A 105,193-nucleotide genomic window follows, 5' to 3' on the forward strand; every position below is an offset into this window, starting at 1 on the left:
TTTATGAGGAATGTAGAGGGAAATGAAATAATCTGCCACACTGGAGTTTACTGCGGTGGAAATGAAGTCATTGAATATACAGGTAATAAATAGATTTTAAATACAAACACAATATCAGTTTTTTGGGGACATTTATTCTAATTATTTATTAATTATTAGTTGCTTATAGGCATCAAATGCACACAAATATCTACATAAAGTCCTTTCATTTTTTTGTTTTATTCTGTGCTTTTCAGCCCCTTCTACCCCATCAGCAAGGCGAAACTCAACTTCAGTTGCGTTCAGTAACTCAGATTCAGTCAATGGAAGAGTTAACAAATTAAGTGTGAAAACTTTCATCTCATGCAAGAAGTTGTGGGTTTACCGTTTGAAGGCTGGTGTACCTAAAAACCTCCTTGACAAAATTATGAAGGCGATGGATTATAATTAACAATACAGTCTACTTAAAAATAACTGTATTCATTTTGCAATGAGACTGCTGGAGGTAAACACCTTTATTGTAAACTTAATGAGATTAACATTTATAAGGTAATGTTTGTGAAACGTTTTTTTTTCTTTTTTTCTTATGCAGATCTCAAACGGGCCTGAAGCAACAGGGTAAACTACAATAACACTTAATTTAACAACACTAAATGTAAAATAACCACAGTCTTCTTTTTTCAAAACCAAATGATGCAAAGATTATTATTGCTGGACTTTGATGATTACCATTATGATGACAAATTTCAACTAACTCTGCACATTTTTAGGATCTATTCTGCAGGCCCCCAGCGACATTGGAGTTACAATAAAGTAAAATACCATGGGCAAGAGTGCATGCACACTCCTTTATTGTTCAACAGTCAAAAGGAAACACAAACGTTCATTGAGATATTGAAACTTCATTATCTTCAGCCACCTGATGTCCTTACACTATGTCTACAGCACAGCAGATATGAGCGCAACAACTCAATAAAAGTCAGCACAACCTGTTAAAATCAATGACTCTTGTTTCTAATATGGACAGTTTATACAAATCCACAATATCACACACTAATATCTGATCTTAAGCATTGATTGATTAAACGTATCACTTTTAAATACAAATGTAACTGTAATATGTCTCAAGACGTGGAAGGAAGGAGGCGGGAACCGGCAAACATTTAAACAAACATTTATTAAAGTAATAGTAGCCGGCGGCCCCTCACGGACGACCGCCGGCAAACAAAACATAATATAAATACAAACATGTTCGGGCCCGGTCCTCTCTCCTCGTACCTTCTGTCAGCTCCTTCTTTTATGCTTCCGATCTCCACCGTCAGAAATGCGGAGCCGGTGTGCGCACAGCTGATAGCCATTATCACTCACGCCACCGGCCCCGCCCCTTTGTCTGACGGCTCTCGCCACGCCTTCCTCGCTACAGTAACTTTCAAATGCAACAATAAATTTTACCTTTGGGTCAAATGTCTGGTGGAGGTTCTGTCTGAGTACAACGGTGTGAAGCAGTTTTTTGCCCATGTGAGCTCATCCAGAATATCTTAACCTGCAGTATCAGAAGAAGTGACAACTGTCTCAACTGTCCGTCTTTCAGAGAGACAGCCAGGGCACTGTTATAGGCAGATGATGAATTGGCTTTGGTTTATGCAAGTCTGTGGGTTTAATATCTCACTGCAAGAGACTTCTTGACAAAAAGGGGGTCACAGGGGTCTGTCTGGGTGTGGAGGGGATTAAAACACATTCAAGGCCACAGAAGCATTAAAACACTTTAACTGAATTGATTTGTGTACCCAAATGATCAACCATTGAGATTAGTTAAAAATTAACTAGTAAAACCCTTACTTTCACAGTCTCTGACAAGATATAGAGAAAGGAATGAAGGAAGAAATAAAGAAACAAACGAACAAACAAACTAAAGTTCTGATTTTATATTTTATGGTGATGTGATGTCAGCTGAAGGAATGTGCATTAGTGAGTTCCTCAGCTCAGCTCAGCACACTTGTAGGATTGTGATAACTGTGCGATTGATGGCTGTTTGAAGAGCGAGAAGCCCTTCATTATCAGCTTGATCTTCTTATGACTCAAATCTTTAAACATTTAACCAGTAACAGAATTTAAAGAGACAGAAAAATACCTGCAGGTGCTCAATCCCATAAACTCTCGGCGCTCGTGTTTTAATAGACACAGACATACATCCACTGAGAACCAGACCTGGCGGACATCCATCACTTTAGTAAGTCCATCTGCGGAGAAACAACATATCAACATCTGAATTCTTACAAACAGGGTTTAAAACATCCGATTTTATACTGAGGAATGTTTGAGACATTGTTGAGATCGCTTCTGAAACTCAATTTGAGACACATATGAGATTACTGGAGTCTCTTTTCAACAAAACTCTAATTGTGAATATCTTTCTCAGATGTCAAAAGTTCTTAAGGCCTGAAATAAAAAGAGTATTGTTCTTCTGTTGCATTCCTCTATTGCAAATTAAACCTTTTATTTTTAAAACCCCAGCGTCCTTGTTTTATCACAAATGCACTTCAGCTTATCATGTCTTTTCTTGCCTCACCTCCTCCCTCATAATTGTGTGACCCTGTTCTCCACCCCTCAGATTCACTCAGGCTTTCCCGAGTGTTGCGTGCGATGGACGGGGATAAAGGCAGGTGGGTCTTTCATCAACCCTCACGAGTGAAGGGGCGGTCAGACCGCTGAGAGAGAAATAGTTTTTTAAAATGACAATCTCTTTATTTATTTCTCCAGCAACAACTCACTGCTGTTTTTGAGAAAAGGCGAAGTAAAGCCCCTCCCATTTAAAGACTATAAGGATAAATCAGTAAAACAGTAAATAAATAAACAGTAAATGTATATTTAGAAAGTTTTCAGAAAGTTGCGTCCTGCACTTGCATGATAACAGCGCTGTTTTCAAAAACATTCACTTTGAGAGCCATTTTCTGTGTGGATGTAATAGAGATAAAGGCTCTCCGTGTGTGTTTGTAGAGATGTGACCTCACAGGTTTTTACGAGAGCCGAGAGTAAACACAGGATAATCCGGCAACATAAACCTTCAACAGTGACAGACCACCATGAAAACAAAAACCTGCAGAGATTTGTTGGATCTGTGTCTATCACACTTTTAAATCACTGCCTGGGGGAAAAGACAGACTCCTCTTAACAACTCCTATCTCTACATCTTGTCATCCCCATTTTTGATTCATATAACACTCACACTTAATCTCTGCAAAGAGATATAAAGGAAACAAAGAGATAATTCAATCACAGGACAAGCAGGAGACAAAAAGAAGATCTCTCAGGCCATATAATACCCGTCTGTGTTGTTGGACTTCGGTGAGCTTTAAAGAACCGAACCAAAACTTTTGACAGGACAAATCTTATTTTCCTATGGATAAAATATGGGCAGAAATTAGTCCACGCTTGTAATCACGCCTGAAAGAAGGTTAACAGTCTTTGCATGCCAACCGCTCTCGCCTTCGGCTTTAAATCCAGAGCATGTAAAACCCATCAGCAGTTTCTTTACTTTCCCACAAATAAAATCTCAAAGATTCCACTCGCATCCGTTTCCAGACTGTGCTCAGCATAAACGCTTTTCCTCTCCCGGATTCCGACTTTAAACTTTATTTGAAAGAGGACGAACAGAAAAGAAAGAATGGAACGGATAAAAGAAGCTTTAATCACAGAAACAACTGCCGTAGGAAAATCAGACGCAGATGGAGAGAGGGCAAGACAAACTGGCTCAGATGAGAGCTTCACTAAAAAGATGAAGATGTACTTCACATATTGATTTAATGCAATTGAAATTCTGCTCAGAGGTTTCCCTTTTAAAGCTTATCAGATCAGGAGTTCTGAAGACTTTCAGAATGCAAAGGTTATTGTTATTTTTATCCAGAAATACAGCAGCCCATTCAACTTTGTGTTTAACTTAAAGGTCCGTTTTGACCGTTGCAATATGGCGGCGCTGTTGACGCGTCACTGCAACGGGCCTGTCTGTCTATACATTTAAAGACCACACACCCACGTAACAACGGTTTCATAAGCAAACTTAAAGCACCAAATTCCAAGTAACAGGCAGATTTTCTGTCCAAAATGAACTTGAAACCTTTGCGCGCGCCCGCTCGAATCGCTACACAGCTTCGAAGTTTAAAACTAAAACACACCTCGTTCTTGTATAGGTTCCGCGATGCTTCTGCAAATGTTACGTTGTCCATTGTTTCCCCAAAGTATTTCCAGAGATTTGTCATCTGTGGATTCGATATTCACTGTTTATAACATGCACAATCATGTTCAAGCCTCGTCCATGTTTGACGTTAGAAGCAGGCCCATGAACTTGAGGTGTAGGCGGGGCTAAGAAGAAATGTAAATAGACCGATAAAATACAGTTTTTTGTAGTGGTTGTCAAAAACAGTTCATAATGAAAAGTAGGGCTATCACGATAAATTATAAATATTATAAAACACGACGGTAATTATCACGTGATTTTTGCACAGCTTTTAAGTGAAGTACGGGAAAATGCTGCTGCATCCGAAAGCCAGAGGGCGCTCTCGTGCGGAAACTCCAAATACGCACTGCAGAAGAAGACCATAACACGTCATAGAATCAAGGAAAAAATGCATATGGACATCTTTTTATTAAAAAGTGGGCGCAATGTAAACCAAATTTTTCACATTTTATTAATGACTTCAAATTGTATGTAGATCTCTTGGAAAAAACTAAACACAAAAAAGCACTGAAAACATGTTATGCTCTGAAAACATTTAAATTTATGTTAAAAACAAAAATCTATCTGATAGCGATTGTTAATATGATTGGAATATGTAATATCTCCTGTTCTAATGGCATTGATTTAATAAAGCATAAAAAAGTAAAGTATATTTATAATGATCATGTTTAACGAGTGTTACTTTTTCAAATGCACATTAAAAGCGACTCAAACTCGCACTGCTTTTAGATCGAGCATCATTTTCTACTGATCCCGTTGCCGTGCTTCACGGACAAGCTACGCATTCCCAATAATATCGACACATTGCGTCTCCCAGCCACTACGATTACAATATGATTTAGTGGTATCGCGATTAATTATCCTTCAGCCCTAATGTAAGATGCAACCAAAGGCAGCTTTTTAAGAGATGCTGTTATAAAGGATAAATAAATGGAAGTCACATGACCACTCCTAATGATTCCCAATTGATTAATCAATCAATTCTTAAAAGAATCGTAATTTTGGTTCTTCTGAGTCATTCAATTGAATCATTTAGTTGAACTGAGTTTAAAACAGTGTTTTACAACGTCTGCTGGGGTGAACTAAAATGAATCAGACTGGCCAACAACATCAAGCATTATTTTATTTAATAAGACAACTCTCCTGTCAACCACATGACTTTCTTGTCTTTTACAGACACATTGACCTCCAAATAAAATGCAGCTGCAACCCCAGGCCTTCGCTTTAAAACCGTTGCCATTTTTCCTTTAAAAACATGGCAGATGTTCCGAGAACCCGCTCCAAAATCCTTCCTTTACTCGACCACTCAGACATGTGAAGGTCTTTATGCATAACTGGGTGTTTCCTGTAGATTTGAGCAGGATATCAAAAGATGTGCCGAAGCCGGCCTGTTGGAGTAAAGCCAGCGACCATCCAAGGCTATAAGAAGATCGTAGGGAAGATCTGCAGAAGCTTCAGACGGCAGTTCTTAACAGCAAGGTGCTAAAAAATCCCTCAGGTGACAGTTGGAGAGGAAAGAGCTTTTGTGTTGATGGACAGGAGTTTATCCGGGGATAAAGAGCGGAGATGTGTTCTTTTCCCTGGGAGCGTTTCGGTTACGTGGTGTTTCCTATTGAGCATAAACTGCTGTGGTTAAAACGCAGTAGGGCTCAGAACACCGAATAAACAGAGAGACTGAGTCAGAGCTTGTCTGGAGTGTGTATGAGTGTGTGTGTCAGTACTTACTTCAAAAGTATAGCAGTGCCATTTCATACTATTGTATTTTGGAGTGTTAACTTTAGTGAATTGATAAACTAGTAAATAATACACTACAGTAGGGTTCAAAACACTGTAGCATCTCAACACTTTATCTCGGTTTAAGACTATTTTAATGTGGGTTCACCAATGGTATTCTTCAAAGTAGCCTGCCAATAAAAACATCATGATATATTATCATATAGTAACATGGTATATATTTTATATCAAAGTACCGTGGTATTTTCCTTTTGATTTTATCACTGACCATGGTACGTTTTTGCACGGTTTCTTTCCCCTTTCATCAAGTTCTCCTCCTTTCTATTTTTAGCCGTAGTCCTGCTATTCTGGAATTCATCTCTGACTGGCTGCTGCCGAGCGGAATCCTTTCAGGAATGTCTGGAACTTTCTCAAACCACTACAGAGAGAGGAAGAAAGCGAGATGCCTCGGGTGAGGAGGGAGAGAGAGGAAAGCAGATGCGTCTCTTCTGTCGTGGACTGCACCGAGTTCACATTCGTGTGACTTGATATTCGCTGATGTGTGAGTGCAGGGTGTTTGCGAATGCATATTACTTGAATTGATTGGGGAGAGTTAAATGAATCTCTTTGGACGTTTGTGGTCTATACAGCAAAAATAATCAAACGTAATCTCCCTCTCAGTTCCTGGATCAGTATTACAGCTTCAAAGAATGGGTTCTTGAGGGGAAGTCGAATGATCCGGCTCACTTTACCGTTCATAATGGCACCGATCCGACCTGTGCATACTGATGTTTGAAAATCTGATAACATTTCCCTTTACAGGCATTTGAAATGAACTTTGAAATATAGATTTAGCATGCTTTTTCTTTCTAATATTGCACAACTCTTTTATTAAGGTTATGGAATTTTCATCTTATAAAACAGTAGAATTTTACAGTAAGTCTTTTAATGTGTAGCTAGATTAACATGTTTGTGTGATGTCTGTGATAAAAGAAATATACTTGTTAGTACAAAAGTGTCTTCTTGACTCAAGAAATCTAGGACTGTGAACGCAACTGTATTTGGGTCTCTCTTTTTCTCTGGCACGCGGCAGAAAAGCCCCTCCGCGCCGCCTCCGCTAGAAATCTGGATCAAATTAATGCTGGCAAAGACAGTGATCTCTTTTGTACATTTCTCTCTTAACATCCTCTTATTTCTTGCTTGTTCATGCAGACTTTCTTTTACTCTGTTTTGCTGTAAAAATCTCTGGCCTGTAAGGAACGGTTTACTAAATGAGAATTCCGTCATTATTTACTCATTCCAAATGTGTGGCTTTCTTTTTTTGCTAAGTGAAAATAATATACGTTTAAAAGAAAGCTCACTGTGCCATTTTCCATTCAACAGAAGTATTCAGGGGCTGCCAAGCTACAAGAAGGACAAATGGCACTATTATTCTTAAATGATTCGAAATACTTAAAATATTCTGAAGCCATGAAGACAGAACAGTCAGAAATATTCAGGAATAAAGTTTGAATGTGTAAATGTTCGATAAATGTTTATGAATTTATTCACCAAAAGGTTTATGCTTCATTAGAGATGCAACGGCCATCGGTCAATAAAAGCAATTTTTCACACTATCTGCTATCAGAAAATAGTTAAAAAAACAGCCAATGATCAATAGAATGATAGTCATTGTTTGAATTAATAACATTCTGAAAGTATTAAAAATATTCATTTAATCCTCAGAATCGGTATCAGCAGATTTATCTATGATTAATCGGCTATCGGTGGAGAAATTTAGTAGGCTATCGTTGCATCTCTAAACTTAATATATATCTTACTGCAAAATTACATTTTTCTGCTACTTTTATTTGTACTACTTAAACTGTTAAATTTGCTATCCTATTAATGTGTCAGATAGGCCTAAACCTCACATTCAATTAGATGAGCATTTAATATATGTGTGTTTGGACAAAGGAAAATGTAATTGTTAATTGTTTTATGCAGAATAAATTGCAACAATCAAATAAAGTTGACACGGATATAAAGTCCTTTGAAATGATCAGTTTATTGAATCAGTTTTACACAGATTTGGTTTTTATGGTACAAAAGACTGTTGGTTAGCGAGAAATCTCCAACAAACAACAAAGCAGTTTGTCGACAGAACGCACAACCAAAGCTTTACGACACAACCATGTGATCTTTCTGCTCCTCCAGTTGTCTTCAGTGTTTGTTTGTGTATAGAACGAAATGGCTTCACCACCAATAAATACAGTATAAAAATGCAATTATAAATTCATTATCAAAAAAATAAACAAAAATCATAAAATATAAGCAAAGGCACTGAACGAAAAAGACCTTTGGCAGTCCAGGATTTTTCAAGGGATCCCCCATCAATAGTAATCGAACGTAATAAAAATAATACATAAATAACATAATACTAACATTTCAGTACTGTCAATTATAATATCCAGTCAAGTTTGTTTTCTCTACAATGAATTTTTTGACTAACTAATATGCACCAGGTACTTCCAGTTTGGCTGAGAGCATGTTTGCGTTCGCAATGGCATTAAGCCTCCGTCACAATGGCACAATGGTTAAAATGGCACATCTGGGTGGCTGCTCGACTTTGTCGACAATTAAGGTTGATCTTGAATATTGTGACACCAAATATTGGGTCAGATCTATGAGATGTAAATTTGTGACGCACTTGCATCGAATGACCCTAACGAAATTGTGCGGTAGTTTGAATGAACGTCTGTATAAATTAAATGCATTAGCATTAGCACCGCATGCACGGCTAGTGCTTAAAACCTGTCGATACCGGGAGAAAGCGTTGATTAATACACACAACGTTCCTCAAATGTAAATCAATAATAGTAATATTTTGGAGAATCAAAAACAAAGGCGCAATAACATAAAAATACTAACATAGTATAATTTGATCACTGTTAATCCAGTTGACAATACAATGCAATACAGATATGCAATATGATACCATACACTTTAGGTGTGTCTATAATATCTACCCAGGACCTCCATCGAACAAAATGTCTCCTACAACATTGTTTTGAGACTTCTTGAAGGTGACAAATTCACCTTTCCCCGATAGAACACAAACATCTTAGAGACGTCTATTTGATGTCTGTCTTTAAATCTGCAAGATGTATTTCTTTATTGTTTGCTCATCAGCAATGCGTCTCTGAGATGTCATATAAACATCTAGAAGATGTCTGTAAGATGATTTAGAATGTACGCAAAACTGCCTTTTCGAAGACGTTCATCAGATATTTTACACAGCAGATGTTTTCCAGATCTCTAGAAGACATCATACAGACGTACCTGTGCTATCTGGGTTTATTAATGCCGACGGTTGTTTTTTTTATGAAGATTAGCTAACTTTGCCCTCTTGCATCTCATTGGTCAATCTGGGGGCTCCATGTCTTTACCAATAACACTTTTCTTTGGTATAATAAACTTCCCTTATCCTTTCATCTACATTCTTCATCTCTCTGTATCTACACTTACCCTCATCTTTCTTCACATGCGGCGATAAAGCCGCACTCATTTTTTCCAGTGAATATTTCTGCATATCCCACCTACTGGAAAAGTGCCCCACTTTCATAAATACTTCTACGAATCTACCCCCGTAAACATCTCTCTGTACGACTCTCTCTACGACTAGCTCCCCTACACACTTACCTTCTAAAAACAATGCAATTCTTAAACTTCATTCGCCAAGAAACTAAAGACTTAAGATTATGAAACATTAAAGCTTTTCCCCATATTAAACCAACACACGCAGGGACACTGGGTCGTGGTGTTAAGATCTAGTCCAAACATGCCCCTGAAACCTTTGGAATTTGCTGGCTCATCACTGCTTTGAAACTAATCTGTCTGTTTGTGGTTTTCAGCCCTTACGGAGAGCGTATCGGGCATCAAAGTCCAACACAAAACCAATAATCTGTTATTTTAGAGCTGAGCAATGAAATCCACAGGGATCAACAGATAAACAACAAGAAAGAACATGTTTCTACAGGCCGAAACTTAAGGAAATAACCAAACATGCTGGTCTCTGCTTACTGTAGAACATTCCTGGAAATTGAGAGCGTGTCTGAGATTTCTACCTTGCGTTTAACGTTGTTAAGGTGAAAATGTCCAGAAACCTTCAACAGTCACCTAACCCAATCAAGAAACCACAAGAGAACCGCTCCAGAGAAACACATGGTGCTTGCACGCACGTTCCTGTCAGGACTCCATCACAACCGACCAATCAAAACCTCCCGGACTTGATCTGAGATGTCGGAGCCTTGAAGTACCAAACACTGGACATCCTGTGCTAATGATGTAGAGCGTTCTGGAATCGGCTCGCGGATCAAGGACCAACTGTGTTATTCTTAAATAACGCTATGCAAACACTATCCAAGCGGTGGGAAAGATTTGAAGAAACAAGTATAACATACCTTAAGCTCAAGACATTCTTGTAGGGTAGACTTTGTGCTCTGAGGTCCTGGGCATTTTCTAACCATTTAATACAAACTCAACAAACCAAAAAATAAAATAAAATCAATGCTGTTCACCTGAAAACAGCCTCCTCTGGCATCTCTCGTCTTCACCTCAAGGAAATGACATACATAATTTAATATGAATAACAAACAAAAAAGGCACTTTTATAATTCCATATGCTCCACTGATTTCAGGTATAAGATCAATACAAGTTTGATCATTATGTAGTTTAAGATATATTAACAATAACCAACAAAGAAAGAACTATTATATGTGTCAGTTCCACTTAAGGAAATGAGAGATTTAACTATGTTATGCTTCCAGTACTGCCAGACCACACCAGTTTTGTATCACTAAATCTACTAAAAAATATTAATAAATAATAAACAACAGTTCTTTTGGAGCAAGACCCTGGTTTCTTGTATCGAAAGTAAAGACAACACGAAATGTGCTCTGCGAGTTTTAAGGTGCTTTATAAACTCAGGTTGGCTTATTTTTGTCATCAAGAGCATTCCATGATGTCCTTTGTAATGCTAACTCACCTTTCACTTAATATGTAAACATTTAATTTCATCTCTTGCCAGTAGGGGAGATATTGTCCCAAAGTACCGACTGAAACTTGCTTCAAACACTGTTTATGGGATTGGGTAGGGTTAGTGGTTAGGGACTAAGAGTTTGAGTTAGGGTAATGGTTGTGTATGACTTCCAACATATTCCCATCAAAAAATGACTCACATTCACAGAATCCCAGTACTAAACTGGTCGTCACAAACATACCAAACACCTTCCAACTTTCTTTCTATACACCTCTCAATTGATCCCCTATGACAGGTTGTTGCTGATGTCCAGGGCAAGTTGGTACACCTGAGTCATATCATCCAGATCTCCTAACAGAGAGAAGCTGCTGTTATCCCCAGGGGACCTCTGTGCTCCCCTCCCAAATTTTCCACTATGTAGGGGTGGAGCCGCCTTGAGGCCTGTGAAGTTAGCTAGCTGTAGGAGGTTTTCTGCAGACACACAGCTTCTGATTTTGGGCCGGGCGGTGGGCGGTGGCCAGTCTGTGGCACTGAAGGAGCTGCTTGTGATGGTGTCGCTATCCTGCCTTACGATGCTTGACGGGCGACTCTGACTGCGGGATAACCCTGAATCGCCGGGTGCCGGCTCTCCAAGGACGCTCAAGGAAGGAGCTCCGCTGTACGTGGAATACTTCCCATTGCGCTTCAAGATGCCCTTTCTACCGACGGCTCGCTTTGGTGGCGAGCTGGATGCAAGCGGTGTGATGTTGCCACCTAGCAGGTCAGAGGACTCGCTGCGCTCCGGGGAAGAATAGTACCCTGATTCCCGTTGCTGGTTGTTCTTTAAGATCCCTTTCTTTGGAAGGATGGAGATCATCTTACTAGGGGAGTGGCCTGTTAGTGCTGACTCCTCCTCAGCGTCATCAGGCTCAGAATCCTTCTCTGGGGTTCCTGCACCTGACCCCAACTCTCTGTCTTCAAGACTTGGTGAGTCTTGCTCTTCGGATAGTCTCGTCTTCAAGATGCTCTTCGGTCTCTTCAGGTCTACGCTGTCCTCACCATTACACTGGGAAACTCCAACATCGTTTTCTTTCTTGGACTTTTTGGGGCGTTGATGGACCAGCAGGAACGGCTCGGATCGGACAGCTTTGGTGGGACGGGGCTCGGTCCGGTTCTGCCAGTCGATGAGACGGGCCAACATGGGCGAGCCAGCATCCCTTTGAGACTCACAGTCACACACGCTGGTCTTCCATCCCCAGTTTACCCACCAGTGATTGGCGATGTCTTCGACCGTTGCCCGCCGTTCAGGGTTGACCATCAGCATCCAGCGGATGAGACCACGTGCATCTAACAAACGGACATTTTAATATGTTATTATGATCCTACAACCCAATCTATCATTGTACCATTTTAAAGCGTAGAGAAATACCTATGTCTGTAAGAGTTTCTGCATTTTTTAAAGTTCAATACCTGATGACTGTGTCGGTTCTCGATACTCCCCATTGCTGATTTGCCGAATTAGATTTTTGTGGTCACCTCCATCAAACGGCATACTGCCATAGACCAGCGTATACAGCAACACACCCAGAGCCCAGCTGTCTACCTGCAGACAACAGATCATCAATATTAGCTCACTCAACATTGAGTAAAATTCATGAACCATTGAAGATACTTTCAGATAACCATATGACGGAAGTCAGGGGGGAGAAAAATGGCATTAAAGATAGTCCACCCAAAAAATTTACATTTGTTCTTTGAGACATTTTATTGCACTACATATTGCCCCAGGCAGTCGGTTATGTAAGTCCTGCGTGGGGTCGGATTAAAGTGCAAAGTATGCGGCCCAGAAAAAAATCATGATGGCACCACCTGCCTGGATGGTTTACCAGATTCCTAAACAGGAAATCACTCCGAGACCAAAGTAATTGTTTAGCTCGTAGCAAGCAATGATGGCGACTCTAGTGCTTTTATTCACTTGAGGCTTTGGCTTTTAACCAAAAAGGGTTCGGACATTTTGATTACAGCCTTTGCGTTGTACTGTTTTTGTATCCCGAGGAAAAAAAAGAGCAAATTATAGCACACCGAAGTCAACTGAAGTGCACAGAACTACTTGTATTTGAAAATTCCTAGGGCTGTATACATAAAAAGATACTTTAGGTAAACCCATTTTGGTTATGTTTATGCACCAGTTTAGTTTTTTATATCTTAATCTCTCATTTTAATTCTGACCCAGGATCAGTGGAATCGCAGACACGCAGAGTAAAAAATCTGCAGCTGGTTTCCATGTTTAGAGGATAAGCACAAGGCGTACGCAGGCCTGTTCCTACGAGTCTATGGAAGTATAATCCCATCAAAGAGCAGAATAAAGCTTGGCTAACCACAAGGACAGTCCATGAGATATCGCAGACGCTCGCAGACCATTTCACACGCTACAAAATGAAATTACGGGGTGTTTCATTTACAACGATGCAAACCTCATATGCCATGCCGGTCTACTGTAAACCATCCCCGCATGTTTTTACGATCCTGAAAAGATTTGTCATTATTCCTCAGGGAAAACAGGGGTTTTACTGATGGGAGCGAGTCTCACCTCTGGACCACAATAAGGTCTCCCGTTGACAATCTCTGGAGACGCGTACAGCGGGCTACCACAGAATGTCTGCAGAAGTTTGTCTTTATGGTACATGTTGGACAGGCCAAAATCAGCAATCTGAAACAAACGTGAGAACGTTCTGTTTAAGAGAATCTTTGTTTTATTACATTTTATATCAATTTAACATCAACAGTATTTCAGAGACACATCCTATCTTAAATACTACATCATACAGATTAAATAAAGATTAAGTCACTTTGTTTGTGATTCTTTTGGCTTTAAAGTAACCTTGAAATTGCTCACCTTTATGTTACAGTTCTCATCCAGTAGCACGTTCTCCAGTTTTAGGTCCCGGTGAACGACACCATTCTGTAAGGAGAACATATCAGGATACATTTATTACCAATCTTCATAAATGGCCTTGCTGAATACTTTTATTGATTATGATGGGAATTATGTTGTTTTTTTATGGAAACTGTAATGGTGTCTACTTAATTGAATTATGTATGACTACTGTATGAATTATTTTAGTAGGATTTTATCTGGCAGACGGGACCCAACAGAACACCATTATAATCCTATAGGAATAATACTTAAACAAAATTCAATTTTGCAACGGTTTTAATAGAAAAAGCAACTGGTTCATAATGGTCTTTTAATGCAAACCATTAGACTTTCTTTTCAGCAGAGGTTGTCATTATGTCACAGACAAAAAAACGTGACTGAACAAGCAGCGACATCTGCTGCACAAACAACTCCGTGACTGTCAAACCGAAACAAGATTGTGCAATTACACCGCATGTTTCCTCTTAAGCAATGTTCAGCGAGAGTGTTGCAGCTCGGAAACTCATCCACGGGGGTTTGAATACGAGAAAGTTCATTACAGATGTCTGAATGCACATGTGTTCGACATGCACGGCTTTGAACAGATGAGACGCTTTATGGTGTCGTCTGGTCGACCCCACCCGAAGTCCTCCCAGCACTGCGGTTGCCCAAGGCAAGCGTGACTCACTGAACTCCTTTCTGGTGTCTGGAAGCTCCCTTTCTCTTAGATAAAGCGTCACGTCATATTCATCTGTAAACCAGCCCACCCAGTGCAGCTCCACTGGGGTCTCGACTGGCTCGAAGCGGTGCATTGTGGGGGCTGGGTCCTTTGTAAGATGCGTTACAAGATTTCAGCTCTGTTCCAAAACCTTTTAATGCAGGCTATTGTCTCATCATACACGCGATCATTACAGCGAAGATTTGAGTTTAAAACTAAAACAATGTGAATGAGTCATTTGAAAACGCTCATACATGTATTATACAGAATAACTTTGGTATGCATGACATCAATGCACACTGACGTAATGTGTGCAAATCAAAGAAAGAGAGAATGAGCCGGCAATAATCGAACACACGAAGAAGAAACTCCGTCATTGGGTGGTTGATTACTCTATCGACAGCTTTGCTAAATGCTTAGATCTACGACTCCCATGATGCACAGCCGTTTCACATCATTCGGTCATTCCCGGATTCCTCCCAAACAGACAACAGCCAAGATTCTATCCCCGATTCTAACCGCCCGGACTGATTTCAATGAATAACTGCACGTGCAGCTCTCCAGGCTTTAAGAAAAGTATTGGAAAGGAGAGAAATAAGTGAGGGTGGTACCTTGTGGCAGTAGTGCACAGCAGACACGATCTGTCTGAAGAAGTGTCTGGTTTCTCTCTCCGTCAGACGGCGACGCTCGCTGATATAGTCGTAGAGTTCGCCTTTGCTGGCGTATTCCATGACGATCACGATCTTGTCTTTATTTTCAAACACTGGGAAATAAAACAACACGGCACTTGGGGTGTTTACTTATGAGCGTTTATTTGTAATCTCATTTGTTTATAAACAACCTAGACAGGCCAAAATGTAAGCTGTTGGATTCTTTAGGGAAAACATTGGAATAAACTGAATCCAGGAAAATATATTTTCTTTGCACACGGGTTTGGTGTGTTTAACCTGGAAAAACGCAAAGGATTATTTTTTAATTGAAAGGCACATGCCGCAACCAAAGTGTGTTTTCGGAGGCGTCCGGTCAAAAACAAACATGCGCTCTGGCGCCCTGTGTCTTCAGAACGCAACCCTCCATGACAAATTACTAACAAAACTACTCGATGTTCAAAAGACGGCCTTTGTTTTGTAGCTGCCCGTCCGGCAAGTTCAACAGGTCACGGAAAAATCCGCTAACCACCAGAAGAGGCTGAGAAATCCAAAGCAACAAACACAGCAAAATTACAGTCCGACCCAGCAGAAAGTGGCTGTTTTTGCAAAACCCCAAAAATTCTAGCACGGATCACCCCACCCTTGCTTGGCACTGCCGGCGGCCTCACTCGCACGTCCAGCGAGAGAGAAACAGTTCTCTTCTTTTTACAGAATCTCTCGGCTTTCAGCACAGCGGGGAGCGCAAGGCCTTCTGGGACTGGGCAAATAATGTTTGGGAGGGACGTAGATGGTGAATCACTGTCTTATCACTGTGTCACTGAATATTAGAGAGGGGTAACAAATACAACAGAGCTAAGAGACAATGCAGCGCAGACCTTTGACACGAACTGCCAACACTTTGAATTATTTACAGTTTGAATAATTCTCATAAATGCAAACATTTTATACGATCTCCCAAATGAAAGAAAAGCGAAACTTGAATATCAAAACTAACTGCGCTTCCCACATTTTCCCGTTTGCTTCTATTTTTGTTATTAAGGATTTCATGAGAAACACCTGAGACATGACACAGGAACATACAAACAATTCACATTTATTTCCGCATCCGTCCACGACTACCCCAGACTATAAAGACTAAAAAAAGAACGTCTGAAAGCAAAGTTGGTATCTCCACAGGGTCGCGTTAAATAACCGTTCTCCCGTCTCCGAGACGGGCCAACCACAACACAGGCGGAGTCGAAGCTTTGAACAAAGACGAATACAGCAACCCCTCAAAAATAAACTGCTCTATAAGCCCAGACGGATCGAAAAACCACAAAGTCAGCGGACGGCCTGCTGAGAGACTGAAGTACAGAAGAAACCAGACAGCCGCTGAGTGCCTTTAGAAATCATCAACGCCCAAGAGATCCAAAGAGATGAAACATGTGTGGGTCAGGAACGGGGAAATAACTTATTTTTGTTCAGTCACTGATTATCATTAATAGTTCACTGGTTATTCGAACATGTTGTCTAATAATTCGTCAGAATGGACAGATTGACAGTGAGACAGACAGATACCTTCATATATAGAGATGATGTGTGGGTGGCGAAGCGATGACATGATTTCAATCTCTCGCCGAATGTGAACCATGTCCTGTTCATCCTTTATCTTCTCCTTCCTGATAGACTTGATGGCAACCTGAGCGATCAAAAGAGAGAGATTTTAAGTCCTTTTATTAACAAAATTAAACTGGATGCATCTTTTAAAGGACAATTAGCGTTATCTATTATACTTTTACTATTCATATTGTTTCTGACACATTTTACTGACATAGGGAGTAAAGTGAGGAAACAATAATGTGATGAGGGGAAACGGGGTCAGGAAATGACACAAGTTAGACTAGAGCTGCCCGCAAAAGCAACACGGCTTAATGTGTCACAGCACGTTCGCTAACCATTTGGCTACAGCTTTTATCAAAAACAATTCTTGAAAAATACTCAGAAAAACACCTGAGCAGCCAACGGACGTTTTTTTTGTGCGTCTGAGAATGAGCCTCAGCTGACCCATCCAGACAGAGAGGTGTCTCTCTCTCTCTCTCTCTCTCTCTCACACACACACATGCATACACACACATACACACACATACACACACATCTGAGCTGAGCATATTTTCGGTCTGCTGGTGTGTAATTTAGCTGAGAGTTTTTTTTGGAAAATGATGGTTCAGTGTTTAGAAGCGTAATGAAAGCTCTCGTGTGTTTCTTTGGCCTTGAGGGATCGAGCGGTTTCTCCCTGTGATGAAAACATCACGTAACACTAAATGTAGAGTCCGCAATACGTGAAAAATACAGATTCACACGTGTGTAGGTACACTCACATGCATAATTACTATCTTTGCTTTTTAAAGGGATAGTTCACCCAAAGATAAAAATGTTGTCATCGTTTATTCATCCCTGCGTCGTTCAAAACCTGTATTTGACTCTTCTGTGGACAACAAAAGAAGATATTTTGAGGAATATCTCTGTGGTTTCGTGTTCGTGCAATGAAAGTCAATGAGGTCAAATTATATTATATCCAATTATAATATTAAAATATCTTCTTTTGTGTTCTGCAGAAGGTAGGGTTTGGATTGACATGAGAATGAGTAAATAATCTTTTACAAATATTCGGATTTGCAATTTTTGCTATTATTCCAAAACCCAAATGAATCGTACAATTCTAGAAGGTTGACTTTTAAAACCGAGGTGTCCGCCACAGAAGTTGCCCTTCTGGCTGATGTCATTGAAAGGAAAGCGGAAACGACTCATTTCCTGTCTATTTTTGTCGTTCGTCCTATCTCACCCTCCCAGGCGTGTCCTACACCTTTAAAGAGGAGGAACAATGAACATGTTTACGATAAACCTTAATGACAAACCCCAAATTGAAAACACTGTCATGAGTAACTCACTCTCTAGTGGTTCCAAATTTTACAAATTTCTTTGTTTGGTTGAACACAGAGAAAGATATTTGGAAGAATGTTTATAACCAAACAGTTCTTGGACCCCATTGATTACCATAGTAGGAAAATTGACAATGTTCCCAAGAATTGTTTGCCGTCCTTAATTCTTCCAAATATCATCTTTTTTGTTCAACAGAATAAAAAGTATTTTTTCTTGCATTGGGAGTCAATGGGATCCAATAACTGATTGGTAATAAGCATTCTTCTGAATATATTTCACTGTATTCATCAGAACAAAGAAATGTATAGAGATTTAGAACAACTCGAAGGTGAGTACATGCTGACAGAATTTTCATTTTTGGGTAAACTAAATCTTAAAAAAAGATATCCTTTGGTCAAATCTTGTTTTGTGATGTCACACACACATGTGCCCATTCAAACATCTCTATCCTCGTCTGCCTGTAGGGTACGTGGTTGCAGACCATTGCTTACATTTTCTCGGAGAAACCAAAACCACATGTTTCCGAGGAGCTGAAGGTAAATCACTGAGCACGTCCATAAATGGAAAGAGCAAGCGGAACGCTTCAAAACCGATTATGTGGAATAAAAAGGGAAATGAATCCAGAAACCGTGGCCAGTTCTCCAAAAGCCGTATAGCAACCCCGCTAACATTCGACTCTTTATTGGAGTGTTTTCCATGATCTCATGTAGTTATGTACAGCTGAAGGTTTTCACCTCCTGCCAGGTCTGCTGGAGATGGCAGGAATGCTAATGTTGCCGTTTGTTACGCAGCGGGAGCGAGAGTTTAAAATAATCTTCTGGAAAAACAAGCCAGCAGAGAGTTTTATTTGTTTATTTGCGTGCGAGCCAAATGAATGAAATACAGTACAAATAGATCCGCAGTTAATGAACTGAGTTTGCCAAGGCGTGCATCACTGTTACTATTGCCAACATGTCAATGTATTAAACTTCAAGGCATGGGTGAGCCAAAAATAAAAAAATCGGTCATCTATTCACCTTCAGATCATTGAAAACTTTCATTTGTGGAACACAAAATAATATATTTTGAGCAGGGTTGCGCCGGTGTTTCGGCCACCGATATTAATCGGCCCACATTGCATTCATTTAACACCATCGGCGTATCGGCAATAGCATGACAAGGCCAATACAGAAGACGGTTTATTAATGAACTGCATTGAGTTGCATGCCTGAATAATGCAACGGTTTTTTTTGAGCAAAAATTAAATAGCAACAGCACATACTGTACTTTATTTAAGCTTATTAAAGAAATGTCCAATGTTAAGTCAAATTTTTGTTAATATTGTTAATAAAATAAATTTTGGATCGCAAAAATCACCTTTGAAGATGTTGTCTTGGAGTATTTTATCTTAATTTTGGCCTCTCTTAAAATGGTTAATGGATCCAATTCATGTTCAGTAAAATTGATTTAATGCCGAAAAAAAATAGTTAGTATTGTAAAGTACTATGCAATGCAAAGAACCAATATCGGTATCGGACGATGGTTAAAATAGGTATAAAAAATATGTCTCAGTGGGTTTTGCGTCAAAAATGGAAGCCAATGGTGTACTGTTACCAAAATCCACTTACAAACACTTTCTTTTGTGTTCTGCAGAAAAAGGAAACTCATACAATTTTGAAATGACATCAGGGTGAATAAATGATGAAAGAAACCCCAAGAATTTCTTGGCAAACGAACAGCAACATATTAAAAACTAATCTGAGCAGCCTGACAACTCTCAAAGATTGTGTCTGGAAGACGTAAGAAAAACGTTGCAGTGAAGTTGTGAATAATCTGATGTGCTCTAAAGTCCATGATAAAGTTCTGACTTGAATGTAGCTGACCCAGGATCAGACAGCTGCTTTGGCCTCCATGCAGTGTATTAATGTTCCATGGCCTTTTCATTTCCGTTTCAAAACCTCGCTATCTCCTTTCACATTGTCACACTGACCTATTCACACACAAACACACAGACACCCACATGGGCATGTGACCAGTTCATCACACAGCATGGAAAGAATGTTCACCGTTCTGTTCTGAAATCTAATCCTGTTTGTACACTTACACACATAGTATGCAAAACAAACACACGGTGAAGATTTTTATGTGCTGAACTGACCTCATACATGCGAGAGCTCACATACACACGCTATCTGTATGTCTGCTCGGGTCATTAGCCAACCAGAGGCTGTTAAAGCCATAAGGAGATGCGCGTTTCGTAATTTCTTCGGTTATCTGCAGGGAGCCAGCCGGTCGCTGAAGGTCAAAGGTCAAGGAAATGCTGTACCAGACAGCGGAGTATCAGCAGTCTTGAACGTTGGGTTTGTCTGTATGTGATAGCGCTGAAGAGCAAACCTTTATTACAGATCAACAGAGTTGATTCGGAAGGATTGGATGAGGAATATTTGAGTTCAGATTTGAGCTATTCTACGTCTGAGACAGAGATATTAATTATATTTTTACTGAAACTCTTAAAGGGATAGTTCACCCAAAAATGTTTAGTCTCCATGTCTGTTATCAGCTGTTTCCATAGCTTTTATCTATAGCCTGCAACCCAACGCTGTTTTTCCAACTGACTCCTGCTGAGCAAACTGCTCTTTGCTAGTAAATATCACTAACCCGAGTGGCTTCATGTTTACGAGGCCACAAACATGCATGACAAATTGTGTTTTACACACGTTTGGCTTTGCAGTAAACGATAAAACATGTATGCGTGTTTGGTTTATTTTTAGACCGGTGTTCGCACTAGAACAGGCTGCCAAAAATCTAATGGCACAGTGCCCACCGAAACACACAGGCCTGTGTCAGTATAAGTGTTGTGAAATGAATTATAAATCATTAAACTAACAGAAGACACTATATCTGTACACAACCCATAAAAGCCAGCAAGACCTGTTGCCATGACGACAGATGGCATTTAGCACCAAAGGTCATGGGTATAGTGTAGGACAGTTGTTTTTAACCGGTGGGTAGATAACGGGTCTGTTCTGATAGGGACTCAGAAACGTTGACCTTCAAGTAATTTCAAATCTCTATGACTTTCCTTCGTCTACAGAACAAAAAGATATTTTGAAGAATGTGGGTAAAAAAAACCTGACCTTCATTGACTTCCACTGTATGAACAAAAAACCACCGAGACATTTCTCAAAATCTCTTCTTTTGTGTTCTACAGAACAAACAGCTTTGGAATTATGAATAATGGTGAAAATAATGATGAAATAATATTTGTTTTTAGGCGATCTGTGCCTTTAATAGAAGCAAGTCTATTTAGCCAGCCTGAGTGAAAACAAAAAATGATTGAGGCTGCACAAAATTTGTGCCAACCACAGTGTTTTGTGCAACGCATTACTGGTTGCTGAGATCACGAAACCACTCAAATTCAATTTTGCATGCTTAACAATTCTGGTACTGTGTTTGGTGACCCATCGACGTCATGGTCCTGAAGCACTGGAACATGCTCGTGTATTACACAAACACACCCCTCTATGAATCAGAACTAGAACGGATGGAAATGTGCTTCCTGCAGCTGTTCTGGCTTCTCCACATTTAGAGGACGATGTTAAAGAACAACCAAAGCCACGCGCCAAACAGATCCGCTCTGTTAATGAACACATGAACGCTCAAGCCCTGCCTGACCCAGATGCCCGATACAAAACTCAAGTCTAGCGGTGCTTTAGGTATCTAGGTCAGGGTTCATTAGTAACCCGGGGTCACATCTCACCCTCTTTAAAACACTGCACGATTATTTATGGAGGCCGGTCAGCAGCGACCTTTGAACCCAGCTGCAACAAAAATGGTACATTGGCGAAGGCGAGATGCGTTTTATTGGGGGCCATTAGAGCCACTTCAGACCCGTCAAACTCAAGATTTAAAACATCTGCTCTCAGCAGCCGAGCGCGTGCTGAGCTTGCGTAGGGTGGGATTCCCACGAGGGGGCCGAAAGGAGCCAAACACAACAACTGATTATTATGGACTGCTCACAACGTTAGCGATAAACTACAACCGCTCTAGACTATTGCTGCATTTTTGGTTTGTTCTTATCATAGCAATATAACAATAAATTACAATGTATTTGTTTATTGGTATTACAATGTTTTTTAGACCTGATACTGTGACAATGACCCTCTACCAAATATTGCAGTTCCATAGTACTGCCACAAAACAAGAGGGAAAGTCCCGCAGGAGTAATTTGAGGCTAATTGTCCTTCTCAAGGGCACAACCTTCAAGGTTCCACATTTCAAGCCACACCACACACACGCATTCAAACACATGCACTCCTACAAACCCCACAATTTTCAAACAAGAGCACTGTGGATTCTTGGAATACCTCTCTTCCAGAATGGCGCTCGATGGCCTTCTTGACTTTCCCGTACGTTCCTCTCCCCAGGGTCTCCAGCAGCTCGTATCGATGCTTGAGGTTGTGTTTGTGGTGATGTTTCTTTACACCGGAGCTGCTGCGTTGGACCCCTCCGGAGCACCCAGGTGACTCCACCGAGGGGCCCGACGGGTCACCTGCACCCGGCCGCTGTGTCTCCATCACCCGAAGGCTGACGTCCAACACCTCACTGTACGCTTTAATATACCTCGACTAAATGCTATTGTAATATTGATAATATAACACTAATAGACCCAATTAGCATATGAATAAATAAATAAATAAATTACAAGGAAATGTCTAATTAACGTATAAACTCATTTATAATTGTCGATAATGACTCATGTTTTAATGAGGTGTCTATTCTACCTATAGCCGGCTATGGTAGGCTATCTAAAAAAATAGTCTAGTCTAGTCTAGTCTAGTTATGAACCATAAAACAAGAAACTGGATATAAACGGACTACAAATGCTCTACATGTCGTATTATTAAAAGAACACTACAGAACACATCCCAATGAAATCGGAATGAGGCGGAACACAAGACTTTGTGGCAAATGTAAAAATCCTACAATGTATCATTCACAATTAGAACGATCTACCGCGTTCTATTCTATTATGACGCTATTCTATTCTATGACGTGTGCTATTCCATTATGACGTTTTCACGTTGCCGTTGCGCGTTCGATCATGTCTTCACCGTTATTCCTTTGTTTCGATCTACCGCAGAAAACCGTTCCGTGTCTCGACCGAGAAAGCAGCGACCGCGCCGGCGTTCTGGATATAAATCACCCTCATTCTGTCCGCGGATCTGCCGTGCTCTCAGACAGCTCGGTTCCAGTGCCGGTCATCCGTGACTTCAGGCTCGGCGCGCGGGGATCGGACTGAAGGATCTGTGGTGCCGTGTCTGCTGTGGCCATGGTTCGGTGCGTTCGCCGCGGTTCTCCTCCTCGTGCCCTGATCTCTGATTCTCTCTCTGCCCCTCCGTCCGAAACGCAGAGAATAAAGACAGAGTCGAAAAGGGGCGGAGTCACCCCCTCTCTCTCTCTCTCTCTCTCTCTCTCTCTCAGGTGTCTGGTGTTCTGTATTGACACACACTGCAGCCATTCTGCTTGACAAAATGAATAGAATACGATCGAATATTAACATCAGCATTACTTGCATACTTTATTGTATACATTTTTGCATTACTTACATCTTTGGGAGAGATCAGGTTCAAACAATGTAACTTGAAGCCAAACATATGCATTATAAAGTTGTTGTACGATCTCTAAAAATTGTGCTTCAATTTGTATAGAAACATTGTGACAAGTGAACTAGGTTGATTAGAAGATCAAAAGTTCAAAGGTTAAAAAGCAAAACAAAGGTTCGTTCTCTTTCATAACTAGGTGCAGGACGTCACTCCCTTTATGACCAAAATGTTGTCACGTGACCCTCATAAATAAACCAGGACTTTTCTTGAACTAAAATAAGGAAATTTCTATCTTGACTTGAAAGTCGTTGACCTTTCCTTCTGATCCTGCTGTAAAGTTCACATCACCTATACAGTCAGACTAGGCTTGCCTGAAACCTCACCCTACCTGTTCACCTCAGCCAGTCGGCTTTGCCTTCTTTTGTTTGCTTCTGTTTGGATCTTGCTCAGTGTAATTTAGCCACTGATTGGTGGAGGGGAAGTTTAAGTCAAACACACTCCAGATTGAGTTGTTTGTCTTTGTTTGATCTGAGAGCTTCAGGAATCTGGTCCGCCCTGTGTTGTGGTGAGCAAGTCGGACAGCGGACTTCAGTCTTTGTAACTGTGAGCATGTGTGCCGCTTGGAGATTTGCATCTCGGCTGAAACTTGGCCTCAGATGCACCCAGGAATCTGGTTTCTGCCCCCTCGTGGTGGAAATGCATGTGTGGGTCAAAGTTATTGAGGTCAGCACTGCCAGAGCATCATGAATAGATCAAATAAAATCAACATTTGTTTTGGATTACGAAAGATGTATCATAAACGTCACTTATTTGTTGCACACAGGATGAAGAACATCTTCTCAAAGTATAAAGGTTCTTGTTAAGTGGCAAAAGATACCCACACTGTGTGATGGAGAGAGTTACTAAAAGTATTATGTAACAAGTTTTTTGGGGGCTGCTGAATATCGTTATAGTATTTTGTGATCCTAAGAAATGTGATGGTTTCATTTTTGGACTTGGACATCAAACAAAGATTTGTTTACAGTAAAGATGTTTCATTCAGGTATTTGAAGTCCCTCGGGCATCTGGCAGAAGGTTCACCGCAGCATTTCCCTCCACACGGCGAAATAATACACAGCAGGATCGATGGAGGAAAGACAGGATGATAGAGAGAGTGAGAGAGAGAGGTAACCACAGACAAGATGATGGAATATTATGTAAGAAGCTCTCATCATAGGTACCATCCCCTAAGCGAGAACTTGTTTATGTGTACGACGCAAGTGACATGACAACTACACCTTTCACTTCACATGATGACAGGAGACATCCATCTGCCTCAGAGACAGAAAACAAGATTAGCTGCCAAAACATATATATAGATCTGTTGAAGATAGATAGATAGATAGATAGATAGATAGATAGATAGATAGATAGATAGATAGATAGATAGATAGATAGATAGATAGATAGATAGATAGATAGATAGATAGATAGATAGATAGATAGATAGATAGATAGATAGATAGATAGATAGATAGATAGATAGATAGATAGATAGATAGATAGATAGATAGATAGATAAACCGATGCTGGTCAGTATTTCATTCTTCTTCTTCTTTTTTAGTATTATAATGCAGAACTTACATATTTACATACATACCGAATACAATCAGGGAAAAACATATTCATAACTTTACAAATTGTAATTAATTACATTATTAACAAAAAATCATATATCATTCGAAGTTCACGTACATACAATATAAAAAAGATTAAACAAATCAAAAAGAAAAATGATGACGATAATGATAAATAATAATAATAAAAAATGATAGTCTGATCTGTAAATAAATCATCGTAATTGGTCAAAAAGGTTACACATTTTTTATTATTTACAAGTCTCAGAGATGAAAGAATTGAGTTATCAGTATTTCATTCTGATCAAATCTAGTGGCTATTGTTTACTGCCATCTAGTGTTGTATTTCGGTATTGCTCTTTTGATTTTTATTGGTTTGCTGCTAGCCAATCAGATGGTAAGATCACTCATAATTGGGATCGTTGAGACTGATTAATGAGTTTGAACCTGTGATCTGCAGAGAGAATACATGGCTTCAGTTCGGGACAGAGTTGCAGCATTTAATGCAGGGGGAGCGCTATACAGTCCCATGAACCGACCCCTTGGTAAAGTCTAACATTTTAATTACAATCAAATAATACATCTGATGTACACGCTGTACTAACCTGTGTTTCTGCAGATCACAAATTGATCAACAAGCCCCCAGCAATAAGCAATGATGATATCCACAACAAAGACATCTGCAGCCACATCATCACCGTTCTACAGGCCCAAGTGAAGATCAAAAAACGCAGAAAACATCTGAAATATCATGATAACTGCTTCCTGGGCTCAGATGCCGTCGACGTCATCCAGGCTTTTCTTATCCAGAATAAAGTTCTTGGGGATGCTGAGGTCTGCAGAGCCAAGGTGGCTCGTTTTTGCCAGGTACTGCTGGATTATAAAGTGTTTGAGGCAGTAGGAACCAAATCTCTGGGGAAGGCCGGTAAACCAGGAGGCTTCCAAGACAGCAGCACCAGTCTATACAGGTTTCTCAACACGGAACGTCCTTCAGTGGAAGGGTTTGAATCTGTTCTTTTGTCTCCCAGTGTGGAGAACTCATTGAACGTCACTCCGTGCAGGTGGTTTAGATCTTGTATTTGATTATTGTGAATGAGATCTATCAGGCAATGCTGAATGTTTTAATCCTGTATTTGAATTATAACGTTTGTCTGGGGTTTTTTAAGGCAGGACGTCCTATTATTCTCTCATAGCACACCTGTTAAACCGGGTCATGCGCTGGATCTACTCATGGAGAAGCTGGACTTGACTGGACTTGTTAGTTCTCCTCCCATTGAAAGTCTACCACCATCTGGTAATACCTTTTGTTCACACGTAAAGTCACACGTACAAGTATGTGTTAATATTATTGTGGAAAAAAAATCTTTAAACAGTGGTATGCTGAAATGTATGTATGCCAGTCCATTCTGCCCCAATGAAGCAGTTTCTTTTGTAAATAATGCCCAGGCTATTAAAAAAGTATGTTATAAAAGTATTGCAAGATCAGTATTATAAGAGGGTTTTTTAACAAACTATCCCTTACGAAAATGAACCATGCTTTTTTTGTGGAACAAGTGTAGTAACCATGTTTTTCTGTATTACTACAGTAACAATGGTTTACTATGGTTTAACAAAAAACATGGTTTTCAAAATCATGGTTATTTTGTGATAACCATTGTTTTACTAAAACAAATTTACTTTTACATGGTAAATTTTGTAAGGATTCTACTTTGTGCATGTAAAAACGTACGTAACGTTTAATTAGTTTTGTTTAATTTGTAATGTTTGTTTTAAAATAAATCCTAAAAGTGGTCCGAGAAGTGTGGCATGAGCAGACAGTAAGGCGGTTGTCACAGTTGATAGATCTCCCCCTGCTGGAGGGAGTGCTGAACTGCGACATTCCTTCTCCCCCATCCCGAGGCCGTAATAATGAGCCCGACCTGCTCTACACCAGTAACTACCTCGACAGAGAAGTTCTCAAGGCCTTCCGAGACTCACAGTAAGACCCTTTAACATTTGACCTAAAACAAAAACTCAAAGGCTATATCTCTAACTTCCTGTCCCCTCACAGATCTGACGTTTGGTTGTCAGCAGCTGTAGACCTCCTAGACTTTCTGCCTGACCAGCTTGTGGTGGAGGTGAGCAGAGAGCTTCCCAGTTACTACTGTGAAGATGAGGACGCCGACGAAGGCCAGAGCAGACCCTCGGGCATCGACGAGTGTAAATTACTGCTGTTTCACATACTGGACAAACATTATGGACACATGGACTTTAAGCCCCTCCTCTGTGACACCATGGTGGACGTTTATATTGCGATCATGGAACTCCTGGGTGATTTTTAAACTTGATTTGTGTGAAAACAAAGCAATTAACAGTGTCAGTATGTTTTAAAGATATTGTTTTCCATGTGTAGCAAATGGGAAGTTTGAACGTGCTCTGGAAGTTTTGCAGCTGACACTAAAGCTGCTGTCTGCGTCTGCGCGCGAGGAACTGCGCAGATTGCTGGAGTTCATGGCTGTAGCGGCGGATGCTGCAGAGATTCAGCTTCACACAGTGGTAAAGTCATAATGCGTTTGATCTTTATTTCAACACTGGTCATCTTTAAGCTTACTGTGTATCAAAGTCATTTTAAACTGGACTTAGATTGAGAACCGGGTGATTGTGAAGAAAACCTTCACTACAGGCATCATCCAGAGCAGGAGTCTGCCGAAAGGAAAGCTAGACCTTCTGCTGCTTTTCATGCTCGACAACCACCAAGAGATCTTCAAGGTTCTTACATGACTCCTTTACAAATGGAGCTGCGTCCATTCCATGTTGATTCACTATCAATCATTAAACATGAGACTCATAGACCGTCTGTATGTATTTTTATAGATTCCAGGTTCGCTTCACAAGCTGGTTAGTGAGAAGCTGGATGACATTGTGAAACATAGAGATTCCTCCACTACTGGTATGACGTGTTCAGGTAGAATTTTGCAATTGTTCTTACAACCATTTATACGTTAATGTTTCCTTTATCTATTAGACAGTCCATTTTGCCAGCAAGTGCCCAGAGAAGCTTATGCTGACACCGTGAAACACTCGACCAACAGTGAATTGTTCTCTCTGCTAAAGATGATCGACGAAAACACCAAATATTCACAGAGAGAAAAGAAACGACTCCTGGCACAGTTTTATAAGGGACATCCGGAAATCTTTATGCAGTATTTTGGATCTCGGCTAGGCACTTTAAACCTTATTGAAGTTTAAGTATTGCTGTTTGGCGTAAATGTTTTTTGTAAATATGCTGTGTGTTTTAAAATCTAAATAAACATATATACATGTTATAAAATCTGATGTTTAGATTTCTTAGTATGATAAAAAGCCCCGGATTATTTTAAGAAAACATCAGCTTCATGAATTGTATTGGTATTTTCTTGAACATGTAAGACAATTTGGGATTCTTCAAAGAAAAGTTTAATTTTCTGTTCAGCTTGGGGATGATATTGTATTTATTTACATCTTCCTTTATTAATTTAGCTGATTATTATTAATAATTTATATTTATGTAGTTTATACATTTGACCCTACCAATTCAAGTTTATTTATGTATCGCTTTTCACAATGTCCATTGTACCAAAGGAGATTTACAAATAAGAGAGTGAATTATCCTTTGTGCTTAAATATAGTACCAAAAGAAGCATCTTGTCAGAGAAAAACACTTTTATTTAGATTGTGAGAAACTTTCATGAACGCTTCTTTAACAACACATAGTTTAAGAAAATAAACAATTTATCTCTGTCTTCCAGCAAATTTGTGTTTGCATTACATTATTTTATTGTATTGTTTTATTTAGAATCTGAAGTATATCGTCTTCATGATATAAAACATTAAAATATATGTCGTCCTGTCCCTTTAACGCTGATGCTTCTCTATGAGCCGCTGTGGCTCAGTTCATTCTTTACGCGTTTCAGATTCTGATTGGCTGTTTCGTCCAAGACAGACAACAAACGTATCCAATCAGCGTCTGATGGGTCCCGACGCGTCACAAAGACACAAAGAGTTTCCAGCCGCTGTTCACAGACCAGCTTATATTCTTCTGACTACCGACATTCCATACGTGAGCTGCTCCTGGATCAGTCCTGGTGGTCTGATCCGATGTCTCGGCGCAGCTCAAATCTCCGCCCCGGATGCCCCAGAAATCGTCATAGTCAGTCAGTGCCACACATTCAGTTTTTTTTCTCGGGTTGTTCATGGTGCGGATCTGCGAGAGGAGGATGAAGTTTTTGGTGGCAGTCACATTAATCGTTGGCTCGGTGGTTTTTCTGCTCTTTCCGAGCGGATCGGAGGCCGATGAAAAGAAAAAGGGACCGAAAGTCACGGCAAAGGTACAGAGACGCCGCGCGGCTGCGCATTGCAATGCTGACCGCAACATTGTTTCATCTGGCCCGTGTAACGTTACAAAAGGGTTGTGGGCTAATGCGCATTCAAATCCGAATCGAAAATTGCTTTCACACTTGGATACATCCGTTTTGTAATTTTTCAAGTTTTTGCTCACAAAAAAACGGTTCAATTGTATTTATTTAGCATGCACCCGCTGATAATGTGCAGGGGGGGGGGGGGGATGGGAACAATAAAAGGCCTTTCCTTAAGTAAAACTTAATTTATTAAATTAATGAATCCGTTTATTTACTTATTTTTGTAACTGTTTCAAATTTCGGTGTATTTGGGTTTTGTGTGATTTCAATGGCGTCATTGTGTGCTGGTTCGTGCGCCATTACGCAGCGCTCGGGTTCTGGTTCCGATGTTTCGGGGTCACGTGTGTATGGTCTGTTTTCACAGGTTTACTTTGACATGCGGATCGGAGATGAGGATGTAGGACGTATTGTTATCGGACTCTTTGGAAAGTCCGTTCCCAAAACGGTGGAAAACTTCGTCCAGCTGGCCACAGGAGAGGTGAGTTCACTGGTGCAAAGCATTTACGCTTTCTAGCACCGTTACGTCAGTGAATTAAACCGATCGACTTTGATTTTTTCTTGTAGAAAGGATTCGGTTATAAAGGCAGCAAGTTCCACAGAGTGATCAAAGACTTCATGATCCAGGGAGGAGATTTCACCAGAGGAGATGGAACCGGAGGTAACGCCTCTTCACACACTCATCTTCACAAATTGCTTTTCACATAATAACAGTCAATTAGAGATGACTCTCTTTTTCCTGTGATTCAATTAAAGATTCATGTGACAGATATTACATTTTTAACCCACTGACAAAACTGGCACGTCTTCATTTAGGCAAGAGCATCTACGGCGACCGTTTCCCCGATGAGAACTTCAAGCTGAAGCATTATGGTCCAGGATGGCTCAGCATGGCCAACGCTGGTAAAGACACCAACGGCTCCCAATTCTTCATCACCACTGTCCAGACACCCTGGTTGGACGGCAAACATGTCGTCTTTGGCAAAATCTTGGAGGGCATGGTTAGCAACTTCACTCAGATATTATCTGTTCTTCCTTATTTAGCCTAAGGAGTATTATTCAAAGATCTCGTAGGATCTAAAGTTTAAATCTTGTTGCATTTCCTTGCTTCCTTACAGGATGTAGTCAAAAAGATTGAGGCCAACAAGACAGACGGACGAGATAAACCTCTCAAAGACGTCACCATCCACGACTGTGGCAAGATCGATGTGGAAAAGCCTTTCGCAATAGCTAAAGAGTAAATTAAGTTTGGGGGGTACAAGGGGATTTCAATTCATTTTGGGCCACTAGTGTGCGAGTGGAGTTAATGTGTGTATGTGTGCGAGCTCAGTGAAGCTCCGCCCCTTCGTGGGACCATCACACACCAGTCCTGGTCCGCAGAGCGGCTCATCCTGGGTCCAGTTCATACAGGCATTCCACACGGTCAAATTTCTGACCAACTTCAACTTACTTTTGTGAACAAGTGTTTAATAAAGGATCCAGGTTTTCTTAAAAATAGCTTTGTGTTGTTTATGTACTTTACAGAGACCATCAAAATGTTGTAGTCTTCGTTTAATAGAAATTCTGTAATTCTCATTTCCATGTGAAGACTCGATACATAAATGAAAAACCTCATGTCTTTTTTTTTTATTAGAATCGGCATTTATTCAGTACAGCAGACATTGCCGTGACGTATCATTTACAAATACATTACTTACAAATACAAAGTATGTGATGGATGTGCTTATCTGTGCAAAACATATTTTAAGTACTTGAGGTGAATCAGTTCTGCACTTTTTTTTACAGTTTTGTAAAGATTTTCCAAGAAAACAATAAACATCACATGTAACATTCTTAAAGCTGAAGGCTTCAATTCCACTTGCATATAAACATGACTTAACACTGAAATGTTTGAGCTGATATTCTCTGCGACTCGGGCAGCGAGCTAATGTTGCTTCTGCTGATGGTTATAGTGGGAATTCTGGGATGCGCAGGCAGCTCCGGTGCGCAGGTGACACTTGCGGGAATACTGGGTTTACTGCAATTCTTTTTGAAACTCACTTTGACGTCCCTGGGGTAAAAACCCTCCATGACACCCGCCACTACAATATCAGGAAGATCTGGAAGAAGTTAGCACAGAAAGCCAAAGTTTCATTTTGCCGTGATTTTAAGTCATCTGTGAAATGAGAAAATGTTTTAGAATTACCTGAGCTGGATTCACACTGGTAAGGGTCGGCCGAGAACCCGACTACTCGTTGATTAAATAACTGAAACCTTTAGGAACATATCAAGATCACAATTGCTTTCTTGAATCGGTTGAGCTTTCCAAATGATATCTAATAGACGACTGAACTTCCACAAATGTTAAATAAGCAGATAATTCTGGTAGGTCATACCTGTAATCTTGTTCTAGAGAGTCATCTGACTGATTCTCGCTGAAATGAAAATGAGGACATTAATACGAGTATTACTCATAATAGACCTGCACATTTATTCACAACAAAGCCCAGGACAACGTAAAAGGCAAATACAAACTCTGAGCTGAAGTTCTTGCTGGCTGCATGGAAATGTTTGACTTGCAGGAAGTCCAAAAGCTCTTGAGGAACAATTTCGTTCTGATACAGTATCACCTGCAATTCACAACCAATGGAGAAACCTCAAAGCATGACAAAAACATATTTTGTGTAATTTTGTTGTTATTTTGCTAGAGTCAGATATAAACCTATTGAAACAATAATCTACTGAATGTAGTTTGGTTCTATTTTAAATGTTTCTAGTTGCAAAAAAGAATGAAAGTTTTCTGGGAATGTAGCAGAATTGGGCGGAGCAAATATAAACAGCTTACCTGGATGTAGTCTTCTAATTCCTGTTGTCTTTGCTCCAGAGGTTTGGTTCTCAAGTGCTGGTTTCTCTTACTTGGAAAATCAGGAGCTCGCAAAATCTTTTTCAGCTTCCTGTGAAGCGTCTGAAACTCGCTGTATCGTCGTAAAACAAAGTGCTTCCTTCCATTGAAAAGAACCTCCAACCTGAAAAGCTAAAAATAGCATAACACGTGTAATAAAACAGTCAAACAGATTTACTCAAATATAACTGAACCATCTCTATGCCGTGAGAACAATGAAACGTCATGGGATGCTACAGTGCGTCTGCTGTGACTATTAATGGCCAGCAGGGGGCGCCAGGGGATGGACTCGACTCTACTGAAAACTCGATCTTCTCACTGCGCCCTCTAGAGGTTTAATGTAGTCACAGCATTTACAAATAAAATCATTCACAAGTAATCAAATTCATATTTTTCCCATCATCAATCATTCAGCAATCAAAATAGTGGTCAAGTGGGTTTATTTAATAGCTTAAACGACCTTATTTAATGTATATGTTACTGTCATAACTGTGTTTAATTTTGCCTCGTGTATTTACACAAGCGCTCTGAGTTAACAGAGGAATTATAAGTACACAGGAAACAGGTGTGGCAATAATTCAGGTAAGATCACACCCTGCTGCTTTGAGTAGCTCACAGGGCCTTTCACAAAACTCACAGGTTTCTATTGTCCCCAGCACAAAGAAATGTCAAGGTAACATATACATCCTCCATAATTGTTAATGAGTGGACAATTCAAGTCGTCTTTTGAGGTTCCTGATGTGTACTGCACATTGCGCACATGTTTTGTGTGTATAGAATACTTCAGACACGTTTGACGAAATCTGTCGTATGTAACCAAAGCGCAGACCAGAACACCGTGTCCAACATTTCAAGGCTTGTTATTTTTTTGGACTCCAATAAGTTTGTATGTTTTTATATAAAACTGGTTACAAAATGCAAAGAAACGAGGGTCACGTGACAACAATGTAGCAAGCTGCTGTCTAAAATGTGTTTTTTGTATTTACAGTAAAGAGTACACTTGTATAACATTCTGAACACTACCTTGATGTGGGGGGGGGGGGGTGAGAATTCACAGCTTCCCGTTTTCCACCCATAACGAAAGAACGGAGAACATTCAGTTCCACCAAACATTTCCCACTGTGAGCTCAATCTTTCGCTTCTGAATACGAGAATACCTAATGCAGTTTCCTCGCTTGATCAGAAAGAGGTAGAGAGCAAGAGGGAAATAAAAGTAATTGTTACTCAAGCGTGTTTTGACTAGTCTGTGTTCAAAGAAAGATCTCTTCACAGTGGTGTGAACTGACTCTGCAAATCTGAGACATAACAACAATAACACGTACGGTTCAGTTTAGGTGAACAAACTGTTCCGGTAGCGCAACTTTCAAAGATAAACCTTAAAAACAACAACCTCCATGGTTAAAATATGTTTAGTTGGAAAAACAGACACGGTTGCTGTAACTCAGCTGGAAGAGCATTGCATTGGCGTGGCAGAAGAATTCTGGGATGATTCCGAGGATATCAAATCAAATGTATGGCTTGAATGCTTTGTAAGACAAATGCATAAATAAAAATGAAATAAAAAGTTACTTATAATTTCGAACTAAATAATGAAGCTCAAATTCAATCATTCAATTCAATTTGATAGATGACACAATAACCTGAGAAATTCCAGGTTTTGCTTCAATAGTGTTGGTAAATCTTTGTAAGAGTAAAGTGAGTTAGTGGGTGAGGGTGGAGAACATTCCTGGGCGAGCTCCTGGTTAAGCATGCAGAGGACACACATGTGTTTCAGACAGGGGTCAGCCGGGCAGGATTGTGTGCTATGTTTTTGGGATCATGAGGATTCGCTTTAATCTCGACTCTCTCTTTCTTATAGAGCTTTCATTGTTGCTGGATATTTTCACTGTGATGAACACAAATCCTTCCATTCAGCTCTCCATCTCTGACCTCTGAACTTCGATTCTTCTTATGTTCAAGAATTCTCTGTGTTTTAAATAACTGTCTGAGAATTCTAGAACCTCAAGGAAGCACAAACAATATCATACATGTGGCTACTATGACCTACTTGTTTAAATAGAATGTGTGTGTAACAGGTGTGTGTGGTTATGGGCTTACAGCTTTGACTGACATAAGCATGTTGCTTGTGATTCAGCAGTGATTCTACTTTTAGCATCACACACACACACACACACGTCACTTTACATCTAAAACTTTAAGCTAAACATTGACAATCATATTGAACTTTGATCTAATAAATAAGCTTGTTTTAACTAAAGGACACACACATCGCTGTGGTCTCGGTGTGTGTTTTTGAGAAACACAGTGACTCTCTTTTCGTTCCTCTTGGCTGGGACGGTTCTGCCCGCAGCTGGACTGTGCTACAGAACTGGCTCAGATTCCACACCACACACTGGTTCTACTATCTTAAAAGACTCTTGGGACAAAAGACTCGATCAGGATCAGCAGCACTGTGAACATATGCCGTAAAACAACGTGTTTATTGACAACACTATTACAATTCCATGAAAACACTGGATGATTCACAGACTGTGTCTGATAGCTAAAGGCAAACACACCAAACATGTCCGATCATATTCTACTTTTTCCTGTAAGTGATGACGACTGTCTGGGGTCAGTTTGCACAGTCACATTCGTTGTTTATCGGTTTTGTGGATTTTTGAGTCTAGAACAAGTTGTCAACTTGTCACAGTTGTGAAGTGCCCCAGTAATGATAAGGTTGGAGTCAAAAAAGTTGGAGTCAAGTCCATAAACATGTGTGTATGTTGGTTTCAAACACGATTGTTATCTTAAAAATTAGAATAATAAGTACTGTTGTGACAACTTACCCCATAGAGTGTGACAAATGCCCCCTGTTCACGTAATACAAAATATTCAATATATACTGTAGAAGATTAAAACATATTTAATTTTTAAGAATTTACGAAGAGTTGACAGCAATTGTCCTGACATCTGATTTGAAGCGGATTGATTGCTTTATTAAAATGGAATATGGACCAATCAGAAGCAGCGGTCAAATATCGCGGGGATTGCAATTTTTTACGATACGGGACACGTTATTTTGTTCAAAACGCACACACAATCACTTTGCAAAACATGTTTTCAACATTCTTAAATGGTTAAATTGTTTTAAAAACGCGATGTTTACGGTGCGCTGCGTTGTATGAACAGCGCATGCGCGCGCACGCACGCACGCACGGCACGCGTCTCGTTCCGATGAAATTAAAAAGAAACGCAGGAAAGCGACGGAGAAACTAAACACGGTAGTGCGCAAATACAAAACATGACTAACATCATAGACACAACTTGTCATCATATAAGGGAGCCGTTTTAATTCAACAATTTTATGTCGAGTGCATTTACAGAAAAGTTTGAGAACAAACCGTAAAGGAATATATATATAAAATGATATAGAAAATAGTGAAATGATAAAGAACATAAAAAATACACAGATTACAGTGGTTTACATGGTATTCTGCCCAGATCAATCATTATCATCAAATTTTCACGTATATAAATCATTTAGCGCACGTGTCGGTGACTGTCAAATAAGCTTACTTTGCGCAACTTGCCCGTCTCGTCCATCTCCCTCATGAGAGCCGGAATAAAGATCTCGATGACCGGAGACACGTACTGATGGTCCAACATCTTGCATACAGATCACGGAGTGAAATCAAGATCCGACAGCCACGCTCACTGCAAACACTGCTGTCGGTTTGTTTGTGTCCGTGGACCGAACCCCGTGGATCTGGAGCTCCTCCCCCAAACACACGCACCACGAGGACTGCAATTACTGCTGGTAATTCAATGTTATTGAAAATCACTCATCGACCCAAGATTATATGTAGGCCTACTACACTTTCACACAAACATAGTTTAAAAGTCTATAGTTAAGACTAAGAGAGAAAAGGCTATTGCTATTTTGTCTGTAGTTTATTTTCCTGTGGTTCTTTATTGGTTCCTTGTTGAGACAGTAAGCCTCATTTTACCAAAAATCACGTATGGCTGATATGACATCATAGGTTAAGAGATCAAAAGGATTCTGTAGACTATATTGGAAAACTTGAAGACTAAATTTAAGTTGAGGAACTGAATTGCAAAAAATTGTCAGTCTCGCTTAAAATGTGATGAAATGTGGATGATGCATTTCAAAATGTTCATTAAATGGGTAAAGATAGAGAGCTCAGTGTCCTTTTGCTCAGATCTCGGGTTTGTCATATGATCAATTTTCATTTGTAAACACACACACTCTTCAAAGAAATGAACAATGGGGTAATTATTTAAAAGCACATTCATGTAGACTGCACATTTATTTGTGCATCAATTTACAACTGTATGTGGATGTTACCTGAGACATTTACAAACATTTTTCATTTTAAAGACCACTGTGCCACATATCCAAGAAATATTGCATTTCTATTTCCAAAATAATAACACATAGTTATCGGTGAAGTTAAAAAACGTGTTGTTCTTTATAACCAACATTTGTTTTGTGTAACAATGCATTATATTTGTATATAAAAGCATGTATGTGACCCTGGATCACAAAACCTCTTAAATAGCACAGGAACTTTTTTAGTAAAAGACAAAAAACATTTGTACGGGTCATAATTATCGATTTTTCTTTTATGCCAAAAATCTTTAGGATATTAAGTACAGATCATGTTCCATGAAGATATTTGATAAATTTCCTACCTTAAATATATAAAAACTTTATATTTGTGAGTGGACGGCCTGCCACAGTGCCCCTGATTAACAAATCCTAAGGCAATTTTCTCAATATTTCGATTTTTTTGCACCCTCAGATTCCTGAGTTATAAATTGTTGAAACTCAACCAGATACTTTCATATTCTATCAACTCATACATCAATAGAAAGCTTATTTATTCATCTTTCAGATTATGTAAGTCTCAATTTCAAAAATTGACCCATTAGACTGGTTTTGTTGTCCGGGGTCACATATGCTAAAAAAGTATATAAAAGCATCTGCCAAAATGCTTAAATGTATAGGGTACATGAACTTCGTATCTCTTCAATCATTCTTAAATAAACAATTGCTTCAAAACTCATTTATATTGTAAGGAAATATTTGGAAACAGCCTGATTCAGCAGTGGACATCATCTCTACGTTCATCCAATCCTAAATGTGCTCATTCCTTCTGTCTGAATGGAGAATAAATGGGAGTCACATGATTTCCTTTGACACATGACTATTCATGCATTGCTGACTAAACACACTCCAGTCTGAAGATTTTACACATTCCTGATGCTCAAGTCTGTTCGACACTCTCACTATGCTTAAGATTTTTTTTTTATTTGTACGATCACTCAGCCAGTTTGTTTTACTTGCATGGAAACGATTATATTTTTCTTTCATGAAAACTCATACCGTATATCCTTTACCCTTTTTTTAAATAATCACCTTTCAACTCGTATCATCTTTTTTAAATTGGTGTTGTGCCCAGGGAAGATACGAGTCCTCTTGATTAATAATTGCACATTTTAACTAAATTTATAATAAAGACGGATCATTAGAAGTTGTCTGGGGCCACTCTCTCCCTCTCTTATGCATACTCTACACTCTTCAATGAGTTTACACGTGCGTTTAACAGAACAAATACAGAAAGGCAGAAGCGTTTTAGACTCACTTCCTTCATTGTAAAGTCCTTTGTTACTTTCAGAAACTGACATTTTATAAAGTGTTTCATGCAACCACACATAATAAAAAAACATATCAATGTTTTAGCAGATTATTAACACAATACATTTACATTTGATTTATAAAGAAACATTATATTTTATCTGTCAACCTTTTGGCAAATGACAACACAACCACAGCTTTACATTTGTACTTTAATATTTATTGTTTTCTTTAAAGGAAGCATCCACAGTGGAAAAATAGATGCCTTTCTATTAAAGAAACTTTGACTATTATGGCACCTAAAGGTGAACCCTGGCAAAAAAACCTCAGGAGTCCAACCTGTTAACCTGTCAGCAGGGCCCAAAATATCATTTATGATCTGAACTAACAATCACGTCATAATAAACACTAAAAAGAACCTAAAAAAACTCTGTAATGTCTTTACAGCAGCAAAATGTGTAAAAAAAAGCGCAATGTAGAAAATGGTTTTATCATTATTAGTAGAAAAAGCAAAGGTTTAATAATCGTAACATGCCATGAAAACACAAACGTGTTTATACGCAAATCAATAATAAATGTGTTGGCATACATTTTCTAAAAATAATAGAAAACAAAAAGCTTTAAAGAGGGAAAAAGCTGATGAAATTATGAACGAGGAGCATCGTTTCAGACAACAGATCTTAAAGCGAAGTTTAAGACTGAAGTGCTCTGAACGTCCGGTGTGCTGAGGTTTTGATATAAAACTTTGCCGTAGGAATGAGGTTTTTAAGCTCTTTTGAAGTGCATTAAATCAACCATAGAAAAAACATTCACACATTATTTATGACACAACCATCTTTCGCTCCTCAACATTATAAAGGTCCTGCAAAAAAGTGGCCTGCAAAAGAAAAATCTATGAGCGAGCAACATACATAGTGCTGATATATGTTTATGTATAATTCTTTCCACTGGCCAGATTACATTGCTGGATAGAGACGTTGTAACATCTTTAACTTTAATATTTATAATAATGTAATTTATTGCTCACATGCTATATATGGCAAATTTGGATGGAGTGAATCCAGACAGGGCAACATTTTCTATGAATTTCCTCATTAAAAAAACTACTTCATGACAGGTCTAAACGTGTGTCAAAGCAGATGGGAAAATGTTTAAGTGCATGTGTATGTGTTTGAATGAGAGCAGAGCGCCCTCTAGTGTAAAGCAGTGACATCAATGCAGATGAATATGATTTGAAAGTGCACCCTGTTTACCCTGTTGTGAAAGAGATAATAACACTGAATGCTCCTCACATGAAAAAGAAATAGTTGCATACAGATGATAAACACAAACCCCCAAACGCACCAAATAAAGAATCATGATAAGAAAATAAAGGTGAGAATTACATAAAGTAAAGAGCGGCAGGACGATCGTTTCCCTTTTGCGGTGCGTTTTATTCTTAGTTTTTGTTTAAAGGCGAGAGGTAAAGAATATAGAAAAGGCCTCAGTCATCTGTGTGTGTTTGTGTGAAAAAGCTTCACGCGATTGCTTTTGCTTCCGGCAGAAACGCCTCCCAATATTTTATCATCTAGAACAAACAGAGAAATCTCAATTAGGAGTGAAGTTTTAAAACATAAATCATAAGGATGAAATGTTTGATGTACCTGTTGTTGTGAGAGCAGCAAAGACTCCATATATTTGATGATTTGTCTCTTAAAATCCCGAGATTTCTCTTTCTGTAAAGCAAAAACGAGGAAAAAGGAAAATGAGACTTTTGCAAAGGATAAAATATGATCCATTTGTTTAGAAAGTGTCTAAATTAATTATTATAAAAATAACTTGAAAAATTCGAATGAAATTATAGTCAGTGTAATTTCAGATTCCAAATAAAGCACAAAAATCTGAATTGCAAAATCAAAGACATCTAATAATATTGTACAAAAAAAAACCTTTTAAAACTTCCTGTTAAAAATGTCTAAAAAGATAACTTATTCCGAAAAGAAACGCTCAATGACTCACATCAAAACGTATGACTTCCTTCCGAACGGTGGCTGAAATCTTCTCGAAGTCTCTCTCGTACTGCGTAACCTTTGATTCCCACTGCAGGACAGAAACACAAAGTTACAGACAGAAGCTTAAAGATGATGATGTAGTCTTAAAGACAAAGGCGCAGGTCACCTCTGTTATCTCATCCTTGGCCTGCTGGAGTTTGTCGGGTTTATTGGCCCACAATAATTTGGCCTCCACCTCTCTCTTCTTCTGCAGCGTGTTCAGACCGTCCTGCCAGCGCTGCCACGATTTCATCCTCTGATCGAAACACGCCTGACACACGAACAAAACACTTTCATTTGATCATCACTTCATCTTTACATTTGCTCTTAATGTCTGTTACCTAAACTTTCGGAAAAGCACAAAGTATGTGTGTGTGTACCCTGACAGCTCCCAGAAGTCGGATATAATCGGCCAGCAGCTCCGAAAAGGTGAAGAAGTCATTGGACGCCTGGTCCTGATGGAGCAGCTCGATCCGATCTTCAACCTCCGCCAGCTGAGAGAGAGCTCGGGAAAGAGCCGTGTTATCCTCCGAACTGCCTAACATCGCCACGCTCTTCGCAAACACGGCCGTGTTCCCCGACAGCTCTTTAATATACACAAACACACATCAGGTAAGAGAGCAGTGATAGCAAAAAAATTCGCAAGAAAAATGACTTAACGGAAAATGTCTTACCTTTCCTGTGACTGACGAGTGATTCCACCATCAGGTGAAGCTTCCGTAACTGCTGTTCTTCATTTTCTACTTCCTGGATCTTCTCATCAAACCACTACCACAAACACACACATCTATATAACCGCTGTGTTCCAAACGGAATGTTTGGTATAGAATAAGTTCATACTGTGAGTGTGTAGGACTCACCACGTCCTGTTCGTCCATCTTGATGGTCATCTTACTAACAGCGTCTGTGGCTTTGTTGATCATTTTGAGGAAGCCGGCTCCACTCAAGGCCTGTGTGCCTACCGCACGAGGTAACTAACACAAAACAATAAGAGAGCTATAAACAACCAACCACAAAAACAATTTTATCACTACACAAATGTTTATGTAGTATGTAAGCCAAAGAGAGAAATAGAGAGAACAAAGTGAGAAAAAACTGAGTTTGTAGTCTTTCTGCAAGTCCCCACAAAGTTAATAAATCCTCCATAAAAGTTATTTTCGGAACCCTTCTTAGGGTGCACTACAAAAAGTGTTTTGTGTCTATTATTGTTGCTGACTGACTTGAAAAACATGACAAAACATGTTCTGTTACTAGAAATTATAATAATAGGTTATCAATAATATGTTAGAATTGCAGGACGAGGTCTAAAGATCAAGATTCACAGCTCTACTATTAATTTAAGTGTTTATCTATGGCGGTCATTAGGTGGTACTTCGAACAAATTATTTTATAAAAGGAATGAGAAAAAATTGTGAACTGGCAGCAGACTGACAATAGAAGGGGAGGAGTTAGTGAATCTGATGGATGGATAATCACTAGAGGGCAGAAGTGCATTTTCAGACTTCAACCAAAGATATGAGATTACATGAATTTTAAAAATAGAATGACCCACATCGTTACGCTATTTACAATATACGTTGAAGTATTTTATGAAAGAAATGGGAAATGTAATTTTTTTTTTTCACAGGGACTTAAATGAACAGTTCACACAAACATTTTAATTATGTCTTCGTTTAATCACCCACAAGCTGTTACAAATCTAAAGATGATATTTTAGGAAAAGCAAACAGTTCTGGGGCACTTTCGACTACCATTGTATTTTTTCATACTATGGTAATCATTGGTGCCGAGAGCTGTTTGTTCGCAAGCGTTCCTTCAAATGTTGTCCAGGAAAAGGGTGAAGAAAGACAAAGACTTTCTTTACAGACAGACGTCTCACCTCCTCCTTTTCTAAAAACTCTCTCACATCAGGATCCTGCAGCAGAGACGGATGATTCACAACCCTCTGAAGATATCTGAACATAGACACGGATACATGAATATAGTTATAAAGAACTTTTATTGACGTCTACTGTTTGTAAGTAAATTCAATTTCCCTCAGATCAGATTGTGTTTGATATACACTCGCCACTGGTTAAACAGATGCTTAAGTGACAAACCTCTCGAGAGATGCTCTCCTCCGCTCCACAAATTCAGCTGAAGATGGATCCTCCTTCCCCACTTTGACTTTAGTCATACCTGCCCCAACCACACAATATATTCATAAACATACACTTAATAGCAACAGATCCGATGCAATGATTCGTTTTTAAAGAATCCTACCCAGAATGCTCTTCTCGGGCGGCGGAGGTATAATGTATCCGTTCTGCAAGTGTTTCTCGGAGAGCTTCTCGTACAATCCTAGAAAATCACTGAAGCGTCTGCGCACTGTAAACGTCTTGCGGCGGAACATGGGTAACGTCGTCTGGGAAAGAACGAGAACTTTGTCATATTGTGCGGCCAGCTTCAGTTAAAAATTAAGAGTCTGTGATAATCACCTGTGTTGAAACTTTGTAGGCCATATATGCGTTCATACCATCACCTGTAAATATATGATCAAATATGAATCGTCATGTGAGAAAAGAGACACATATTGTGGCCCCTAAAACGGTTCTGCTTAGAAACCAATGCACAGTTTTAAGGGCTCCATTTCTGTGTCATATGGACCGATTTGATTTCTTTCATCATTTATTCACCCTCAAAACTTTCTTTTTTTGCAGAACACGATATTTTGAAGAACATTGGTAACCAAAAAACAGACATTTCTCAAAATATCTTCTTTTGTATTCCACAGAGAAAAGCGTCAAATAGGTTGTAAACAACATGAGGATGAATAAATAATGATAGGCCTTCTCGTAACAAAAATGTCAATATGATATCAACTCGTGTAATTTAAAATAGTAAACAAAAAGTAAAACCAGGTACAAGTACAGCTACAGTAGACATGTCTTATCGAACACACAACCATTACAGAATTTTGAAACTACAGTAAAACGGAAATGGAAATCGCTTGGACGGAGCAAGAGGAAGTTGAGATTGCATGGCAACACTCCAAACGACCGCATCAATTCCTTAATTTCAAGCGTTTCACCTCATGACATAATCAACACTTTTTTGCTAACTCAGCTCACTATTGGGTTCAGGATGCTACTTCATACATGATTCACATGAGCAGCTGTAAAAAAACACAGCAGAAGGCAAAACTATTTCATGAATCATCAGATGTCGAGAGCACAGGAAGCCCTTACCAACTTTCTCTGGATTCGTGATGGAGATGTTCAGATCAAACTTGTCCTCGCTCTCCTCTTCCTCCAACTATAAGGAAACAGAAAAACAGAAATGTTCAGAGAGAGAACCACTGTTGGATTTGGAGTTTCTCAAATCAGAGTACGAATATTTACCTCCTCCAGAGTTTGAGACGGTGCTTTGGAACTAGAGGCGCTCATCCCATGGGCGGTAGGAGTCGAGACCGCTGGTTTTACGATGTCTTTCATCTTGCGGTCGTTACGAGGACTGTCCAGAGACAACTCCACCGTGGCTTCTGTATGGGACAGAGTGTTTATTACACCTTTAATTCTGCTTTAAACACATTCACGCGCGACTCGCACACAGAGTGCGGAACATATCCCATCAGCAGTATACTGTCGGGTCAGGGGCAAAGATCACGGAGCCATTCCTTTTCCTCTTCCTGTGTCAACGCTGAGAAGGCAAATTCATGCTCCATCACTTCAGGAAAGTGATGAATGGCAGTAAAAGGGTCAACGACAATAAAATCTTTCAGTTGTGCGCAAATGCAAAAGACACCGGGGGTTGAAGGCATGTTCAAAAATGCGCTTACCAAAGCATGTGACGCCTAAACACAAGGTTGATTAAGAAAGACGAATTGAATGTATCGAAATAAATATTTAAGACATACCCGTGAAGAGATCCTGCTCTTCAGAATGAACCCCGTTGGTTTTGGAGACGGCGCCCGCTAAAGATTTGGCACCGGGGGCTGTTACGGCCTCTTCCGTGAAAAGATCGTCGGGGGCGTTTTTACCCTGCGCCTTACCCTTCCCTTCCGATTTCACCTTGGTAAAAACATCAACAGGTGGCCCACCAGGTTTCTGCGATACGGCCTTAAATGGTTCTTTAAACAAATCTTCGTCATCCTCATCATCATCGAAATCCATCATCTCCGAGCTTGCTGCCGTCTTAATGGATACGCCTTTGTTTCCATCTATCGGGAGGTCTTCGAAAATTTCCTTCCGACGATCTCCAACATCCGTTTTGTGGACGGGTTTGCTGATGTCACTCGGTTCTACGATGACATCAGACTTTGGCGGTTCACTGTTGATCTGAGACTCGTTCAAGAGATCCGGAACTGGATTTTTGGACTCGGTAGGACTGATGATATTGGTTTCATCATCCAGCGGGTCACTGAAGAGGTCGGAATCTTCATCGCTAACAGGAGAGGATATCTTGGTGTCTACGTTCTTCTGGGGTTCGGAATTAGTGTCGCTCAGTGGATCGCTGAAGAGGTCTTCCGGTGGCTCGTTGAAGATGTCTTTAGGAGTTCTGGATGTGTCAACAGGCGATGGAGAATCCATTTCAGATATAGACTGGAAGCAGAAGATACAGTTATTAGAAAAATACTATCACAATTCACAAACAAATACAATTAAATTGTACCGTTATGAATATGTCAGGTTAATATTACTCAAATCAAAACAATAAACATAAAATAAGATATTATATTCTGGATACTATTCAGATTTTTGTGCATTAAGCACGTTTCCATTACACGGTCTCATCGCTGTAATACAAAGCCATACTATTTATTTAATATGATGGAAATGTTTACATTATAAAATATCTTTTTAATGCTCATTTTATGAAAGTTTTGTTTATAAAAATTACTGTATTACAACAGAAATGCACTTCTGTATCAAAAATACAATATAACAACCATCTTAACGGTTCATTTTCTTTAAGCAAAACATATCTTCTTATCCTGTCTGTACTGTCCACCATAACCCTGACGTTCTATCTAAGATTAATGTACAATGTAAATAAACACATTTATCTACAGTACTCTCAGCCTATTACACATACAATCCCTGTGGATTAACCTGTGGTCCAGGTCAAGTCACAAATCACGGATCAACTCCAGGTCCCAGTTTAGATCTTTCTCCTCTCTACACCATCATCACTTAATCTACAGCAAAATCTAAAAACAGCCCTTTTAAAAACGATCCCTCTCAGCAAATTCTTCCCCAAAAGTGGAATCGAGGATCTTGATGCACATATGACACTCACATGACCAGGTCATACGCACAGCAGAACTTTGATCTCCAACCCTGAACTTATTACACTTGAGTAAATATTGACAGCTGGACACCTGCCTATTTATTTAAGACGAGACCTCAAACTGTGGTTCGGATCTCTTTCTGGGTTACAAAAACATGCACAATAAAAACGCGTGTTGTTTGTCCCTCATCTGTTACTTTATATCAATCCTTCATTACGACACGTACAAACCCTCTAAGGGTTTCTCTAATTCAGAAAAACTGGGTCACATTCCTCCAGATAGCCTTTATTCTGAAACTACAAGAGTCACACTTCAGTTTGTGTCTGAACACATGCAGGCCTAACTCACATCTACTCCAACGTAACCAAGACTCACACATGACGCTTTTAAATAACTCGATAAGTAAACTCAATCGCACATACGTCTTACTCAAGCAGATGTGAAGGATAAAGTCGAGTCGGGGGTTACAGGATCAGATACGTGTTTTGACGTCTTCCCTGTTCTGTGTCTATGGTTCGAGCTATATGATGTTATAAATGCATTTAAACGCGTCACTCACCGTGCCCGTGAACACGTCCGCGCCGTCGTCGGTGTCGCTGTCCTCCAGCAGCTCGGGCTCCTCTGAGTCCGGGAAGGGCGGAGGACTACGCTCCGAGCTGGCCGCCATCTTCAGCTCCACACACACACGGAAAAACTTTATTGCGAGCTGGGAGTGCGGGAGAGATACAATGAGAGAGCGACATTGTTGCGCAATGGAGAGAGAGAGAGAGAGAGAGGGGGGTGGGGAAACAGCGACGCCTGCTGGTCGACGGTCGGATTAAACTGTGATACAACGTAACAATCGCTAACCGGAAGCGCTCCGATACATTGTGACACACCTGTGTAACAGTTTTTTTGTGCGACGAATAAGAGTTGTTTTTAACAATTTTAACAAGTTGTTTTTAGTTTTCATGTATTTTGTGTAATAAAATAGATAACTCCACCCATAAAAGGCACATGACTCGGCGTGAGTCGATAGCAAAGGGTTTAGACGTTTAATTATTGTGGGTTTAGTGATGAAATGAAGGTGCCATCGTTTAAATTAAACAGCGTTCAATTTTGTCACGTGAAAATGGAAAAACAAAGACACAATAAAACATGTGTCGTCGCGTTATAGGAAGTGCGAACGAGAGTGGCGTAGTTCATGACGTCGCAAGCGAAACCACACCCACAATGTTGCAAGAAAATATTTTTTATAAAGTTAATATCATTTAAACATACGATGGCGTCGTTTTCTTTACTCTAAACTGCTAAATTAAGTATACAAAAATATCTTCACACAGCTGATGTGAAAAAGCAACAAAAAGGGCGGGGTTTACAGTTGGCGTTATCACGAGACCACGCCCGCACGACGGTTTGTTTACAGCAAGATGTGCATAGAGGCTTCTGATCGGCGATAATGCAGTTTACACGTTTGCTTGCGTTTTTCTGAAAATGAATGTAATGGCACGACGAGCTCACGAAGACACGGAACCTCTGCTTCAGTCCTCACATGCGTACGAAGATGGTAAAACACATGAACGATCATGTAATACTGCATATAGTGCTAAAGCTCTCTGTACTGAAGTTCACTTTAATGAGGTTAATGTATCTCTGACAGTGTGACATAAATGAGTAAATAGTTGATCTATTAAGTATTGTAAGTCGAGGTACATACAGACGTACCATAGTAGAAGTACTTTTGATAATAGCACATGTTCTTTGATGTATATTTAATAATGGCATTACTTTAGCTGTAGTTCCACAGTTCTTTGTTAGTGCCTGTCATTGCATGTTTGTGTTATGATGTTTTTAGATGATCAGGCAACCAACAAGAAGAAACTCTCCTATGAGGAGGCTGTTGAAGCAACAGGTTAATATTTTACCTTCATGTATTAAAAATTGCTGATGTTCACACACCTCACATGGATCATTGAGTATTTGTGTCCGTCCGCAGGGTTCGGGCTCTTCCACTGGCTGCTGTTGGTCATCTGCGGGTGGGCGAACGCCAGTGATGCTGTGGAGATACTGTGCGTGTCTTTCTTGTTGCCCACCGCCCGCTGTGACCTGCACCTCAGCTCGGCTGATATGGGAATTCTGACCGCCAGCATTTTTCTGGGTTATTGTCTTGATTGATCATACGTTCATTTTCCAGTAAATTTCCAGTCGATAGAGTAAATTCCATTCCCACGTTTTCCTGTTGAACATCATAAAATCCAGTCTGAATGGCTTAGGTTTACGGTGACTGAGTGTTTTGTTTCTTTTTAAGAGGAGAAACGTATGGTCAATAACACAAAACAGAGGTATAAATACTAATAAGTTACAATTTTGCGCTTTGTATCGAAATCATTTGTTATTTTAGTTTGTATTCATGCAAACCATCAAAATAACATTCACTTCTCTTTTTATTACTGTCGTTTTCAGTTAAATTTGATCCAACTGCAGTTTGTTCCCTGTTTGCTTGAACATTGAGTTGATCATGTGTCAGAAAAATGCAGTCACACTCATCTCACGCCGTTAAAGATTTTATGATTTAAATCCATCCAGAAACAAGCAGTTGAGCCAGAGATTAACAGATGATGTCATCACGTCGTGTTCCACATATTTTTTCGGTAGGCATGATGGTGGGAGGTTACGTTTGGGGATATCTGGCCGATCGCAGAGGCCGCCGAAGCGTCCTTGTCGTTTCTCTGGCTGTGAATGGCGTCTTTGGGGCTGTGGCCAGTTTGGCACCGAGTTTCTGGCTCTTTCTGCTCCTGCGGTTCTTCAGTGGACTCGGGTAACTGCAAATCCAAAGAGTTTAACGTATACAGACGTTCTGACGTTTGCAAGAATAGTGTAACTGAACAGAATCTCATTATGTGAATGCATCCCTGTCACATCCTCAGGGTCGGCGGATCCATTCCTGTAATCTTCTCCTATTTTTCGGAATTCCAGCCATGTCTACGGAGAGGAGCGATGATCAGCGCCCTCGCCACCTTCTGGATGGCTGGAAATATTTTAGTAGCAGGTAAACCCTTCATAACATGCTATTCAACAACAAACACAACAACGATATATTGCAATTCAAAACAGATAAAAACTTTGAAGGTTAACGTGCAAGAATAAAAATATTTGTCTCCGTTTAGGTGTGGCATGGTTGGTCATTCCCAGAACATCTCTGAATGTTCGTCTTAGCTGGATGGACTTTCAAAGCTGGCGTCTATTCGTGGTCCTCTGCTCGATTCCAAGTTTGTCATCGGCACTTATATTCAGACTCTTCATGCCAGAAAGCCCAAAATTCCTCATGGAGGTAAAAACTGAGTTCACCGGGAACAAGCTAACTTAATAGACTTGAGTCAAAGTAAACACTAAATTTCATTTTAAACAAATAAATGTGTTAAATATTCTGATTCCCAGGTTCATGTGTAGCTCACACCATTAAGTCTGAATGTTTGTTGGTTTTAATAGTTGTGTGTTTGTCCTCCATAGGCTGGTCGTGAGACAGAGGCTTTATCTGTGTTCCAGACGATGTTTAGACTGAACAACAATTTCACCATCAAAACGTTTCCTGTATGTAATCTGTTGCCATCTAGTGTTTGCTTTCCATCCCTCTATTTGTATCTCTTTATAAAGTTGTGAGTTTGTGTGTTAACAGGCATCGGGGCTAGTGATCAGACCTAAAGAAGATGGAGAGAAAGAGAGACTCGGTCCAAGATCTTTTACCGGCCGCCTCAAGCAGGTTATGACATGTGACCTCGCCGACAGAGAATGTTTCTCTGATATGTCAAAAAAATGACTTACTCGTGACGTGTCTTGATGTTTTGCAGGCATTTGACCCCATTAAACAGCTGTTTGTCAGACCACTGGCTTCAAGAAGCGTCGCTCTGCTTATAATATTTTACTGCATATCATTTGGGTACACACGCGATTCGTGTTTTAAAGTATATTTAATTTTTTGAATCCAATGCAATGGAAATATGAAATGAATAACAGAAACTCTCTTCTCAGATATTATGGCTTATGGATGTGGTTTCCGGAGCTTTTCAAGAGGATGGAAGATGGAGGGTCTGCATGTGCCAACACATCCCGAATCCAAAGCTCAGCGAATGAAAGCTGCTATCCTGTCAAGACTGCTGGTATCGTTTCATCATAACCAGACCAAACAAGTAAAATCAAAACAAAACTAGATGATGTTTAATATTTTTTGTTTTGTTTTAGTGTACATGGAAGGTTTCATAACTGCAGCTTCAAACCTTCCAGGAAACATTTTAACTATCCTGCTCATGGACAGATTGGGAGGAAAAATCCTGCTCTGTAAGTACAGCGTATTTTCAATGGTTTGGCATTTTTAAATCTGTCATTTTATGATATGATCATCATTCATCTAATTGATGGTTGGTGTGTGTGCGTTTTCTCTCTGGTAGCTGTCAGTTTGATGGTGTCCAGCGTGAGCGTGTTTGTCATCTACGTGGTGAAGACCAAATCTCAGAGTCTGATCGTGTCTTGCGTGTTCAGTGGTGTTTCTGTCATCTCCTGGAACGCTCTGGACGTCCTCGGGACGGAACTTTACCCCACACAACTACGGTAAATATCAGTGGGTCCGAAACAAAGATGAAAGGGATACACTACCAATTGTAAAAAAGGTTTGGATGTCCTGGCTGTGTTACATTCAAATTATATTTTATTAATTCCAGTTTGCCTGTTTCAGCTCCTCAGCTCTGGGGTTTTTCACCGGAGTGGGTCGTGTGGCAGCAATCATGGGAAATGTGGTTTTCGGGCAGCTTGTGGACTCGAGCTGTGCTGTTCCTCTGCTGATGGTCTCTGCGCTCCTGCTGGCAGGAGGAGTGGCTGCGTTACGCCTGCCGCAAACTAAACAGACTGAACTCACTTGATACACCCGATGAACAACATTTGAAGCACGGGTGACCTCTAACGTGATTCCGAACTACAGGACCAAAGAGCTTTACATTTCCTTTTCAGTTTTGCCTTTATGATACACAAGTGCAAATTATAAAAATATTTAAGGGCAGTCAAATGATTAATCACATGCAGAATAAAAGTTTGTGTTTATATAATAAACTGTATGTCTGTGTACTGTGCACTGTGCGTAGTAATTTTGTTTTTATAATAGCATACACATAAATGCATATATTTAAGAAAAATATCAAAATGTATATATTATTTTAATTATTTGGTTAATGTAAGTAATTACATTTAAGTATTTCCTAAATACTGTATATATACATGTATGAGTTTATAAGTATAAAATGAATATGCACAGTCATATAGGATATATATTATGTAAACACAAACATTTATTCTGGATGCGATTAGATTGTTTTGCACAATAGGACCAGCATCATTTTAAAATGACTATTTTTTATGATTTTCTAATAGATAATATAATTGAACAACTTTATATGTGTCCTGTTTTTAAATCTGTTTATGAATAAACAGCACATTCAATGATATAATGCTTCAGCAACTTTATTTTGTCCAATCAGAACATCTACGTTTGTAAATAACCATGGCAACACTTGCAGAGGAATGAGGTAGAGACTTTTAAATTCTAAAAAGCAGCCGCAAAAGGCAACAAGAAAATGACGAGGCTCTTTGGCACAGCGAAGAACTAGAGCAGCAGGACAGATTCACTCAACCGAGATTAAGAGACTTTAGCTTTTTTGTTTAACAGAAACACACAAGTCAATGTAACTGTGAGGATTTACCCTCATTCCTCTCAAAATAAATGTTAAAACCACCGGCAAACATTAACCCAGTGCTCAGTTTTTAAAGTACAACAATTTGATTAAAACTATGTACAGCACAATCCCTGCGGCCAAAGTAAATTCTACTCATCTGATCAAATGGCTGAAAGATGATGGGTGGTTGCTAAGCAACAGCATCGGCCAGCTGTGACGTGATCTTGACAAGATGCTTATCAACCATATTGTACTGTTAAAAATGGCACTTGGAGCAGCAAAAAGTTAAATAAATCAGTTGGTTCATATTTCCATGGTGTGAACCAAACATGCAAGTAGAAAGCGAGTAAAACTACTTAAAAATCTCAATAAACAACAAATATAAATAAATGTAATTAAATAATGGAAAACTAATAACAAATGAAAAGCCAAAGGCACAAACTGGCATTTGCCTGCATCGAAGGGTCAGACCTGCTCGATTTAAAACTAATATTCTCTGCATGCAAAATCTAAAACACAACTCTTAAAATAAGGCGGACAACTCTCCGGCCACCTTCACAACCCCGGGGTCATCCCCATGGCGATGGCTGTCTGGTTAACTGTGCAAAATGAGTCGCCATCATGAAACCCGTCGATGCATAGAGCCATAATGAACAAGAACACATGCAGTGCAACAACGCAAGAACTTCCTCTAGGGAACCACGGCCTTGTTTTCTCGGACACTACGATCTCTTCTCAAAGCGGTGAACTAATTCCAGGCTTTCTGTGCTGTGGGCTCTTTGCGTTCGCTTCCTAATGAAACAGTTTTTTATGGATGTTCGTGGGTTTAGTTAGGATTCAGAGCCTTCTGGTTTCGCATAAGAGGCTGATGGTTCCTCAGCACATCAAGAGAGTGTCTCCAATGCCAGCACGAGCGACAATAGTATTTAAAACAGGCCTGAAAGGGAATTCAAATGAATAAACATTAGCTTGAGTCTGGTGTCAGAATTTGCTTTGTTGTAGTGGTGTGCATTGCAAAAATGATTATTTTACTCTGTATTTTGTCTTGATTTTCAGTACAAATATACAAATGTATATTAGATTATACTTAGAACAGTATAATTATTTTTATTTCTATGATTTTATATACGATTTTTAAGCACAAACAATACTTAATTTTGTGTTCAATAGAACAAATAAATGTATTCGGGTTTGGAACTTGATGGTGAGTAAATGATGAAAGACTTATCATTTTTGAGTGAACTATCCCTTTTAGACGTTTTGCTTATCAGAAATACAAGACAGTGACAGATAACCCACCAGAAAATGCTAAAATTATATTAATGTCTAATAAAATGCTCGGTCACATCTAATGTTATCTGTGAAAGCAAACCTGAGCTCTACAGAAGAACGGTCCAGGCTGACTGTTGCATATTTGGCACACAGAGTCATCCAGATACGGGTCGATCTGGACCTTCAGAGCAGACACGAAGAGAAAAAGATGAAAAACCAAAATATGTTATATATAATATACGTATGTATATAAATGCTTTCCTGTACCTTCTTTGTAAACTTGCAGGTTTTAATCTGCACAAACGCGGCGGTCACAGCTTTCAAGTAGCTCTTTTGGCTCCTGAAGGTCACTCTTCCAGAACCTAGAAGTACAAACACCTCAGACCACCAAATCCAAACTGATCCTGCTTATTTAAACCCGTCCAATAAACCGACCTATGGGATATTTGTGCTTGTCTGTGTCGATGCCTGCGTACACGACCTCTCCGAAGAGCTCTTCCATGATGTGAGCTAAAGCTTCAGCATTCAACATGCCGTGCAGAGCGCCCACGAACACGGTCTTATTGCGGCAGAGGCGTTGGGAGGCACAGCAGACGAAATTGCTGTCTGAGATCACCCACGGGATGACCTGCACCTGCGAGTGAGGGTCAGAAGTCAGGGGTCGTTAAAGCCATGTGATTACAGTAAGTGGAGTGTTCTTACGTCTTTGCTTTGGATTCGCCTGCTGGACAGTTTGTAATAAAACTCGAGATAATCGTCCGAGTGCAGACGGTGAGGAGTACAGGCCTGCAGAAGAGCCTTCACGGACTTCTCCCATTCAAACACCAGATACACGTAACCTACGCAAAATATAGGATGATTTAATATAAAAATTGTAGATTTCTGGTGAGATCCATTGTCAGGTGATGGTTGTCTGTACCTTGCGGAGGGCAGCGTGGATGTTTGCTCTCTTTACCGGGCCACTCCACTTTCAATGGACCAAACACGCTAAATGTGCTCAACAGACTCGCTGCGGAAAGACAACCAAGATCGTCCTTTAAAACCTTGTTTGTCTTCAAAAGAATAAATCAGAATAATCTTTAGCTCAGATGTGTGTCTGGTGGCTCACCCTCTGTGATGTCCCATGGTACACCTCCCAAAAACACTTTACAGGAGTAAACAGGATTTTTGCAGTGTTGAGAAGGAAGATGACCTTCCCAGATGTATGTGGCTTCATTCAGCGCTGTGATGGACAGTCACGATCACACAAATTATCATTGTTTATTCTATTGTTTATAAGTTCTTCTAGGGTGCTATTGGTGTACTTCTAAAATATACTTTATGTAGGCCAACCAGAAGATATCTACTTCAGAAATGTCCTTAGAATTACACTTAAGTTCACTAGACGGTCCAAAAATGTAGTTGTAGTTGTGTTAACTGTTTTGATTGAGTAGTATGTCGATCATTGTTCTCACTACTTTCACTAATAGTTTACGGAGAGTATGCTTCAAAGTGCACTTTTATGAACTATGATAAAATAAGATACAGGTATTTATCTAGTCAACTTAAAGTGTAAACTTGATTGTGTACCAAAGTTTACAACTGTTAAAGTACACTTTTATAAACTAAACACAACTAAACAATTTAGTCCTTAGTCGTATTTAAATAGTACACTTAAAAGTATACTAATAGCACATTGATATTACTTCAATTATAATTGAACTTTACTAAGAAATACTAAATAAAATACACATGAAGTATACTTTTTTGGTAAGGCTACACACTACACAGCACACAGAATAGCTTGCTTACCAGTGTTGGGTGTAACTAGTTACTAAGTAATTAGTTACTGTAATTTAATTACTTTTCCATTGAAAAAGTAAAGTAAGGGATCACTCTTGTTTTTCTGTAATTTAATTATGATGTAATTGAACAAAATACTGTGTTATATATTCAATAGTTGAAACAACATCCTTACTCTAAAACGTATGCTTTAATGTATACTTCTCACATTTGTTTACTTTGGTCAATTAATAAGAATAATTGTGTTATACATCTCCTCCACAACCAAGCCGATAAAAAGTAATTTAACTGTCTATAAGAATAATTCTAGTTAAATAATGTAGTTATTTATTATTTATTTGAATGAATTAAGTAAATAAGCCGTTTCATGTCTATCCTTGAATAAATTCTTATCAAGGTTGATATAGGATATAGAAAGTAATAAGTTATTAAATACTTTTGGAGAGAGTAATTTGTAAAGTAATCTAATTACACTATTGAATATTTAATAAGTAACTAGTAATCAATTAGTTTTTTAGAGTAACTTACCCAACACTGTTGCTTACTAACAATACTTGACTCAATAATATAATCCACTCTCACTAATGCTAAGTCATGATGTGCCTAATGTGTCTGCAAATTTACTACAATTATTAAAACATTCAATTCATTGAAAACAATTAAACATCAGGTTAAATATTATATAGAAAACTTAAGCTAACTAAAAATTTGAAATTTATGAACACTGAATAAGCTAAATCAGTTTAAGATAAAATAATTAATGATTTTTTTTATGAAACTAAATTATCAGCAAAACTGAAATAAAAATAAAAGTATATAGCAATATCAAAATAAACTAATAAACAAATAAATAGTAAAAAGGCAAAAGCACAAAACAAAGTTGCAAAAAATTTAACAAAAAATATAAAAAAAAAGCGAATTAAAAAATAAATAAAACTACAATACCACTGAAAACTATCGTAACTCAGGACTACCTGCAGCTTGTTTGTGTAGTTTAGCTTCTCTCTCGATGCAGAACGCAGGTTTGTTCAAACTCAAACTGTCCCAGCCGGGCCAGACAGAACCTGTAGACCAGCATCCAGTGACCGACCCTTCAGCCCGAGCGGTGGGGGTGGGCAGCGAGTTCTGCTCCAGACGTGCATCTAAGCACAATTTCGGACCCTCACCCTGCAGTCTGGGCAGCCGTGAGGTCTGTGGAGAAGAAACTCTAAGGGAAACCTGCCAGAAACAGACCAGAAAGTCTTTAGCAAGACTCACACTGTCACCATGGAAACAGAAACTTGGGAACGTTCTAGCACACTCTTTCGGGTTCTCCCAGCTCAAACCTCACCAGGTGATCGGATCCCGATGAGATTCCGCTGGTCTCTGAGTTGACGGGGCTGCTGGATCCAGAACGCAACAGACAGTAAGATTCCAACATGTTGCTGGTCATGTGATTCAGAGCGCAGAACCTCTCCAGCGGGTCGCCCACACCTGCCGACTCATGAGTTTGGAAGTCCTGCTGCCGACCGGAATCTGCGCCTTGTGAAGCGCCTAAGAGATCCAGCACTGTGGAAGAGAATTTGATGTCAACACAAGCTTTAACCAACCATTTTTATTATTTATATCTGGAAGAAATGAATTATCAGCTGTGAAGATAAAGCATTTGTGTTTTTTAAGGGTAAATATAGACTATAGGTTTCATCGTACATGGGCACCGAAAATAACTTCCGGTCAGTGTTTGGTCATTATATATATATATATATATATATCCATCCATCCATTTTCTACCGCTTATCCGAACTACCTCGGGTCACGGGGAGCCTGCGCCTATCTCAGGAGTATATATATATATATGTATTTAATATTTATTTATATTCATATATTTTGTTGTATATTAACCGTATTAAATTAAACTCAACAGTAATTGATTCTGAACAGAGGTATACAGGAGGTTAAGTTTGGGCCAGATAACCTTTATGTAATTGCCGTCTATAAATGTTAAAAATGTAATAATTTGGTCTTGACCATTTTTATTGTGACATTAGTGTCTGACGAAATCTGAACATTGAGACATTGTTTGAAATCTCTACAGAGTCTCATGTGAGAATTTCTTGAGAAGTGTCTGAAATGTCACCAGAAATAAAGTAAGGATCCGTTCGTGCATATTCCTGTAGAAAATGCTGATGGCATGAGACAGCAGAAATAAGATGCGTGTGTGTGATCCTCTATAATGGGATTTGGGTCAGAACAAACCTCAGGCACATCATGGCTTTTATTCAAAACACAATTGGACGGCCACACACCCACACACTGACTCATTTACGCTTGTAATACAAGACTAGTGAGCCAAAAAGAAAGTCGAAATGAAATGTGACCCGACTCTTAAGAATCCACCGTTCTGTTTTCTGTTATTGGTGTGAAAGTGATTAGTCACGGGTAAAAAAAACACAGAGTCACTACAGACGAGACCTTCTAGAAAAATGTATCGACACACACCCAACACAAAGTGCAACAATGAAACGTTTCATCAAATGCACATTCGGCACAGAAATGCATAAACACGGCGCTGATTCACTCACTGGGTGTCTGGGTGTAGGGCTGGGTCAGACGCTGGGGTTCCGGCCGGTTCCAGCACGGGAGGCTGAGAAACAGCAGGCCCAGACTGAGCTCATCAACGCCGGGCACAGCGGTCGTAGAGTCCTGCTGATCTGGAGGGAACAGCATTCTGTCAACCAGCGGAGAGGGGCTTGTGTCTGACACATCTATGAGAGAGAGAGAGAGAAAGAGAGGCACAAATCCCCTTAACCAACGTTGACTACATCACACACAAGTTAGAGTTACCAACCTGCAGCGGGTCCAGATGAGGTCATTGTACCTATGTGTGTTCATCACTGCCCCGTTTAACATGTGACAGCTCCGTTCGGACCTCACACACGACTGCTATTGCTAAAGGCTGACATCATACACATTCACTAACACACTCCAACCGCCAGAACACAGACCCACTACTTCCTCTCAATGAGTAGTTTCTCTCCCAGTCTGTCTGTGTCTCGCTCTCTGTGAATGCGTGTATACTGAATCACGTGTTATGGTCAGGGTACAGTAGTCTCTCTCTCTCCCTCTCTCGTGATTGGCCTGACTCAGCAGAGAAACAGACAGTCGGGGGCCGGGCTCCAATGATCACTATGATTCAGCTCATTTGACTTCTCTCTCTCTCTCTCTCTTTCTGCTAAACCCAGTCTGTACCAGACACACCCTTGATTCATCCTCAAATGACACAAGCATGGACCGCCCATCCTAAAACGACACGCCCCTAGACCGCCCACTCTAAGGATGGTTGTGTATAACATCATACTAGACTAAACTGTGGTGTTTGTGGATTTTAGTTACCCATGTAATGTTTCCAGATGTCTTTGGTCCCGGCGGCCCTTGTGAGGGGTCCGGAGACCCTCTGAGCTGCAGGCTCGCCGTTATCACAATACTGGTTATATTCTCTATTACACTGTGAAACAGAAGTCCTTATGAATGGTAAACATTTCAGTTGCCCTTATATGAAGAGTATGGAAATATATTATCATAACTCAAATACGGACATGCATTGGAACTATAGCTTCACAATAAGCACAAAAGTGATTTAAGGGCTAATAAGTATATTAAACGTAAAAATATCACATTTTAATCTCTTTGATCTGAGCGACAGATATGAGTTTATGAGTTCTGACAGGAAAAAGTGCACGTGCACAAAGTCGAACCGCAGCGCGTCATGAAACTCGTATATTCAAATTTAACGCTAAAAATCATAACCATCATAATTTCTTATAACCTGTTTCTATGGAAGACAAGTTCATATATTTTGAGAAATGTCTCAGTGGTTTTGTTCTCAGACAGCGGAAGTCAAGGGAACCGACGTCATTTTGGGGTAACTTTTTGCATTAAAGTGTTCGTATTACGCACAGTGGAGTGTCCATATGGTGTTCACATATTTAAGCTTTATTTATTTTTATAAATTCCTGTTTGTTCGCGGAGAATTGCACATTTTGGTTCCCAATTGATGCCCCAGATTTTATTAGCATAAATCGGTTATTGGCCATTGCCATTAGGCTATAACACCAAGACATTATATTGGTCAGTGTATGACATTATTTCTCTCATCTTGTCAACATTAAACCTTTTTGTGTCGTGTTTACTCTATCTATGTAGTTTTATGTACACAACCAAGTTGCAATTTGATTAGCAATGCATATGTACAGTTGTATATTAAGTTATTCAAACCAAAAAACTAGACTGAAAGCGCGTAGTGCGCGTGCGCTCATACCTTGCAGAAATCCATATCGGGCGCGCGGCAACCAAAGCACACAACAAACACGATGCTTAAGTTTTACTAAATAAACTTAAGACACTCAAAACGAGGCTTAAACTGTTACTGGATACGACAAACTCTGACTCTAAACTAAACCGTTGTCTTGAGTGTTTAAGCAGTAATTAACATGCGCACGTCTCCAGCACGTGCACACGGGGACGGTGACGCGCACAGCTCCAATGATGCATCTAAATGAGTCGTCAAATGCATATTCAACAACCACAATATGTCCAATCCGGTGCACATTCTTCTTTATTGACATTTAAAACTCTTTAAAATAAATAGAGATATAATATTCAAAGAACACGTGATATTCCCACAGTCACACAGAGAGGACAAAGCAAAACTGGATTTTGAACCTAGTGGAGGAGGATCAGGTTTATGCACACAAGCACATCATCATAACTATTTTTTTTGAGATAAAAAAAATCCAAAGTTTAAACTACAAGCAATGCTTTCAGCAGAAAATGAACATGTTTTAAAAGAAACAATAAAGACATACACTTTCTTTTCAGGGAGATTGAAAATGCTACAACATTGTATTTGAGATAACGGCAGTCAATTCTAATATGTAAAAACTGTATATCCATCTATATCTGGATTTATTGGATGTAAGGTTAGAAGGTTGTTTATTATACTAATATGCTCTAGAAGGTTAATGTTTGTATAGTGTAACCAGTTTGATATGGTTAGAAACATGAATTATGTTTATATAAAATGTTTACTGTGCAGTGCAAGTATTTGGACCGGTGGTTGACACAAACTCAAAGGAAAAATGGCTTTATAAATCCATGAACTGGGTACCATGTGGCCAAATGAATAAGAATAAAATGTATTTAAGGTTTTTTGAATAATTCTCTCCTTTCGTTTTTTGATCCTAAATGTAACATCTAATCCACACTAAAATATATCTCTGACCTCCCTGACTGGTGTTCAGCTGTTTTGATCTCATGCAACATACACTGAACAAACTGTAACAAAAGACCCGATGCCTCTCACTGTAGGTTTGATTTTTGATGCTACGAGCCGGTCCATACATGGCAGATTTACACACACACAGCTGCAAATAAATGTGCTAGGCAGCAATAGGACGGTCTGGACTGCAGGGGCGTCATCACTGCGTGAGGGCCTGTAGGATATCTTTAACCAGCATTGTGCCGATGACCATCTTCTCGCAGTTGACCGTTAACTGAGCTCCCCTTCCTTCCTTTACGGCAACGGTGACCAGCACGAGACAGCCGCTGCTGACGGTTTTACCTGCGAATCTGTGAACAGGCGGAGAAGGGGGAGGAGTCGGAGGAGAACTGAGATGAAGTTCAAAAGATCACAGGCAAGGATAACAGAAACCAAGTGGAGAAAAAGCAGAGAAATGCAAAGAATAGAAATAAAATGTACAAGATTTAATAACAGACTATCATCTTGGGTCACAGGTGATATTTAAACTGGACTGAAATGGTCTTTTGGATGTTACCTGCACTCTTTATCCGAACCGCAGGGCACTCGGCTTAAGTTGGCAGTGGCCGTGACTCTTTCAACGATGACATGCTCATTCACACATTTCTCTCCAAGGGTTAACTTCTCCGAGATCTCATTCATTCCCATTAGTTTACCTTTAAGAGAGAGAGAGAGAGAGAGAGAGAGCAAGCTTAATACATACCACGAGATGAGCTTAAACAGATCTGTTTCAAAACCTAGTGAGCCGTCAACATTTTAAGGGAACGTGGGTGCATTACTGAAACTAAAGTCGGCACAAAACTAAAGTTACAATGTTCTTTTTTTATTGTGAAAATGTAAGGCGGGAGTGTTGGGCTTCAAGTCACGATGGTTTGTGATCCATCATTGTGTGGACGGCACATTCCTAGTGAGATGCAGCACGTTGTCACCTTGACTTGCCGTGAGGAGATACAGTCATGGTAACGGTCGCCAAGGCGATAGCTGGAGATAAGAGTAAGGGCGGCTAGAAGCATAGTCACTTATAGAACGAGAGCAAGGGGGTGTGACTTTGTGACTTTGTGTTAAAGGGAAAAGGAAGGGAGTGTAAATGCTAATCTATTCGGCTACAGAAACTTACCATTCGATAGATTCTCTATTGGATAGCAACAAAATGACCCAACAGGAAAGAAACAACACGAGTTTGTAAAAATATTAAGTTAAACTGTGTGAAAATAAATTTTAGGTTTGATGTTTTTGTTGAACAAGCTTCCTGGCTCTGTCAAAACTATAAAGGAGTCAAATATAAACTTGGTCAATTCCTATTGCAACCGAAATCACAAAAAGTCAAGTTGTAATTTGGTTTTCTAAACTTGTAATTAGGAACGTCCGGAAACCATGAAACGTTTTTCATGAGAGACTTAAAAAGACATTATAGAGTTTCTGTTCTTCTAATGTACACTTCAAAAATTTCAGAGCGACTTCTGCATCGACATTTAAAAATTATCGAGATTGAAAATAAGCAATAATGGATTTATTCACCACTTTAACATTCAAAAGAAAGTTTGTGGATGATTAAAGATATAGCTCAACCATAAATGAACATTCTTTCATCATCGTTCACCTCATTGACTTCCCTTGTATGGACACAAAACGTTTCTCAAAATATCTTCTTTTCTGTTTTGAAAGACATGAGGGTGAATAAATGATGACCTTTAAGTAAGTTGATAAAGTTGAAGTTGTTGCTCACCCTGTTCCTTCTTGAAATCATTTTCTGTCAGAAACACTTGCGCCATTAACTCCCCGACGGGAGGCTGGATTGAAACGAAGAACTTGCGGGTGTGGGTGCTAAAACAAAGCAAATGTGTGAGTAAACATCATAGCAAATCAAGACCATGATGTGGTTTCGCATAAATTAGATACATTTAAGCCTGTCGGAAATCCACCAAAACCAGATGCTGATGTTTTGTTGGTATAACATGGCTTCTAGATGATGACCCATGATTATTAGATCAAACGTGTTTTTTTGCTCAACTGGAGCCACGGCCTTTAGCATCTTAAGCTAATTTGAAGCTAGTTCTCACCACAGTTGGAAGTTTGCCGCTTGCGTCGAGTCACAGAAATCTATGCCCATCACTACTGTTACCGATTCACCTGCCGGCATCAACTCTGAAGGAAAGCAAACACACAGAACAACAATGAACTCTAAATTATTCCTCTGGAAAAAGAAACACCCTGTGAATGAACCCAAGCGTGGACAGACCGATCTCAGAGAACTCTCTGATCCTCATTCCCGACTGAAGTTTGGGCTCTTCGATGTGAATGTTTTTAGTCTCTGAGGTGGTGTTGTTGGTGAACTGGATCTGGACGGCCACCATGTTGGGGTCGGGGCCGAAGGGCTGCCGGCTGAAACAGTATTCAACGGCAAGACCCTCGCCTCTTATGCGGTGCAGGAGTTCACACATTTTCATTGTAGCAGACTGAGCGATGGTCTGTCAGAGAAGAGCAAAGTTGGAATATTTATACCATTTAAATAGAGTCGCGAGAATAACGTGAGTTTACAAAACTCACACTTGGTGCCAGAATGGTGTCGGTTAATGACAAACCCTCCAGATCAGACACCAAACTGCTGGACAGAAAGTTGACTGGTGTCACCTGAGCCGATGCTGGGGTCGGTTCGACTGAAAGAGACGGATCTGTGATTAAGATCGTTTTAGACATTCAGGTATTTGGTTTTAAATCTGAAAACATTTGAACTCACAATCATCCAGATCCAGCAAAGACATTTCTTGCGATTCTTTCTTGTTTACTTTTTTTGGTTGTTTGGGCGGCTGTTTTGCGGGTGCCTGAATGAAACGGAAATAAAAACAGATGAAGAGCAAGAAGTCAAAACTATATGTTTACTCGCTTATGTGAGAGAAAGTCCAACCTTCTTCTTTCTGATGTCAGCGTCGGACTCTGATTCCTCTTCTGATTCGTCCTCTGACTCCTCTTCTGATTCGCTGCTTTCTGATTCGCTCTCTGACTCTGAAGCGCTTTTTCGATCTTTTCCCGTCTTCTTGCAGCGTTTCCTGTCCTCTGCGCCGCTGCTCTGTTCACTGTGAGAATGAATGGAAACACTCTGAGCTAATTCTCGTGTCAATTCAGATTGTCTTAAGGCTAAAATACACTACAAGAATTTTGCTCAGATTTTCAGTCTGGGCCTGTTGCAGAAAGTCTGTGCCAGTCTGCAGATTTGATCAGCTAGTGTGTGAATCTGACATTTTCAAAAGTCTGCAAGCGTATGATGTCTAGTTAAAAAAAATCAGTTCAGATTTTAAAAGTCTTGTAGTGTATTCCAGCCATTAGTGTTTCTAGTAAATGTACAAGACCTCTCTGCGCTCTCCACCACCGGTTTCTTTGCTTTGGTTTTCTCCACCCTTTTTTTCTTTATCTTCTCCTCCTCCTCTTCTTCCTCATCTGACTCGGTTTCATCTCCGCTCTCCTCACTTTCTGAACCGAAAGCGCTCTCATCGCTGCCGCTAACGCTCTCCGACCCGCTGCCCGAGTCTGACTCTAGAATGAAAAGAAACCCCACAAAATATATGTAGATCTGCTACAAACTCTAATGAGATACCTAGCAAGGGAACGTTTTTAGATACTCAACAAAATCAAAGTTCACCTCAAAATTTCTGTGATCAAATACAAAAAAGTATCGTCTATATTAGAGTAGAGATTTTACATTTGAAAATTTAATAAAATATGTTTTAAATCTTATTTTTCTGCACAAATATTGAAAAATTCTTGAATCAAGTTAGGCAAAATATTTTTTATCTTCTAAAAGGTATATTTACTATCAAGTTTATGCATAAAAAATATAATAAATACAGAATAAGACTTTTTTTGTTCTTGCACCTCAGCAGATATTTTCTCTTGTTCTAAGCAAAAATGTTTCGACATTTGTACTGAAAATAAAGACGGCAGTGATGCTTTATTCATTATAGACAGGATGTTGTTGTCTCCGTGGTTACCGCTATCCGCAGATTCGGTCGGTCCTGATTCCCCATCCGAATCGGAATAGAACGGCTTCTCCACTTTCTTCTCCTTCCGATCTTTCCGGCTCGTGCATTTGCTCCAATCTGGAATCTGCGAAAGGACCAAGATTCAGAGTCAAACCAGATCCTGAAATCAGGCAGAAATATCCGAAACGGCCATGAATGCCTCTTTGCAAGCAGTGTGTTCTTTTACACTTATACGTTAATAACAAAACTCTGTTCCCGAGGCCAGCGCTTGGTCTCTGTAGCTGCGAAGGTCGTGCATTCATGGCCACATTAATTTTCTTATCGTGTATGCTTAAACATCACAAAAAAATCATATCCTCAAAAACACAAAACGACCTCCAGCACCGAATCATTGAGTTAGACGTCAATTTGCGTGGACGTTTTTAGTACTATTTGCATGTTAAGTAAATCAGGAATGGTTGAAATTGAGCATCAGCGCTGTAGGTCGTCCTCGATGTTTTGGTGAGGATTCTGAGTTAATTCGTAGAGCAGGGGCTGAGGAAAGGGAAAGGCTGATCTAGCACAGAACAGACGCTAGACTAAGCTGGTGGCAAAAGCTCTTGGGTCTGACGCTAAGGGTGACTGACGGACTCACGCTGGTTAAAGTGGTGACTCTTTCGAGCAGTCTAATAACCTGGCAAACGAGAAAGAAACAAAAGAAACGCAAGAGTGATGCTGTGAGATGGCCAGAAGAAGAGGAAAGGAAAGAACAGAAAATAAAGAAAAGATTTCAAAGTACACACAAGGAATCAAGTTGCACTTTTCAACAGATCAGCAGGTATACTCGGTCTCTTACACGTGAATATTTCTTTAAGTTAGTCTCAGTCAAAGCAATGGAAACTTTGGGGGGAATTCACTAAAGATGAATTGCATTCACTGATAGATGCTCAAATCCCATTGGAGTGTAATTGTTAAAACACATGAAGAGTATGGAGGTGTAAAATGAATGTAGGTTGTAGAGGGAAAACAATCTGGATTCGGGTAAATTTGATGAGAAATGTGTTTGAGTTCATATCTTGACTTTTGATCGGACACTTGACAAATCGGAGCTCAGTTTAACACATTGTTGATATCTCTTCAGTGACTCTAATGACAGAGACATTTATGAGATTTCTGACTTTTTTTTTCATTAGATTTAAGCATTTGCACTCCATTTAATCTCACAGATCGGTTAGAAATCAAATTCATAAAAAAACAGTGACGTCAAAAAGAGGGAGGGGCCTAATCAAGGAAATCATGTTTGTTTTTACACAATTAAAACAGTGTTTGCAACCGTTTAGTGAATTTTCCCTGCAAATGATGTCTCTCATATACTCCACCGGTAATGTTTAATTACGTATTAACAGCAAATTTGTATTCGCGTGATGTTTGGATGCTTTGCTGAGCATTTGGTGTCGCAGAAATGGAAGTGCGACGTTAATATGGATTTTGCTGATGTGATGGTTTGTACGGCTGAAAACGGATTCGTAGTTCAGCAGATTTCACACACACTTCAATGCAAGAAGGTCAAACTGGACTGCACAAAGATCAGCGAGAGAGAGAAGACACTGCACTCTTGCGGGCACCTCTCTCCAATCTCCAAGAAGGCCGATTCGGCCCTCGCTGTTGGCTATGTATTCCTCTTGCTGCAATGCATTGTGGGCAGAGACAGAGAGATAACACTGTCAACAAGTGGGCAAACAGGGGTGCGGTGAAATCTGCTCTGTGAATGATGGATTTATAAAATAACAAATGTAAACATCCTACAGACAAAAACCTGAAGCTGGAGCCCCTGACTGTAGCGTAAGACCTCGGATCTCATGCATATGCTTTGATCAATGAATGTTTTTTAACTCAAATCGAGAACCAGGTAGTCCCGTCTGAGAATGATTTAGGGTTTTATTACGCTGAACACTTCGCTCGAATATACTCTACGTTATACAGCTCTAAATAACAAGTGCATGGCGGAAAAACCCACGCACCAATCCCAATCTCTTTCATTCGAGGAAGCAACCAATAGGATTGCGGTATGAATAGCTACCACCCCATTGAAATGCAGAGTGTGTGATTTTATGCACTATGAGGGTGGAGTTATGCTAATGAGCGAGGAGGGCGTTTCTTTGGGAGGTCTTGCATGTTGATGCTCCCTCTGGTGGTCAGTTGAAGAAGCACCCCTGCGGCCTCTGAACCCTGTCAGAACTGTTCGCCCTGCACACACTGAATCCTTCACCTCCACGTTGCGCACGGACGGGTCGGGCGCCGATTCGGGCCAGGTGGGCAGCTCCTGATATCCGGAAGCTTTAGCGTTGAGAAGGTGAGACAGTGATCCCAGCTGGAAATGATCTCTGTCTGCCAAACAAACACATTTTGTTGGTATTTCGATTGTTTTTCTTGTCTTTCTACATCATTTTATGCCGTGATCCTACCTTTAAACGGAGACTCCAGGACAGGAGCGGGCTTGAGGGCGAGGAAAAGCTTCTTGGCGTATTTGTTGAGAGCACCGCTCTTATCGGTAGGCACGATCAGCTGGCGGATGAACCGAGCGCGGTCTCTGATGTCATAGTTTTGGTCGTATTTTGCCAGGTTCAGCACGTACTGTGTTAACAGTTTAGTCTGTAAGACAACGAGATACAAAAATTGCAAATTGTGTCACACTTGACAGGAAATGTGTGTGAAAGGTTCTCACCTGCTTTGAGTTGGTCAGATACAGTTTGGCTGCCAAATTGATGATTTGAAGTTTGACAATGTCCTCTTCGTTCGTAAAGCTCTTGGCCATTTTTCTCAAGACATCTGGGGCGATTTTGGGGACGTGCTCACAGTATTCGCCGATGAGCCAGAGGATGCTGGCACGGGCCATCGGTACCTTACACATGACACACAGTCAGGACTGCAAAAATGGATACCAGCGTGTTTAACGAGCGAGGTTAATGATGGGAACGGTACCTGGATGTTGTCGATGAGTTTGGCCATGTGCTTGATGATGTCACTGTGTTGCTCGGGCTGCATCTGCAGGAGTTTCTTGATCACCACTACAGATTCAGCTACAACCAACTCTAAACACACACACACATGCACATAAGATCTTACCGGACATTTTCAGAGACACGCACAGGGTGCATCACACCAGTTTTATTTTTAATTGCGTGTTCTCACCGTCTCTGTTGGAGAGCAGCTGGACGAGGCCGTTCAAGCAGGTGTCTCTGACCTCACCGATGTTTGTAGCACAGCGACCGATGGCCTGAATGCTCGCGGCTACGAAATCCTTATCCATGCTTTTAATGTACGTCTGTGGCACAAACATAGAAACAGATCGATGTCAACTATTCCTATATATCATATACACACACCGAAAATAAATACATAACTAAAGAAAAGGCACAATAGTACCTGAAATTCTCTCAGGAGGGTGGAGATGTTTGTCTCATTGGCCAAATTAGTCAGAACTTCCAGCTTTATTCCAAAAAAAGTATATAAGTTGTTTCAGATTTCTGCTTGTATTCAGTTATAAGATGCAAATAAAAGTGTTTCAAAGCCAAATGTAAGTTGAGTGTCATTTCACCTTGAGAACTTTGATCTGGGTGGGGTCCGTGGAGCGAATATAAAAGCTTTTTAAATACGGTTCGAACATTCCCTGCAACAAAAAACAAACAAATTTAACACCTCAGTTCGCAAGGTAATAGTAATTTTTTTTATACGTCATTCTTCCAAACCATCGAGATCTCTTTGACAATCTTTCATAAAGAGTCAAACTGTAAAATCTCTGCAGGACAATCTATCAAAATATAATTGAAGAAGGATAACTGTGCACGTCCAGTATATTTAGTAAAGACTTCATATTTTTATATAAAGAAACGATTAAATGAAATTTTAAAACAGCTCTTAGACTCTCCTATCTGTGACATTTTTCACGCATTAGTAAATGATCAACAAGATCCGCCGCATGCGTTTTCTGTTTTGTTGTGAGCTTACCCGTCTTTTGATGGTCATGGTGGCGACGTTTTGAAGCACGACATACTGCACTTCACTACAGAGAAACAAAAGTCAAAGACGCGAGAGTGAAACATCAGTATTCAAAACCAGTTAAAAAGCATCACACTCTGAATCTATAAACAAAATAGATTAATATTCTTGGACTGGAAGTTTCAAAACACTTGAAAGGAAGCAAAATGGAATGACGGATGTGAATAATGGATGATGTTTATAATCTGCAGACACGCCAAAAGAACCACAGTCTCATCAGAGGTTGAACCCATAACCCCTCCACTTCCTTGTTTTGTTTGTTTTACAGATGGAGTTGAGTTGTTAAGCTGTGCGTGTATTTGTTTGTAAGTGGTATGTGGTTATATACCTGTGGCTCCGCATTAACCTGACCAAAGCTTTAGCGATGACGCCCACCTCTGCTTTAGGAGCCAAATGGAAGTACAGCTGAGCAACCGCCATCACCACCTACAAAAATAGGGATTTCCCATAAAGTTTCGCCACGTTTTCAAATCTTCTAAACAAAAAAAACTATCAAATTAAACAAACCTAAAAATATAAATATTAAATAAGACGCTGAGAACAGCAATAAAAATGTATTTATAAAAACAAAGTACATAAAGTCCCCTTCAGTTCTATGTTTCAAACAGAGGTGGCGATAGAGAGACAAGCGTTACGGATGAGAGACTCACGGCAGCGTTGCGACTCTGCAGCAGAGGTTTAGTGTTTCTCAACAGGAGTCTGTGGTCCGGATCCATCACATACGGTTTCCTCTTGGCCAGAGCGGATGCCTCGACCTTCTTCTCTTCCTCTTCCTCCTCGTCAGAAGCATAAAACGACTTCTCATCGCCCTCCTCCAACAGAGACTCCTGCACACACAGACGCACTTGATGAGAAAGTCCACGCACTCCTGACACACGCACAATTCTGATACGCACGTTGATGTTGGGATTGAGGAACTGCGTTCGGGCGTAGCGCGTGAGCATGTTGATGATGACCACCTGACCCCACTCCTCCACATCGATCAGCAGGTTACACAGCTTACGGTAGTTCTTGTGGATGAGATCGATGCGGTCCGGACACACTTCTTCGAATGCCATCACTACACTGCCAGCCACAAGCTAGAGACACGCAAAGACACACACTTCAGGTGTGAGATCACATTAGGAACAAACGTTATATCTCACGGACCCGTAACTCACTGTGGTTTTATCAGCTAATAGCTTCTCGATGACTTCGATGAGTTGATCTTTCTGGTCAGGATCCAGACTGCAGGGAGAGAAAAACATTGTGTTTGAAAAGTCTGCCAGCTACACCGAAGCCGCTGATGGGTAAAGCGAGCAGATAGTCGGATAGAAAACATCGGACGGTTGTTTTTGGTACCTGTGGAGTTTGGGTATGGCGTGAGCCGCTGTCTTGCGGACGTATGGCGACATATCAGACGCGGCTTCTTTGATGGCTAACATCATGATGGGTACGATGATGGTCACTCTGATGCTGGACAGCACACGCAGGGCGCTCGCGCGGATCAGCTGGTTAGGGTCCTGTGTCAGGGGTCATAGGTCACAGTGATTAAAAGAGAGTGATAAAGAAAAATTGACATACTTTAATGTCTCTTTGTGTCCGGCAGTACAAAAATGAATACAGGTTTGAAACATCTTATGGGTGAGATAAGGATAAACATACTTTCATTTTTGGGTGAACTGTCCATTTAAAGAGTTAAAGGGATAGTTTACCCCAAAATGTAAAATTCTGTCATTATTTACTCGCCCTTTTGTCATTTTAAACCTGTGTGACTTTCTTTCTTCTGCAAAACACAAATAAGACATTTAGAAGAATGTTGGTAACCACACACCGTTGGTCCCCATAGACTTACACTTTATGGACACAAAACCAATGCAAGTCAATGGGGACCAACGGTTTTCGGTTGTCAACATTCTTCGAAATATCTTATTTGTGTTTCGCAGAAGTCAGAAAGTCATACAGGTTGAGTGAATGATAACAGAATTTTCATTTTGGGGTGAACTAACGCTTTAAATGGTGTATTTCCCTCATCTGACAATAGGGGGCAGAGTCAAACATACTCCCTCTTAATGGACAAGTGTGTGCGTGAAAACATCCTCTTTTTGTGCATTTGTCTTATTCAGTTATATTAAATAAAAAGTGATGTTGTGTGTTTAAGGACCTTTAAGCCTCTTTGGAAGGTAGAGATGGACAACAGAGCAAGATCCTGCTGTTCCTCAGCGTAACGCACAAGATACACATACACCAGCTTCTTCACCTGAAAACACACACATTATCTCAGAAAGAACACAAATCCAACACACAATATCATGGGTGTCTACAGCTCTACTAATTAAGTGTGTAATTGGGTTTTCCTGACTCAGCACAAACAAAACTACGCTGCCATCTAGTATCAAAATCAAGATTCAATTTATTAACACCCTGAAAAGCTGACTTCCTGTAAGTTCATGAGTCACTTCCTGTTTCGATATTTCTCTTATGTTCAACACTCACCTCGATGTTCTTACAGGCCACGTTCTTCACCACCGCAGGGAAAAGATCAGACGCGTTCTTCCCCCGGGCGATCATCTGTGTGAAAACACACACACAGCATTTCTATTACTCTGATGAAAGAATGAACCACATAAATGAGAAAACTCAAACTGAGAATTCCAAACACATCCACACGCTCTCTCTGAACACTTGAGCAGGAAGTTAAACACAGCCTCAGGGAATATTTGAGGGAAAAAACGACTGCATTTTATAAGGTGAAATAAACCAATTTCTAATACATGGCTCAAGGTTAGTCTCTCTCTCTCTCTCTCTCTCTCTTCTCTTTCAGCACCAAATGTTAAAAAAAAATTGTTCCGTTTTGGAAAGATCCAAAATAAAAAGTTTTTAGAAAGTTGGCTTCTACGTGAACTACATTTTTCTTTGTTTTGGTCAATTAGTTTTTTGTAACATTAAAGGTACAGTTTGTATGAATTTTGCAGTCAAATATCCCAAAACCACTAGGCTAATGTTTACTTATGTACTTACAATATCTCAAATGTTTCCGACTGCTTTTAAAAATCGTCATTCTAAGCAGTGGACCGGGTCGTTTAGTCGCCTGTCAATGACATCATATCCGCTTTGTTAGCGCCTTTACTGACGTAGCAATCGCGTGACACTATCGAAGACAGATGCAGAAGTAGTTTGTACCGTCCATCTAGCATTATTGCAAATGATGTGGTTACCTTCAAAACAACTTGTACTATGATTGATTTGAACCCTTAAAACGGTGCAGTGTTATCACACCATCGAATTGGACAATAACTGTAACATCTATGACTAACAATTTAGTTTTAAACCACATTACTCTGGTCTAATTTATTATGACGAAATAAAATGATTTCATCAAACGCAGCATTTATAAAACTTTATTACATTACCTCTTCCACTAACATGATTTCTCGTTCCCGTCTGATTGACGTATCAGCGGTACCATCAGCGGTTTAGTTGAAGACAACATATCCCATCATTCAACGCTTCTACACAGCGTCATCAAGCGACGAGATTGTTGTTGTTTTGATCGTTCGCCCACTAGTGGCGATTTCTACAAACTGTACCTTTAAGCATGTTGTTTATAACTAGTAGGGGTAAAACTACTATAGTTCACTATTTTTAGAGCTGCTAAAACTATTAAGACACTTATAAAGTGACTGAATGTACAGTATATGAAAAACGTGTCCAGAAGACATTTTGGAAAAAATTCCTTTTTATAGCACAAGAATACAACTACAAAAAATGATTTTAATTTTGTCCTATTAGGAATTAAACAGGTAAAACGTGCCTATAAGATGTGAAGGGTTAAAGAAATAAAAGGTTCTGGTGACGGCAGATGAAAAGGGAAGTCATTACAGAGACGGGACCTATTTAAAAATATATATTAATACAATGAATGTGTGTTCAGAAAGAACATTTTGGCTTCTTCTTGATCAGGTTTGGCTTCAGATGGACACATCTACCTGCTGTTGGTTCCTCATGTGTATCAGGTTGCTGTTTGTGGCTACTGAGCTCTGTCTGGATGATAAATATTTCAGCCCTGATCTGATCCACAACAATACAGAGAAACTAAATCCACTCATTAATATTAAAAGCTGTGCATTCCTGTCCTATTTCCAAACGCTCGCCCAAACGCTGCCTGATGCAAGCGCACACACACACGCTTCAGTCACAAAACAAACAGCCACCACGTCTTTATTTATCAACCACAATTACAGTATTCTGTTAACACAGACACACAAACACGACTCCTACATTTGATGGTGAACCTGTAGGATTTTAATTCGATTTTCTGTGTTCATGTGTGGGTTGATTTATTGACGTCTGCTCAGGTTCCGTTATTACACCTATAAAACCAAACGTGACATCTCCTATTGGCTGCTGGGATATTATGACCAATGGTCCATGAAACTCACCGCTGATTTCCCAGCACAGCTCTGTATCACTCATGACTTTACAGGTGGTTGTTAGGGGGTTGCTATTTACACAAAGTGGTTTTGGAGATAAGAAAAGCAAAACTCACAGCAACGATTCGTTTCATGGCCTCCAGCTTCAGCGAGTCTTTATTACTGTCCAACATCTCTTTCAGGTCATCATGTCTGAAAATATAAACAAGATAGAACAATATTGTCAATTGTTTCAGTCTATAATAATAATACTATCTAATACAATAATATCTAAGTTAAAGTGTTGTAAGAACAACCTCGAGACTGAGGAGACTCGTTCGGAGACTCCCGGCCCTTTAAGAGCCCTGCAGTTATTCATGAAAGTAGATAACAGAGAATAAAATGAAACCATCCATCAAAGGTTTAACACAAATAAATGTGGTACAGGACTCATAGATAATGAAAATAAAGACAAACACAAAAAACACACATCTATTTAATGTAAAAAAAAGATTTTATAACACCCATTTTTAAATGTCAGCTTGAAGGGACAGTTCTCCCCAAAATTATTATTTCACCCTCAAGTTGTTCCAAATCTGTATGTTTCTTTGTTCTGATGAACAAAGATATTTGGAAGAATGCTTATAACCAAACAGTTCTTAGTCACCATTGAATACCATGGAAGGAAAAATGCTTTATAAATTCCATGTTCTGCTGAACACAAAAGAAGATATTTTGAAGAATGTACAAAAGCAAACAGTTCTGTGGCACTTTTGTCTACCATTGTCAGTTTTCCTACTATGGTAGCCAATAACTTTTTTATTTTATTCTTTATTTTCTGGGGGGGTGTCTCTTTAAAGGGATAGTTCACCCAAAAACGAAACTTCTGTTATCATTTACTCACCTTCTACTTGTTCCAAACGTGTATACATTTATTTGTTCTGCTAAACACAAAGGAAGATATTTGCAAGAATGTTAGCAATTTTCAGTTCACACAAATCATTCACTACGAATAAAATGAAATGGTAGTCAAAGGTGCCCCAGAACTATTTTCTTTCCTAAATTATTTAAAATATAGCATTTATATATGTTTTACTAGTGAATGATGTGCTAGAACTGAAAACTGCTTACATTCTTTGAAATATCTTCCTTTGTGTTCAGCATAACGAAGACATTTATACAGGTTTTGAACATCTTGAGGGTGAGTCAATGATGACAGAAGTTTCATTTTGGGGTGAACTGTCCCTTTAAAATGTCTGTTAATGCAAGTCACTAGGCGGCCATCATGGTATCAGCTATTTTCTAGTCAGGAAAGTCAAGCTTCAATTATCTAAAATATGAAAACCCATTGAATTTCATATCAATTCAGTAATCAAACAAAACGCATATTATTCAAAAAACACACACACAAAAAATACTGTATGTCACAGCAGTAAACCAGTGCTAAAAAATGTGTTTAGTTCATTATGTGTTATCAATATTTTAGGCAGTTTTACTGAACATAAAATATGAGTATATTGTTTATCTGCTAAAAGTCAGATTTAAGTGTTTAAAGGCAGACTAACAGAAAAGGCCTCAATGGACTCGCATGGACTAAAAGTCTCAACTCATTTTTAAAGATCACATAAGCATGCTGATAAAGAAATTTAAAATTTGAATGCACTGTAAATCACTTTGGTCTGCCAAATGCATAAATGTAAATATGAATTAAGTTCTTATGCCAAATTGACTGTACTGTATGTTCTCTATTAGCTGATATCTGTAATAAATCGGTGACAAACCCATTTATTTCAGATAACCAGCATCACAGTATTATGAATATAAAACATGAATATGAAACAAGCAAACTCATTCCAAATGAATGAAGTGTACGTCTCTGCTCCGGTTTCATAGACCAGGCTTAAGGCTAGTCCCACACTAAAATTAATTTTGAGCTGTCTTAAATGAAAATAACTTGCCCTGACTTATTTAACAATATGTCAGTGCTTTTGTTTTGCCTCAAGATGCAGAGCTGTCATTTTTTTTCTACAGCATTTTAGTAAAACCCTAAATTAACTAAGCCACAGTCCTGACTTAAGCTAAACCTTGTCTGAGAAACCGGGCTTGAGTGACACAAAATCCTACATCTGATCCTGGTTTAACCAAGCACATATGAGCCCATCTAAACTTCTGTTTTTAGCTTCTGTACAGAGTTGAAGCCATAACCCTTGTCCCCATCTCTTTGAGATCGACGCGTTACCATAGCAACCGCATCCAGACGTCAGCAGTTAAGCAACATGCATGTGATGAATCTCTTTTTAAAAGGAAGTAATGAAGGAGAGGTGATGCCCTCCCTCACCTGCTTTGAATTCACTCACTATGCGTCTGATGAGATCTGGTTATCTGTCTGGCCGGCGGGTGTTAGCGGGCGACCAGGGTGTGTGTGTGTATCAAGAGATCAGCTCAAAACGGCTCTCTTTCTCCGGATTAATCTCCATCTCTCTTTCTAATTATTAATGAATAGCAGTCATAACAGCCTCGATGGATGATGACGCAACGAACATGTCACAACGATAGTGACCAATTGGAGCCAGCCTGACCTCACTCACTCGAACCCTTTGCATCAAAGCCGAGCTGAAAGCTCTAGCGTGAAACTCGTCAGAGATAACACAATTCACTAATTTAAAACATTTCCTGGGTGCCTGTCACATCGCCTTCGCCAAAATGAAGCGACTACGATATCTTAAAAGGCACCCAGGTCTCGCTCTCTAGTTTCCACAGCAACAAACAGAGCAATAAACTCCAGCGGATAGATTTCCTGCCAACGTTTCCCACCCCACACAAACATCTTTGGATACAGATTCCCCCGGTGACTTTCATTAGGGACTGCAACGTGGCGTATACGCGCAGTCAACGTTAGGAGTGATCGTTCACCGTGCGGGCGTGTTGCAGAAAGCGGGGGTGGCATATCCGTCCACGCGTCGGTAGGTCTGTCTTGTGTGTTCGTGTGTGCCCTGTCATGCTGTGAGAATCAGGTTGTGAGTCGTGATCAGAGAGAAGTCCTCATCTTCGCTAATGCAGACACAGTTGGGCACAAAACATGACATCATATCTCAGAGAGTGTTTATTTTTGCAACCGCAAACTCATTTACATACAGGCTTTTAGCAAATGAATTCAATTCTGAATTGTAGATCATGATGGACATATTTACAGCGTCAACTTGAAGGGAAAGTTACCCAGAAATGAAAGATGTCAGCGTTTATTCAAACTCACATGGCTGTAAACCTATACGACTCGTTCTTCAGTGGAACACAAAAAAACGATATTTTGAGAAATGTCTCAGTGATTTTGTTTCCATACAGTGGAAGTCAACGTGGTTTGGATATCAACATTCTTCAAACGGTCCTCTATTGTGTCCTACCAGCACCAAATCATCACAAAAACTAGCACAAACCAGCAACTTTAGCAGGGATAGAACACATCCAGACATAGGACACACTCACGCTTTGTGAATTTTAGGCAAAATTGTGTTTCAAATGTAAGATGCAATTCTTAACGCAAAGCCAGTGTGCGTCGCGTCATACACATTTGAGTGGTTAGCTGCAGTAGCGTACAACACTTCCTTGAAAATATAATGTTGATATCAAGTTAAATGGGAAACGTTTCTTTATATAGAGTCTGATTTATGTCTGTCTTATCTTTTCTCCTTCTACACTTTCAGATCTACATTATTAATGTTATTCATAATTGAACACTTCACAGAGTTTCTCTCTCTCACACACGCACACATGATCTTAGTCAATACTCATTGATCTTTTCACAGTTTGGAAGTCACAGTGTCACATGCATATGTGTGGAAGATCTTCCTCACAACCTTCTATACAACCTATTGTGTCACATATGGACATGTGACTATCAAAGACCAATCAGAGGCTTAAAATCATAAACGATCATCAGGTACAACAACCTGCTGAGAAGATCATAGAGGAGCGAAACGTCACATGAGATCTATTGATTATCGTGGAGAGAATTGAAAATAGATGGAGAGCAAATGTAGACTCTTAACAATAGTATTATTATTATGAATCTGACAAAACATGCCTGACAAGCACTTATCATACGATCTGATAACGGTTGATGACAAACACACAAATTTTTTGTTCGTTTTTGTCAATCTACATCTTAAAATTTGGAGAAATGCCATGTTTTATGTATTAAATGTATAAACATTTCATAATTTCCTGTTTTCTTGAGTGGAAACAATGCAAAACTGTGAAAAGCACCATCAAAATAAATTTGATTTGAATTCATCTTCCTCTAGGAATGATCTCACACGTACCTCATTTAAAGTCCCAGATCACAATTTAACCTCCCACATTTCCAATCACATTCAAGCAAGTCCAAATAAGCTATTCACACAATGTTGACGCGTTAAGCAAAACAAAATTGCTCAATAAAAATGTTCTGAATTTGAAATCTTCATGAGACGTCACTCGTACTTGAATGAAACTCCATCACACTTTTCTATCGCTCGTGTGTATGTGTGTGCATACCGTAAGGGTTGCGTCTGAATGCTGCTAGTACCCTCCTCTGTCCCGGGTCGTTCATCGGTTCCCTCCACCCATCCGCCTCCCCCCGTCCCCCCTGATCTCAGGTGTCTGAGTTCTTCAGGTTGGACGGCGTTGTACCAGTTCTGAGGTCCGCTGTCTGGGGTCAACACCGGGCTGAGGAGCTCCTCCTGACCCTGAGCAGCCCCCTGCACGCTCTTCACAATATTCACGGCATTCACAGGTAGCTGCAGCAACCTCTGCATGGTGGTCATCTTGTCAGCTGTCATGAAACTTCACCGGTCCGAAACTGCAAAATCCAAGACTCAACAGATGTCTGTGCACCTGTGCTAAAACACCTTTATATGTCGAATCCGTCTCGAGAGCAACAGTTGTCCAACAAGCTCTAGCTCTCACAATCCACAGGTCTACGCATCCGCCACCAAGTCTGACTGAATAGAGATCTGAAGACGTTTCAGGTGTCAGTCATGGCCCTGAGATGAAAAATGACGAAACCAGAGCTTGTTCTTTATCTCTTCTGAAGGAGAGAGCTCTTCTCATCCTGCTCAGGACCAAATGGTGGTGCGCACGCCGCTCGGATCGTTCAGCAGAGCAAACCCCGCCCCCCTCGACACCAAGCCCCGCCTCTCAGGAAAAGCACACACTATCTCTCTCCTGACACATTTTCTCTCTCTCGTCCTCTTTTCAATCAAATTTTCTGCAACAGCCGATTACCTCTCCCTCTCTCAGATATGACTCAGCTAAACGCAGCACTAAAGGCTTTTTCGCAGGAAAACCCCCGATTTGATGTGCTCACACAGGCGTATACACAAACATTACTGCTGTTTGCTTTTACAGCCTAACGCCTGGAACCATCAGTGCAGAAATACACAAATACACATTCACTTCCAGACACTTGTCTAGCTACCGTTTCAGGAAGAAGAAAAATGGGAACAATTGAGACTGTAATTGTTAAAACACATGAAGAGTAGGAAGGTGTAAATGAATGTAGATTTTAGCGGTAACATAATCTGGATTTGGGTAAATTTGATGAGAAATGTTGGAGTTCATCATCATTCCAGAGTTGACAAATCTGAGCTCAAGTTGAGACATTGTTGAGATGTCTTCTGAAACTCTAATGACGGAGACATTTGTGAGCTTTCTGAGTCTTTTCCTTATAAGACATATCTCATATGCAGATGAGACTGCATTGAATCTAGGAGACAACATACTGTATCCCACAATGCAATGCACTCAACATGACATTGCATTACCAGTGTGATCTGAAGTCAGATTCGGTTCTCAAAGATCTGACGTGGCGTCTGAACAACATGGAGGAGAGAGAAGCTGAATTCACAGACAGATGCAGAATTCACGGCACAGTGACAAATTGTTTCAGACGTTCCTACGTGTCAGACAAGCCTGAAGCTCCCTCAACTCAAACATAGAATCAGTTAAATGAATATTTGAGTGTGATTCTCTGTGGATCAATGCTGATGCTTTCTGTTAATTCAGCTGCTAAAGCAGAAGACATGAAGAGCGGTACAGTAGCCGTTCGGGAAGCCATGTTGCCAAGGCAACAGCAGGTGAGAATCGCTAGTCTTCATGTTTACCATGGGACCAGTAAAACTGCCACAACACACACACTAATCCAGCTCTGTATGTGTGTCAGCAGTTCTATATGTGAAGAGATTATTTGCGTAACAGATAACTAATTTAAATAATGTTTTTATTGTGTTATCATGGTTTGATTATGTTTTATTTTATTAGTTAGCTGTATTTAGTTATTATTACTTAATCAAAACAACCCAACTGCAGCTTGGTTGACATTATATTATTATGAATTATATTATAAATCCTAAAGAGTTTCCTGTTTTTGCAAGTGTGACAACATAATTATAACAAAATAGTTAACAGGACGTGATGGTTATGACGATTGACGATGCCTTTAATTATATTGGTTAATCCTTATATGTCTCTATCCATGTCCCCTTGGTTATAAAACAGAGAAAAAATTAAGGAGAGAAAGATATTGATTTTTTTAAAGATTATGAAACACTTAAAAGGGACATTTTTAAGAAAGTATATACTAAGTAGATTATTTTGATTCCAAATTAGTACACAAATTAACAAATAGAAAAAACTTACCCATAATTCTTTTTTTTTAAATAAATTCTGACAAAAATCATAAAATATCTATTAAACGAAAATATAAAATACCTGCAAAATCTATCTGAAGACATCAACTGAAGGCTTATAGCACACCCTGGTGGAAAACAGGCGGAATGTCTAAAAGCTTCAGTTTAGTGTTTTGCTTCATAAAGGGGTTGGTCATTTGACTCGGCTAAAACGAATATTATCGTTTGTTTTAGATGTAATGCAATGTGTATAAATGATTTAAAGTTAAAAACGCAGTCTTTTCCACATACCGTGTATGTTTGTATCTCCTCTTTGCCCAGCTTCTCTGAAACGCACTGACTTTTTACAAAGCTCATCGTTCTGAAAAGCGAGGTGTGCTATGATCGGACAGCTAAACCAGTGATTGGTCGAATACTGCAAGCGTGTGACGGAAATGTAACTTCGCTTACCATATTTAGAACACCAGGTTCCAAAGCAATTGCACTGACAGGTACATATACCTTACTTGCGTATACATTTGGGCAGTCATACTACTAACTGATGTAGATTTGTGGGGGTGTGGTTACAGGAGGCGTTTCAGGCAGGTCTGGGTGAGCATACACTTCGTGAGCATAAATAGAAAGCATCTTTTAGACACAGAATGTTATGACCCCTTTAATCCTGGCTAAGAATAGACATTTTGTGGTGGTTTCCCGGACAGGGATTATTTTAAACCAGGACTAGGCCTTAGTTAAATTAGGATATTTAAATCGTTTTTAAAAACATACTTGACAAAAGAACATTAGTGATGTGCATCTTGAGACAAAACAATTGCACTAATATATTTATATAGCTTTCAGCTCAGTGGTAAGAGCATTGCATTAACAACACAACGTTGTGGGTTCGATCCCAAGGGATTGCACAAACCTATGTATAAATGTATAGTATAATACAATGTAAGTCGCTTTGGATAAAAGCCTCTGCCAAATGTATATTTTAAAATATGCCATTTTCGATCAAGACACAGTTTACCTTTAAATTAGTCTGAGACTAGGCTCAAGCCCTGTCCGGGAAACCCCTCCTTTAGGTACAAACAAATACGCCGGATCTTATCCCTGCATTGTCCCATCACTTAGAAATACCCAAATACGTTAAAACCACCATGTTAAACCCCAATAAAGAGTACAGGTGAAATACGGCAAAGGTATAGTCATTACAAAATGTATTGACGCATGAAAACCTTGAAAAATTACTTGCACAGAAAAATAGTTGTAAAATAAAGTATCTGATTCTGAGAACACTTTCCGTTGATATACACACACAAATCACATCAATGCATGTAAACAGTTCAGAGCTAAAGATTTAGATAGAACAACATGTAAGCAAGTTTTAATCACTATCTAGCTGAATCTAGCTGAAGTCATCAGTTAAATGAACAGCCTCTCACACAAACTCAAGTAGAGCCATTATATTCCCCACTAACTACATTGATCTAAAACAGCTGCCTCTAAATATAACCATAGAAAGAGGGAGAGACTGGCAGCTAGCATTGCTCAAAACTGGTCCACACCATCAGTAAACAGATGGTTCAGTAAACAGATGGTGTGGACCAGAGAGAGAGAGAGAGAGAGAGAGAGAGAGATCTGATTATGACGTGAGGTTAAATTATAACAATATATCAAAATCGACATAAACTGCATTCAAGCTCATGTGTGGATCAAACCCTTCACATTTGCTGGTAATGCATTGCTCGAGTTGAGCTATATAGAGGAACATACGTAAATATACATTATGGCGTTAGTCAAAGCTTCAAATATCGCGAGAAACAAAAACGGATCAAATGTAAACTTGGATTTAACTGGATAAAACCATCTACCAAATGCGTTAAGGTATGATGGGTATCAATAAGATATCATATAACACATCTTAGACTTCTCTAGAACAATACAAAATCTTCACAGTCAACAGACTAAACAGAGTCTTGAGATAAACACCACAACACATGTCGAGAATATGAAAACAGCGCAGAAATCATAATGATATTATATGTGGAGGTGAGCGCTGTCCACCGGCCGGTGCTGAAACACAAATACACGCTTCACCAAAAACACACACAGCGGTAAACTTAAACATTTGAGTGTAACAAACACTTCGATTAACACTATCAAACACACCCGTACGATCTCTCAGATCAGATCGTTTCATATCGGATCGGGATCCGATCAGGCCCCACCGGTGTGTGTGTGTGTGTGTGTGTTTATTTGAATTAACGAAACACACACTGCCCGCGAGGTAAAATCACACCGAACAGACACACACACAACCCATCAATTATTGAATAAAAAATCAGAATCGTGTTTATCATCTTTTGTTATTCCAGCAGATTCATCCGCGCATGCGCGCCTCCCCGTCTGTGATTTCTGTAGCCTAAGGTAAATTCTCCGGTGTAGTAACGAGACATCAACGCGTCTCACCTCTTGTAGTCGGTGGAGAAGATGCCCCCGCTGGCCGGGTCGTGGCCGTACTCGGGCTCACCGGACGACCCTCCTTTCTCATCGCTGAACGCGGAGCTCGCGGACATCTCTGCTGTTTCTGTGAAGCGATGCAGCGCGCGGTGCAGCGGCGACGGGAGACTGAATCACGTGACCCCGGTGCTGAAACAGACAAGGCCGGGCCGCGCGCATGCGTAGACAGCTAGATTGGGGTTTTTTGGTCAAATGGGCCGGTGAGCTCGTAAAATAATGAAACATCTGCAAATAAATTGGTGTTTATCACAGTTTGTTTTGTTTGACGATCCCTTATCATATCTTTTAATCGAACCAAATCGAAATAATACATTTTCCTTTTAAAACCATGACGATCAAACCCAATTACAATCAATTTAATTTAGTTTGTTGAAAATATGCACGGAACATTACCAGTACATTTAATTAATAATATAGTATTCATCTAAATTTAGATCATACGAAACAGACCGATGGATCCCATCCCGTGATTTTGCTCCAGCCCAAACTGCAGTTTTGCTTTTACCCACCAGAGGGCGCCAATGCTATATCGCTCCAGCCGAGACGTTCAAAAAACGATATTTACTGGATGTTTGAATTATATTCCTACACAAAAAAAAATTCACAATTTAACATGTAATTTCATTTTGGTCAGTCATAGAAACCAGGGTGCGGTTGCATAAACTGCTAGACAAGTCTGAAAAGACTAGAAATGTGAAAAGAAAGACTATTCAGTGACTATAATGTTAAATGCTAAAATATGTTTCAGTATATTTCTGGCAAAATTTTGCATCACTAACTATTTTGTATGTGTATTACATAATGTAGATATAAAATGTATAAGATATATAATGTATAACACATCACCTGATGTAGATAGATAGTACTGTTAAACTCACAATTAAACTCATTCAGCGCTCCCTCTGCTGGTAAGGACGTGCAACTTCATTTCACATGAAAGTTCATCTTTGGGTTACATTATAAAATTACAACCACAGACATTTTTCTCTTTTTATTCTTTTCCCTTTTCTCTCGGTCACAGCAGTGAGTGGGAAGGCATGGGGTCTTTTCTTGGATTCAGGAAATTCCTGTGAAGTGGGAGTTGGACAAACAGTTCTTGAGCAGTGTCAACAGTTAGAGAGCTTGGTTCGGGTCAGAAACATGCCTGCGTTTGTTTACTTTTTTTTAAGAGATCAAGGTTATTTTTATTGTGTAGCAAGCTGCAAACCGTATGCGCTGTACATATATAGGGTGCAAAAATCTCTTTATATGCAACCATGTCAAGATGCCCTGTGCTGGGAAACGTAACCTACATGCACTTAATCTGACCTTTTTATAAACAGTTACCAGTATATCAATGTTAGGCCTATATGTCAGTGGTCTCAATCTGATGAAACGGCCAATAAAATGCATTAATGGTCTATGACTCGACACCATTTGCTGAATTTAGGTCAGTAAGAAGTTACGTCATCTTCCGAAGTTTGTCATCCGAACTTAAAAGCCTATGTTGAGAGTTGAAACAACAGCTAAAAATCACAAAACCTGGGAACACATCTGACATCACAGAAGAAACTGATAATCATAGATGTTAACAGTCTGAAGTTACTTGCCAAATAAGCAAAAGTTCTCCACTGACCAAATTCTCTGATGTTTTGCGATCAGAGAAGTTCTTTTCTTTGGCATCGTATAAGGACAGACGCCTTAAAAGGCAAAACTCACAGAAGGGGAGCAGATACTGTGTGCAAGCTAAAATAAACTAAAACCCCTCTGAATGAACACATCAAGATCACTTACATTCAGCAGTTTGCTGTAAATCCATAGAAGGATTAACCCAAATTAAAGTTTAATATTTTACAGACAATGTCAAGATTGAATGCCTTTGGTTTATTACTTTTTGCTTTATTGTAGTATTCTGCAGTCGCTTTTTAAGTTTACAATTTATTGTTGTTAATAAAAATAAAACACCAAAAAGGAAAGGAAACCACGCCAACACAAGAGCCTCAGATTTCTTTTAATTCTCCAGTTTCACATTCTGAAAAATCAGGGTTTTACGCTTTTTTTTTCTTAAACAATATAATACAGCAATCTCATGTTAGCAGTCCATTTAAACTCGCAGTACTGCCACAGACAGGAAACTTTCAGTATGTAACACGAGGGCAAAAAGAAAATCAAGAATTGCACTTATTTACTTCAAACAGGTTATAGACGGAATCAACAAGAAAAACTCCAAAAACAACGAGAACACTAAACTGCTCATACATATACTTATTTTCACAAAAAATGCATAAATATTCATTATTATACAAATGTACAACAACACTTGTACATCTTTTTCTTTTTTTTTGTTCAAATATACTCCAAGCAGACACTGATAGAGGTTTGGTGAGATTGGGTTAGAGGAAGATGCATTGAAAGTTGGAAAGAGAACTAAAAAAACCTGCTCTTAAAAATCACAGAAACAAATAACCAGTGCATCCATCATCAGTTCTTAATAAGGAGAGAAGAGAAGGAGAGCGAGATTCTGAAAACATTTAGGGTTTGCGAGGACAAACACAAGCAAAAATCTACACCTCATGACTGACTGCATGCAGAATATCCCGTCCCCCCCCAAAATAACACAAATAACAGAGCGGCTAGATGAGTGAATGCCTGCGTGTGATTGCCTCGTCCTGCACAGATTTGGAAACGGAGAGAGTACCGTGAAGTTTGTCAGCATCCTCTGAATCTCATCACATTCGTAGAGAAGAAAATATTCCTTCATGCTTAGATTGTCCATTAAATAAACCTGATTAAATTAAACGTTGAGCGCAGTTCCGCTTACTTCAAACAGGAGAAAATAAAATATAAATCCGGTACTGAACATATGGCACCTGTGGAGACAAAAACACATTAAGTTGCATCGCATTCAAGTGTTCATGGTCCGGAAATCCAGAACTGTTTGATACTCACTGATGTCTTAACAGAATTGGCGTGACTTCCATCCTGGCTGAGAGCTCTCAGATGGAGATGGATACCAGCGCATCTACACAGAAGATCGGAAGTCACATTAAAGGAATTTTTTTAAATGGGAGTAAAACGCTTATAATCATTCAAGAGAAAATCTGGTGCATAAAAACGCTGTAAAGTCAACAGTGACAACCAAAGAACCATAAAGCTAAATTGGGAAACGGATGCAGGAAAACAGGTTCATTTAAGAATTTTGAAAAGAACAGTTCAGCCATGGTAGTAAACTCAGTATTCACTGACTGGATGAAATATATCATTGCATCTCTAAACATCTCTCAACAACAACTCATTATTTCTCATCCTGCATGCCGTCCCAAACCGCAAGCATCCCCCCCCCCCCCCCCTCTCGAGGGCCAAAGAAAGGACAATCAGCCCAGCACTTCCGTTTCAGTCCTTCACACACTTACAGCAAACTTTCCACATTCTTCACGAGCCGTCAAACGCTTCAACATGACTACAGCAGTACACAAAGAGCCCAGTCCATTAGGATATTAAAGCCAGTGTGCTTTTAATCTCTCCAGTAGGTTTGGTGGAGAAGAGTTTTATTCCTGTTGTTTAACTTCAGCTGATTCTTCCAGACTACACGCATACAATACTACTTTTTTTCTTGAGTTCAACAATCCAGAATCAGCAGGAAGTTGCCAAATGATTCGATTCATTTTGTGTTAAAGTGCATTCTCCCAGTATAAATAAGCAGGGACGGCTATGAGTAACTCCTGCCCTCTCTAAAGCTCCACAGTGTGATATTGGCCAGTGACCCGGATCCATTAGCACGACGACTCTTTCTCACCAGTAGGATAAAACCTTTTTCAAGCCCTTTGAGATCGTTCCATAACACACCTTCTCAGTACATTATTCCAAATATATTAGAAAGTAAAATTTTCCAAAAAAAAAAAAATCTCAAAATGTAACAATAAAATCAGCTCATGATTAATACAATATTGGATTAATGGTTACAATTGTACATTTAGAACAAATTAAATGAAACAGAATACTGAAACTTTTCCAAAAGCATTTTCAATTAAAACTATTTATGTTGTACATGCAAAGTATAGACAACATTCAAGCTTTGAAGTCGCCGTGATACAGAAATTGAAAGCGTTTTTACTTCTGTATTCTGACATATTACCAAGTGAAAAGGAATTACAAAAGTGAAAATTAGTGGGCGTGGTTTGCATTTTTCACTGCGAATTGATTGGATGTGTAAAAACAGCTGAAGGGGAGGAGTTAACAGATGTGATGACGTTTAATTTACGTCTTTTCAGGGCAGAAGAGCATTTTCAGATTTTAACTGCAGATTGTTGATAAGCGATTTACTATAAACGCTGCAATATTTCAGGAAAAAAAATGTATTGTCATTTTTTATTTCACTGGGACTTGAAATAAAGGTGTGTAAATTGATAACAAAATAGGTGAAGTCTAACTGAATTGTAGCTTATTAAAATTAAAATGAACTAAACCAAGATAAACAATGACAAAAGGATCAAACCGACATCATGGCTCTACAACATTTAATTTTTTTCCTCAGAAGAAACAGCAGAACATCTCAAGAGATGTTTACAACTAAAACCTCTTCATCCATGACCTTTAGCTCACTCGGCCGTTACCGTGACAACCGTAAAGTCCAGCTGGCCGATCGATAAACTCGCTGTCAAGATTCTTCTAAATCAATCACGTTTCATTATGCAAACAAGTGAACAATAAAATCTAAAATAAAGTATAACTTTATATCTCAACACTTTCAAGTGGACCTTAACAAAAAGAGTCACACGATGTGTTCAAGGCGACACGTGTTACTTTTAATAGATCGTAAAAGCATTCACAGGCAGATTTTTTGAGTAAAGTTTAACTGATTCTGTTCACGGACTCACTCAACGACCAAGTCATAATCCAAGCCCAGATGCAATTAAAACCAGCTTTTCTCTAACGTGAGCTCTTTGCAATGCTATGTAGGCCAAAGAATGCCCTTCAGAGGGATTCTGGGTAATGACGTCGGTCATATTCAGTCTCACCTAAACGTTTATATCGAGCATGTCACACCTGTGAATACTTAAGATGCTAGTGTGCGCCACTTTAACCTCTTAAAGCAGGAGAGAAATGTGACGCGTCGCTCACCTGGGCGTGCAGGGCAGCGGCTGCAGCAGCAGCAGGGTAAGTGAAGGCGTGAGGCAGGCCTGGGGTCAGTTCAGCGGTGTACAGTGGATACGGAGCCCACGCCTCAGGGGATGCGGGGATGAGTGCTGCCCCTGTCAGGTCATCTAGAGAATTACACACAGACAAGAGAAACGCTTCATGACTTGGGTAAAAAGGCACTTTACAAATGTATGATCATCATCATCAGTATTTAGAGATTGTAAAGGGTTAAAAGAACTTAACATTAAGATAAATCTGGGTTGTTCAAGCTTATCGTTCTGTGACATGTTTCAGAGCAACACTATGAGTTTAGCAGGACGGCAGTTTACTCACAAGGGTCTCGAGCGATGAAGTGCGCACCAAGAGCCGGGTGCAGGTTGGACGGGTTCGGTGTGGCCATAAGTTTACTCTTTGCCATCTTTGTGTTGGCTTTAGCAAACTCCAAACGCAGCGTTTGAGGGCTCTCTGGATCAAAACGGATTCCCTGAGAACAGAACCCTCAAGTTAGTGTACAGCAATTTAAATAGCTTATTGCTTGTGGGACCATCATGTATTCTGCAATGCATTTTACATCTCGACTAAAACCATCACGTCACACCAAACACACTGTGGTCTTTTTTCCTATCAGGAGCCCAGTATCCAAGTGGCACTTTTAGGAGAAGTTTAGAGGACACGAGCAGAGACGGTCTGATAAATAATTAAACGTCGCAGTCACATCAGTTTACTGCCGGATCAACGATCACTTACGTTCAGCGCATTCTTCGCCGCTTCAGCACCAGACCTGCTGTCAAAGGTAACAAAGCCCACGGGCTGGAGGACGGACAGAAACACAGACGGAGAAAAAAAATAATACATTGGCATAGCCAAACAAGGCATCAAATCTCATGTCATCAGTAATAGTTAAGGTCAGTTATTACAGTTAAGTTTCATAAACCTTCCCAGAAGGGGAGTTTCTAAATATGAAAAATCTAAATACAACTTTGTATGTTCACAAAAAAATAAAATTTAATCAAACCTGAAAACCATACCATGTGTCCTAGGTGTGACAGCAAATATTTTGAAAAAACATTAATATTGTATGTTTATGTCATTACTTACATTTCTCTTACGGAATTTGATATTATAAATGTATTTTCATTGTTAGGTTTTTCTATATTTTTGTTGGGACACCAGCGGTTTATTACACATGTGCGGTTTATTTTTCAACTACCCAAATACAATCTTTTTACATTTATACACTGCCCAAACAGATATACATGCACAAAAAAAAAAAAAATTACCTGTTTTGAGGTCAGTTTTATGAGAGATCCTTCATATCCCTGTTTCAGTAAAGCAATTTCAAAATTAGTCCATTTAAATCCTCACCGTAGCCAAATAATAACCAATCACACAAACAGTTTTTCTGAATGACATCACGCTTACCTTGAAGGGTCTAAACAGCAGGTAAAGTTCACGTGGTTTGATGTCGACAGGCAGGCCGCTGACAAAGAGCGTTCGTACCTAAAACAAGGAAATGCCTATACATGACAACAGCGCAGACACAAACATGACTGACAGATACAAAATAATCCCGTGACCTCTGACCTATGAGTACCGTATTAGCATTCGCAATAATGCTCCCCTGAAAAACAAAAAAAAATAGAGATTTCATTATTACAACTACCTTTCATTTTCTCTCTTCCTACCGCGCGTCTCCGTTTTCTGCAGATAATGCTATGCGAGATTGAATGCGTTCAGATACAATCATGAGACCGTGTTAGTTTTGGTGCACAGAAGTGTGTGTGCGTGACCATCAGCATGGATGCAGAAACTTCTGCAGGCCATAAACAGAATCTCGGCTCGAATGAGAGAATGCAGAAAATTAATTTGAAATCAAATGAACAGGGTGGATTAAATGATACGGTGAATAGAGTAAAAAACACTATAAACACTGGAAAAGAACTGGCACAGTTTTTAGGGGTCACCTTGAACTCCAAAAAAAAAAAATCAAGTCTGAATTTCAAGGATTCTAAAGTTACTCAAATGCAAGCGTTTAAAACTGATGCAGTTACTTCATATCTACAATTAGAAAGAGAGATTAAAGTGGAGTAAGCACACCGTGTGCTACGACCTTTTACGGAGAAGCAGAGAGAAAGCGTGAATTTACAGTATGCTTCGGCATGACCCTCAATACTTTAAAGGTGAACAAACATAATCCGTAAGAATTTTACGGGAACACACAAAATTTACCTTTATATGAAATATGTTTCAATTCTTGTCTTAACTAGCAGTTGAGGGCATGGTTATATGGTACTCTATGAAATGCATAGGAGTGCAATGCAAATCTTACAGGAAAATGAAACACCTTGGAATACAATTTACATAATCGCTGTACCGAAATCTGAATTCACTCCCATAGTAGGAAAAAGTACTTTTTTGTTCTGATGAACACAAAAGATGACATTTTTAAGAATGTAACAGCAAACAGTTCTGAAGCACTTTTGACTACCATTGTATTTTTTTCCCACTATGGTAGTCAATTGGGGACCAAAATCTCTCAGTTTATAAGCATTCTTCCAAATATCTTTGTGTTCATCAGAACAAAGAAACGTATTCCGATTTGGAACGACTCCAAGGCGAGTAAATGACAGAATTTTTATTTTTGGATGAAGTATCCCTGTAAGATCTCTTCCACTTCACTTCCACCAATACAGCGGCCACTGGAAACCAGTCATTTCCTGCCGGGCTGCAGGGGAGAGATTGAGACCCTGTCACTGTAAACTCGGTTCAGCATCTGTTCTGACGTTTCTGAAATATAAAACTTGTGCAACTTCTGCCAGCAACAGAGAGGGTAAATAAACAAAAGGACAAAATTCATCCTGCCAATTGATTGTGCGCGGCTATTTTTCAGAGGTCAGTCAAATAAGACGTAGACGACAGAAATAAGGCTGAGAGGGGAGGAAACCCATCCTGATGATCACAGGTCCGGGCTTTAACACAGCAAAAACGCACTCACCCAGTGCTGCACAAAAACAATGACAGGACACGACGCCCTCTGAAACCCAGCCCAAGACCCCTCCAACCACAACGAACACAATACGGGCACTACTTGAAAAACACCCTAATATGTTCTGGTGCATGCAGTCTCATAACATGTCAGGCATAAGAAATGAGTTTTAAATGATTAGGCATTTCATATATTGTACTGACTATTGCATTATCTGCTCATTTTTAAAACAGATGCCAATTCTACATTACAACAAAGAAGATCATCCAGTATAAAAACTACCATGATTCTAGTACAGTCAACATAGTTGAGTTTTTTTTACCTAAACCACAAATTTACAGTGGCCTCAACATGGATTACTATGCACTATTGTTGGGTAGAATATGGACGAACACCCATTGAATAAATTAATCGTCTATATTTGACCCAACCATGAGTTAAAGATCCATGACATTAGTAGAACTAATACAAATACCAATTATTATTATTATTAGTAGGGCAACCAATGCACCATCAAAAAACATCGTTTGCCTACTATAATAAACCATACTTTTTTCTCAAAAGGAATAACACAACATTAAACCGAAATTATACAAACTATCAAATGGATCTCCAAAAAAAGTGTTTTAAAAACGACTTGAGTCCAATAAAAAAAATAGAGCATTTCCTTCACCCACACACAGTAACGAGAGTGCGTGTCATCAGGTGAGTCCCTGCGCTTCAATGCCAACATTAAGATTAATCATCAACAGATTCACATTCCTCTCTCAGCTCTATAAACTCCATTCTTATCCAGCAAACCCCGCTTCTCCTTCACAAACACAAGCATTCGAGTAAATAAACCCCTCTGCAAAACTTTAAATGCCTTATGAGACGCGCAACGCCACTCTTTGAACTTCGTGCCAAACGCGCAAAGTTTCAACCGTCTCGCGCCGGCAGACACTTTTAACTTCAACGAAGTGAACTTGATGTTTACTAAAGTTTATTACGCTTACCTCCTCCTCTAATGAAACACTGGTGTTCGTCTCTGAATCTGACTTCAGACTCATTGTGCAACTTTAACGCGTCGTTGTGCCAGAAAAACAAAAAGATCACTTTTCCCTGCCGGTGACTTTTCCCTGGTGTGCGTTAAAGTTGAGGAAGAAATTCTCGGTGTCTCGTGCTCAGGTGAAGCCGTGAGTTAAAGCCAGAATCCGAAAATAAAGGTGAGAGGTGCTCGGTGAGGGTGAGAAAGGGAAAGGAGGTGATTTTTGGAGTTTGCTTTTTCCCCTCTCGCTCACATCAAGCTCGTTTGAGTTGAAGTGGAAAGAAATGAGAAAAGAGGAACCGTGGATAGATTTAAAGTTGGAGTTGAAAGTCTCTGCTCTTCTGTCCTATTAGCGGATCAATCAGGTTCAATGCGCGCACTCGAGCTTCAGATGGGACTCAGCTGCGCGAGGCCCGGCCCACATCACCATCATCTGCATATCGGACCCTGCCTTCATATCTAAACCCTCCTTTACATCTAACCCTGTTTTCTTCATACCTTTATACATGATGTTATACATAACACCTACTTTATATAATATAAGTTTGCTTTCATACTCTGTGAAAGCTTGCTGTTTTGGAATCTTTTACTTTCTGCGCAGTTGTAATCACAAAGTGATTGAAACCCCAGCTTGACTTTACCAGTCACACACATTACACAAATGATCTGATTTGTTCTGTCGAAATCTAGCGTAAATACAGAACACAGCAGTTTCTTAGTAAAATTCCCAAATATGTTTTTTATCTAAAGAAGCTCTTATATGTCTATGATTTCGCACCTATCACGCATGACGCGCGCGCCATGGTCCCGTGGCGCATGTTTAATGGTAAGTGCGCATGAGTCTGCAACATTCATGATCCCGTATAATCAGTTAAAAACACACAATTATGTTACACATGAACATATATTATTCCTTTTTCCATTTGAATATGAACAGTTGTATTTATGTTCAGCGCTCTTTCAATGATTTTTATTTCTGTCATAGAATTAAATAAGTCCACTTTATAACACCATGCCTCCAATAATAATATTACAATTATTATGTACAGTACATCTATCGTGACATGTAACAAAATATAAAAAATCAAACAAATTTAAATTGGATAAATATGAGAATCATTTCAGCCTGGTCAATATTGGGCCTCTGATCCTACAGTTTACAGACACACAGCTGAATTTGGACCTTTCTCCAGCTTAATGTGTAAGAATGAGTGTGCCAGTGTGTATTAATGCAGACTCGGTCTGTGTGTGTGTAGGAACTTCCTGACTTTGTACTACAGGACAATCATTCAGAGACCAGGAGCTGCTGTGACTGTGGAGATCTGAGGCTTTAGCAATCATTGACCTGCTAAAATGGTTCTTACCGCTTAACTAAAACAATCTCTGACCTTTCAGTTCAAATCTAAAGAGAAAAACACGCCACAATATCAGCGCTTCACACCGTCATTCACCAATATTCAGATATTTTACTGTTCTTAGATTACATGTGTATTTTCAATTGTATTAATCTTACAGCTCCAGTGTATTATTGAACGTTTATTTGTCTAAAAAGAATACGTTCATGTTTAATGTCCGATACTATAATGCAATGCTGTTATGAATAAAGTATTGGTAGTTTTGTTAACGTGTTTATTTATTTATTTTCCCATTCTTGTTCTGTGAGAGATGAATAGTCATGAGCAGGTATTGCTTGAAGGGTTTAGAGTCACTTATTAACCTGTTACCGGTAAAAACTTGTTTAAGGACTTTGTGATCTCAAATCCTCATTTAGAAAAGTTTTTTAGGACTGACAGCGAGACGATACATCATCAAATGTGAAGGCTTTATTTCATCTCGGTATGACTGAAAATATTAAATGTGTTCACACAAATTCAACTATTCAAAGTGTTTCCTTGCAAGTTCTTAAAAACACAAAAACTTATCCCCAGTCAAAATCAGTTTACAAATTGCTTTCTCTGGTTCAATCGAGACATCATATAAACTCCACAATTATCCTTAATTCCGCGCCCTCGGAGAGATATGTGCGAGATAATTGTCCCATTGGGTGCCGTCCCAGCCTTCTTTAGGAGACCACCAGGCCCCCTTCCTAATCACATGTAACTGAGGAAGAGAATGCTGCCTGAGATAAACACGTCTGCCACCGTCACCTCGCTATCAGACACGGGGGTATAAATAACAACCCCTGACATTCTTCATCGACACAGAGATAACATCAAGAGGACCTAAGTGAGAGCACCCACACCCTTGGTACTAACTGCAGAGGTCACTCAGGGGGTCAGTAATAAAATCTGAAGGATGTGAGAAGTTCGAAAGGATATCGAGGGGTTACCCCTGTTCCTTTGCACTAAATCCCGTTTGTGTTTAACTTCTTTCCTCGGCCGTGTTCGAAATGACAGTGTGCAGAAGTCCCGTCAGGCAGAGAGCAGCAAATCAGACGAGTTTGTTTGACAGAGGCAGAGGAATCGCTCTCGCTCGGGGTCTGTGATTTAGAGACACAGGATTACTGCGTTCTTGCTTATAAACAGACAGAACATCTATACTGTGTGTGTGTATAACACACAGATTGGATAAAACATCAGACACGTTAAAAAAAGCTAAAATGCCCATGAACTTTTGTTTTTCGTGATCACATAAGAGCCTTTTAAAGAGATTATTCCCTGTTTTTTTGTGAGTAACTCGACAACAAGAGATGCGGGATAAACGTGTTGACAGTTATGCACTTACAATGTATTGCAATCGCCTTCCAACTCTGAATATCTCTTTAAACAGACTCCGATGTGGTCACAAACCACGGTAAAAGACTACAGACGGCTGAGCTCAGATCAGTGGGAAAGCGCCGCTGCAAACTTCATCCAACAGCAACTTTAATGTCAGCTGTATCTCTCATTGCTGTCAGCCGTCTCTGACGCGCCGGTTAAATATTTAAAACCTCTTATTGCTGTTCCGTGTACGTCTGGTTGTGTTGAGTTGAAGATTTTAGAGTTTGTTCCTTTTATAAACCAGCTCACAGGACGGCGTTTTTATCCAGTTTTATCACGCTGCATCTAGTCTGGCTGGAAATTACGTTTTTTTTATGCAGTTACATCACACCGAATTAAAGAATTTACAAAAATTCAAGTCTGTGCTATTGTGATAAAAAAGAAATCATACACTAACATTGTCATCTTAATTCTACTTAAAATGATTCATTATTTGTACATTTTCACCAATGCATATAGATGTCACTTTTATTTAAAGGTGCTGTGTGTCATTTTTTGGGAGGATCTATTGACAGAAACGCAATATAATCTACATAACTATGTGTTCAGAGGTGTATAAAGACCTTACATAATGGAGTGTTATGTTTTTATTACCTTACAATGAACTATTTCTATCTACATACACCGCGGGTCCCCTTACATGGAATTTGCCATGTTGTTTCAACAGTAGCCTTAAACGGACAAACTGCTCTACAGAGTGCATGTCGTAAATATGTTATCTCCTTCTGCAAAGAAGCGCAAACATAATAGCATCTTAGTTCTGTGTCAGCCACCATAGTGCTACGAAAGAGGGAGCGGATTGCTGGTGTGAGCCGTTTGTTGCAGTGCGCAAACTCACCACTAATGGTCCTACATTTCGTACACTGGTCCTTTAAAAAGAATTAAGCTATACTTTATGATCATGTGCATTCTCTGGGAATCAAATTCATGGCCTTGCACCTGCCAATGTTCAACTAAAGGAAAGTGTGTATGGATGAAGAAATTCTGGCTTTAAGAAGGAATGAACTTGTTTGACATAAATGAATCTCATGATTTTTAGGATAAATACACACCGACACACCTCTCTCTCAAGGGTCAAAGTTCTATATCTCACATGCTCGTTGGAATAGCAGTGGATGTTTCGTCGTGTGACCTGCATCAAATAAAAAATGTAAATGGGGATTTAAGTCAGAAAAATAACAAAATCGATTGGTGCAGCCATCATAAAGTCCTAATGCAGGGTGTCTCTCGACACACGGGAAAACAGACGTTAAGGATCTATTTAAGAACTGGTTGAGCGATTGTAAACGATTTCATGCAGTTGTATATACACACGCGACTCTCGCTGGTTTATAGAGACTGGAGATTGGCTCCTTTTAAGGTGAATTCTGTGTTTGCTCTCTGCATTAACGTGCTGCTGCCAAAGCTGTTGGGAAGATATTCCACCGACATCCCTCTGTAAAAGAGAGAGAGAGAGCACAGATAAACAGCTGAAACTACCTATATAGTATGAAAGTAAATCACATACTATTTTTACATTTTCTGAATAAGTATGGGATTAGTTGCCATGTTGATTTCAGGCCCAAGAAATCTCAGCTCACACTTGTCAAGAAGTTTAACTTTGAAATCTTAACATAAACCACGTATTAATACTTCCAAGACTAACTCAGATTTATTTTACAATTCACATAAATAGTATAGTAATACAATTCTGTATATCATTATATATTTTTGTATACGGAGACCAAGTTGATACTCTAATAAAAAACAACCAAGGACTCCGTTCAGCTTTGACATCAGAGCAATCAATCTCCTCTGGGCACATCTCTCCGATTCCTTTCAAAACTTAATAAATCTCTACTTTCAATCATCAGGAGAAGACTTTGTATCTATCGACACATCCGAAAAATAAGCACTGAATGATTCCTCATCCAGGTTACAGTGTCTGTAAAGCTAAGATTGGCTAATTGTCTAATCTTAAACTTATTTCATGACTTTCTATTCCCATTGTTAAAAGCAGAAAGTATTATGCTTTTTAATATCAAGCTTCCAAGATCTCACACGTAAACAAATCACTCTCAGAAGACCAGTGCCTTTTATGGAGCTCCGAGCAGCTGAGAAGAATTAAACTGTCAGTGTTTATTTTCCAACAAATCAGCGGTGGATCACTGCAGGCCTCTGTCAGCTGATAAAACACACTGACACTGACTGAAAGAAGAACTCCAACTACTTTAAAGACTAGAAAACACCCAAACAAAGCAGAACTTCCTGCGCAATCATGACGGAAGATCTCTGACTGGTAAACCCGCTTGAGCGTCTTTTATTAGCTTGAGGATTTTATAAGTCTATTTCTGAAATTTCTGAGCTAATGGTTTGCCTCTATCCTTTTAGGGAGGAGAAGCACTCATGTACATCAAAGCATGAAGAATGGAACAACATATCAGTCTCAGCTATTGAGACACACTGAGGCCTGCGTGTCTGTACAGTTTGCAGACGCGCAGTGTACAGACGGTACAATAACGGTCTGTCTGTTTTAGTGTTATGAGTCACTTTTGTCTTTTCTTCCCTAAATGGTCTGGCAGTCAAACTCAGTTGTCTGCAGATATGGAGAAAGATAGACAGACAGATAGACAGACAGACTGCGGGTGTCACTTTGGTGAGGTGGGGTGTGCGACAGCAGGCTTTTAGCAGCCCTCAGAAGACCGTCTTCCACATCACTGCTTCTCCTTCCACAGTCAAACCTTACAGTTCATTACCCAACGGAGCTAAAACCAGTGAGAAGAAATGGCGTGGACATCAAAGATAGATGAGAAAGGAGGAGGAGAGGAAAGCCTTAAATCCACATGATGAATTAAGAATTGAAATGAAGTGTTGCGTTTCTTTCCGAAATAAACGTGAAGGCAGAGACAACCAGAGACCAGACTCTCTTCAAAAGTGCCTAACGCATGCATAAGAGAGAAAAACCTCTTCTCAATGTCTCAAATATTTCTAATAGACATCAATGAGATTGAATTTAGAGCAAATGGAAGCTGGTATCATCTCGCAAACGTCTCCGTTAGAGTTTCAGGAGAGATCTAAACAACGTCTTCAATTTCAGATGAGTCTGCATTCAAAAGTCAGTATCGTTGAAGATCTCAATATGAAACTTAAACAGTTCTTATCAAATTGACTCAAATCCAGATTTTTTTACATCTACAATCTACATTCATATAACACTTCCATACTCTTGAACTACTATACTTTCATTTGAACAATTTGTTCCAATTTTATTTTATTTTAGGAGAAACATTGGAGACTATGATGATACATAAATCAAACAATCGAGAACTCCATCAAATCCTCTTAGCTATGATAGACCAACATTTAAACAAATTGTTTTTCTCTGGGTCAAAAATGCGACGCTACAATAATTGATTACGAGTTGCTGTTCTGAACATAACCTCTGAATGCAATGCTAATAATATTGCATCTCCTGATCTGAGGCCAATCGGACACACACCTGCTTGAAACTCATGTTCATGGTATCTCCTGCTGCTGCTGTCATACTAAATAAACCTCACGGTTCACAGTCACAACATGGCTCCCAACCAGCCTCCTGTGCATGCATGTATTCCTGACCACCTCCCCCCAGTCACAGCCCTTCTGATTTCCCTCGACCCCCTTGCCCGGTCCGTACAGACATAGCGGAGGAGGAACATGCCTTATTCATGCTCTCCAGTTGAGAAAATGTCTAGCTTGGGGAGGCAAGCCCCTCTCTCCCTTGAACTTCCATAAATGATGAGCGCTAAAGCCTACCGCGGTGTAGCCCTGCTGTTCCCAACAGCACCGCCACAGGGATGCTAAATCATTCACAACCATGTGGCTTTTGAAAGAAAAGTTTCTGCTGGCTGTCTGTCCACTGTCAAAGCAAAGGAAGAAGTTGGAGTGTCAAGTTCAGTTGGGATGGTGTTTAGGGGGCTTGTTTCTTATGGGTGGGTCCATCTCATACAAATAGGGTATATAAAGAAAAATAAACATTCCGTCATCATTTATTCTCCCTCATGTGGTGTAATGCGTGTCATGACTCTTTCTTCTGTGCAAAACAAAAGATGATATTTTGAAAAATGTCGTTTTGTGTTCAGTCAATGGGTTCCAATGTTGTTTTTGTTACCAACGTTCTTCGAAATATCCTCTTTTGTGTTCTGCGGAATAATTCATAAAGGTTTTCTATCGCTTTAAAAGGACCCTGTTATTCCCAATGGATGACAGACGGTCCAGCTACAACCCAAAGCTTGATTTCACATTTATGGTGGGGCCTTTGGAAATATGTAACCCATTGTCGAAAAGGAAACGTGAAGAATATAAAGACAGGAAGTGAGATCATTGTTCAGAAGAAAAACAGACTGAGGAATTATACACCTGAGCAAAGAAGGAAATGGGAATTCCATTGTTCTAGAAAGAAGGGAAAATGTACTAAGGATTGTCCAACATCAAACATAAGACAACAAAAAATCTTTCAACCAACTCTAATGTTTGTCACGTAAGGTCAAACTGGCTCGCTTGATTGGGCTGCCGGCCTCTCTTTCTCTCTCCACCAGATGATTCACCACTAGCCAGACTCCCATGAGAAGTGAGGCACGTCTGGACGTGAGATCACACCAACACCTGGATATCTGAAACGAAAGCTTGTTTAGAGAAGGGAAATATATTTTTTATTATTAATCCATTAATTTTTCTGCTCTTAGTGACCTGGCAAAACATGTTCTGTTCACCTGAGTGCAGGTCAGAAAGACTAACGTTTGTGCTTGTCGACAGTGAGGCAGAGGAAACTTATTGGTGGATATCAACATATACTCATTTCAAATATACACTTAATTTAAGCCTGAAATGTAGATTTAACAAGTTCTTTTTAGAATTTTACTTAAAGCTACCATTTGTAACTCTTGCCTCTATATCGACATCTTTGATGGAAAAAGCGCAGATCTATTTACAAACTTTTCTTTACATATCTAAACATAAAGTTACGGATTGTAGCTTTAAGTTGCATTACTGTAACATATCCGTTTTTCCAGCTCAAAAGACGGTCTTTTAACCACATTTTCATCAGAATTGGTCATACAGGTGGTTTAAATATTTTTTTCATTATGATCTATATCTTTCATCCTTATACCGCCAGATGAAGGTTAAGTCGGCACAAGCAGAGCTGTGGATTCACCTAAAAGCAGCCGGTCCCACAGGTCCCTCAACTTCCCCCGCCTCTCTCTCATTCCCTTTTCCCTCCTCCTTTCTTTCGCTCTCTCCATCTCGCCTCGATGACTACGTCCAATCGCATTAGCGTCATCTCAGCGCTAAAAATGTTCTCGCCGCACCCCCTCTGTCCTCTGCGCCCTCATTTCCACAGAGCAGAAACACTTTAAAATCTCTCGGAACAGGAAAGATCCCGGCCTTCACTTCCCGTGCAGCGTTTTTGTTTGATAACGCTCAAGACAACATAATGATACAGATAATGACAGAAAATGACTCCGGTTATTTTGTCATTAGCTCGCAGGATTTGTTTAAGTTCCAGTCATGTTCTGCTCTCAAATCTTATCTTCATTTTTGGGGGTTTTCCAAACACAGCACTGATTAATCAAAAGGGCGAGATCTTATACAACTACAATGCCACGGTCCAAACCCTTTGGTACACGGTCAGGAATTCTGATTTCTATATTTAAGTCTTAAATCAAGGCACCGAAAAGGTTCCTCCCAGGATATAAGTATCGTAATGTCATACATCTGAGATCAAGCTGTCATGCGTGGCGTGATGGTTAAAGGCTGGTAACTGGATGGTCGATGGTCTTGTTGACTCAGTTACTCACGGATTGCGTGCCTGTTAGAATCGTCACAACATCAACGTTTCAGTAGTCCAAAAATATACCAAATAAGTACGAAGAAGAGCATTCCAATAGCATCACAATGGTCATTAAATTCCCAAGGAAAGGACTTTGGACAAAAGCGCCTGTCAAATGTAAATAAGTAAAAAATGTGTTATTATATAGACCTCTTCGGATGACGTAAAAAAACGCTCAACGCTGGTCAAGAAGAACTTCCTGTTTCAGTTAAACAGAAGTGATTTAAACAAATGTCTTTATGATTAAATTACATATAGGATTGTACAAATCAATAACTAAAAAAGTGCTTCTGGTTTCTGGTCTGTTTACATGTTGCAAAGTGGTCCATGTATGAAAAAAGGAATGCATTAAGAAAGTACCAAAATAAATCATCGTTAAATTATTGTATTAAATCAATACATTAAAGTAAACACAAAACTTGGCAGGCAGTCCGTGACTACTAAATTCTAACAAACTTGTAAAGGCAGAAACCAATCATTTGTTTTTACTGTAAGGATTTTTGAATTTCAGAAAGTTACTTAAGAAACAAATATCTTGATAAACGGTGCTGTACCCAAACACAAGGCCTCTGCATAGAAGTCAGAGGAAATACTTATTCTGTGAGTTTGTGGTGTAAGAGTGACGCAGAAACACTCTGATTGATGACATGATCTGTTCTCAGAGATCTAGAGCTTGGCTAAGGCAGAATTACAGCTGGAGGGGGGAAAAACTGTCTTTCTACGTCTTAAGCTTTATAAATCTCTTCTTTTGGAATGCCAAGCATAAGAACAGTCTGTCCTCGCAATGAGGTGTTTACATTCTGAAGGGCCCTCCAATATCTCTCTCTTACTCCCCCATCCGACTCTCCCTCGCTCTGTGAAGGAGGACAATCCAGTCAACGAGGGTCTTGGCTACAGCCCAGTGCAAAAACAGAGAGAGAAATAATGTAGCACAAAGTTTGACCGTGTGCATGTGCAGAACAAAAGAGTTCACATGACCAATATAATCGCAGGATGAACGGAGCAATCGATTGCACCTGACGTATGACATGTTGTAACTCTGATATGACGTCAGATTGTTTGTAAGGCACCCCTCTCTCTCTCTCTCTCTCTCTCTCTCTGCATGAGGGGTCAAGGGAAACATGTTTCCAGCAATGATGGAGGAAAAACAATTAGCAGGACTTTCACAGCAGGAGAGAAAGATGGAGAGAGGGGGTCTCAAGAGAACCAAAATAGCAGAAAAAAATGACCTTCTTCTGTACAGTGTCGCTGAGAGCATCTCCAAAGACCCTAAATATAGTTTTCTGAGAATTGTTTTGGGAGAGAAAAGAAAAACATGGGAAACTCCATTTCAAATCCCTCACTCTTTTTCTCAACTGCATTCCATAAAGAATTCAGTGTTTTGAAATCCATAGAGAATTCAGTGTGCCAAAACAAATACTGTACATGTGTGTTGTTAAAGCAGGGCAAACAATTAAATAAGACGTAAAATAAGCAAAACAAAGAAAAAAAAAAACACAAGTGAGACAAAATTCTAAAAACAAAAAGCAAAGCAAAACAAAACAAACAAGAAAACAAAAACAAGAAAAAATTTTGTGAAAGTAAAAGATTTATAGGAAGCAAATAAGAAAAGAAACAAAATTAAAGAAAAAACACATGGGACAAAATCTATTTGGTAAAAGTAAAAATAAAAGCAAATAAAACAAATGGGACACTTTCAAATTAAAGTAAAAAACTGGAAGTGACAAAACCAAAGCAAAACAAACCAAAACAAATGAGAAAAAAATCAATAAAAAATTGCAAAGCAAATGCAAAAAATAAAAAAGGACAAACATTTATTTAGCAATAATATAAAATATTATATAAAATATATTAAGAAAAAGTAAAAAATATAAGCAAAGCAAAAAACAATTGAGACAAAAATCAATAAAGCAAGCTAAAAAGCAAAGCAAAACAAAATAGAAAAATCCCAAATGGGACAAAGTGTAATTAAGTGTGCATTAAAACCATAAAAATCTATACATTGTGACTGTCAAAACCGTAACAATAAGTATAAAAACAATAAAAAAAAAAAAAATTACAAAAAACTAATTCAATTAAAAGGGAAAGAAGAACGTTTCTGAGGGTTCAATTCTGTAACCTCTCCAATATTTCTGCTCCACCTTTCCCATGACCACATGACCACATTACTGACAGCTCCACGACCTCCATGTGTCCCTCGTGAGGTTGAACCCACAGAGCCGAGAGAGGAGACGCTGCTGGGGTTCCACCCACAAATGTTCTACCTTCCTCTGTGACCCGTTCCCCATTTCAGCTCCGCTCGCACAGCGTGAGAATCCCAGAACCCTTTCACAACATCACTGGGTAAATTTAGAGTTTTCAACATAGATTAACATGTAATGGATGGAAGAAAATCAAATGCTTAAAATAAACTATTGTCTTAGTTTCAAATGACATGACCACAGACCATTTGCTTATGAAAACCACATTATTTTTCTTATACTTCATACAGTAAGTAGGGAAATAATTTGTGGTTAAATGACACGGATCTTGCCATCGGTTTGTTGATCAAGTTAGTATGAGCGTGACTTCGGGAGTGTTTCATCTTTGTCTTATATAAATACACGCTTACATCATCAGATTACAGCCTCTTGATTCTTATTCAGTGTTTTTCCTTTGGAGCTTTGAAGAGTCTTTACACTATAAGATATCGCAGTGTGGGACACTTTAATTATTTAAAAGCAGGACAGAAATGGAAATACTTACTATTCCCAACACGAATGCGCTTATGAAGTAATATCTACTGACTCTTTCATATGGGATGGTCTGATTGAACTTTTTTTTTTAAACTTCCAGCTCGACGCGAGAGACTTTTGTTTGCGAAGCTCAAGAAAGTCAGAGCGCATCAATCACAGATCTGAAACCAAAACACATGCCATCTCTGTTTATATCTCCTTGTCTCTCTCCTGCTCTTCCCACCATCATCTGGATTACGTCTACAAACTGCCGGTGATACACCACAGGCGCACCTGAAACTCTCTCAGCGCCAAACAACCCTTCTATTGACTCGATCTATGTTTATATTAAACCCCTGCCGTATCTCAAAGTTTTGAGCGCATATAAAATGGGAACAAAACACAGAAAGTGTGTTATTGCCAACATTTTTGCATGTATCTTAACCATTTTGATAACAAGCTATCAAAGAAAGATGGTTAAAAAAATCCAACTTAAAGTTGCTGTGTGGCATTTTTTCCCCTTGCATGGAATTCGTCATGTTGTTTCTACAATAGCCCTAAACATAAATATGTTTCTCTCCTTCGGCAAAGAAATTAAAACGAGACAACATCTTCGTTCTCTGTCAGCCACCTTAGTGCTTTGAAAGTAGGGGAGTGAACCATTGGTTGCAATTCTCAACCTCACCACAAGATGTCGCTCAATTTCGAAAACCCTGGACCTTTAAAAAGACGAATGCATAAATCACAACCAGAATGTTGTGGGTGGTTGTCAGGGCGTTGCTATGTAAGATGTTCTGCATTGTGTAGTACATTAACATAATGTGTTATGGATGGATGCTTAGGTGTTTCTTTGCAATTGCTTAAGTGTCAGAAATGGTTGCCAGCGCATTATGGTCGGTTATGAAGGGTTGAGCGGTTAAGCACAAATTTTTTATAATTTCTTCCACACAAATTCCACCGGGGTTCAAAGAAAGTCACGCAATCCCTTATACACTCCCTTCAGAGCTCAAGCGCTAAACCAGAACCATCTATGGGTCTGTAGCTGTAGAGGGGGCATGAGGTCTGATCTGGGGTCAAATTGACCTGTCTTACTGCCAATTACAGACTCATTAAAATAAAGGGTTCGTTTTTCAAGCCACTTCTTTGTCCTGCCTTCAGCCGCAGAAACGGTGCGGTGGGCCGAACTAATCCCATTAAATATGAAAAAGCTTCCAGTGAATCTGGGAAAGAAAAACAGAGAGTGAGAAACAGATAAAAGGGAGGAGAGGTGAGGTTGGACGTGTTTCAGAATGTTTGTGCAGCGAACGGTTACGCCACAAATAAATCTAAACAAGTCTCCTGAGAGTTATGAGAACTTTGACGTGACTGTCGGAGTGTGTTTCCTGTTTGGACAGACAGAGGAGGTGTGACTTAGATGACGGACATTCCATTGGACAAATAAGAAGTCTTTGGTTGACAGGAAGTATCCACAGCACTCTGCCTTCTCAGAGAAGAACTCTGTAACCACAGCAAGATTTTACATCTGTGAATTAAGTTCAAGAAAATAAAAACAATTATTTAAGGAATTTAAAGTAGTCACTAAACAGGCAATGCGCATTTGCAAAGGGAGAACGGCATTTGAGAAGACCAACGTTAAGATAACAGAGATGAATCTAAACATGCAAAATAAGACTTGAAAGTATTTAGAAACTGCACAGGGTTGAATTTGATTTACGGTTGACTTAAAGGATCATAGAGAGGGTAAAAACAGGTGTGATAGTACGACTGGTGCATTAAACACTAGCTATTGTTATAAACAAATATCTACAACAGTACCTTGAAAAGCATTCACATCTACAAAAACATCTAGTTCTAAAATAACCAGAAATATAAGGTGTTTGTCCCAGAGGGTACTTTTCCAAATCAACACACAAAAACATTGATATCCAAACATGCATTAGTCAAAGCATCAGCACGCATTCCACAATTATTACACAAGTGCATTTATTTACCTGTCTGACATGTATTTCTGAACACTTGGCAGTGAGAATAATGAGCAGAGACTGATATAATCAGGAAAATGGAAATTAGCCGTATATGGGCTGAGTAACCAGAATGAGGAAGTCGAATCATGGAAATCGGAATACATCATTTTACTTTGGTTGGCAAGAGAGGTACTTATCTAACACTAGAAGAATGCAGAGCGAGAGAGAAAGAGAGAGAGAGAGAGAGAGAGAGAGAGAGAGAGAGAGAGAGAGAGAAATGAGGATTGGAAAGGATTTGTGTTGGGAAGGATTTGTTATCACATTTACGCCTAGGACCTTTCACCTCTACGCTTCCACTTGTTTGAGTTCTGGGGCTCCTAGTGTTTATCATACTGTTCGGGAAAATGCTGCGCAGGAAGAAACAAAATTGATCAAATGCTTGGCCTAAAATCTTTGAATCATACATTTTGCATGATTATAATTGTGTTAATGCACATCGCCGAGAGTGCCCTTTGTACGTGTCGCCCTGTAAGTTCTCTACAGACTTCATCTTGAATCAGAACCATCGAGCCGAGCTCCACTTAACAGATTAAATATTTCATGCTCACGCCGCACTGCCATTTTGAGTTGAGAAATAAAGGCGAACAGCGAACATCACTAGTGGCCCTGCGTGACTCAACGACTATCTTTTCCGTTCCCTCAACACACTTCTTTAACTTCTGATGTGATAACTGGAGGGTTGTTGATTCAAAGCCCAGTAGCGACTCATTAGAGACTGTTGTCTTAAACTCAGGGTACTCGATAAGGATTGCAGATAAAAGCCTCGGTTAATTGATAACATACTATGATCTTAGTAACATCCAAAAAATTGTTTGGCAAATTTGTTCTTAAATTGAGGGGAAATGTGTTCTGGATTTGCTGTGACTGTCGGCAGGGGATACGAGGGTCTCTGTGATGTAGGGCAGATTTAATGCTTTTATCATGACGCAATATTAAAGAAGGGTAAACTCCTACATGCTGAGCTAACGTGCGCTTTCCTGGCTGGAATTCTGTTCGCTGTTCATCAACCGAGCAACATTCTTGTGCGGTGACATCATAATGACCTCTACGAATCAGATTCCCGCTGCAAAAACTCTCTCTCCCCTGATAAGTGCAGATATGTTCATCGAGACGAGAGAGAGATGACTTGTATGCATTAACATTTTTTTCTTTTTCTGGACAAAAGAAGCAACAATGAAAGCAGTAATGGGGTTGAAATATGGGTCAATGTCTTTTACACTGAATCTCTCCGAAACGTCATCCCATAATGAATTTAAAACACACACCATCATTTAATGATCCGATTACACTTTAAAGATCTGACAAAGGCTTTTTCCAGATTTTAGAATGATGGTGAAGCGATTGAAACTATAAAATAAAACAAATGAAAGTATTATGCGCAGAGGGAATTAAGTGGTGTTAATGGAATCAGATATCTTGTTTCAAGTTCTTCAAAGCAGCTAAAGCTGTTGGCTCCATCACGTCTTTCGACAAGGGTGTTACGAATCCCTCAGCTCACGATGCTACG

At 39.6% G+C, this 105,193-nt stretch overlaps 9 protein-coding genes across 14 annotated transcripts; 3 read left to right on the top strand and 6 right to left on the bottom strand.

Annotated features, from left to right (window-relative positions):
* Nucleotides 1-7,949: 7,949 nt before the first annotated feature.
* On the bottom strand, nt 7,950-23,528 carry nuak1b (NUAK family, SNF1-like kinase, 1b). Its single transcript, XM_056739808.1, has 7 exons — nt 22,477-23,528; nt 16,769-16,889; nt 15,173-15,324; nt 13,823-13,888; nt 13,517-13,636; nt 12,397-12,529; nt 7,950-12,273 (listed from the first exon to the last, which is right to left on the bottom strand). The coding sequence occupies exons 1-7, from the start codon at nt 22,684-22,686 to the stop codon at nt 11,234-11,236; spliced, it is 1,842 nt and encodes a 613-aa protein (XP_056595786.1). The 5' UTR covers nt 22,687-23,528; the 3' UTR covers nt 7,950-11,233.
* A 2,270-nt stretch (nt 23,529-25,798) lies between these two features.
* depdc7b (DEP domain containing 7, paralog b) lies at nt 25,799-28,641 on the top strand. Its single transcript, XM_056739771.1, has 9 exons — nt 25,799-25,876; nt 25,951-26,392; nt 26,498-26,625; nt 27,120-27,309; nt 27,382-27,641; nt 27,724-27,866; nt 27,954-28,079; nt 28,185-28,260; nt 28,336-28,641. Exons 1-9 carry the CDS (start codon nt 25,801-25,803, stop codon nt 28,557-28,559), a joined length of 1,665 nt encoding a protein of 554 aa, XP_056595749.1. The 5' UTR covers nt 25,799-25,800; the 3' UTR covers nt 28,560-28,641.
* Nucleotides 28,642-29,478: 837 nt separating this feature from the next.
* On the top strand, nt 29,479-31,261 carry ppib (peptidylprolyl isomerase B (cyclophilin B)). The gene is made up of 5 exons (XM_056739770.1): nt 29,479-29,677; nt 30,132-30,245; nt 30,332-30,425; nt 30,581-30,765; nt 30,883-31,261. The coding sequence occupies exons 1-5, from the start codon at nt 29,543-29,545 to the stop codon at nt 31,003-31,005; spliced, it is 651 nt and encodes a 216-aa protein (XP_056595748.1). The 5' UTR covers nt 29,479-29,542; the 3' UTR covers nt 31,006-31,261.
* A 121-nt stretch (nt 31,262-31,382) lies between these two features.
* On the bottom strand, nt 31,383-36,388 carry snx22 (sorting nexin 22). The gene is made up of 6 exons (XM_056739769.1): nt 36,204-36,388; nt 32,589-32,777; nt 32,279-32,373; nt 32,140-32,178; nt 31,950-32,017; nt 31,383-31,863 (listed from the first exon to the last, which is right to left on the bottom strand). Exons 1-6 carry the CDS (start codon nt 36,291-36,293, stop codon nt 31,640-31,642), a joined length of 705 nt encoding a protein of 234 aa, XP_056595747.1. The 5' UTR covers nt 36,294-36,388; the 3' UTR covers nt 31,383-31,639.
* Nucleotides 36,389-38,484: 2,096 nt separating this feature from the next.
* On the bottom strand, nt 38,485-46,303 carry snx1a (sorting nexin 1a). The gene is made up of 15 exons (XM_056740580.1): nt 46,145-46,303; nt 44,212-44,896; nt 43,697-43,836; nt 43,544-43,610; nt 42,794-42,837; nt 42,579-42,720; nt 42,416-42,494; nt 42,196-42,271; nt 41,177-41,290; nt 40,991-41,084; nt 40,697-40,902; nt 40,444-40,587; nt 40,285-40,365; nt 39,930-40,001; nt 38,485-39,853 (listed from the first exon to the last, which is right to left on the bottom strand). The coding sequence occupies exons 1-15, from the start codon at nt 46,250-46,252 to the stop codon at nt 39,803-39,805; spliced, it is 2,103 nt and encodes a 700-aa protein (XP_056596558.1). The 5' UTR covers nt 46,253-46,303; the 3' UTR covers nt 38,485-39,802.
* Nucleotides 46,304-46,946: 643 nt separating this feature from the next.
* sv2 (synaptic vesicle glycoprotein 2) lies at nt 46,947-51,004 on the top strand. Its single transcript, XM_056740583.1, has 13 exons — nt 46,947-47,131; nt 47,420-47,476; nt 47,561-47,722; nt 48,220-48,382; nt 48,492-48,613; nt 48,732-48,895; nt 49,075-49,155; nt 49,241-49,324; nt 49,413-49,501; nt 49,594-49,721; nt 49,804-49,899; nt 50,010-50,169; nt 50,294-51,004. The coding sequence occupies exons 1-13, from the start codon at nt 47,059-47,061 to the stop codon at nt 50,475-50,477; spliced, it is 1,563 nt and encodes a 520-aa protein (XP_056596561.1). The 5' UTR covers nt 46,947-47,058; the 3' UTR covers nt 50,478-51,004.
* Nucleotides 51,005-51,056: 52 nt separating this feature from the next.
* Nucleotides 51,057-58,840, bottom strand: cpeb1a (cytoplasmic polyadenylation element binding protein 1a). 2 transcript variants are annotated; one of them, XM_056740581.1, is made up of 12 exons: nt 58,636-58,840; nt 57,711-57,822; nt 56,900-57,082; nt 55,669-55,886; nt 55,313-55,556; nt 53,665-53,778; nt 53,476-53,565; nt 53,259-53,395; nt 52,992-53,190; nt 52,824-52,918; nt 52,657-52,737; nt 51,057-52,221 (listed from the first exon to the last, which is right to left on the bottom strand). In XM_056740581.1, the coding sequence occupies exons 1-12, from the start codon at nt 58,648-58,650 to the stop codon at nt 52,111-52,113; spliced, it is 1,599 nt and encodes a 532-aa protein (XP_056596559.1). In that variant the 5' UTR covers nt 58,651-58,840; the 3' UTR covers nt 51,057-52,110. The 2 variants fall into 2 exon arrangements, with proteins under 2 accessions (XP_056596559.1, XP_056596560.1); XM_056740582.1 differs by lacking the exons at nt 57,711-57,822; nt 58,636-58,840 and adding an exon at nt 57,166-57,553.
* Nucleotides 58,841-58,914: 74 nt separating this feature from the next.
* Nucleotides 58,915-81,344, bottom strand: LOC130414603 (AP-3 complex subunit beta-2). 4 transcript variants are annotated; one of them, XM_056740578.1, is made up of 27 exons: nt 81,160-81,344; nt 72,178-72,253; nt 70,125-70,199; nt 69,793-69,888; nt 68,991-69,151; nt 68,810-68,876; nt 68,546-68,728; nt 68,300-68,476; nt 67,978-68,075; nt 67,599-67,653; nt 67,189-67,260; nt 67,017-67,079; nt 66,783-66,915; nt 66,573-66,682; nt 66,316-66,492; nt 66,056-66,242; nt 65,860-65,978; nt 63,621-63,735; nt 62,982-63,165; nt 62,540-62,708; nt 62,372-62,456; nt 62,182-62,291; nt 61,874-62,102; nt 61,695-61,779; nt 61,361-61,458; nt 60,152-60,290; nt 58,915-59,984 (listed from the first exon to the last, which is right to left on the bottom strand). In XM_056740578.1, the coding sequence occupies exons 1-27, from the start codon at nt 81,264-81,266 to the stop codon at nt 59,795-59,797; spliced, it is 3,360 nt and encodes a 1,119-aa protein (XP_056596556.1). In that variant the 5' UTR covers nt 81,267-81,344; the 3' UTR covers nt 58,915-59,794. The 4 variants fall into 4 exon arrangements, with proteins under 4 accessions (XP_056596556.1, XP_056596557.1, XP_056596554.1 ...); XM_056740579.1 differs by having other exon boundaries at nt 58,915-59,945; nt 81,160-81,342; XM_056740576.1 differs by lacking the exon at nt 81,160-81,344 and adding an exon at nt 76,574-77,126 and having other exon boundaries at nt 58,915-59,945.
* Nucleotides 81,345-83,181: 1,837 nt separating this feature from the next.
* rbpms2a (RNA binding protein, mRNA processing factor 2a) lies at nt 83,182-90,747 on the bottom strand. Of its 2 annotated transcripts, XM_056739641.1 has the most exons (9): nt 90,310-90,747; nt 87,751-87,828; nt 87,609-87,647; nt 87,344-87,364; nt 87,076-87,138; nt 86,662-86,812; nt 86,311-86,453; nt 84,139-84,211; nt 83,182-84,059 (listed from the first exon to the last, which is right to left on the bottom strand). In XM_056739641.1, exons 1-8 carry the CDS (start codon nt 90,361-90,363, stop codon nt 84,146-84,148), a joined length of 615 nt encoding a protein of 204 aa, XP_056595619.1. In that variant the 5' UTR covers nt 90,364-90,747; the 3' UTR covers nt 83,182-84,059; nt 84,139-84,145. The 2 variants fall into 2 exon arrangements, with proteins under 2 accessions (XP_056595619.1, XP_056595620.1); XM_056739642.1 differs by lacking the exon at nt 87,344-87,364 and having other exon boundaries at nt 90,310-90,742.
* Nucleotides 90,748-105,193: the final 14,446 nt, after the last annotated feature.

Source organism: Triplophysa dalaica, chromosome 24, assembly GCF_015846415.1.
Source record: "Triplophysa dalaica isolate WHDGS20190420 chromosome 24, ASM1584641v1, whole genome shotgun sequence".
Lineage (NCBI taxonomy): Eukaryota > Metazoa > Chordata > Actinopteri > Cypriniformes > Nemacheilidae > Triplophysa > Triplophysa dalaica.

Excerpts from the sequence above, each read along its gene's own strand:
- depdc7b (XM_056739771.1), top strand. The coding sequence starts at position 25,801 with ATGGCTTCAGTTCGGGACAGAGTTGCAGCATTTAATGCAGGGGGAGCG. Across the intron at positions 27,642-27,723 it reads TGCGATCATGGAACTCCTGG|CAAATGGGAAGTTTGAACGT; the intron begins GTGATTTTTAAA and ends TTCCATGTGTAG. Across the intron at positions 27,867-27,953 it reads AGATTCAGCTTCACACAGTG|ATTGAGAACCGGGTGATTGT; the intron begins GTAAAGTCATAA and ends AACTGGACTTAG.
- LOC130414603 (XM_056740575.1), bottom strand. The coding sequence starts at position 76,857 with ATGACAGCTGACAAGATGACCACCATGCAGAGGTTGCTGCAGCTACCT. Across the intron at positions 72,254-76,573 it reads ATTCAGACGCAACCCTTACG|ACATGATGACCTGAAAGAGA; the intron begins GTATGCACACAC and ends TTATATTTTCAG. Across the intron at positions 67,261-67,598 it reads CCATGACCATCAAAAGACGG|GGAATGTTCGAACCGTATTT; the intron begins GTAAGCTCACAA and ends TTTTTGTTGCAG.
- rbpms2a (XM_056739641.1), bottom strand. The coding sequence starts at position 90,363 with ATGAGTCTGAAGTCAGATTCAGAGACGAACACCAGTGTTTCATTAGAG. Across the intron at positions 87,829-90,309 it reads GTGTTTCATTAGAGGAGGAG|GTACGAACGCTCTTTGTCAG; the intron begins GTAAGCGTAATA and ends TCCTTGTTTTAG. Across the intron at positions 86,813-87,075 it reads CGGCGAAGAATGCGCTGAAC|GGAATCCGTTTTGATCCAGA; the intron begins GTAAGTGATCGT and ends TTCTGTTCTCAG.
- snx1a (XM_056740580.1), bottom strand. The coding sequence starts at position 46,252 with ATGGCGGCCAGCTCGGAGCGTAGTCCTCCGCCCTTCCCGGACTCAGAG. Across the intron at positions 43,837-44,211 it reads AGAGCAGGATCTCTTCACGG|AAGCCACGGTGGAGTTGTCT; the intron begins GTATGTCTTAAA and ends TGTCCCATACAG. Across the intron at positions 39,854-39,929 it reads TGCTGCTCTCACAACAACAG|ATGATAAAATATTGGGAGGC; the intron begins GTACATCAAACA and ends TGTTTGTTCTAG.
- nuak1b (XM_056739808.1), bottom strand. The coding sequence starts at position 22,686 with ATGGAGACACAGCGGCCGGGTGCAGGTGACCCGTCGGGCCCCTCGGTG. Across the intron at positions 16,890-22,476 it reads AGCGCCATTCTGGAAGAGAG|GTTGCCATCAAGTCTATCAG; the intron begins GTATTCCAAGAA and ends TTGATCGCTCAG. Across the intron at positions 15,325-16,768 it reads CATCATCTCTATATATGAAG|TGTTTGAAAATAAAGACAAG; the intron begins GTATCTGTCTGT and ends TTTATTTCCCAG.
- ppib (XM_056739770.1), top strand. The coding sequence starts at position 29,543 with ATGGTGCGGATCTGCGAGAGGAGGATGAAGTTTTTGGTGGCAGTCACA. Across the intron at positions 29,678-30,131 it reads GACCGAAAGTCACGGCAAAG|GTTTACTTTGACATGCGGAT; the intron begins GTACAGAGACGC and ends CTGTTTTCACAG. Across the intron at positions 30,766-30,882 it reads GCAAAATCTTGGAGGGCATG|GATGTAGTCAAAAAGATTGA; the intron begins GTTAGCAACTTC and ends GCTTCCTTACAG.
- cpeb1a (XM_056740581.1), bottom strand. Across the intron at positions 53,396-53,475 it reads TCCACGCTGCCCTCCGCAAG|GTTACGTGTATCTGGTGTTT; the intron begins GTACAGACAACC and ends TATTTTGCGTAG. Across the intron at positions 52,738-52,823 it reads CCTGCAAGTTTACAAAGAAG|GTCCAGATCGACCCGTATCT; the intron begins GTACAGGAAAGC and ends TCTGCTCTGAAG.
- snx22 (XM_056739769.1), bottom strand. The coding sequence starts at position 36,293 with ATGTTGGACCATCAGTACGTGTCTCCGGTCATCGAGATCTTTATTCCG. Across the intron at positions 32,778-36,203 it reads AGACGGGCAAGTTGCGCAAA|CTTTTCAGGTTGGAGGTTCT; the intron begins GTAAGCTTATTT and ends TGCTATTTTTAG. Across the intron at positions 31,864-31,949 it reads CCAGTGTGAATCCAGCTCAG|ATCTTCCTGATATTGTAGTG; the intron begins GTAATTCTAAAA and ends AACTTCTTCCAG.
- sv2 (XM_056740583.1), top strand. The coding sequence starts at position 47,059 with ATGAATGTAATGGCACGACGAGCTCACGAAGACACGGAACCTCTGCTT. Across the intron at positions 48,383-48,491 it reads CGGTTCTTCAGTGGACTCGG|GGTCGGCGGATCCATTCCTG; the intron begins GTAACTGCAAAT and ends TCACATCCTCAG. Across the intron at positions 50,170-50,293 it reads CTTTACCCCACACAACTACG|CTCCTCAGCTCTGGGGTTTT; the intron begins GTAAATATCAGT and ends TGCCTGTTTCAG.